Source organism: Buteo buteo, chromosome Z (assembly GCF_964188355.1).
Source record: "Buteo buteo chromosome Z, bButBut1.hap1.1, whole genome shotgun sequence".
Lineage (NCBI taxonomy): Eukaryota > Metazoa > Chordata > Aves > Accipitriformes > Accipitridae > Buteo > Buteo buteo.
The window spans coordinates 58,555,283-58,699,461 of NC_134204.1; the positions used below are offsets into that span (position 1 = coordinate 58,555,283).

Sequence of the window (144,179 nt, forward strand, 5' to 3'; positions counted from 1 at the left end):
CTGGGAAGACATTAGTCAGCTGTGAAAAGAACCACTTCCCCCCTAGCCCTCCCACTCAAAATCTCTGCAACTAGGACGAACAGAGAACCTAGTCTGTAGAGTATCCAGATTTGCATGCAGGAACCCTGTGTCGGTTGGAAAACTTTCACCACACCTCTACTGTTGACACAAGAACTGCTTTTTGCTTTATGAACAACAAAATGTCTATAACGAATCATGGAATGTGATCATCCTTCCTACCCCAGATGGCTTTTGACCACAGAGTTTATCCTTTCAGTATATCTCTTACAATAATTCATCGTTACCGTCTAAGAACACTCTGGGTGATGATCTGAGAAGTCACCTCTCATCAGGTCTCAGAGAAATGTGATTCACAGAACACTGCAAAGTCGTGATTACACTTGCCTCCTGAAGTGCCTCTGACAGCTGGTCATATTAACACTGGAGTTGATGTTCTCAGACATTCATATTCCAGGATCTGCTCCTTTGATACCAGACTCAGTATCCCAAGATAAAGAGATTATCTTAGAACTTTAACCCAATTTCCATCATACCTGTTATTCCAGCCCTACAGAAATAATGTTTCTCTGCCATTCAGATAATTTTATTCCATTTTGGAAGGGATTCTATTAGGTAAAGCTAAGTATTTACATACTGCAGACAGAAAACTATTTAAAAGTCACGACATTATTTCTACCTTGGTGTCTCACAGATATCTATAATTTTGGTCCACTGGTTCTTAAAAAAAACCTCTTGACTTTGGATTTTTTTCTGCCAAATGCCATCTGGTTACCCTTCTCTGCCTCTAATCATCTTACTGAAAATCACTTAGTCTTTTCCCGTCCACTGTCATCTAATTCCAAAAAAGCTTTTCTGATGTTTCTTCCCTCACTGCAAGAACAATGTACAGTTCAAGACCTAAATATTACTGGCTACATTACTGTGCCTCCATTCCAATTACATGCAATCTGCAAAATCTGTTTTGCTTTCATAAAAAAATAGCAGCCACTCAGTAAACAGAACAGATACCCACAACAGCAAATACCCACAACCTCCAATGGCAGCAGCTTTAAGTGCCACATTCCAGACAGTAAAAACAGCTATATCAAGAGCCATACCCCATACTCCTAGCTGAAGCAGCTGCAAGCTTACTTCTAAATTAAACACCTATCAAAAGCCTTTATCATGCCTAAATCCATATGGAAGAACATTGCAAGCCTTGGATGTTGCAGGACCTTAACATTAAATGGCAAGAAACCAAAACCCTTCCCAGGAGCGTCTCCTGAAAAAGTGAATCAACCAGATTCTATTCAAATGGGGACTGGTATTTTAGAGCTTGTTCTGAGCTCACTGGAGGTTGGCATTCCCCCTCTAAATTTCTAGCTTTGCCCTGCAGGTTCAATCTTCTGCTATCCATAGCAGATTTCTCTCTAACAGCCTCCAAGCACTTTGTATCAGGTGTTGGGAGACCCTTATTTGGCACTTCCTTTGGCAGAATTATGCTGCTGTTTCCATAAGTGGGCTCCAATCATACATCTTCTCACACCAAAAGATTGTCTGAAAGTGTCTAAAAATAAACCATGGAAGTAAATGCACTCAAAGAAAATTTTTTTTCTTATCTGACAGTAGCTGATGTTTGGACTTGCCTTGCCTTGCCTTCCTCCATTTTATAGCTTGTGCTCAGGTGTCAGTGTCAGCTCTTGGATTCTCTGGTGGCAAGGGAACCTTGATCAGCATTACATATATGTCTGTAATCTGCTAGCAGAAGGACACTCAGGATATGTCTCTGCAGAGATACCAGCTCTGGTATACCCTGTCACTTCAGTGGCAACAATTAACCACTCTTGTCAGAACTAATTATCTTGGGTTCATCTCCACAGGAGATGGCTCCTCTGCTTCTGATAGTCAAGCTGGCCCACCTCCCGCTAGCTTGCGACCTTCAGGTTCGTGCCTGGCCTCAGAAGACTCCAATCACCTAACTGCCTGGCTTGACATACATCAGCTGCCAGACTTGTAGCTAGATCAATTGTTTCAGAGGCCTCCATCTAATGTAAACAAACTCCTTAGTTTCAAGACTTCCTTTAACCTTTCTCCTTTTGTTTATTACCAGAGGACATTGGGACTAGCTCTAATGCAAGTGTATCAATGTAACTGATTAATGTAACTGAGGAAATCAAACTCTTCAAGGAAAAATGTATGTTGCCTAGGTCTATGTGCAATAATATTGTCCTAAATTGTAAAAGCACTGAGCCCTTAGCAGCTGCCATTATAGACACTGGCAGTGGGATTTCTGTAAAGAGTAACATGGGTAAAACAGCAACATTACTTAGAACAGTGGCTGTACTAGTAAAGTAGGAATGAAGGATGCTCACCTTCTATCTTTGACTATGAGAATGTCACCTTTTCTTTTTTATTTCCTGTCATTTCTTCTTTTTGTCTTTCAGTAGCATTTAGGAATGCATAAAATGGCATTCTACCAAAATCTTTTTTATAAACTTTTTATTGTTTTGAAGTGTGTTGTGCCTCCCTTTCCTATCCCCTTTACTGGGAGAATGTATGTCACAGGATGCTAAGGTTCCAGTCTTGCTATCCCAATTGATACTTACTGAGAGGAATGAGGCTGTTTGAAAGAGATGGCAGCTATGTTATTGGCAAACCCCCTTCCTCTTAAGTCCTCCTCTGCAAAATGAAGAGGAACTTACTGGATTACAATAATTTTCTAAGTGCCAAAAAAAGTAGAAAAACTAGTTAAGTTGGTTTTTTTCTGCACAGAATCCTTAGATGGACTTGGGTCTTCTGTATGTAGGGTTTGTGTCACAGCAAAGAAATGACTGTCAGAGCAGAAGCTAGTTGGGATGTTAAATCTGAATTTTTTAAGATGGCATATAGCCTTTTTACATTAAAATATAAAGTTTCAACATAAAAGTTTTAACTTTTTGACAGACTTGACAGAACCTTAACAGTTTTTTTGTTCTCTCTCTAGTACTTGACCTCTCTCTTATGCCTTCCTTCTCCATTTTTGCCTTTTTAAAAAAAGGAAAAATATAATCTTCTATATGTTGGGATGGTGTTGGCATGACAGTGCTTCTGTACAGATAAAATGTGTAGGGCTCATGTCTCAGGAGGATATTCCAAATATCAATTGCTGCTTGGAAAGCACTTTAAATATCTGTGATACAGATGTGAAACCACTTCTGCTAAAATCAGAGTGACAATCAGAGGTGCTTCTCAAGCTGCTAATAATGAGCATCACTACAAAACTACAGAGATACCAGATTGTTAGGTAAACGATACAAGACAGCTCATCTCTGAATGGTAATGAAAGAGAAGAGCTGTCTGGTTTTTGCTTTTTTTTTGTTCCATTCCCCAGCTCCTCCCGATTATTCAGCAGCTGAAAAAACTGCTTTAGAAATAATAATAATGCTTCTAGGTGTCAAACAGCTCAGGAATCTAACAAAAGCATGAGATGGGAAGACATTTCCCTTACCAGGCCCCTTGCCTTGATAACAGAGGAAAGGTCTGTAGCAGACCCTATTCATAGTGTTCATTTAATTACTGCATTTCTTTATGATTGGACAACTAACTTCTAAGACACATTGACTAATGTTTTTGCAAAGAAAAGGGTTTTGCCTTGCTAAATTATGTTTGTTGTGTTGGCACTTACTCAACAAAGAAGAATGGTAAAGAGCTGGAATCACATTAGAAAACAACCTCTAAGGCCAGCTTTCTAGGATTGCTTTGAACTCTCACTCATCATTATTTTATGCACCCAATCTCCTTTGTGCTTATATAAGGAGCATAAGAAACAACATGACTCTTGCCTTTAGGATTTTTATTCAAAGCTGCAACTTTCCTGATTGCAACAGTGGATTTTCAAGCTCCAAAGCAATTGTGTAAATTAAAATCCCATGTTTCTGTGGGCTATGAATGGAGCTGTTTGAAGCGCTCTTAAAAAGAAGAGCCTGCTTCCTCTGTCAGGAAGGGGAAGGAAGTTTAAGGAGCTCTGGCCTCCCATTGCCCCACACAGTGATCTGTGACTGATAGACTACCGCAGGCTATGGGTGCAGACTTGTGAACAGACTGAGGTCTCCCTCCCTTCTGGGTGTGATTCTCACCCAAAGCACCTTGAAGCCCTTAAGAAATTTCCAACAGGCTTTCTTCAGATCCATCTACTGCTGGACTGAGAAACAGAGAAACCAGTGACACATGCAGCAGGGGAGGCAAAGGGCTGGTCGTTTTAAGATGTACCTACCCAGTGCACAACACAGCCCCTAGCCCCCCAAAACACCAGAGGCACATCTGCTCCCCCAAAACACTGTGTGGCAAATTCAGGGGTGAAAATGTAATGAGCCAGAGAAAGAACATCATGTCGGATCCACAGCATTTCTAATAACCCAACCAAGACTTTTCCAGCACAAGGCCAAGTTTGGAAGTCTTTTCCCCCTCCTTGTTAACCCTTCTGTCCAGCTTTATATTCTGACTCTGCATCTGTGAGGTCAGATTTCCAGACAGATGTTGTATATTGATCTGTCATTCTTATTCCTACAGGGGTGGGTAGCCCCTGCAGTGGGTGCCCAAAACAAAAAGAAGCCCACTAACAGGTGCAAAGAGGCGGTGGGCAGCCTCACAAGGGCAAAACCCAAAGTGGTGGGCTGTGCTGTGTGTGCAGCTTGTCAAGTGCGGTCCCAGCACTCGGATACGTATGAAGCTATTGGCGGCTGAGGTGACTGGGGGCCGGGAGGTGTGGGGAGGATGCGCACTGAGCCACGGATGAGCCAGGAGGCTGCTTGGGGCTGCCTCGGCGGGGCGGGGTTCAGGCCGGCTGTTGGGGGCAAGGGACCAGAGGCCGGGGTCAGTCCGCCGGTGAGGGTACGGGCAGGTGGGTGCTGGCCGCGGGTGCGGTGGGGCAGAGCCTGGACGGGAGGGGAGTGGAAAGGCAGGCGGGGAAGCACCCCTGCGCTCCCGGGGGAGCTGCCCGTTCTCCTAGCTTTCTCCCCGCCACCCCTCCATTAGTTATTCTATCGGTGGCAGAAAGATCATGCTGTCATTAAAAGCACTTCTCCTCTCTTTGTCCCCGTGCCGGGGAGAGAGGGGCGGGCGGCAGGCACGCCGGGGCGGGCCGCTCGCTGCTGCCGCCACCGCCGCTGCCGCGACGCCGGACACTGCTTTCGGTGCCCCTATGGGTGCCACCGTGCCCGGCGGGGGCGGCTTCCCGCCCGCCCCGCCCGGGCGCTGACCCACCGACCGCCCCGGCAGGTCCTGGCAGCTGCTCGCCCGCCAGCCCAGCAGCTGCCCACCCACCCGCCCCGCGGCCTCGGGAGCTGCCCGCCGGCCCCACTGCGCCCGGACCCCGCCGCCGGCGATGCGAGCAGGCAATGGGAGTGCTCGGGGTGAGTCGTTTGCCGTGTGCCGTTGTTCGAGCTGGGGTTGCGGTGAGGGGTGTGTTTCAGATAGCGCCTTTGCTTGTTCGTTGTGTTGAGTTTCTTCCATCTGCCGTTAAGCAGTCTCAGCCAGTGCTCAGAAATGCCGAGATCTTGGGGGTCAGGGACTGGAGAGGGAAAGGAAGTATTGCCGAGCTGTCCAGGCACACATCTGGGTTCCCTTGCGAGTTTGCAAACTGCAAGTTGCATCCTATAAAGCAAACAGCTGGTGATATGGAGTGCTTTCCATGAATGTCACCTTCAGGGGTACCACCGGTTTTTCGCTGCTCTGCGCCTAAAATGTGTTCCCTTCTTGAAGTCGGGGTGGGTGAGAAGGTGGCCCCCACTGGGTGCTGCTGAAAAGGCAGCCCTGGTGGAGTCAGTGCCAGCAGCATGCATTTTCTGCAGGTATCTCCCAAAGGTGGGCAGCATGGTGTGGCCCTCTGGGCCCCTGCTGGGTAGAACTGGCAGGCCCCAGGCCCAGTACTAGGGCCTAAGAGACCCTAAGTATGACACATGGCAATGACTGCCTTTGTTCAGCTGGAAAGAAGCAAGAAACAAAAATACCAGTGCATCTGTGAGGCTGCTGTGCTTTCAAGTTATTGCAGTTTTTGCCTGCCATTAATGTTGTTGGGTAGGAAGGTGGTGCGAGTTTCCTTAGAGAAATTGGTAAGAAACATCCTAACTACCTCTTCAGCACTGGCAGGAAGGCCCCAAATGTGTCTTGCACTGGCTGGCATGCCTGCAGCAACACACTCCACAATGTGGACACAGAGCCAGCTCTGTGCAGGCCCCCACAGCAGGGCCACTCACCATGTCCATGTTGTCACCTATTTGATATGCAGGTTTTGATCTGCAAAGCATCCCATACCTTCTGGTGGGAGAGCATGGTGCAGCCTTGACCACAGCGAGCAACGCAGCGCACTAGTCAAACATCATGTAAGTACCTAGTGTGGCATGGGCAAGTTACCAGCGTTGTAGTGCTAGCACTTCTGCCTTCCCCATGGGCAGACACAGAGGAACACGGTGCGCCCTGTGGCACCCAGAATGGCCCGGGGAGAGCTGCTTGTGGTGCTGCCTCTTGGGACTGGAGATGCTGCCCACAGGGGAGCGGCTTAGGCATCACACCTGCCTTCCGGAAAATAAACCACAGCTAGGTCAAAATCCAGTAGTGCTTCTTGCACTGACACGTCCGTTTAATTTCGCTATTTTTCCCGCTTCTGCTGCCGGTATGCTTGGAGCCCTGTCCGACGACGAGCAGGCAGTGCGGACCCCCTGGCTGCTACGAAAACGCTGCGGATGTGGCTTATGCCCGGCCGGGCCCGTCTACAGGAGGTTTCACCCTTGCCTGGCGGAGACCCCTGCTCCGCTCCGGCTGCCGTACCACCCGCCCCGCGCCGGCGGCGCCTCTGCCCCCGCCTCCGCCCCCGGCAGGGCCAGACGCGCACGGGCGCCGCGCGACCCCTGGCGGCGGCGCGTGGAACTGCGGACCCTCCCGCCGCATGTGTGCCGGCGCAGCCAATCACCGCCGCGGGGAGCGCTGGGGTCCGCCCGCGGGCGCCGCCGCGATTGGCCGCGCGTGGCCGAGTGAGGTGACAATGGGGCCGTCGGCAGGCAGGCGGGGCCGACGGCAGGCAGGCGGGGCCGCCGTCCGCCGGGACGGAGGGGCTTTTTGCGCAGCGCCCAGCGGGCAGGCCGCAAGGAGCGAGGGGGCGGGGGGGGCTCCAATCAGCGCCGGCCCGGGCAGGCGGGGCCGCGCCGACGGCACGTCGCGAGGCTTGTCGGGCAGGCCGAACAGCCAATGGGAGGTGACGGGGCGGTCAGGGCCGCGCGCAGCGGGCGTGGCCGGGGGCGGGCGCAAGTGCGTTCGGCGGCGTGGGGCCTACGGGCGGCTCGGGGCTGTGGGTTTCTACCGCCCGTTCGCATTCTCTTCCTGCTTCGCCCGCTTACCGGCTCCTTCCCTTTGTGTTCGTCTCCTCCTGCCGTCATGCCGCGCCGCCCTCCGCCTGCCCCGCTCTGTCCCGGTGGCCTCCGCCCGTCGCCGCGCCGCTGAAGGAAAAGGAGGAGGAGGAGGAGAACGCAGCGAGGAGGAGGTTGCCCGCCCGCCGCCGCCTCATGCCGCGGCCCCGTCCCGCCGCCAGCCCGGGCACCTGCATGGACGGGCATGGGCAGAGCTGCGCCTTCCTGCGCCGCCGGGGCTGAGGCGCCGCGCTGCTGCGGGCCGCGTCGCCCGTCGTTCGCTGCCCTCGGCTTCCTCGCCGCCCTGGGGCTGCTGCTTGGCGCAGGTACCGGGGCGGGCCGGGGCCCGAGGGGGGGCAGGGCGCGGCGGGCACCGAGGCCGGGGGAGGGCGTTCGGGGCGCGGGCGCGGGCCGGTGCGGGCGCGGGCCGGTGCGGGGCTGCGAGCGCTGCCTGCTTGGGCGTGCCCTTCCCCCCGCGCGGGCAGCGTGCGCGTCGCGCCCGGGGCGGGGCGGGGCCTGCGGGTGGGGAGGCTGATGCCGCGCTGGAAGTGGTGGGAGTGAAGCCGGGCAGCGTCGGGCTGTGCGGCGGCCTGCCTGAAGACGCGGGGATCTGCTGTGTCTTTTTGCTTCAGGCAGAGCCAGCGCTCGCTTGGCGGGTTGGAAACTGGGGAGAAGGTGGAAGGTACCCCGCACACGGCAGATGCCTACTAAAGTGGACTGTGTTTTCAACTTGGAAGTTATCTGAGCAGTTGTAGTTCTGTGAAAATGTTTCTCTCTAGCTTGAGCACTTTTATATATTTATAGTTTTAGTGAAATAAATTGTAGGCGGGGCTCATCCGATTTTAGTCAAATGGCAGTTCATTCACCCCTCTCTGTACCAAGAATCCACTGAAACCAGCAAGCAAATTTCCTAAAGTTGCAAGGAGTGTGGAGGGACAGATTTTTTAGACTATTTGATAGCTTGACTGACTTGTTCAGCTAGACTAATTTATACATGATTAAAACATTACCACAAATCAAAATGAAGGGAAATATAAGAAAAGTTTTGATGCTTTGAAAGTCAGGCTCTCAACCAATGTTGCCTGTGTCATTTTACTTGGCATAGGTCTTTGTTTGTTTGTGTATCTGAAAACGCAGAATTTGGGGTTTTTTTCCTGTTCTTTTGCAAAGCTACATCTCACTTGCACAAAGGTCAAGTGAGAAACTTACTATTTACTCATACAATTTATGGTCACACTTGGCTGTAGGTTAGAGACTTCCTCCTACTCTGTGTTGTCTTGGGATTTTGACAGGAGATTTGCATTAGCTACCCATCACTGGCAAAACATGTTGCCCTTATAAATTCATGGTTTGGATATTCTGTCATCACTGTGTGAACTGCAGAAAACAACTGTGTTTAAAAACGAAAAGTTCTACATTACTATTCAGTTCATTTCCCACCCATTGTGTCTCAGGAGTTTAGGAACATTTTAATTAGGCTGTAAAATCAGACTGGACCCATGCCTTTTTTTACTTTGAGAACATACAAAATGAGTGGGAAATGTTGTAAAGAGGGGCTTGAGGGGAGGGAAAAGAGTATCTGGTAGGTATATTGTATTTTCCCTTTTTTTCACGCTTCATGTATCTTTGTAAGCTTTTTTATGGTGTTCAGAATCTGCTTTATGGCAGTTTGAAATTAGAGTATACACACAGCTGAATGTTATAGGTCATAAAAGGAACAAATAAGCACAGCATGTTTTTCGTAGATAGTTTTGAGTGCTTGGACAGCTGTTGCATGAAGTCTTGCACATATTCTTTATGAAAGTCCATTTTATGTTATGGCTGTTTTCAGCTCTTTGGATGGGAGGGAACCCGATCTCTCCTTTCACTGGGGTCCTGATAGTTTTAACCCCTATGGAACGTGTGGTTCTGTTTCCTTTAGTGCAGTGTGCAGTCTTGTTCGTTTCTTTTCTGCTTCTCATGAGTTCTTGTATAGAAGTTACCTGCAGAAGACTGTTGTTAACTGCCATGAGAATCTGGAAGGATTTCAGATCATGACAATGAAAGCTGTGGAGGAGAGGGGCTGTAAAACTCCAGTTTGCTTGCTGGGATGGTAATTATGCTTTCTTTGTGGAAATCAAGTGACCAGATAAGATCTAACTGGTTTGTTCATGTAAATGGAACTGTGTACCTGTTGCATACATTGGATAAGTACTTCAGGTTTTAATGGGGAGAGGGTTTCTTAGCCCCTTGTCTTATTGTTGAATTACACTGTAAGAGGTACAGCTATTGCAGTATATGGATTCCTTAGCTGGCAACTTGCATTTCAGACAGCTGTGGGTTTTCTCGCTCATTAGTCCTAGAAAGCGAGTGGTAGAACTGTAGTTATGGCAGTGCCAGGGAAATAAAGCAAACTGAATTTATGGTCTGCCCAGTTCCTTATCCTCCTTCCCCCCACCCTGCTTGCTAGAAGAGAAACTTTGATTTCTATTTCATTCAGTTTTTGTCTAAACATGTATCACTTGCCACCTTTACCACGTCCTTCTGAGGGGCAGGATTCTGTTTAAAAGTTCACTAACTTGTGTAAAGCTCTGAAAGACTAAATGGAGACTTGCTTATTGACTAAGTGATTAACTTAAGCACAGAATTGCATCATTACCTTGATATCTGGAAAGAAATGCTGGGCTCATACTTGGCAGGGGTTAGTGCTCTTAATTTCCATTTAGACAATATCAAGTAATGGATTAAGTCATGCATGGATCATCTCAGCCTTTGAAGTGGTCTGTATTGCTATTTTTCTGCCTCCCAACCCTTTTTTCTCTATTATATAGTGTTTCCCTAATGGGTGAGTGCTGTAAGTTGTCTTCAGGTTGTTTTTTGCAGCACCTGTGAGTGTGTAATAGGGTATTGCAATCCAAGAGGTTTACTTGATTTCTCTCTGCCATCTGTTTTGTGCTTAGGTGACTGCCAGCTGCAAACACCTTGTCGAATCCAGAAGTGCACCACCGATTTTGTATCCTTAACTTCACGTCTAAACTCGGGTCTTGAGGGCTTTGACTTGGAGTTCTGCAAGGCCCTGCGAGCATACTCTGCCTGTACCTATCGCAATTCCAAAGTATGCCGTGGAAATCTAGTCTACCATTCTGCAGTGCTTGGGATCAGCGACCTCATGAGCCAGAGAAATTGTTCCAAAGATGGACCCACATCCTCCACTAACCCTGAAGTGACCCATGATCCCTGCAATTACAGTAGCCACACAGAAGCCAGAGAACATCAGGGAGGGGAGAAGACTCCTCCTACTACTTACCTATTTTGTGGCTTGTTTGGTGATCCTCATCTGAGGACTTTTAAGGATCACTTCCAGACATGCAAAGTGGAAGGTGCTTGGCCCCTCATAGACAATAACTACTTATCAGTGCAAGTGACCAATGTGCCTGTGGTCCCAGGATCCAGTGCTACTGCTACAAATAAGGTATGGATTGTTCTTAAGCACTGGCTTGTGTACCAAAGTAAAAGGCCAAGACAGTAGAGTAAGTCACTTAGCCCTTAACAGTTAAGAAGTGTAGCAGCTTGAGAATCTTCTGTGCAGTAGTCTAAGGAAGTAAAACTGTTAGCCTCTTTTCTGAGAATCAAACAAAACTTAAACCAGGTCCTTTTCTTCCTTTTGTTCCTCCCTACCACAAGAAAACCCTGTACATATCACCACATAAGCCTTTAAGGATACTAAATGTAATGCTTTAAAATAGTTATCAGATTGCAGCATCTGTGACTGCCTCTGCACTAAGTAGGAATTCTAGGCAAGGAGTAAGGAAAGAGTGTAAGTCTCTGCTTTTCATCAGTTCTCTAAAATGTATAGCCATGACAGTAGATAACAAAAAATACTGACAGAGTGGCACAACAAATGAGTTACCAAGACACTGAGGGTTCAGAGCAGAAACAAGAAGAGGAACTGCAGAAAATTGAAAGAATGTAGCAAAAAAATTACATTGATGCTAATTGGTACCCTGGCTTTACTAAAGAAGCAGCAGCCTGAAAATTCTGTTGAGAGTGTAAGTCCCTGTTCAGACAGGCAAGACTTAAGATTGCTCTTCTCTCAGCCACTTGAGGTGGCTAGAGAAGGAATGCATGCACTAGTATTGATAGCTTATGCCATTTCTCTACCTTAAGAAAAGTACTTCCCTCTTTCTGCTGAAGGCAGATAGCAAGTCTGTCTGTAGGAAATAAAACAAGGAGACATAAAGCATAAGCGTGGCTAAAACATCCTTTGATTTACCTCCAGGGCCAGGGGTGAAAAATACTCTGAACTGTTGGGCGCATCACTCTTGTCAATAAAAGTAATTAGTTGAACATATGTTTGAAGCTGATGCTGTAACATATCTTGTTCCCTTTTTGGAGTGACATGGCCTTTTATAACTGTGGTAGTGTAGCTCTTGTATTGTCAAGGTATGTCAGGCTATGTGTACACAGTCTCAAGACCACCAATATTGGAGAATTTTCACTGTTTTGTTAAGTTTGGAAGTAGGTTTTTAATTACTGCAGTCAGGAGCAGGGTGTGCTGGTCACAGTAGGTTAGAGCCTGCACATCTTACATGGAGATGTTTGTGCAGTAATATTAGTATGTGAAAATCAGTTTTGCTATTGCGTTCATGCTGGATTCTGAGGTACTGACTAATGTCAATGCCTGTATGAGTGAGGCAAATTTTTGCATTTGCGAGAAGCCAGAGGCTGGACGGATACATCATTGAAATTCAGAATTGCCTTTTCTTAACTTGTGCCTGTTCCAAGAACAGTCTGCATCGTGAATGCGTTCTGAAGGAGTATAAAATGAGGGAATGAGGCTAACCTGAGTAAGCTTTGCAAAAGAGACTTGGGTCCCTTGAAATCTGCTCCAGTGGCTTTTTTTTAAAGACAGTTAAGTAAGCTTTTTTTCCTCAGTTTTGCTAAAGTCTTGCAGAACGTTCTTTAATTCCTTGTTCCTGGTAGTGCTGGAGGAGGAATTTGAGTCTTCTTGTGTACAAATTGTGTGGGTGGCTAGGGTGTGATGGTAGTAGATAGGTGATCTTATCTTACCCTTTAGCCACATTCTGAAAATAATTGATTAGGGTAGCATGTTATGCTGGTATATGTCTGCTCAAACAGATAACCAAGAGGAGAACTTCAGGAGATAAATATCTTTACGTACTGGGGGAAAGTACATGTTTTAAAGGGTGTACCTTCTGTCTTTATTTATTCTCAATGTTTTTGTGTTTTTCTTTGGCTCGTCATTCTGGAAAAAGTGGTAATACATTTTCCTCTTTTATAATAGTGGCTTAACATCCCTGCTGTTGCACAAGTACAGCTAAGTGTGCAGAAGCAATTAAATGAAATAAGATGTGTGGTTTAGGATATTAGAAATGTCTCTAATGCTAGTATCTGTCACATGTCGTACAGTGCTTGAGTTTTTTCTTTCTTTGGCAGGTAATCAAACTTATTAGCACACCTGTTTGCAGGAAATGAAGGTTGTTTGAATGTACAAGTAACTTAGCAAGATAAGTTTTCATATCTCAAATGCATCCTGTTGACTCCTTTATTTCTTTATGGAGCAGACTGCTGTATAAGATACAGAAAAGGCTTGTTAAACTGCACTGCCACTGCTAGTTTCATTCCTGTCACATTTTTCTCTGCTAGTATTCCATTTGGGTTGTGGTTCTGGACTATCTGCTGCAGGGTGTACTTTCCTAATTTTGTCCACAGGGTAGCTTAAGGCACCTTTATAAAGAGCTACCAAGAGAAGTTCAGTGACTTTTATCTATGTAGTGTTTTTTCCCTAGCTGAGAGCGTGCAAACAGGTCTTCTACCTTCTTCATGAGGAAAGTTTCCAGAACATTATCCGTTGTTAGTCTTGCTGCTTTTTCATTGCAGGTATTTGAGAAAGGTGTTTAATGGGAAATGATAACAAAGGTTTATCCTGAACTTAAATTGTGCAGAAGCCAAAGCAAATATTAATTTGCTAACTAGCCTACTTAATCCACTCTAAAGCAGACCTAATGAAAGCAAAGACAAAAAGAGTAGAAAATTCAGTTTCTCCGAATGCGTTTTTTTTAGGGAAGTGATTTTAAGAAGCTGTAGGAACAGAATACTTAATCTTCACCCCATATGCAGTGTGCTTTTGGAAGGGGCATACCATCACTTGCCGTTGTAGGTAGTTACTACCTTCAAATTTATCATAGTTTTCTGGTGGACCAACCTTTAAGGGAATCAGCAAAGAAGCGAGCATTATGTGTAAAGTAAGTTGTTTCCTCACTCCAAAACCCGTGAGATTTGAGTAACCTCAGCAGTCTGAGGGCTATCCAGTATGTTCATAAAGAACAAGAGAATGCCAGGAGGATACTTTAAGAAAGAATCTGAAGAATAAAAGTATGTTGTTCTGCCCCCACCTCCCACCCTGCATCTGGCAGGAAAGTATGAAAAGCAGGAAAACTCTTCCTTTAATTCCTTGATTGGAAGGGTACATTCTATGTGGGAGTTGTGTATTTATTCACAAAATGCTCTTGGCAATTTGTTTGTAGGTGTTAATACATATTTGTGATGCCATAGTAACAACATCTGTTTCTTCACAGTGAACAAAGGCTACTGTATGTTCTGTAGTCTAGCTGAAACATCAAAGTCTATTTTTTTTTTTTTTTTTTTTTTTAGCTTTTCTGCTGTGCTTATGCCCCTTGGCATGAGATCCTAGGGCTTGTCAGATGGAGACTGAAGGATCATCACTAACTAGCTGGGAAACTGAGTTCAATCTCTCCTTTCTTTTTCTTTCTGATGGACTTCCTGTATGAGTTTTGGGTGTGTCACTGGCATCTTTATGTCTGATTTCTTCAGCTATAGATAAAGAGCTCCCCTGTCTTGGGACCTGTTTTGGGATTTCCTGAGGATAAATGGCTATTACAAGAGGCTCTAGAGGGAGCAGGTAGGAAGGATATTGTAGAATGCATTAAAGAGAAAGGTTGTTTTTTGTTTGTTTTTTTTTTTTTTTTAATTTGTTGTGTGCTTTATTTGGAGGGGTACAAAGGCTTTATTGGCTTTAATCATTGTGACAGGTGTTCTGGATATCACTAGCATAGGTGTGCCTGAACAGCTAATGAGGCAGAGATGCTTGGGCTTGCCTATGGAAAACTTTCCTTCTTGTTTGCAGTAATTGGAAATGGAGATTTTCCTATCCAGGTGTTTTGTAGTGGATAGGTTGAAGGTGAGAGAGTGAATAGAAGGACTGAGAATGAAAAAAACACAGAGCTTTTACTGTAGTGGATTTACCGGGCATAAAGGTTTGAACCTAGGAATTGTTGGTATTACCAGAATGGGGAAACATTGGGTAAAAATGTTCTTTTTCCCAGAGTCAAAACATTTAAATATCTCTCTTGCAGCATAGTTTCTGTTTTTGCAGGAAATTGTTGGAGACTGAACACAGTGTACCTAGCCTCCTTTTAAGTAATATTAAAAGGTTTGTCTTCCAGTTACCGTTCAGTTGTTCTTCTAAGTCGGAGCATCAGATACCTGATCACATATGATTAGTTTTTTTCTTTGTGGACACCCTGCCAAAGGTAGAGATGAATTTGTCTTTATTTCTCAGAAGTAGTACATACTACAGTTTTGTTGGAGGTCATCAAAGAATGATTTAGGTTGGAAAAGACCCTTAAAATCATTGAGTCCAACCGTAAACCTAACACCACCAAGTCCCACTAAACCACATCCCTAAGTGCCACATGTACATGTCTTTTAAACACCTCCAGGGATGGTGACTCAAACACTTCATTGGGCAGCCTGTTCTAATGCTTGATAACCCTTTGGGTGAAGAAATTTATCCTAATATCCAGTCTAAACCTCCCCTGGCGCAACTTGAGGTCATTTCCTCTCCTCCTATCAGTTGTTACTTGGGAGAAAAGACTGACACCCACCTCACTACAACCTCTTTTCAGTTAGTTGTAGAGCATGATAAGGTCTCCCCTCAGCCTCCTTTTCTCCAGGCTAAACAACCCCGGTTCCCTCAGGTGCTCCTCATAAGACTTGTTCTCCAGGGCCTTCAGCAGCTTCCCTGCTCTTCTTTGGACACACTCCAGCACCTGAGTGTCTTTCTTGTAGTGAGGAGCCCAAAACTGGACACGGTATTGAAGGTGCAGTCTCACCAGTGCCGAGGACAAAGGGACAATCACTTCCCTGCTCCTGCTGGCCACACTATTTCTGATACAAGACAGGATGCTGTTGGCCCTCTGGGCCACCTGGGCACACTGCTGGCTCGTATTCAGGCAGCTGTCGACCAACACCCCCAGGTCCGCCAGGCAGCTTTCCAGCCACTCTTCCTCAAGCCTGTAGTGTTGTATGACGTTGTTACGACCCAAGTGAAGGATGCAGTACTTAGCCTTTTTGAATCTCATACAATTGGCTTTGGCCCATTGATTCAGCCTGTCCAGTTCCCTCTGTAGAGCCTTTGAACCCTCAAGCAGATCAACACTTGCACCCAGCTTGGCATTGTCTGCAAACTGTCTCAGCTTTACTGGTGTAAAGATAAACAGTGCTGTTTCCTGGTGTTCAGGACAGCCTGGTCTTAGTAGGACAAGCTATGGCAGTTTGACAGGCATTAAACTGTTCTCTTGCCTGTGATGTTTGTGGGACTCCTGGACAGTTGTTACAGATATTTCAATGCCTTCAATGCATGCCTTTGAGGGGTGGAGAGGGAAGGAGAGATGCATACATACTCACTCAGCAACATCTGTCTGAATGACTTTAAAGCCTCTGGGAGTCTCTTTGGGGTAGTAGGACAGAGAATAAGTTAACGATTATAAGTGGCAGGTTTTTTCTCAGACATGGTGATGGCAGTTAAATGTTAATGTTGTGAACTTAAACAGGCTTTACCTTCCTGTTTGTTGCCATATAAGCTTTATAGTCCCACTGCGGTGGCCGGGGAGAATGTTTCTTCTTGGGTTGTCCACCTGAGAAAAGGAGGTGAAGTATTTTACCTACAGTTCTCATTGATTAAGGATGCTTAACTATAGTCAAGTTCTAGGCAGTTTTGAAATTAATCAATAGTAGATTAATTTCTAGACTGATTTATGAACAGTGACCTTCTTGCTTAACCATGTTCAAGAAACGCTCTCCTGAGTGATCTTGGCTTTCCTTTTGGAAATCATCTAATGCTGAACTGTCTTGTTTTCAGGTTGACTTCCTCTTTATATCTCTGTGGTGCATGGAATCCACACGCCTTCCCTTCCCATTTTCTCCTCTGACATGAAATAGGAACGCGTCATGGTAAAATGTCTTGTGGTGCTTCTGTACCATAGAAGCAGGCTGAAGAGAGATTACTGTATATAGTTTTGTAACACTCCCAGCAGTTCTTGCTTCTGAGAAGTTAGCCCCAGCAGCATCACTGAGGCAGTCCCTAAATCTTTCCCAGACAGTTTGCCCTCACCATGCCCTCCCCACCCCCAATATGCATGGAAGAAGCAAAGTCTCTTTTGCACATACACCTCTTGCTGGTGTCCTTGAGCTATGTTGACTTCAGCAAATAGTGCACTGCAAAAGCATGGGTATATGGAGAAAATTGTGAAGAAATCTTGCTCTGGGTGATGCCTGGTGCTGTCTGATGGACTGAGCAGTCGTTAGTGTTTGTAACACACCCTTCAGTTTCGTTTCATCCCGAAAGACCTGCTATGTATATAAAAAGGAACTAGCCTGTGATGTAACTTGAAATGAGTCTACTGAATCAACATTTTACAATGAGTCCTTACTATTTTCCCTTATTAAATCTCTCTACTTCCACCTTTTGGCATAGGCCATTTTTCAATAGGTGATGAGTGATGCTTGGTTTCCCAGATAAACTCACATGCTTCACACTTGTTGCAGACCTCTGGAAAGGGAAGGTGTGACATTTTCAGTTGGTGATTGGAAGATTATTCAATGTATTCAGGTTTAAATTTTCTTATATGTATGTATGGTTAAAAGCTTTTGCAAGACCCCTTTAGAAATGTCATGTATGCTATGCAGTTATCTGCCTATGAACTTCTAGTAGCTGCCTTTCACAGATCACTTGTTAAGTCCTTTGCAGAATTCCCAAGGATATTTGGTAGACCCCTGGTCTAGTATCATAAAACTTCCTGCTGAAACATCTCCTACCTATTCTCCAGGGCTTGATGAAATCATCAGAGCTGTGTTCTCCAAACATTTTTCCCTGTCTTTTCCCATAGACTGAAATGGTGCATAAGGAGAGCATCTGAATGTTTTCTCATGATGCTAGGCATGAGGTGTAGGGTATGCAGACCTATGCTGAAGATAAAGCTGGGAAACATGAATAGCAAGGTGTTTCTTTAGCTGCATCAGAGTGCCGTCTCAGTAGTCTGCCTGACCTACTGTGCTTTATGCAGACTTACAGACATGTCACTGGATAGGCTCGCTGTGGGATCTCATCTGCTTCCTTGCTGCTCTCTGTTAGGAGAAGAAATACTCAGTAGCAAAGTCTAATGTCATAAGAAGCATTGTGGAGACACTCTTTCAATGTGCATATTCCACTGGTGGGGTATTCAGTTGTTAAATACTTGCATAACATGCTTATGTTCAGTCAATGTTCCCTGCCTCTCTGACTAGCTTTCCTTGTTATGTACCTGAATGCTGACTGTAACCTTTCCATGTATTGTGGCCATCTGTGCTTGGAGTAGTAACTGGGGAGAACAGGGTGGGTCTGTGAATTTTAGTAGCAGCTTCAGCAGTGTTGAGGTAGGTTCTGCATGATTGCATGGTGATAAGCTCTTGCCTGAAAGTACAACCCAGTCATGACAAACATCTGGGGAGAAGAATGGACTTGGGGACTATTACAGTAAAATTATGAGTAAAACTAGCCAAGATCAAAATACATCCATAATAGCAACAAGAACCTGCTGTCCTATGTTAAAAAAAATGCAAACAAAACCAACAAAACCCAACCACAATCAAAACAAAAGAACAACCAACAACCTTTAGATTTGTCCAGAGTCACTGCCTGTTCAGTTGGTAGTGTCACCTTCTTGCATGTGGTACCTCATATCTGTTTTTTAACATCTGGATGAAGTCTAATTCTTAGGCAGGTTCTGTCTGAATTCTTTCCTCAGGAATTTTGCCTGTAGTAGGCGTAGAAGACTTGAATGCCTTTCTAGGTACAGAAGTTGGATTTGTGTCTTGTTGTGGAAGGCCTAGATGGGGTTAAAGATGTTATGAGAAAACTTCCTGCTCTGGTACAGCCCTCGGATTGTTATCCATTATTGCTTTATCATGTAGGCAGCAACAAAGTTGCAGTAAGTCCAAGGGTGTTCAAAAGAGACTTCAGGGCCTTGGGATGACTGGTTAAGGGACCAAGAGCACAAGCAGTTTTCTCCTCTATCCATCCAGTTGCAAGGAATGATGCTGGAAGAAATGGGAAGACCCAGCTGATCAATATCTGGCTCCATGACTGGTGTCACCAGCAGAATTGTAGGGTTTTTTTGATCATGGGTTGATCTACATGACACCAGGCCTGCTGGCAACAGATGGGGTACACCTTTCTGAAAGTGGGGAAAGGATCTTTGCCAAAGAGTTAGCAGGGATCACTGGAAGAGCTTTGAACTGCACTTGACCAGGGGAAAGGGATAAAACCAGGCTCCCTAGAGGTAAGCCATGGGGCACCACGCCAGTGTTTGAAGGATGGTGTGCTAGTGAGGTCCTTCAGTCTGCTTGATGATGTGCTGAGTACACTGTAGCACATTTGAAATGTCTCTATACTAATGCACGCAGCAGCTTAGCCATTTCAGTGCGGGTAGGGGATGGAAATCCACGCGGCAGCAAAGACACAAGGGTTGTTGATGTGTTAGAAACAACAGAAGCACCTGAGAACAGTCACATAGGAATTAAGGCTTCTCCGCAAAAAAAGGTGGCAGGATCAATAGCCCAACTGAAATGCATCTATACTGATGCATGCAGCATAGGCAACAAACAAGAGGAGTGGGAAGCCACTGTGCAGCTGGAAAACTATGATATAATTGTAATCATGGAAACATGGTGGGATGACTTGCACAGCTGGAGTGCTGCAATGGATGGCTGTAAGTTCTTCAGAAGGGAGAGGCAAGGGAGGAGAGGTGGTGGGGTAGCCCTGTATGTATGTTAGGGAGTATTTTGACTGTGTAGAGCTTGATGATGGTGATGAAGGGGTCGAGTGTTTATGGGTAACAATCAGGGGAAAGGCCAATAAGACAGATATCATGGTGGGAGTCAGTTATAAACCACCCAGCCAGGATGAAGAGACAGGTGAAATAGTCTATAAGCATCTAGGAGAAGTCTCACAATTGCTAGCCCTTGTTCTCACGGGGGACTTCAGCTTAGCAGATGTCTGCTGGAAATACAATACAGTGGAGAGGAAACAGTCCTGGAGTGTATGGAAGGTATAACTTCCTGACACAGCTGGTGAGTGAGCCAACTAGGGAAGGTGCCCCACTTGGACCTGTTGTTTGCGAACAGAGAAGGACTTGCGGGTGATGTGATGGTTGGAGACTGTCTTGGGCATATTGATTCTTGGAGATCTAAGCAATGTGGTTAGCAGAACTGCTACTTTGGACATCCAGAGGGCAGACTTTGGCCTGTTTAGGAGCCTGGTTGACAGAGTCCCTTGGTAGGCAGTCCTGAAGGAGTCCAGGAAGGCTGGACATTCTTCAAGAAGGAAATCTTAAAGGTGCAGGAGCAGGCTGTCCCCATGTGCCAAAAGACGAGCTGTCAGGGAAGAAGACCAGCTTTGCTGAACAGAGAGCTTTGGCTGGAACTCGGGGTAAAAAAGAGTTTATGACCTTTGGAAGAAGGAGCAGGCAAGTCAGGAGGACTACAAGGTTGTCATGGTGTTACACAGGGAGAAAATTAGAAGGGCCAAAGCCCAACTAGAACTTAATTATTGTCTACTGCAGTAAAAGACAGTACAAAATGTTTCTATAAATGCATTCACAACAAAAGGAGGGCTAAGGACAATCTCCATCTCTTATTGAACATGTGGGAGTACATAGTGACAAAGGATGAGGAAAAGCCTGAGGTACGTAATGCTTCCTTTCTTGGTCTTTAACAGTAAGACCAGTTGTTCTCAGGATACCCAGCCTACTGAGCTGGAAGACAGGGACAGGGAGCAGACTGAAGCCCCCATAATCTAAGGGGAAATGGTTATTGACCTGCTACACCACTCAGACACACAAAAGTCTCTGGGGCCAGGTGGGATCCAGCCCAGTTGTTGTGGTTTAACCCCAGCCAGCAACTAAGCACCACGCAACTGCTCACTCACTCCCCTCCCACCCAGTGGGATGGGGGAGAAAATTGGGAAAAGAAGTAAAACTTGTGGGTTGAGGTAAGAATGGTTTAACAGATGAGGAAAGAAGAAACTAATAGTGATAACACTAGTAAAATGATAACAGTAATAATAAAAGGATTGGAATGTACAAATGATGCACAGTGCAATTGCTCACCACCCACCGATTGACACCCAGTTAGTCCCCGAGCAGTGATCCCCCCACTCCCACTTCCCCCAGTTTATATACTAGATGTGACGTCACACGGTATGGAATACACCGTTGGCCAGTTTGGGTCAGCTGCCCTGGCTGTGTCCTGTGCCAGCTTCTTGTGCCCCTCCAGCTTTCTTGCTGGCTGGGCATGAGAAGCTGAAAAATTCTTGACTTTAGACTAAACACTACTTAGCAGCAACTGAAAACATCAGTGTTACCAACATTCTTCTCATACTGAACTCAAAACATAGCACTGTACCAGCTACTAGGAAGACAGTTAACTCTATCCCAGCTGAAACCAGGACGGTATCCACCCCTTATTCTATACCATTGATGTCATGCTCAGTTCCCATACCTTCAGTTATGTCCCAGTCAATCATCATCACCTTTGCCGTCCCTTTGAGACACATAAACAATGATATATATATATATATATTTATACACACACACAGATATCATTCCTTTAGTTCATGGGTCTTGTTCATAACTGTTCGTTGAAGTTCATTTAGTTCCTGACTCTGGGCTCCATCTGTCATACCAGTCTTTCTGGGCAGGAGGGATGATGCAAAATCCTCTCAGTCAGTACAGCAGGATTGGGCTTCAGTGCGGTGTGATGAGCAGGTGACATTTGACGCAGCAGGAGGATGGTGTGCACCATTGGATTGTTGCATGCTGGAGTCAGTTCTGGTTCCATCACTACTGCGCTTCGCTCAGTTTTATCACAGTTCGTTCTTGCTCGATCTAAGTGATTCTTACTGTAGTACTATGGATATAGCATATAACAATTATGCTAGTGATAACATACAGTAGCAGGGTTATATAGCAACTAATGTCATACAGTTTAATTCTGGCTATTGTCACCTAAAATCAGATCCCCTTGAGGCACACATCTTACTTCCCCATCTTTTCGCATCACCCACCAAGTGCACCCAGGCCCTTGAGCAAAAGCAATCACGTGAATGGGTTTGCCTTTGCCTAAGGCAGGAGTAACCCAGACTGTCTTCCCTAACATATTTTTTATGTGCGCTACAGGGACTTTATCCCCTTCTACAGTATGTAAAAATTCTGACTGGACAGGGCCACCCTGAATGGCAGATCCTCTGGTGTTGACTAACCAGGTGGCTTTTGCTAAATGTGTATCCCAATGTTTGAAGGTTCCACCCCCCATTGCTCTCAATGTAGTCTTTAACAGTCCATTGTATCGCTCAGTTTTCGCAGAGGCTGGTGCATGATAGGGGATATGATACACCGACTCAATGCCATGCTCTTTGGCCCAGGTGTCTGTGAGGTTGTTTCGGAAGTGAGTCCCGTTGTCTGACTCAATTCTTTCTGTGTTGTGGTGTCACCACAAGACCTGCTTTTCAAGGCCCAGGATAGTGTTCCAGGCGGTGGCATGGGACACAGAATATGTTTCCAGCTATCTGGTGGTTGCTTCCACCACTGTAAACACATGGCACTTGCCTTGGCAAGTTTGTGGGAGTGTAATATAGTCAATCTGCCAGGCTTCCCCATATTTATATTTCATCCATTGCCCTCCATACCACAGGGGCTTTAACCGCTTGGCTTGCCTAACTGTAGCACATGTTTCACATTCATCGATAACGTGCACAATAGTGTCCATGGTCAAGTCTACCCCTTGATCACGAGCACATCTACATGTTGCATCTCTTCCCTGATGGGCTGAGGTGTCATGGGCCCACCAAGCCATAAATAGCTCACCCTTATGTTGCCAGTCCAGGTCCACCTGTGCCACTTCAGTCTTGGCAGCCTGATCCACCTGTTGGTTGTTTTGATGTTCTTCATTGGCCTGACCCTTGGGTACGTGAGCATCTACATGACGTACAACCAGATTCTCTAGCTGGGACGCAATATCTTGCCACAGTGTGGCAGCCCAAATGGTTTGCTGTTTCCATTGCTGTAACCACCCCCACAGGGCATTTGCCACCATCCATGAGTCAGTATAGAGATAGAGCACTGGCCACTTTTCTCTTTCAGCAATGTCTAACACTAGCTGGGTGGCTTTCACCTCTGCAAACTGACTCGATTCACCTTCTCCTTCAGCAGTTTCTGTGACTTGTTGTATAGGACTCCATACAGCAGCCTTCCACCTCCAGTGCTTTCCTACAATGTGACAGGACCTGTCAGTGAACAGGGCATATTGCCTCTCATTTTCTGATGGTTTATTGTACAGTGGGGCCCCTTCAGCACGCGTCGCCTCCTTCTCTGGCAACATTCCAAAATCTGTGCCTTCTGGCCAGTCCATGATTACTTCCAAAATTCCTGGGTGACTGGGGTTTCCTGTGCAAGCTCGTTGTGTGATCAGAGCAATCCACTTAGTCCATGTGGCATCAGTTGTGTGATGTGTAGAGGAGACCCTCCCTTTGGACATCCAGCCCAAAACCAGCAGTCGGGGTGCTAAAAGGAGCTATGTTTCAGTATCAGACACTTCTGAGGCAGCTCGAAATCCTTCATATGCTGCCAATACCTGTTTTTTGGTTGGAGTATAGCGGGCCTTGGATCCTCGTTATCCCCAACTCCAAAACCCCAGGGGTCGGCCTCAGGTCTCCCCAGGTGCTTTTTGCCAGAGGCTCCAGGTAGGGCCATTCTCTCCAGCTGCAGTATAGAGCACGTTTTTAACATCTTGTCCTGCCTGGACTGGTCCAAGGGCTACTGCACGAACAATCTCCCGTTTAATTTGTTCAAAGGCTTGTTGTTGTTCAGGGCCTCATTTAAAATCATTCTTAGTCTGGGTCACTTGATAAAGAGGGCTTACAATCAGACTGTAATTTGGACTATGCATTCTCCAAAAACCCACAACACCTAAGAAGGCCTGTGTTTCCTATTTATTAGTTGGTGGAGATACAGATGCTATTCTCTTAATCACATCCATGGGGATCTGACGATGTCCATCTTGCGATTTTATTCCTAAGAACTGGATCTCCTATGTAGGTCCCTTCCCCTTACTTTCTTTTATGGCAAAACTGGCTTTCACGAGGATTTCGATTATTTTCTTCCCCTTCTCAAAGACTTCTGCCGTGTTGCCCCATACGATGATGTCATCGATGTATTGTAGGTGTTCCAGGGCTTCACCTTTTTCCAGTGCAGTCTGGATTAGTCCATGGCAAATGGTGGTGCTGTGTTTCCACCCCTGGGGCAATCAATTCCAAGTGTACTGGACACCCCTCCAAGTAAAGGCAAATTGTGGATGACACTCTGCTGCTAGAGGGATTGAGAAAAATGCATTAGCAATGTCAGTTGTGGCATACCACTTGGCTGCCTTTGACTCTAGTTCGTATTGAAGTTCTAGCATATCTGGCACAGCAGCACTCAGCGGTGGCATAACTTCATTCAGGCCACGATAGTCAACTGTTAGTCTCCCCTCCCCATTAGACTTTCACACTGCCCATATGGGACTATTAAACGGTGAGCGAGTTTTGCTGATCACTCCTTGGCTTTCCAGTTGACGAATCAGCTTATGGATGGGAATCAGAGAGTCTCAGTTGGTTCAATATTGGCACTGGTACACCGTTGTGGTAGCAATTGGCACCTGTTGTTCTTCAACCCTCAGCAACCCCACAGTCAAAGGGTCTTGAGAGAGACCTGGCAGGGTAGACAGCTGTTCAATTCCCTCTGTGTCCAAGGCAGCTATATTGAAAGCCCATCGATAGCTCTTTGGGTCCTTAAAATACCCTCTCCTGAGATAGTCTATGCTAAGGATACACGGAGCCTCTGGACCAGTCACAACAGCGTGTTTCTGCCATTCTTTTCCAGTTAGGCTTATTTCAGCTTCCAATACAGTTAACTCTTGGGATCCCCCTGTCACACCAGAAATACAGATGGGTTTTGCCCCTTTATAACTTGATGGCATTAGAGTGCACTGTGTGCCAGTGTCTAGTAGAGTCTTGTGCTCCTGTGGGTTTAACGTGCCAGGACACCGAATCCACACTGTCCAGTAGACCTGGTTCTCCCTTTCCTCCACCTGGCTGGAGGCAGGACCCCCCTAATTCTGGTCAGAGTATCCAGTACTCCTCGTAAAATTGTCTCGGAAGTCCCTTCAGGAGGATCAGAAATAAGATCAGCACTCCTACTCTGTTTGGAAACTGGAGCGGTATTTTTCCTGGTAGAATCCCCTTTCGTAGTGGTTTTTCCTCACAACTCATGTACCCTTGCATTTAGGACCGAGGTAGGTTTTCCATCCCATTTCCTCATGTCCTCTCCCTGATCACATAGGTAAAACCACCGGGCACCTCGTGGTGTGTACCTTCTATACGCTGTTCCTCAGGCAGAAGAACACTCACTCCTAATGGCTAAGACATTGGTCCTTACAAGTGGGGAGTAGGACATCCTCTTTGATTTGTTGGACATCCTGGGACAGCCTCTCCACAGCTGAAAGGCAGGCTTGTAGGGAGGAGGAGAGATTTTCTTTGTATTGACGGAGTTGGCGAGCCACTGCATCCACTGTTGGTGCCTCTTCGTCTTTCCAGGTCATTATCGCCAGTGAGTTGGCATAGGGTGATGGTGCACTCCATATAAACTTCTGCCATATGGGACTTTGTCTGGATCTTTGGGTAATTGTGGGTTGTCCGGGTCATAATGAATCATCTCTAGCACGGCTAATTCTCTCAGATATTGGGTACCTCTCTCCATGGTGGTCCACTTGCTTGACTGACATATAACATATTCCTTGAAGGGGTATCTTTCCTTCATGCTTGACAGGAGCCACATCCAGAGGCACAGGCTGATGGCTTGTGTCCCTTTTCCAGCTGCCTTGTCAATGGTACCTTCCCTGGCAAGCAATCCCAACTGCTTGGCTTCCCTACCTTCTAATTCCAAGCTATTAGCCCCATTGTCCCAGCATCGGAGGAGTCAGGTGATAATATGCTCACTTACACGGCGGTTGAAATCTTTTCGCATATCCCGCAGCTCACTCAAGGATACGGATTGGGTGATTACCTCTTCTTCTGCCTCTTCCTCCTGTTCCCATGATGACCCTGGCTCATCTTCATCCTTTGCTAAGTGAACTGATTTTTTTGTATATTTCTTCTTCTGTATGGGGGCAACTGATACTGGTGCGGGTTGGTCCACTGGTTCAGTTGCAGTATCGCTTGCTGAGGTTTGGGTAGCTGCAGTGCTCATCGCTGGGGCTGGAGGAACTGCAGTGCCCGTTGCCAAGGTTTGGGTAGCCACAGTGCCTGTCGTCTTGTTGTCAGATCCAGAGACCTTCTCTTCCCTTCGAGGGTACTGAGTGGTGTTGAACAGGGCTCTATAGGCGTGAGCCAGGCCCCAGCACGTTGCAGTAATTTGTATATCTCTGGAGCTGCCAGGGTGACAGCACACCTTTTCCAAATATTTTACTAGTTCTTCCAGATTCTGCACTTGTTCAGAGGTGAATTTCCAAAACATTGGAGGTGTCCACTGTTCTAGATACTTGCCCATATACTCCACATGCCCTGCCACTCATAATTATCCAGCCTCGGGGCAGATCTCTGGGTGATCTTAAATAGTTGTTTAACCTTAAACAAGAGCTGAACCACATTCAGGAGCATGCTAATTCCTAGCAGTAGGGGTAGGACCCTGCTGGTCTCAACATCCCAAGGGTATTCAAATTTTTCAAAGTTCCCAAATGCTATTGTAACTGGACTGAAGGAGAAGGGAAAGGGGAAGAAAGGTACCCCACCCATAGATTGGCTTTTCGAGGAGGACAGGTAAATGGTGTAATTATTAATAGTTTCCCACAGATGGCTCCCGAAGTATAGAGGTGAAAATGCTGAGTGCAAATACTGGATTAATCCCACAACCGATAACTTTATCATACCATAAACCAGCGTTACACAATACATCAAAGAGAAAACCTTAATCCACCTCCCACGGATGATAAGCAGCAGCACAGGGACTACATAGAGCAAGTGAGGTGATACATAACAGAACTTTAAAAATGAGAGCAACAACTCTAAGAACACATAAAACAACATAGTGACCAGCAACTATTAGACCAACATAATGAATGCTTGTAACAAATTTGTTTTAACAAGCTCTGGTCAGGTTTGTCATTACCTCAACCCTTCAAGCCCCACGTTGGGCACCAAAAAAGACTGTTGTGGTTTGACCCCAGCCAGCAACCAAGCACCACGCAACTGCTCACTCACTCCCCTCCCACCCAGTGGGATGGGGGAGAAAATCGGGAAAAGAAGTAAAACTTGTGGGTTGAGGTAAGAATGGTTTAATAGAAGAGGAAAGAAGAAACTAATAGTGATAATGATAACACTAGTAAAATGATAACAGTAATAATAAAAGGACTGGAATGTACAAATGATGCACAGTGCAATTGCTCACCACCTGCCAATCGACACCCAGTTAGTCCCCAAGCAGTGATTCCCTGCCCCCACTTCCCAGTTCCTATACTAGATGTGATGTCACACGGTATGGAATACACCGTTGGCCAGTTTGGGTCAGCTGCCCTGGCTGTGTCCTGTGCCAACTTCTTGTGCCCCTCCAGCTTTCTTGCTGGCTGGGCATGAGAAGCTGAAAAATTCTTGACTTTAGACTAAACACTACTTAGCAGCAACTGAAAACATCAGTGTTACCAACATTCTTCTCATACTGAACTCAAAACATAGCACTGTACCAGCTACTAGGAAGACAACTCTATCCCAGCTGGAAGCAGGACACCAGCGTACAGAGGGAGCTGATGGAAGTGCTCACCAAGCCACTTTCAATCATTTATCAGCAGTCTTGGCTAACCGGGGAGGTCCCAGTTGACTGGAGGTTAGCAAATGTGACACCCGTCTACAGGAAGGGCCAGGAAGAGGATCTGGGGAACTACAGGCCTGTCAGCCTGACCTTGGTGCTGGTGAGGGGGAGGGTTGTGGAGCAGATCATCTTGAGTGCCATCACATGGCACGTACAGGACAACCAAGAGATCAAGTGCAGTCAGCATAGTGAGGGAAAGGCTGTGGATGTTGCTTACCTGGACTTAAGTAAAGCCTTTGACACCGTTTCCCACAGCATTCTCCTGGAGAAACTGGCTGCTCATGGCTTTGATGAACGTACTGTTTAGTGGGTAAAAAACTTTCTGGATTGTCAGGCACAAAGAGTTGTGGTGAATGAAGTTAAATCCAGTTGGTGGCTGATCACAAGTGGTGTTCTGGAGGGCTCGGTGTTGTGGCCAGTTCTGATTAATACCTTTATCAATGATCTGGATGAGGGGATTGAGTGCGCCCTTAGTCAGTTTGCAGACAATGCCAAGCTGGGTGCAAGTGTTGATCTGCTTGAGGGTTCAAAGGCTCTACAGAGGGAACTGGACAGGCTGAATCAATGGGCCAAAGCCAATTGTATGAGATTCAAAAAGGCTAAGTACTGCATCCTTCACTTGGGTCGTAACAACGTCATACAACACTACAGGCTTGAGGAAGAGTGGCTGGAAAGCTGCCTGGTGGACCTGGGGGTGTTGGTCGACAGCTGCCTGAATACGAGCCAGCAGTGTGCCCAGGTGGCCCAGAGGGCCAACAGCATCCTGTCTTGTATCAGAAATAGTGTGGCCAGCAGGAGCAGGGAAGTGATTGTCCCTTTGTCCTCGGCACTGGTGAGACTGCACCTTCAATACCGTGTCCAGTTTTGGGCTCCTCACTACAAGAAAGACACTCAGGTGCTGGAGTGTGTCCAAAGAAGAGCAGGGAAGCTGCTGAAGGCCCTGGAGAACAAGTCTTATGAGGAGCACCTGAGGGAACCGGGGTTGTTTAGCCTGGAGAAAAGGAGGCTGAGGGGAGACCTTATCATGCTCTACAACTAACTGAAAAGAGGTTGTAGTGAGGTGGGTGTCAGTCTTTTCTCCCAAGTAACAACTGATAGGAGGAGAGGAAATGACCTCAAGTTGCGCCAGGGGAGGTTTAGACTGGATATTAGGATAAATTTCTTCACCCAAAGGGTTATCAAGCATTAGAACAGGCTGCCCAATGAAGTGTTTGAGTCACCATCCCTGGAGGTGTTTAAAAGACATGTACATGTGGCACTTAGGGATGTGGTTTAGTGGGACTTGGTGGTGTTAGGTTTACGGTTGGACTCAATGATTTTAAGGGTCTTTTCCAACCTAAATGATTCTACGATTCTATGAAATGCATGGAAAAATAGCAACATATAGTCAGACCTACAGCACTGTAATTGTGTTATGGCACTAGTGAAGACTAGTAGAAGAATTCAGAGTTGAAAGTGTTGCTTTTGTTTAAGGCATATAAACCAGGCACCTTTACAAATATGTGAAGGTCTTCCAGAAACTTCGCTGTGGCCGCTCAGTAACACCATCCTTGAAAGGCTTTGAATGTGCCTTGGGATTTAAGTAATCTTTGTGATCCGTACACTCAGAGAGGATGATGTTACTGGCATCAGTAGGAGTGGGATGATGAAGTCCAAATGAAATATTTCAAGTGCAGATTGAATGCATGGGGGGGGTTATTGCTTTTAGTACTCTTAGTATAGCTGATCGTTGTATATTGTATCTTCAGGTAAGTCTGGAATAATCTTATTTTCATCTTCTAGGTTCCTCCCTGCAGTAGCTTAAGAGCTCTGTATGTGCCCAGAGAACAAGGCTGAGATACCAATACTTTCAAAAAAACTTTCTTTATGTGAATATTCTGGCATTTGGATTTTTCTGTGCTAGGTTTAGAAAGGGCAGCTAGTTTCTAGTCTGTAAACAATGACGCATGAGCAGCTTTGTGGGGGCGTTCTTATAAGCCAGCCAGAGTGTAGAAAGTACTATATGAACCTTTACACATATAACACATTAAATTTGTTTGAAATAACCTTTTTCACTAGTTAATGCATTCTGTTACCTTGAAAACTTAAACGGAGGAAGCTTTGCAGTGGAATTTCCTTCATCTCCCTTCACAGCAAGGTCTTGAGTATCCCTCAGTACCAGGGCATGAGATTGAGGTAGGAGTGGATGATAAGGAAAGGACTTTACAGAACTCTGGTTTTACTGATCTGGCCTATGGATTAGATGGATGTCACACTACAGAAAACACAATATCCATATGAGTGTGTCCTTGGAAAGTCTTAATGGTCTCTGTTGATTCTCTGTTCGGAGCATCTTTGCAAGGTGTATGTGGAGGCCTTCATTCACTTAATAGTCATTCAGCCCTCATTCAATGTGCAGTGTTATTGCTAATCTTGCCTTAGGGTGGAAGCTTCTGTTCTCCCTCTCTGTCTCTGAAATTGCATGCAATTCATTCTTGCAGAGGGGGGAGCAGTTTGGTGGCTGCTTCCTGATAAATTTTGCCAGGTGCCTTGCTTAACTGTTTTAAGTAGCCAGTTCTGTGTCTCATCAAAACCATTAACTCTTTTTGACTCCAGACAGTTAGGTGCTGAGCAAACTTAGAGCTTTACTTCTGTTGAAATGTAAATCATTCTTTCCTTGCAGAGCAATGCAAATGTGCTTGGGGAAGTAGGAATGCTTTTTTGTCTGTGCAGGCTGAGATAGAAGCCTATTTCATCAAAACTGTGTTATATAAGACCTGAATTAATGCATGAGGCTCTGGATTATATGCAGAAATACTAATCACTTGGCAGATCTCAGGTTTCTCTTCTTTGAGTTGCTGAGCTTACTTCACTAATCATAGAGTTGTGAGGTGGTCTTTACAGCAGCAAGGGCACTTCTGGATTTGCTGGATTTGGGGCATAGGCATTCAAGCTTAGCTGTGGTCCACAGACATCAGTTCACCAAATTCCTTGACTACAGATGGTCTCAAGTTAGCTGTACAACTGCTTATTGCAAAGAAAAAACTGGAAAATTCCAGTCAGAAAGCGCCAGTGGGAACATAGGAAATCAAAATAGCAAGTATTGTTTGTGTGTATGAGACACAAAGACTGACAACGTCAACTAACTGGGACAAACCAAGCATTGAAAACCAATGAAATACTGTTTAGGGTATGTCTGCATACTCCAAAGGAGAAATTGTTGCAGTGGGAGGAGGGAGAAGGGAAGACTTCTGTCTTATACAACTGTTATGGTATGGAGAGGTGAGGCTAATGAGGGTAGAGGCTTCATTCGGATTGTCTGTAATCATCTGTTTATTTAACCTCTAGCTGTTACCTCAACGTAGAGGGGCAGGAAACCGTTGTGCAGAAGTGTGCTGGTTAACAGAAATTAAAATGTAAGGTTGATATAGAGTAGATTGTGCAGAAGTGTGCTGGTTAACAGAAATTAAAATGTAAGGTTGATATAAAGTAGATTTTAAGGAAGAAGTGTAATGTTGTGTTGAAAATGCTTTCTAATATGTTTTGGGGTACGCTGAATCTTGTAGCAGACTGCTTAAATAAGACTGTAAGTAATTTTGATGTAATCAGTCAATGGTGAAAATAATGATTAAAATACCTATTCATGGTGTAGAATTGCCTTTGACCTTTTAAGAAGTCACTCCCCTCTGAAACTGTAAAGGAACTAGCATATCTGTTTCTAATATTTATATGTGATTCCTCATTATACTTTCTATTATAGGAAAAACCACTAAACACTCCAAACTTGTCTGCCGAATAGCCTAATTATTCCCTTCAAATAAGACTGGAGGACCTACTCTTTCTGTTGTTGCTTATTCAGATAAATGTAAAGGTTTAAAAGGCCAGTTGTAATCTTAAAAGAATGAGTAATTGCTTTATGCTCCTGGTTTCTGTGTTGGAAGTCACTCTTCAAAGGCATGTCTTTCAGTATTGTTCAGTCTTGCTTTGTTTCTCCATGGGCACATTTTCTAGCAACAGTGGAATGGAAGTGTCAAATCTCCCAGTTCCAAGGACTAATGGGTCCAGGAGCCCTAAGCAGTTATTTGACTAGTTGTTCTTCCTGGTCATGCATCTGTCATCTCACTGCCTGTTGTGTTGGTGGCTGGTAAAGCACTAAATACATCAGTGCTTTTAAAGTAGTCTCACACAACTAATCCTGGCAACACATCCAACAAGTGTACAGTACCCCAACAATGGTCGTAGAGTCACTGTAAAAGGAGTGATTGAGAATATTGTTAGTGGAGGAAGCTGAGTTCTCTTGTACCTTTCTGTGATTTTGCACAGTCTTATTCTGTTTTTCCCATAGTGACTAGCATTGTGGGAATTACTTGGCACTTAGACTTCTCTGTGACTGCAGGATGCACTCCAGAGTGTTAAGAAACCATCAGGCAGGAGGGACTTGTGATGCTTAATTAAATATAAAGCCTTTTCCTTTCTTGACCTTGTGGCTGTTGCCACATACTCATAGTCTTGCTTCTAGGCCAATATAAGAACAAATTTAGTAATTGCCATCTGGTAAAATATTGCTTTAAGCATGTGTACAGACTGTTTTCCTTTAGGCATGAGTTGGGGACAACTACCAAGCTCTGAGGTAGTGGGCAGTCCCAGATATGTTCAGCTGCAAAATGGAAAGGACTGAAATGATTTTTTTCCACTAACTTTGCTTTTTTTTTTTTCCCCTTCCCACCCCCCCCAGATAACTGTTATCTTTAAATCATACCAAGACTGTACAGATCAGAAAGTATATCAAGCAGTGACTGATGACTTGCCTGCAGCTTTTGTTGATGGTACAACAAGTGGAGGTGATGGGAACACCAAGAGCTTGCGAATTGTGGAGAAAGTCAGTGGCAAATACATCGAAATGCATGCCAGGTACATTGGGACCACCATGTATATACGCCAGCTTGGGCACTACTTAACATTGGCCATTCGCATGCCTCAAGAGTTGGTCATGGCCTATGAGGAGAGCCAGGATCTGCAGCTCTGTGTGAACGGTTGCCCTTCAAGTGAACGTATTGATGATAGTGGCCACTTACCATTGCCTGTGATGGGGCAGTTGCTCCCTCAGGGTGGTGCTGCTCATCCCTGGTCAGTGTACACACTGGAAAGTGCCACCACGAAATGCTATGAGAAGATGCTGGTGAAGGACATCTATTTTTACTCATGTGTATTTGACTTACTCACCACTGGTGACGCTAACTTCACGACTGCTGCTCACAGTGCCTTGCAGGATGTGGAGGCACTGCACCCCAGAAAAGAGCACTGGCATATCTTTCCCAGCAGTGGAGGTGTGGGCAAGGGTAGCAAATTATTTGTCAGTCTTGGACTTGTGTGCTTGATCCTTATTGCATTTTTGTAGGGTTTTTTTGCTTCTAACAAAATTTTGAAATATATATTGTCATAATATATTGAGTAAAAATGAGCGTATATGTGTATACCACGTATATGAAGGGATGTTTTGTCTTGGGACACCCAACAGATTGTACATACTGTGTTAACTGTTTTCATGTATGTTTGATGTAGTATTCTTTGTATCTATTTGTTTTGCAGTTGGTGAAATGTTTTATAATGTCCCTGCATGGGGACCTGATAGAAAGCACTTTATTTTTTATATATTAAATATTTATGTGTGTATCTGAGTAACTATGTATTATTCATATAAAATTGTACATACAATACTCAGCGCTCCCTGTAAGTACTACTTGGTTTAACACATTTTTTTTAACTGGATCAATTTGTGGTTTTTTCCTGTCATTTCTCTTACTCTAGAGTCTTACTCTAGAGTCTCTTGTCCTGTAATGATGTTGGCGATTTGCTGGGTTTACTAGTTAAAATCATTAAGAATGGGATTGTCTTCTGTCCCTCAAACTAATGGCCATCCTTTCTTTGGAAGGAGAGAGTGAAGTGCTTCCCATTAGCTTACATGACCGTCTTGGATAACATGAATTACAGAACCTTCTTTGTAATTTTGACATTTCCTAGTTTCATGGCATGAGTTTCAAAAGAAGAAGAGGGAATGTGTTGGAGTGAGACTTACAAAGCTTATTAGAACCAGTGGAGAAGATGATGATTTTAAAAGATATTCGTGGTCTAGTTGTGTAAGCATGTAATGTAACTATTGCAGCTGCCTCAAACCTCTAGGGTTAAGTCATTCTCCAAGATGGACTGGAGAAATCACAAGCCTGAATTCTGTCCTTTGCTTAGGTGCTAATTCAGTCTATACATTCAGAAGGAGGAGGGGAGTGAGGCCACAGGCTCTGACGAATGTTATTGAGGAGCTAGAAGAATGATTTGGTGGCCTGAAGGTTGGTTTTACTTAGTGCCTTAATCTGCTGCAAGAAATGGAAGCTTTAATACATGCTGTAATAAACCCAGCTCCAAGATGGGCTTATTTCACTCTCAAAACTGTTCATCTGAGACTGGACTGACATGTTAGAAGTGCTACCTGAGTAAGACTCAAGTAGCACTTACCTTTGTTAAGCAAACGAGCTAGTCCTTGGTGGAGGGATATGGAGTTCATTTGTGAAATGAAAGTTCCTAGGTTTTATGAAGACTCTTGGCTGGGTTAGGGACTGTTGACTGGTAAGGACAGCAGCAGTCTTCTCAAATAAACTAATTAATTCCCTGTGTTGATGGGTAACTGCATACAGGTGTTATTCCGGGAATACTTGAGATTAAAGTAGTCAGAACTGAGTTAAGGCTGAAGGTGAAACTTTATTTTAGACTAGACTATTGGCAGCTTCTTGTGTCTGTGCTGTCTGATGGTGTTGTTTCAGATGAGTTAGACTCATGGACTTATGTTATGTCTGATAAAGTGGCTCATGTGGTTTCACCTGATGGTGACCCGCTTCTCCCTGTTTTGTGTGGCTCAGCTTCCTCATCAATGTTCTGAATTTAAAGTTCTCATGGCTGAAAGCTGATGGATGAACCTAGTTTTGCTTGCAGTGGTGCACATACTTATTGGGCAGGCACCATATACTAGTTAATTTTCTCTGTCCCTGGATCATATGTATGTATATGCATATATATGCTGTATATATGTATACTAACATTGAGTTGTGAGCCTCTCAGATAAATAGTATTTCAGAAATGTAGTAATTCCCCTAAAGAGTTTCCCATTTTCTTGCTCCTGCTGTGGAATTTCTTGAGAAAATGTTATTTGCAAGTGTACATTCTTGAATTCTGCCATGGCCAAGAGAGCGTTAGTTAATACCAAATGCGGATATTTTGAAGCTAGTTAATGGTCTCTGGAGAAAACTTCAGCTTCGAGGGAATGCTTTTTTTCACAGGCCCTCAAAATGGCTTTTTGAAGGCTATAGATTTTTTTTTTTTCATGCTTGGAAACCCAACAATGTGTCAGTCTTTGCAAAACCTTTTAGATGTGGTTCATGAATATACCAGTAAGTATATGTTTGTGGAAGAGTGGCTGTGCCATCTGTAAATAGTTTAAATTATTATGATAGAAGAATAAAGTTGCCTACCCTGCTGAGGAACGTCTGTAATGTGTTAGTGACCCCTGATGGGGTGCACAGAAATTGGGGATGTGGGCCACGTACTGGGCAGGCAATCTATAAATAAAGCCCCAATTTGTCTCCTAGCCATCACTACTTATATAGGATTGTGCTGAGTACGGTCATTATACTTTGCAGATGCTTGTTTCCCCTCTGCTAAATAAGCTGTGTAGTGAAATTTATGACCAGCAGCTGCAAACCAGGCCAGTTTATTGAAGAGGCAGTGTGTGGGAAACTAACAGCAGGAACCATCCCTTCAGGATCCCACTTGCACAGTTCCTTTGCAGTATTTGTGGAAGTACTTAGAAGAGCTTTAACACAGTTATCTCATATTGCTGCATCCATCTTGAGAGCCAATATGAAAATCCTCTTTTAAAGTTACTGGAGAAGTCTCAGACAAGAAGAACCCTGGAAGAGAAAATTACTTGCTGTAAAACTGAAAAAGAAATTGAGGCATTGAAAGAATAAATGATATAGAAGTCCGTAAGATTACAGATCTTCATATAACAAGATGATCTGCTAAGTATACATGGGAGCCTGTAACATTTCAGCTGCAGGGCTAATCACACAGTATGAAGGCAAACTGAAAGTGCCGAAAGTTGAAACAAGTTATGTCAGACACATGCCAAGAAACACAACTTTGAATGTTGTTTTGCTAAGCTTGTGTTACAGCTAGAATTTGAGGTGTATGTGTAACAATCTTACATGGTAGACACATCATTGAAATGCTTTGTGGAAACCACTGTAGAAAGTAAAGGGAGCTTTAAATGTATGTATGCTTAGTGTATACAGAAGGAGGCCATTGAATCTCTAAGAGCTTACTTTCAAAGGTGTTGATCTACCACCACAAGCTCTGCAGAAGGCAATATAGCATGATCATTAGTATTTTAATGCAACAAGTAGTAAGCTATTACTGACACTATCTGTTGTTGGCCTTTGTTTTAAGCTTAGCTTGACTCCTTGGATATTAGTGGCTTATTCAAAAGGTTATTTTAAGTAATCCTATGCTAACAGAGCTCTTAACACCAGCTGAGGATAGTTTTGTGTAGTTGTGGAGTCTTGACAAATTCCCTAGGAAGCATGTCACAGAACCAAGCAGAGAACTGGGTGCTTAATCCTACATTTTGTATGTACATACAGCTCCTAAACAAGGGTATTATAAAAGGGAGTATGTTCAACTGACTGTCAAACCAAAAATTCTCTTTTTCTCTCTTCCTGGAAAACCTGTCTGGAAGTGTAAACTGCATAGACCACCTGTTTGTTGTTATGGTCAAGTTAGGGCCCTTCAGTAGTGCATTTCCTTTCAAACTTCTGCTGTACTGCCTGAAAATAGATCACCAACTATTTATGTTCTCTTACCTTAGCATTATGGATACCATGCAATTTATGGGTTTTGAGGATGTGCAGGTGGCTATTTGCTTACATACACGCTGAAGTGAAGCAAGCAATGTTAGAAGCTTTGCACTGCCTAATGAAGGTTTTATTAGTGGACGTGTTCTGAAAAAAAGCCCAAGTGGTTTGTGGCTTTCTTCTGACAGACTCATAGCACAGTTTCAAATCTTGCGTTCATTTTCTTCATGTAAGTACAGCTGCAGTGTTTTACACTGACATTTTCATGCTTTGGGTTATTTTAATTCTCATCTGTATCTTGACTGATATAAACTGTATTTCTTTCTGTCTTTTCCTATTCTAGCTATTAAAGACTACCATCTATACAATGCATAGACATGACTAGTAATAATTCCCTTTTTTTAGAAGGTATTCTTTGTTGTTTTTTACAAGATAAATATTCTCTGTGTTGTGCTGCTAGTTCTCTCCATCTATATTCAAAACAAATAGGGATTGTGTGGGTCAATGTTGTTCATTAGATTTTATCATTCTTACTAATTAGCTGTTTTAGAGAGCAGTGTAGCCACAGATCAAGTACAAGTATGCAGGTAAATTTTTGTGATGCTGATGTAAAACAATTGCATCTGATCTGATTTAGAATTCTTTTAATCTGACTATGTTTGTAAATTACACTTCATTGAAATTAAAAGCTGCTGGTAGTAAATCAACTGTGAACAGTAAGATTTATTACAGACTTTGGATACATGCAGGGATATGTATCAGAATAGATAACTAGATATAAAAAGGACTTAATGTGAGGCATATGGAGTGCCAATAACTTTTATTTATAGGAATTATTTTCATTATTATTAGAGTTTTGAAGCTAAATTTCCTCTTTTTTCTACACCATAACAGTAGAAGAATAATCCATTATATAAACAAAATGCATACATGTCATTGATTCCAGTATGTGCTGAGGGCTGCGCCTACAAAAGATTTTATATGTCTAGTTGGTGTATGAAGTGTTTAAATCCAAAATTGAAATACACAGTGAAGCCTTCTCAACTTGAAACAAGACATTTCTTTAGGATCTCTATTTCTCTCATCTTAATCCAGCAAAGTCCCTCAAAAAACCTGTATTTTTGCTGCTGAGCAGAGAAAACAAATGCAGTCTTGAGTGTTTTACCTGCACCCTAGCCAGGTTTACGTGTTGTTCATCTGCCTGGTTTACTTGCAGGACTTTTTTTGACAGGTACCTGACTTGCTCGGTCCATGTTTGGCAGATGATGGGTAAGAGTTGTTACAGTGTAGTGGTAGTGAGCAGTCTGCCAGAGTTTGGGAGAGGCAAGTTAAAATTCCTCTTCTGCCTCTATCTTTCACATCTTGCGAGAGTGCCAGAGCCCTAACAGTCAGGAGCTATTATCAAATAAATGCCATTCCATGTTGTTATAAAGTGATAGCTTTATCCAAACAAGGTCATGAGTGCCTTGAAGGAGATTGGTGGCATACTTTATGCTTGAGAGTTATTTCACATAAATTCAGTAAACTAAACATGCAGGCCTTCTCTGTAGTGAGTGGAGTAAATGGCAATATTGTAGCTTGGGTTGAATTGTCTTCTGGAGGTGCCTACTGATATCCTTCAGTAGAGGAGAGACCCAGGCAGCTAATTTTTAAATAGCTGAAGTCAGATAAATTAGTCCAGCCCTGATGGGTACATCTTAAATTCCAGCCTAGGTTCCTATTCAGGGACGACTTAGTAGAGACAAGCCAGCTGACCCAGCATTTCCTGCACAGCACCACATCCATCTCCCAGGCCTGACTGATAGATACACTTTGGCCTCTGAAAACCTCACACCTGACCTTCTTGGCCTGGCCTGCACACTGAAGCTTTCAATATTTGATTTTTCTTGAAACCATACCTGAAGAAGGCAACAAGGCCGCCGAATCCTTTCTGTACTGGGCCATTCTCCCCTCCCAAAGCAGGTCTGTGTGCGGTCGGGGGGAGAAGAGAAAAAAGAGGCGGGAGTCAGGGGACAAGAGGAAAGAAGAGATTCAGTGGGATCATAGTGGGTAAGGCTTCTAATCTTAATTTTGGCATTTAATTCTCAGACTGTTTACGTTTTCCAGTGAATGACAGAAAGCATATAACATACGTCTGCATAGGAGCAAGGGCTGTGTTTTCTAATTAGTGTGTTTTACCTTTTAGGCTGTCCTTGGTGTGTCCCTTGCTGCCATTACCATACAAGTGTTTTACAGAAAGCAGAAGTTTCAACAGGTGAGATTGCCAAAACCCTTAAATACTCTGCAGCCAAATTATTAATGTGTTTGACTAGAAAATAAGAGATCTGTGTTTGTTGGAATCCCCTCTCTAAATTATGTAAAGGAGATGTTTAAACAACTGTTTTCCTGCTTTCTTGGTTGACTGTATGTTGTGGTTTAACCCTAGCCAGCAACCAAGCACCATGCAGCTGCTCACTCGCCTCCCTCACAGTGGGATGGGGGAGAGAATCAGAAGAGCAAAAGTGAGAAAACTCGTGGGCTGAGATAAAGACAGTTTAATAGGTAAAGCAAAAGCCGTGCATGCAAGCAAAGCAAAACAAGGAATTCATTCACCACTTCCCGTTGGCAAGCAGGTGTTCAGTCACCTCTAGGAAAGCAGGGCTCCATCCCAAGTAACGGTTACTTGGGAAGACAAACACCATAACTCCTAACGTGCTCCCTCCGCCCCTTCCATCTTCTTCCCTCAGCTGTATATGCTGAGCATGATGTCATATGGTCTGGAACATCCCTTTGGTCATTCGGGGTCAGCCATCCTGTCTGTGTCACCTCCCAACTTCTTGTGCTTCTCCAACCTTCTTGCTGGTGTGGTGGGGTGAGAAGCAGAAAAGGCCTTGGTTCTGTGTAAGCACTGCTCAGCAGTAACTAAAACATCCCTGTACTATCAACACTGTTTTCAGAACAAATACAAAACATAGCCCCATACTAGCTACTATGAAGAAAATTAACTCTATCCCAGCCAAAACCAGCACACTGTCATAATCATTATCCTGCTGGGTTTATCAGCTTTTATCTGGCAGTGATATATGAAAGTGCAAGCTGCCTCCTTAGCTGGGAACTCTGGTAGATGAGAAGAGCACTACTTCTGAGCTGGAGTTGTGAAGTCCTATGAGAATTTTACCCCAGTACTTCCTACTGGATAGCTAAAAGCTACAAACCCTTGCTTTGGATCCTTACTTGCTTCAAGGTGTCTCACTCTCAAAATGTCTAACTAGATAGCAGTGCAACCTAAATGTCTGCATGCTATGCTTCCTAGCACTGCAGTGGCTGAAGTGTAGGTCCAGTATATGACTTAAGTGATTTTAAAAGCTAGCTGACCCCTGAAATCATTGCAGACGCCTGTAACATCCTCAATACAAATAGCTCAGTACCTACCTGTATCTGATTAAATCCTTTAACTTGGCCCCCCTTTTATAAGAACCCCAAAGGCCTGATCCAGCAGCTGTCCTTCCTCAGAACAAATGCTCAGCTTTTTCATACCAGTCTGCTTAGAAGCACGAGACCTGCCTTTAAAGACTGTGTTAGGATTGAAACACATCACTCCCACTTTGTATAATTGGGGTAGCATCTCATGTCAAAGGAATAACTCTCTCTCTAACCCAGTCTCTCTGTAGAGACAGTCCAACAGTGGGAAACCCTCCTGGTGGCTAGGGCAAGTGGAAAAGTAATGTACCTCATTGTCTGTGGTGCCGTCTCTAATGTCTTTGTCCTGACCTTGATGCAGTGCCAGTGGTTTGGCATGACCTGCCTTCATCTACTCTTTGCTTCTTCAGGTGCTGCCAGTCATCTCTCCCCAGCTTCCTTAAAACATGATTAACTAATTCCCTGTAAAATAAGTAAGTTGATACTAAACTATGAGAGGTAGGTGATATCAGAATAGACTTTTTGAAAAAATTAACATTTGGGGCTTTTTTCATTTAGTTATTTTACAATACTTTAGCAATTATAAATCCTGTAAAAAGGCCCTAATAATTAAACTGTGGCTTGCACAAGTAGAGTTTGTGATTCTTTGGAATGCCACCATTTCAGAATAGGTATATATATATTTAATGTGCATATAAAAAAGTCAGAAGTCTCACCTCTTCTTGCAAATGAGAGGGCCTTTATGTATGCTAAAGAGATCAATACACAGTCCCATTGGGAAATCAGATATAGATATTCCTCTATAATAAGGATATTTAGTGAAAAATCATTTCAGATGCACCTACGTCTATGGCAATCACAGTCTTCCACTCTCCCCACAATGAGTTAAGGCTCCTCAGTCAAAAAATACCAAGTCCTTCAGTGATGACCCTCTGCGTTTGAGTCCTTGAAAGTTTTCTACAAGTAAACATGCATGTCCATTGACAGAAATGCTAAGAGATCTAAGAGATTTTTCTTTGTCAGCAGATCTTCAGCTAACCCTTGTAAGATTGTGGACTACTTTTTAGCTTTCTCTACATGCATTATTTTTTAATGTTGACCTGTTCAGAAAACCTGGGAATCCTGATGTGGCTGTTTCACTGACTGAAACAGAGGACCCTTACAAATGGAAAAACTTTCTACTTCTGGGTTTAGACTCTGGTAAAATATCTGAATTCACAATTACAAAAAATAAGCCAAGTAGAACTTTGTTGAAAAAAAGTGTTAGGATATTGCTCCTACATTGTCTGATGGGAGCAGAAGTGCATAGTGAAATCTCGTTCTGCACATTTCAGAGGATTTTGCTTTGGCTTATTTCTACACTGGCTTGAACAGAGCAAACAGCTGTCAGCATCTGGAGTGCATTACATGATTTTCTGGAACACTTTTTCCCATTTAGTTTCACCAGGAAAGATCCATTTCATCTAGTCAGAGATGTGAACCAAAGCATGGTAAGAAGGAGGGGGAAATAAGGAGGTTCATGTCCAAAGTGAAATCTTACCAGCTCTTTTCAATATTAAGAAAAGATCACTTGTCTGTTAGTGCTGACAATTGCAATGCAAATCCTTAAAATCAACATGCTATGTAGTGTCTCTCTGGGTAAAAAACAACAGCCAAAACCTGCAACCCTGCAATCTAAAAGCAGTTCATTTATAAGTGAACAAGTTGTTAGTCTAATGACAAGAAGTAAAAATCTTCCCAAATTCAGCTTTGCTCAGAGGATATTCTTGCTGGATATTTAAATGGCCAGTAGTTAAATGACAATATAGTCAATAGTGGTCTCTGGTGGAGTACTTGCCTTAAATATACAGCTGCTAACTGCAGTTTAATTGTGGACAATAAAGGTTATCTGACAGTCATTAATGAAAATTCCCCAGATAGATAACAATTTAGATGGGGTTTTTTTTCTTTTCCCCTCAGCAGAGATCTTGGAGACTAAGTGTGCACATGAATCAGTATGTACATAGAGACCCTGCTTGATTTTTAGTCTCAGGATATCATTTTCTGATGTGCCAAAGTGACTTTATGTGGTGGTTTAGAACTTCTAAGACAATTAGGCATTTCTCCATCTTGAATAAAGAGCATATCCACTGACAAGCCTTTTCACCTCTGTTTCTTATCCATAAAGTAAGCATTCAGTCTATCCTACTCATAAAGGGGCAATAGAATTCTTTCATTCATTTATTTCACCCTTACATATAACTTTGAATATAGGGATTAGAGTATCGTGTATCAGCTTTGGCTGGAGGACTGCAACCCTGAATCTCGGGAAAGCTCTTTCCCCTGCCTGTGCCCTCCAAAGCTTTGTTTCAAGCTCATAGCAGTGACCAATAACTGCATTTTTCTATAATGGGTCAAAACACTTCTCATAACTTCCTTACACTGAGTGCCTTGTGCTGTCAAGGAAGCAGTGGAGCTGAAGTTACCATTTCATCTCCAGGTTTTCAGCAATGCCTTCCCACTCTGACACCCACAAATCTAATTCAGGCAAGCAGATATGCAGCCCACAAGAAAAATACAGTATTCCATTGTGGAGTTAACAGAGCTTTGTGTTCTCACTTTCCTACTCTTGGAGATTTTCTACGTAGACTGAAGAAATTCACAACATAGCCCTCTCCATGTGGATAATACCTAACCCATTTCTGGTGTTATGTCAACAGAAGTCTTGCCAAAGCCACAAGGGGAAATAAAAACATCAACGTTGGCATCTGGCAATGAAGGTGCAAATGATAATGCCTACAAGATTGAACCCTGAAGGAAGACCAGCATAGAAATGTATTCTCCTGGATGTAGGCAGGAGATAGCACTGAGCTGCTCAGACTTCTGAAGCCAGGGGGTAGTGTAGGTGTGTGATCAGAAGCAGAAATACAGAAAGGCAGTAAATTTTAATATATGAGGCCCTTCAGGTACTACTGGATTAGGCAACAGCTGTGTGCAGGCTCTGAGGACTGCAATATTGAATCCAGGTTTCTCAATTCTTCAGTGATTAAAGGCTGTAATCCGTGTAAGGTAACAAACTTCTATTTTTGCAGATGAGCCTGGATTTTGAACATCCACAAGTCCATGGGACCTGACGAGATGCATCCCAAGATCCTGAGGGATCTGGCAGATGTAGTCACTAAGGTGCTTTCTGTTGTGTTTGAAAAGTCATGGCAGTCAGGTGAAGTCCCTAGTGACTACATGCTACATGCATGTAGAGAGGCACCCAGTCACAATGATTTTCCAGAAGGGGTGTGAGAGCTTTTGCCATCATGCAGTCCTCTCTGCACATCCTTATTTGTGTGCCTACTCTTGAGGCGGGTCCCCTTCCACCCTATTCTGCTAGCTGCAGGGTCCCTCCTATCTACGTCACCCTGTGCCCTTTGCTTGTCAATCCAGGCTACATCTTCCTTTCTTGATTGTGGATCATTGTCTCCCTCCCTTGTTGTTCCTAGTTTAAAGCTCTTCTCAGCAGGTTGGTGAGACTTGACAAAGGGATCAAGATGTTTTGTCATACTCAGTCAGGTGGGACCAATTAGCAGTCCTTGGTCCTCAAAATGGCCTGGCAGTCATAAAAGCCAAAACCCTGTAATTGATACCAGCTGCAAAAGTGGTTGTTGACCTGCAGGATCTATCTAGTCCTCCTCAAGCTCCTCCTTTTATGGGCAAGTGACACCAGTGTGCCCTGGTGCCCTTGGCCCTCGTCTCCAGAGCCATGTAGTCATTCTTGCTATGCTCAGTCTGCCCTGGCTGCACTGCTGGTGCTCATGTGGAGGAGCAGCAGCGGGGAATAGGCCAAGAGAAACCTTGGCAGCCTCCCCACAGTGTCCTGGACCTGAATCCCTGGCAAGCGGCAGACCTCCTAGGTCAGGTCAGCAGATGGAGACCTCTGCCCCACAGCAGGCAGTTCCACACTGCTATCACTTGCTGCTTTCCCCAGCTGCCATGGGGCTCAGGTGCAGCCAGGTGGGGTGGTTCATCAGATGCAGCTCCTAACCCCTCATCTGCTACCAGGACACTGAATCTTTTCTGTAGGTGAAGACCTGCAGGTGGGGCAGAATACCCTCCTGGGACTGAAAGCCACCAGTTTCCAGCCTTTGCCCTCCTGAAAGTCTTCATTTCCCACGCCTGTATGCACAGACTCTGCCTGCTTCCTCAGGTACAGCAGGGGTTCAGGCTTTTGAAGCCACAGCATCTCTGAGAAGCTGACACATACATCCCTTATTGCTATCAGGAGACATGATTAAGCCAGGTCAAGCACAAGTTAACAAGGCTGAGAAGCACTGCCCTAGACTTTAATTGTCAGTGGATTGCTGGGAAAACTCTCCTTTGCTCTTTGTCTGCTTTGCTCTTTTTCATGAACCCTAAGGGTTGCACAGTGTTATCATGGTATTATCCAAATCCATGATGAAAGTTTCACTTTATCCATCAGCTGAGACATTGATATAAATGTCTTCTCTTGGATTCTATGATGCTTTGCTCCTCTATTCTCATCCCTCTTTCTGATGCTGCAAGTTTCCTGGAAATACTCATTACAAGCAATAAAATACATCAGAAATAGCCACAATGACCTCCTCATATTTGTGCCATAGTGGTCATTTTTAGAATCTGATTTTTCTTTCAGTGGGAAAATAAAACAAGGCTCACTTCACAGTCCAGAAAGATGTGAAATTAATTGTACAAACTGTCTAGTTCTCAAATTTTCTGTTTTGGAATTCATGACAAGAAGATTGCTCCATTCTGGTACTCAAAAGTACAGCTAACATATTTTACATACAAATTAAGTTTGAGAGAAATACACAGACCACAGGAAGCATGAAAATTTCACCTGTCAAATTGAACTACTCAAAAAGCTGAAAATAAATACAAATAATCTTATGGTTATTCCTCAAATATATAACATCTAATTAACAATCTAACATTCCCAATGCTTCAGGAAAAGAAATCATTCATGTTAGAAGCATTCAGGGTACTGTATTCTTTGAAATTACTGACCATTGCTAGTAAATTTAGAGAAATCAGTATTTGCTATTTACATATGACTGCTAGTGCAAACATTTGTAAATAGATGTCTTTTAATCATTTAGGTATTAAGCTTTCACAGGCATGCAGTCTTAAAGTGGAAACCGTGCTCTGAATTTTCCATGGGAAGCATTTCAGCAGCTCCCGTGCTGCGCAAGGTAGCTGGAAGTGCAGCTCCCTCCAGTGGCTTCAACTGCTGCTCTGCATATCTGGCAAGGTAAGAAACATTCCCACCCCATCTTCTACTCAAGATGAAACATGGAACCCGAATTATAAAAATGTATCATCTCTATCATATGAGAAGATTGAATAGCAGTGTAAAGGAGAAAAGAAAGTATATCCTGTTACAAAGACTACATCATTTAAAGTGAATTTACAAAACAAAATGAAGCTGAGCTCAGTAAATAAACATCTTCCACTTCAAGCAGTACTTTCTGATTAGCAAATAGAGCAATACTTTCTGCTCACTCCTAAAAATCGCTCCATATTTTCACTTTCTAAAATCATGTTAAAAGGAAAAAACCAAGAGCACTTCGTATCTAAAAAAACAGTCATAGAAATAATAAAGCACTTGAGAGATTTGAAATGTACAAGCAAGCATTTACAGTAGCTGCCATAGGGCTGTTTCTTGGTGACATACATGAAGGGAAGAAGTAATCATGAGGAAGAAATGAGGATACTTCATCAGAACTTGTCTTTTCAGGCATGTTCTACTTAACTGCATTCAATAAGTACAGCAAATTGTTCTGTCTGATCATTTTTACTGAAGTGACAGAACAAAGCACTTATTTTTAGTATAATACAGAATATTTGGTGCAAATGGAGAGTACCTCACTATCTCATTAAAATTCTTAATTGATAAGTTAAAAGCTAACAATGCCTAAAACAGCTGGTACTGTGTCAGATCTTTGCTAATTTGTATGCCTGTGTGAGTGTCCTGGAGTAAACATGAAAGCGCTGGAATTGTCAGGAAAAGGACAGGTGTGACATCTCTGCATTTGCTGGGAACCACCAATCTGAAAGGATCTCCCCAGGGTGGGGTGTGTGCAAAAGTTTTTCAGTTTTTCTGCGCTCTTTCACTGCTTTTGTTAGGGGGAAGGAAAGCTATGTCTACATTAGTAAGTCATGCAGTGCAGTAGGAGTGGGTTTGCAGAGTCAAAAAAAAAAAAAAAAAGAGTTGAGGACCCAACATCCATACCACACACCTTTGGGGAGAATGGAGTTGCATCAGTTGAGCTTTATCTGCTTCTGTGGCCTGGGTGCTTGGGAGGGTGTCTTCCCCTTTGGCTTCATCTGATGATAACCAGGCAGAGAGAGGGTGCTCAACAGTGCAAATCAAAGTGCAGGGAGTAGAAGGGATCAGGAAATGCACTTCAGAAATCTACTCCTTACTCAGTCTAAAATCCTACCATAGATGCATAGGGTGTTTGCCAAGTATTTCACATTTTCTGGAAACTTCTGTACATCCACAATGATAACATCAGGCACCTGGCTCAAAAGAATCTGAGAACAATGAGGAACTCAAACCTTTTAAGTCAGTGATATAAAAGTTCTGAGTTATTGAAAGTAATAAGCCAGAATTCACAACATATATTTTGGGACAAGAGGATCTGAAAAAAATTTCTTCCTTACTAGGCTCCCCAAAATAATATTTCCACTAATAAGACAGAATTTCCTTTTACATATGACTAAATGGATATGCTGTTATCCAAAAATCTCAGATTCTGTAGAATCTGAAGCCTCCAAATTTAGGTGGTCAGATGGTTATAAAATAAACAATTATAATTACTGAGTTGTGGGTGCCATAGCTATTTATCCCGCCCCGCAGTAATTATTCTTCAAGATGTTGCAGTTGAAGAATCAGTTATGACAGAGTGAATAACTTCCTGTAGCATCCATCAGTCTCTGTTTGGGTGGCAAGGAGAGGTCGTTGGCAGAGGATGTTTTGTGTTTTCTTTAAATAGCTGTAACCACACAACTCTGTCTAAATTGCCTGTTTCTCCCATACTCCCAAGAAACATGAATGGAGGGGCAGGCCATGAGAGCCAGGTGCTGTTGACTGCCACAGAGCACATGTGTTCTTTCATCTGCAGCTGTGTTCTAGCATTTCTGTGAATGACCATGGAGCAACTTCTTTCACAGCTGGCTGAAATTCAGATTTTTTCACTGTCTCTGTGGAACAGTTATTTCAGGGTCAGTCTTCCAAACCTGATATCTGTGTTGCAGCTAGGTTCAGTGTTTGGCAAACATCAAAAGATTTGATTCCTTACATACTTACTTTGCTGTCACACTCCTAAAGCAGATGGAAGATACACTGAAGTAGTCATCCACAGTGTTTGGTGAGACAACTAACTACTTTGACAAAACGCTTTCCACAGATGATGCCAATTACATAGCCCAAAGGTTGCTTATTCTGTCACTCTGTGTAATTTTGGCATTTGGGAATACCAGGGTATTTATATGTGGGACACCAACAAGACCAATAAAGTTTGGCCAGATGTCTAATGTTTTCAGTTTTAAGATTACATTCAACCACTTGCCATCTTTACAACAGATGGGAAGAGAGAACCAAGTTAAAGTTGCAGCTGTTCTGCATTTTCTCCCTCACAGAGATACAGGCAGGAGTCTGAGTCTCACTCATGAACCTGATGGGCACTTCTGTTGAAAAAAATTCCAGAAGAAGCTATTTGGTCAGAACAACATTGATGCACTGGACCTCTGAAGCTGAACTTTAAAATTTTCATTCAACTTAGCACTCAAGTTTCCAAGTGTGAAAAAGAGAGAAAGATCATTGCACATGCCTTCCTACTCTAGAGAAGCTGGACCACATCTGTACCCAGTTCATTTCCAACATTTGTGAAGTGATGTGTAACTTGGAACAGATCTCCCTCAATATGCCTGCTTTCAGCTTCTGCTTCTCACATCTGCTAAGTATTTTACTTTTAAGCCAAGAGCCAATGAAAAGACTTGGTTTAGTAACCAGAATTCCCACATGCTATTTTTCAGACAAGTGAATGAGCTTGTCTAATCTCCCAGCTTGCCCCAACAGGAACATCTGGCACTGGCCATGCTTGCCTTCCTGCTGCAATCAGAGATCCTTCATGGAGGACTCAGGAACAAGCTAGGAGAAGAAATCCTAGGCGAAGAGATCTGAGTCAATGCTGATGGCTGAAAGAATATATTAAGGGATAAAGAAACACTGAATAAATTGTAGTATTTGGAACCACCAAGTAAGGATGACATAAAATACTCACATTAAAGTATTTTGGTGTTCAAAAGACATTACTACTAACAGATGTATGTCTCATATCCCCCTTGTTATGCTGGGATAACACCAATTCATCTTATAAAACATACATTTTAAAGTGTTTGCAGTACTAAATTGACTATATCACTGCACCTGAGAAGAAATTATTATTTTTTTATTCTGTGATCATACACTGAATAATGATAAAAGAAATACTGAATTTACTTCATGCACTGTCTGCAGTGAATGAAGTGGGCTTTCCTAGAAGTAGTAGTTTGGGGCTCTGTCATTAAAGTTGCATCATGAGAATTGCATAGAGAGGTCTGAATTAAGATTCTGCAAGCAAACTTAGTTCTGGAATCTCCTAACTTCTAAGTGATTTGTTTTGCAATTATGGAAATGTCAAGTCATTCTTACGTTTATGGAAAAAAAAAATTAAAATACTGTCATCTAAAAATATCGTGCCTCAGGTTTGAATGTTTACAGTGTATTTATTGAAAACATCTATTTTGTAAAAAAATGGTAGGCTGTTAGTCCATCTGTTTATTCTATATGTTATTATATTACAAACCCATTTATTAAGCCTTTGGGTTATGAATGGAAGAATAACTTGACTCACAGTTAATGTAAGCAAATTTCAAGTTAATAATGACAATGTCTTCTTTGTATTTATGGAAACATAGGTTGTAGTTGTAATAATAAGGTCTGTTTTGAGTTTTATGCTTAAATAACATTGTCCTCCTTATCAAGAATAATTTTCCACCAAATTACAAGAGTCATCATTAAGTACAGATGGAATATTAAAAAATTTAAAAGCAAATTGGATAATTTACAAGTAAATTGATGCTATAACTTACATCATACTTCCTTGTTTTCAGTACTGCAACTTGAAATAATAGAACCTCTTTAAACTTCACACATTTTCCCATTGTATTTCTATGACAGTACAACTAGGGTTGGGTTTTCTCCTGCTTGCAGTCATGATTATGGAGTTTCTCCAGAATTTTAAAACTGCAGAAGGGCATTCATCTGTGATTGTCTGAGGCTACATCCTTGAACTTTGCAAAGGTAACTATTTCAAGAGATACACATACTTGCAGACTGTAATAATTGGGCCTACTTTGCCTTTCAGATAATTTCATATTCATTCGTTCTAGTATTCTGGCTGTATTCTTGTCTGAAAATAAATATTATTCATCTTATAATGAATTCACTTAATTAAAACAGAATGGGGAAGGCTGCACTATCAAAGATAACATACCAGATAGAATGGGAGTTCATACTTTAAAAGCTTGACCAGAATGTGCTGGAATATGGAGGACCTACAGGGTGATCTGTTCTGTTAGCTCATGACATACACTCCAAACATCTCTCTTCAGTCACTAGCTAGAGACTGTCCCAGTAAACACATTTGAAGGGAAGAATACAGTTTTAAAGCACCAAACTAGAGAATGCAGTGCTTCATGTGCATTTTCTTTTTCATTAAAGCTCATGGAGTATCTCTTTCCTGCACGTGCTTCCCTCTAGCATTAAGGTTAACGAGTATCTGAATCCTAACTCTTCAGATGTATTTATTTGGAATTTGATGTGACTTAGTGAACCTTTAAGATCTTGTGAAGGTAAAGGAAATTTTCCAGCCCTTTTTACTTTCATGCTAGGAAAAAGACTGGATTAGACCTTACCCTTCTAGATTTGATAGTTTTGGTAGACTTCAGTGAGGTAGAATTACAATTTTCTGTTTGAGATCTTTTAAAACTGATCTGCCTATTCTGTTCTAGATAGACAATCTATCTGCAGATTTCATTACAGGAAGAATATAATCACCCCCCACCAATCTAATTTAGTTAAAAATTTAAAACAGAAATCTATCTCTCAGATTAATAAATTCTTTGCAAACAGTACCAAAAAGAGATGGAACAGGTGGTTCCAGACAAAAGAACTGAAAGGCATTTAAGGCTGTGGCCTTCTGAGAGTTTTATTACAGATGCTCAGTGCCATGGTAGTTGTGCATGTTGCTCAGTCATTGACCGCATTTCACAATTCCAAGATTCACAAGACATAGCACGTAATTATGATACTGATAGACATAGTTTCACAGAATATATTCTTAAGTATATCAGAAACTTCTAATATAAGATTAAATTGAGCTTCACTTAAAAGAATGATGACTTGATATGCTCACAAAAATCAGAGCTTTGAAGTTCTCTCTGCTCCTCTGTGATTAAAAGGAATGTTAAAGAAACATTTGTTAATTTTAATTGGTCTATATGCTACAGGTAGTCACTTTTCAATGCTAGGATTAGTGCAAACCAAAACCAGTAGCTAATTTAAGTGATCAGTGAGAAGATTACTTTCCAAATGCTCCAATGACTTCAGCAAATACTAACTCTGTTGCAGTTAAAACTCAGTTGAGGTCTTAGACTACTGCAGAAATAAAAGCTAATTAATTTTTTACATGTGATCAGTGGTATATGATTTTCTGACATGAGTTCCGGATGTTTATTTTGAGAGAAGACAGACTTAAAACTGAGCTTGCTGTAAAACCTATGACAAACATAATAATTATTTTTAGCAAATAAATAATGTCCAAGTATTTTCTTTGGGTTTCAGCCTTAGTGCATGAACTCAATCTAGATCAAAATTTAAGCTGCCTAACAGGACCAAAAGTTTATATTTTAAAACCTCCTAAAGTCTTGCATCAGCGATTTCCATAAGTCTTCAATAATTACGGATTTTTCAGCTCACTTTCAGTAAAGCTCATGAAACAATTTGACAGTAGCTGCTCTTAGGATGACAGTTTTTTTATTGTAGTATTTCATCCACTGTTAAACTACTCTGATGGTCTGCAGAACTGTCAAAAACAGAGCTGTTGCAACATTAAGCAGCATCTGTATTAAACCTTCATGCTCTGGATTACTCTGGTTTTACCAGTTCTAGCAGTTTTGCGAGTTCCTTGTTAACAGCCTAAGAACAGGCTTGCAGCATATCTCACTTTCTCATTCTCACCTTCATTTTTCTACATGATTTTTAGCCTAGCAGTTTAATTACAGTAAGACCCATCTTAGCTGTATGAACTCAGCTGTATGAATGTATATAAGATATAAACTCTTCATTAAGGATTTCCCAAGAACATAGTATGCTTCACAGAATCCTAGATACGTTACATGAGTAACTTTTCCCCTGGGATGTCTTCCTTTTCTATTCTCTGAAGATTGCCTTGGTTGATTTGGAGGAAGAGCAATCTGCCCGGGTTTCCAAAATCCGCACCAAAATGAGAATTCAAGCTTTGATTTTACAGGGATGCACAAGCTTCGCTAGCTGTGACAGCCAGCCAAGAGTAGAGGTGGGCATTGGCTAGCAAAAGAAACAGAACATTTCAAAAAAATTCGGCTGTAGAGAGGCTGCAGGCTACGTGCACGAGTGCAGTGAGTTAGAGGCCCTGGAGAAAACAAATTGATTGGAGGATGTAGTTAAGGGCATTGATGGAAAGCTGGAATAGGGTTGGGAAGATGGATTCAGAAGCAGAGCAATGGCGAGAGGGAGAGGAAGGCTGAGAGAAAGGCTTTCCTTCCTTGCCTCTGGGGTAGGCTGCCAAAAACCACACACTGAGGGTGAAGCTGTGGGCTGGGAATTTGGGCTGGGAGCATCAGGGGCATTCAGTACCAGGCTGGGCTTGGATACTTCAGGTTTGAATAGTAGGGGTCAGAGGGACTAGCAGTACCCTGGAACACCATCTACCCAGTGATCACTTGGCTGGCACCCAAGAAATACAAACTCATCTGACTCCTTTTCCCCACAAAGTGTAGCCAGGCACTCCATACACAGCTGTTAAGACTTTCATCCTTCCAGCAATGCCCTCCTTTTTGTTGGTGCAAACCTGGTACCTCTAACTATATGGGATCAATGGTGGTAATGCCCAGCTGTCCGTTACACCAATTTGCTCAGGTTTAAGATTAATATTTTTGGCAGGAAATCCTAAACAGAAAATATTTCATATGGCTTTAATCAGTAGTGGGTATTTTCACTGGCTTTCCTTTACAATCTTCACAGAAAAAGGCACTATGTTGTAGTAAAAGTTTGCAAATCAATTCCAGAATACAGCTGGTACAGCTGGATTAACTTTCTCAGTAAGAATGTGCCCATGCTGTGGTTTGCCAACCAGATCTGGCCCATGGTCCATCCCTTGCAGACTTCTTTACCAGCGGCCCTTCAAATGTGGCCCAAGATTGACCTGTGCAGTATATGAACTGTTCCGGCAGTCTGTGTCCTGCTGCCCTTTTCTCTAAGTGCTGCAGGGTCCTTTGTGGCCATGCAGTGGGAGGCAAAGTGATTGGTATCTTATTTATATTCAGTCATGTAACAGACAACACACGCTGCCAAGGAAACACTTCATGAAGGTTAGGTGAAATAGACCATTACTGCCTGACTATTGATATGTCCATGATATGCACAAGAGATATCTTCTATGCAAGTCCTGTAATGGAAGGGAGGTCCAGGGGCACAGGAACTTCCATATGAGGCCATCTTACTTGCTGTGGCCAAAGGTTGTGGGTTGCTTGTTACAGAAAGATTAAGCAGTTAACCCAGGTTCAGAGCAGCTACTTCACATGCAATTCTTATATGTTATTGTAGAGCATTACATGGCTACATTTTTTTCTTATAGCTAGAATAATAGAAGTACTGCCATGAATCAAGCTTGGACTAAGTAGTTTGGGGTTACAGTTAGATCTCAGGTGTTGACTAAACATAGAATTATAATTAATTGCTTTGAAGTTTCTTCATAAAATCCACATAACACTTACGTATCTCAAAGGACTGCTGCTCAGTTCGACTTCCTGTGAGCAATTAAGATTCATGATGGTATGTCATATTTTTTTCAATGGAAGAAAACAAATTTGAAATAGTCTTGATAATCCACAATAAATGCATGCAAATTTTCTGTATTTATGTTTATGTAAATAGTGAAGTTTTGGAGTAAACTGAAAATTAGGCACCTGACCAGGACTTGCCCGTTTTCTGTAAAACAACACCCCCACCCCCAATTTTTTCTACCATATATCTCATACAGAATATGAACAAATATCTGATTTTAAAAAATATTCTGCTGCCATATTTTAAGTGGAAATTGTATTGATTATAATATAAATTGAAAGCCTAGTGCTGAGCTTTAGAGTGTAAAACAAAGTAAGCAACTTACACAATAGGTTTGTGAAGATGCTACAAATAATTAAAAAGCAGAAGTATTTTCTTTGTATGTTAGGTCTAGAAATAGTTATTTTTCTCTTCAACAGGACAATGGCAATTCTTACTTTTTTATGCTAATTAACAACCAGCATTAAATATCATTATTTATCCAAAAGCAGTTTTTCACTTATTTTTATTTTCAAAATTTTTAATAAGATAATTACCAATAAATTGATAGGGCTAGGGGGTTGGAAAATACATGCTAGAAACATTCTTTTAGCATTGGCCATATCCAAAGGAAGATCTTTCACTGACCCCATACAGTGTGAGAATGTAAGGATGGGTGGACCAGAGTGTGCTCCCCATTACTCAGTTGTTCTCAACTTTTATCTTAAGAATAATAATTAGACTTCAGAGAAAAATTAAAAGGATAAGAAACAAATAACAAATTCCACTAACCTCCTCTTTTTTCTCCTCCTAGCAGTGTGTCACACATTTCTTAGCTACTGCTTCTGGAGCATTTCACAAATAAAAGCTTCAGCGTAAAGTTTTAAGAACAAAGCTTGAATTTCAGGTGGAACCATACTAGCTTGTTGGAAGAATGAAGAGATACAAGTGACAGCGCTAGGTATCTGTCCCAACATAGTTCAGAAAAATAAACCTTGATCAGTACAAGTGAATGACTCATACCAGGTGTTACCTATTCTAACAGTCTTTACTACTCTCTGTTAGAAGCAAGAGATTGTCTGCATTTACTTCTGTAAAGGTAAAAATGAAGACCTCATTTCAGCCATAGTACACAAAAACAAGCTAGGATTTAATTAATTTGCAGTTCAAATAAAACTTGATCATGGAGCAACTTTCAATAAAATGTCTCATCAGGAAGAAAAGCTGTATCAGGATGATCTCCTTTAGTGTCTTCAGCCTTACCCATCTTCCTAAGTAATAGTCATGTAACATCCTGCCAAGAAAAGCTGATGTCACTCAACACAACACTAAGCATAACACTGGAGATTGAAACAGCTCCTTAAAAATACATTGCTACAAGAGTACCCCACTGGGATTTTACACTTTAAGTGGGAACCCTACAGCTAAACGGTAAGGGCTATGGAGGTGAAAAGATCCATTTGCAGATGACAGAACATCATACAGGGACAAAACAAGCCAATCGAGCTCTGAAAAGAACGAAGACAGGCATCAAAGGTATTCAGCCTAGGGAGTCAGTGCTCTAGGTTGCTGTGCTGTCCATGTCAGGGCACACCCCTGTTGTAGGAGTGTCATGTTTCTGCAGGAAGTGCCATCCTTTTTTGGCTGGTGCCTGAATCCTTTGCAAGTCCTGTTCTTGATAGTAGTGAAAGGTTCTCAGAAACCACAAGCTGCTTGAGTGCCACTCAGACACCAGGAAATCTGCACTGAAGGTCAAAATGGGGAAAACAGAGTGAGTGTGAGCAGGTAAATGACAATGCCAACACAGCAGCTGATGAACTAATGGCAACCAATCAGAGCATGCATTTCTCTGTCCTTAAAACTACTAGCAGCAATACAGTTTTTAATGTGCTTTTTCAGACTGACCAACAATCTACTCTTTTTAGGTAGTACTGGGAATGGTAGACTAGAAAAAAGTAACAGGATTAAAATGGAAATCTTAGACTTCCATGTGTGGTAGATGAAACACCTGAATCTTTATCAACAGCTACACAAGGACTTCTCTTGCAGTCACCAGAATTCTTACTTCCCAAAACCTCTTACAGACAGGCAACATTAGCATCCAATGGATGCTTCAGAACTGGACACGCTCCTTGAAGACTTTTCATTACAAATGAACAAAAGAAGGATCAAATCTGTGTTTATGGAAAATTAATTATAAATGGCTTATTTGCAGAGGATACGGAATTCTCCTATATAGTAAGATACACCATAACAGTCAGCTTCATAAGCAGTGGAAGCTATCTCCACCATCAAACTTTATACTTAGGACTTAATTGAAACCAGATGTGAAAAACTAACTGTTGCAAATGTGATTTGTAGATCTGTAAACACCGTTGAATAAAAGTTAACACAGCCTAAAAAGACTAATTACCAAAGACGCTAATCAAAGCCACCAAGTAAGTATTTTGTCTTGCTTATTTCAGAGAGACCTGAGGTAACTTTAACAAAACCGGATGCAGACTTATCATGTCACATTAGACATTCTCAGCCACAATGCCATAATATAGTGACACTGATGGTGAACCAGGCTTAGTAGGACTGCTCTATCTATTCTCTGTTGATGGATCTGTGCACTACTCAAGCAGTAACAGTCGATCAGTGGTTGGAGATGCTCCAGCTTCTAGTTTCACCACTGGAAGTGTAAGATGCAAAGCACACATGCACAGCCTTGTCAGAGGCCACTCCACTGCCTAAACACTGCTTCAGCAATTAAGCTCAAAAGCAGAACAACTCAAAACCCTCCAGATCCTGGGAAGATGAAGAGTTAAGACATGAAGCAGCATTAACTGAGTCCCAGCCTACATTAAATAAGCTCAAAACTTAAATGTGCAGCAACTGTACATACAGTGAGATCCTAACAAATACTCTCTGGACAGATTTTGGTTCTGTATTAATGCTTTCATATAAACCTGTTTAATTGGAAAAAATGCTCAACATTGCAAGAGCAGAGAAAAACTAAAGCATCAGATACAGCTCCAACCACATAATACCAGGCTAAATAGCTTCCCTAAGCTCCAACCACGTAATACCAGGCTAAATAGCTTCCCTAGCAGTCACATAGCATACTAAAATTTAGTATGTAAGAGTTTAAAGTTTTTACGGGTAAACCTGAGAAAAAGTGACACTCTAGAGAAAAAACACAGCAGAAAACTACATGAGCCCACATAACCTTTTAGTTTAAATTTAATTTGTCAGATAGAAGTTATCTATGTACAATCAGTGTGCATTGTAACAATTCTGTCAATAAAGTCATTCAAATCTTCTAAAATATTAACCTGCTGCATAGCACATTTGACATTATTGCCCATGTTGAAGAGGAAACACAAATGGATTTACAATAAATTTTGGCTGATTTGGATTCTGAAGTGTTTAGTTATTTAAACTCTTTCTTTTAAACCAATGCACCTGAAAAGCTTTCCAGAGCACAGTTTAACTGGATATTTCTTGCCATTTCATTACAATCACAACACTGACAGTTTAGTAGCAAAAAAAAAAACCAAAACAAAACAAAAAAACCAAAAAACCCCACCAAAAAAAAACAAAAACAACAAAAAAAACCAAACCACAAATCAACAACAAACAACAAACAAAAAACCCCCAAACATGTATCTAAAGTATCCAATAAAAAAGGAGCACTAAATGGAATAAAATGTTCCCTTTCCCCATTTTTACATTCTGAACGGTGATTTCATCAAGGTATTTTATTAAAACATTTAAGTACACTGATTTTGTTTCCATACTTGTGACAAGAAGGCCTGAGTTGGTGGGAAAAGGAACAGCCAAAAAAAGCCTGAGAGGGAAAAAAGCTCATTTAATTAATTTACAATAATTTACAACCATTTGTCTGTGTTCTTTTTTATTACTATTGTTTGTTTGTTTTGTAAAAAGGCATTATAACTGATCACAAACAGGAGAAATCCTGGCTATTTTACAGTTATAGGTACAGAATTTAAATATTCAAGCTTGTGATGAAAAGCGGCAAGGTGGTCGCAGTGTACAATGTAAACAAGTAGCTTTGGAAAGTGAACAAAGTCCTTGAGAGTTCTTTATTTACTAAGAAACAAAAGAAAATAAATTCCTTATTCCTTCCTGAAATATGAGCACAGGTCAGTGTTTAAAAGTTCATTTACAAACATAATTTAAAACGTGTTCAGCCTAAAACCACTTTGACATGAAGAGTTTTATAGTTAAGATCCAGTCTGAAAGGGGCAGTGTTGAGGTCCCTGTAAAAGTAAACATCTTCCATTTCTTAAAAAAGAGTGCCACAGCATTTGCAGCACAGTGCAGCATAAACTTTAAATACAAAAATATTTTTCTTCTGTTGGGATAATAGACCTTGCATCCTGGAAAGAAGTAACAATACTGCTACTGATAGAATATCCAGTCCATATCTTTCAAGTCATGTAAGGCAATTACTGTGTTAGTTTACTGTATATGGCTAAAAGAAGGTCCAGAAAATGTCAGTCTTTGTTATGTTTTCCGGCTACTCCATGTATGTTCAGGTGTACTTTTGTGATCTGATGAGTGCTCAAATGGAGATCTGTGTCCTAGGGGAGATCTTGAACCATAAGGAGACCTCTGATCTAATGGTGACCTTGGGCCACTACCCGAAGCTCTGTGGTCCATTTGCCAGTCTGAGTGGTACCTATAATCTCTAGAAGATTTATGATGGCTGTACTCTGAAGTGGAGCGGTGATCTGAATGTACCCTGTGGTCTGAATGGGAACGGTGATCTGAATGAGCCCGGCTGTCTTTTAAACTTGCTTCCAGGTTTGACCTGTGGTCTCTGCTCCTGTAGTCATCTAACTTTCTATGTTTACTATCACTGTAGTATCTAAAAAATAGAAATTTTTTGTATTAGTGTTACTAAGCACACATTAAGAACTACAATTATGTCAAATCAACATAACTGCATTAGAGAGATATCATCTTTGCAATTTTGCATTACTCAAAAAGATGTGTTGGTGCTTGCTACAAGCACACCACAAAACCAGGAAGGGAATTCTGAACAGATTTTAAAATTGCTGCAGAAACTCACCTGCTGTCTTGTTTGTAGTGATCCCAGTCTCTGTGATCTTTTCCATTGCTGAAGGCTGAATAGGGCCTTTTCCTAGAGTCACTTTTCTTGTAAGTATCTCCCTGGTGCCTGTCTTTATGATGATCGTGGTATTGTGACAAATGCCTATCAGAAGAGTAACTGTCCCTGCTACTGTCATCATGGTTTGTATTCTCCTTCAGTCTTTCCACATCTGTTTAATAAAGCAGAAGTTAAAAGGAAGTCTCAAAGTCTTTTGTTCACCTAATTCAAACAGCCCTTTTACTGGTCAAATGTAAAGCAGTTTGAAAGTGACATTATAATTTGACAGAAACAAGATCTAAATAGTTGAAAGACAAATGCACTAATGTGAGCAAACTGGAAGAAACCTCAGAAGGGGGAAGCAAGCTAGAATGTACATGTGTAGGACTTGGAAACTGAACCTTTCAACCTCTTCATTCAGTCTATGAAGCTATATGTGGCCCAAATGAGCAGTGAGTAGAGGTGCCTTTAGTAGAGCAATTTTAGACAGAAAGGTAGCTTCTTCCTCTCTAAGAAGGGATGGCTTTGGCATGAGTAAAAATCTTCAAGGCACACCTTGTTACTGAAAGACTTTCAGTGGTATTCCTAAAATACATTATATTGATTTTAAGTCCATGAAAATATACTACAAGTGTTACATAACACAAGATAAAAGCAAATATTACAAGACGACAGGTGTGAGAGCATAGAAAAATCAGTGTTATTGTCAACAATAAAAGACAGCCCACAACTAATAAACTGTAACTTCAAAAAATAGCTTGCTTTCTTACACGGTAGTGACATTAGAACAGCTACAAATAGGCACAGAATTTCCAAGAAATTTATGGGGTTTGAGTAGACCTCTCTCCCTCCCCAAAATTAAACACAAAAAATGTTTCCAAAGTTGTTTTTTTTTTTTAAAGGATGGTCAAATAACTTGCTAAAAACAGTATTACCAGCTTCAGTCTGCACTTAGCTGGATTTCATCAGCAAACTAGTGAAGTTTCACTAATCAGCCTATCTCTAGGCTGACAGATCTAGGGAGACAGATCTAGGAAACATGTGAAATGAAATAAACATGAAAACTGAAATATCTAACGGAAGAATATACTTAAGGTTTCTTACCTGGATTTCTAATTACATGTGTATTCACATTGCTGCTAATATTCTGGTCATTGTGTTGCTAAAACAGACAAGTACAAAAACTCATTACTAAATCCCAAATCCCAAAGTTCCCCTGAATTCATTAAAAAAATATCCTAACAAAAGAGACTATACAAACAGAAATACTACTTGAAGGGTATTTCTGTGTTCTTTATAATCCTTTAAATCTAACAGAAGACTTATAATACTTAATATATATTTGTGTATTTAGAAAGGGTCTGAAAATACTACCTGAGACTCTTGGCGTTTTTTAATTGCATGTTTATACAGTTTGTGCAGTTTTCTGGCATCAAATTCTGTAAACTTAGAGACAAAAATCCACAAATTTCTGAGGAAGAAAAAAAGAGAAGTTACAATTCTTCTATACATTTGTTTTTCTTGTATTATACAACAGTAATTATTTGAACAGTACTTCAGTAAACCAGAAACACTAAAATTTACACACTATTGCCTAGCTGCACAGCAAATATTACCCAGCTGTATTTCAAACATTTGAAACATTAATTAATTCCTTTAACAATTTGTCACTTTGTAATATTTTTACATACTCCAGAGTGCAAAGTGCATACTATAAGTACTAATAACAATTGTGTTAACAGAATGATTGGTGAAACTGCTGAAAAACGTAGCCATCAGTTTATGTATGTCTTCTGAAAGTTTGTTTGAATTTTGAGTATTTACCACTCAGTAAATAAAAATTTAAGTAAAAATTCTTCCACACTTGAAATCTCTTACAGTGTAAGACAGTTTATAGGCTCTGTAATAAATGTCTGTTTTGTGAATCCTTGTAGATTCATATCCACAAATTACACTTACATAGTTCTGAACTCCCAGAAATTATAGTTTGTAATGAAATAAAAAATGCAAACAAAATGTCTGATGACAATACTAATGCTGAGAAATGTAATATGCATGTTTTTTCTAAAGACTACTTTATTTGATACTTTGAATCAGATTATTCAAACTAAATAATAATTTACAAACTATCAATGTGGCAAACAGTCACATTGCTTCCAGCTGAAACATGCATTTTAAATATTATTTTCTACTGATAACTTTTAATGACAATTAGCTGTACTATTAACTAAAGTAATAGGAAATATATAGAAATTTCCTTTTTTTTTTTTTTTAATTTTATTTAAATGGAGTGCTGTAGGAATAGAAGCAAAAATAATCTATCCTGCTGCCAGTTCTCTAGAAATATTAGTTTGAATCAAAGAGTCTAAGTTCAGGACATGGTTTAGTGGGCATGGTGGTGGGCTGATGGTTGGACTCGATGATCTTAAAGGTCTTTTCCAACCTAAACGATTCTATGATTCTATTTGACCTACAAGCCTTGTTTCATGAAAATATCAGTAAGAGTTTTTCCACTGAATTCCAAAGCCTGATCAAAGCCTTTGAAGCCAAATGAGAACTGTGAAAGAGGATGGAAGTGGCATGGCAATAAATTTGTGCCTAATCTGTGCTTGAAGGAATGAAAGAAGAACAAATCAAGTCTTTTGCTGTCAAGATGCCAAAACCGTGAAGAAAACATTTGCTTCTATGATCACAGGTAACCAAGCTGAAGTATAGAATCCTTTTAGTCAAATTTACAGGTGGAATGCTTAAAAGAGTACAGAATACTAGTGTTCAGAAGTATCTGAAGTGTGCAGGCTCAGGAAGCAACAGTCTGCTCCTTCAATGTGATTATTTAAACATTGTTATTTAGGTCTAGAGGTTTGCAGAAGTAGACAACTAGTCAATAGTGTGTGTAATGACACCTGTATAACTTTATAGAAGTAGCTTAACTACACTTCTTATCAAAGATAGCTGAAATACATATAATATTGTAGCATTATTATGAATAGTGGTTCTATTATGAGTTTCTGCTTAAGAAATATAACATTTACCAAAATATTAAATATGGATCTTGTTTTTGTTTCTCAGATCACCTTAATATTTTGAAGTACAGCAAGTAAAAACAGCAGAAGCATTCTACATGAACATAAGTCTTCAAGAAAATGAAACACAAGCTTTTGTATATGGAAGTGCAGGATGTATTTTGAACCATAAAAGATTAAAGTACGCACTCTGATAAAAGTAACTCAAATTGCATTAAGAACTTAAAATATAAGTTTACAAACCAACATTTTTTCTTAATTTTTTAAAATTGTCACCTCAAAAATGCACTCTTCTTTCATTTTTTAAATACATCTGAGTAAGTTATGATAAATACTTTTATCAAGTCATAATTACTATGTAATATGTAGTATAATTTTAGAGTATATTTTAAAAAGAATAAAGAATTCTGCAACTCAAAATCATACAAAGTTCAACAGAAATTTAGAATTACCTATTTTTAGCAGGAATTAAAAAAAACAAAAACAAAACAACCCTCAAAGTTGAAAAAAACAGATCCTTAAAGGTAAGAATTCCTTTCCACTAAACACAGTCTAAGTAACAAGTTATCTAGTGTTCACTTTCAGTTGTAAGACGTGAGATGACGCCACCTACTGGAGAAAATGCATTGCTATACAGTACGAAAAAGTCAATCCACCAGAAGTCAGAACCATCTATAATCATCTTTTTATAGATTCCTATTTAAAACAGCAGAAAGATATAAGAAAGGGAGAATAAGAAACGAGAGAAATAATTTAAAACTATCCTGCTTAATAGAAGTGATTACAGATTGTCCTTTTTCAAGAAAAAATGTGGAGAATAACTTACTTTCTCCACTGTTTAATTTGTTCAGGATTTGTGTACTCCTTTAGACATTCAGTAATGTGATCCCCAATTTTGATTAGACATTGTCTAGTATGTTCCAGCTGCTCTCTTTCAGAAAGGCCCTTCTCTGGTCGATCCAGCTGTTTTAATGCTGCTTTGACAGGCCTCATTCTTTCTTTGCACTGTAAAATGGAAAAAAGGAATGTATTAATTAAAAGAAAAAAAGAATTCTAGAATGGAGGGGGGAGATGGGGCAAGGGGGGGCAAGAGGGAGGGAGGGGGCACGATGAAGGGAGAGTGTGTGATGGGGGGAGAGACAAAGACAGTATTGTTACAAACCAAATGAAACAAGTTTTGCTCACATCTCTTAAAAATGTTTCACAGGCTTCCTTTGGAAAAAGTTGTATTTTAAACCCAGTTGGAAATTTACTGCTCTATGAAAGCATTAAATTGTATAAAATAACAGGTATCAAGGATATAAGGAAGCACTAATTTAATATAAGGGATTTTCTGAGGAAAAGGATTCATTACAACTGGGTTTTACAATCATAACTTTCAGCACAAGCATATAGGACAAGACTTACACTTTTCAGCACCTTGAAAGCTATATAAACTCAATGTCAAAATTAATATGAAAGGGTTCAGTACATTTGAGATACTTTCTGCAACAGCTAAGCCCGGCATTCAGCAGAGGATCAACGTTGCTTCTCTTAGCAGTTTTTAAACCTCATTCCTATGGAGATACTAGCAGAATGTGCGCTATCTACAGTAAAGCTAGTTTTGGCATGCCTGTATTAGTAACGACAGTCATGGCAACACAGATATGTGTCATATGTGCATTCTTGAATTTTCACACTCTGAATCACATGTTTTAATAATAAGTCCAGATAAAACTAGTTAGCATGATTTAAATTAGACACTTGCTTAGGAACACCATCCAACTACAATGGCAGGGTAAACAGATGAAATGCATATTCTCCTTGTCACAAAGAGCCAAATTTGTTAAGCCTGAACAACCCACAGTAGTTATTTCCATTTGAAAGTGTAGTTAAATATTCAATTAGACCGCATCTGATTATGTCATAATGATAGAAAGTACATTCCAGAACAAAAAGCCTGGACAAAAAAAAGTTTTTCTATACACAGACCCAACCTAGATTTACTCCCAGTAAGAACAAAAGGAAGTCTGCAGATTAAAAAAAAAACCAAACCAAAAACCAAACCAAAAAATTGTTTGTTTTTTTTTTTAAACTAAACAAATGTTTGGAATTGTATGAAATGGATTATCACCATTACCATGTAAGCATCTAGGGACAGCTCAGAAAAATCAAGGAAACTGTTCCATTGCCAGATCATACCACTAAGTAATTAAGGAGCTGCATTACATATTGCACTAGCCACAACTTAAAGTAGCCTTTAAAAGACAGCTTACATAGTGTACTGCTTAAATACAGAAGTGACCAGAAAAACATAACTGTACATGGATATCAAGTGATTTTCTGTCACTTAGCCACGCAAACATATCCACCTGAATCACTCAAGGCTCATCCTGGAAATCACAGGTGAGTTACTTGATGTTTAGAATGAAACCATACATAGACCAGTCACTGTCACAGCCAGCACCCACAACAGCTCCAATAAACCTGGCTGGCAGAAACAAGTAACTGTCGAAATCTGAATGATGAAACACCCGCAGAGAGGAGCTGCTCAAAGTAACTCACTGTTACCTTTCCAGAGGCCCCAGCCAACCTATAAAACCTTACAGAAACTGTGTGTATGTACCTTTTTTCCTCTAATATTGATTTTGTTCTTAGTCAGAAGTAGTGATTAAACAAAATTCTTTTGGTATCAGAGACACTTACTCCAGCAAGGTATTTCTAAGGGCTTTAGCATTTGTTCCTTCCTGTGTCTACTAATTTATAGAGTCAGCAATACTTCAAGAGGGAAGTGCTGAAACTTAATTTCTCATGCTATCTTACAAAGAAGAAAGACATATAAGGTAAGAAGCAGCCAGAGACTCCAACAACCACATTGAAGTTCATTCATATCTGCTCTTTAAAAAGCAGAATACACAAGTTATTCTTGAGGATATACCTTTACAGTCCGTATTCTAAATCTATTCAGCACACAGACCACTGGGTAAGTTTTCCTACTATCTTGCATAAATACAGTAAATACAAAATAAAACTGCTAGAATGAAGACAAAAGTTACTTTAGTACAGTGTCAATAACACTCACTGATTTGAGACTTCACTAGCAAAAGACCACTTGCGTTACTGTGCTCAGTAACAGAATCAAGAACATCAGATATTGCCCTCATTTAGACTGTCAAGCATAAACACTAACTTACAAAAAGGGACTTACCACACTAAAAGTTTTCTGATCCAGTTCTTCAGATTCTTCTGATATAGGAACTGGTTCACTAGTTGCAGTAATATGAACTGGGGTATCCAGCAATGGAATTTTTTTAGTTTTTTCTTTATTCTCAGATTTGATTTCATTTATCTAAGAACAAGATATAAATACTTTCAAATAAACATTATTTTGGCTCTGGAATTATTCTATATGACAATCCCCCTAACTACTGCATTCTCTTCAATAATAAGAATAAAAACTATGCTAATATTCAGCGACAGTACCATTTACTTTCTCTGTAGGATGGAAAAGGAAAACGGAAAAGGAATAAAAAAATTTCTTGCACATACTTGTACTTTCAGTCCAACTAAGATATGTATCATTGAAGACGTAATTTCCCATTTCAAATGCCTGTCCTCACGGTTTCAGGTAGTAAAAATAAAACTTAAATGTTGTAAAAGACTTCAAGGAAATGACAACTGATCAGATCCAAAATACCTTTTCATCTCAAAATCACTGATGTATACCTAGTGGCCTTTTCTAGTGCTATATAAGATAAATAACCCTAGTTACCTTCTCTTCCTTTACTTCTTTTTCTTTCTGTGTGGATTCTTTCACTTTGTTTTCTCTCTTTTCTTTAGTATCTTTTTCTTTTAATTCTTTCTTATCCTCTTTTTCTTTTTTCTCTCTTTTCAAATCCCTCTTATTTTCCTTTTCTTTTATCTCTCTTTTTTCTTCAGGTTCCTTCTTTATACCAGTATCTGGCTCAGACTTTTCTTCATTTTCTGCTTTAATTTTTTTATGTGGCTGTTTCATTGAAACAATCTCATCCTGCAATATGCAAGCATATATGTCACATCAAACTGTGTTCCTATCTATACAAGTTTCATAACTATCTGATTAAAACATACTTTATCTGTGCATTTTCTTCCTTTTGGACATAGATTTAATATGTATCAAACGGAACTGAATGCAGTTGTAAAGAAAGATGAGAACTACTCACTCACCTCCTCGATGTGAGCAAGCACTGATTTAGCAGTGATAGTGGGGGTAAGAAATTATGTCCATTTAACTTAGAATTAACTTAGAATTCTGTCCCTCTAAAAGGTAGTTAGGCTCTGAAGAGCTAAGAACTGTAAGGAAGTAGGTCTCACAAAACTGCGCTGATTGGTCAGGACACTCAAGTGATGGGAATGTTAGAAGACCTCTGTCTGTAACTTTTTACCAATCCCATATTAAACACTCACAGGAGAAGGTAACAGATTCCCAACTTACTCTTTTCCAGAGGTGTTCTTTTACTAGGCTTAAAAAAAAAGTCTTAGCTATGGATTGTCTGATGGGAGCCCATGTAATTATTTGAGGGTGAACAAAATACCACTCCATTTGTCTTTATAATACTCACAAGGTCTGAGATGGAAACTCAAATCCTTCCAGACACAGAAAAATACTACAGTAAGTAACAAAAGTATTACGTACAGGTGCAAGAATTATTATAATCTTTGGATGATAGGAGACGAAAGGGGACAGCATTCTAGGCACTTTCCCAAAACATAACAAGTCAATCAACTGACTGGCAGTGTTTTCTGTTTTGAGTAAGATGAAGTCTAACACTCATTTTTTAAGTAGTCTGAACAGTTAATTTCCTTAATTTTAGGATTCAGTGGCCCATGTTAATTTACTGGGAGCTGTGACACCACTTACAGTTCTTAGTCTTACATTCCAGACAAATTATTGGATTTATAAACATAAGCCAGTCTACATTCAATTTTTTTTTTCTGCCTTTACATTTTATTCCTCATAGTACCATTTGAATACATTCAGGAATGCTTTAGTTAAAAATAACTATTTTTTATAGATCTATCACAGTTCTTCTAAGGCTGACTCAGTTTTAACTATGTATTCGCATAAGTATTTTTTCCATCTAGAGTGAGTTGACAATTACAATGGTTTGTAATAGTTTAAAATGGCTATGCAAGACACTTCAATTTAGTTTATTTTAAACCAAGTAAGAAGTATTTTAATGATACATACAGATTTGCACTGATTTATTTCAACTACTTCCAAAGTCATAAAATCAGCTGTGACATGACCCTGAACTTCACCTAACTTTTTATCTCTAATGGTTTCTGCTGTGTGATAAATGTTCAACATAAAAAGACCCAACAAAAGTAGAGGCCTAAAGCAACACATCAGAAGTAAGAAAACACAACAAGGTTAAATAGTCAGCTAAATAGTCTTTTTGGATAATGAAAGCTATGACATATACAGGAACTTCCACATTCAAATCTTGAAATACCATTTATTCATGCTGATCATTCTAACTGAGCTTGATTTTTTTCCTGAGCCTGGATAAAAAACTTCACACGAGAAACCACTATCAGTAGTTAGAACACATTAGACAGAAACTTTAGGCTTATAATTGTGTGTTACGTTAGGCTTGCATTTCTAGCCGATACAATGCTAATGTCTTTAAAGAATGCTGAAACTGAGCAATGCCACTTGTAATTAGACCACAACATTTTTTTATAATTTCATTTGGAAAACTACTCATAATTCATCAGTTACTGGCTTATCATTAAATACATACAGTCTTCCATCTGCTTGTCCTGATGTACACATCAACTGTAGTGGCCACGAGAAAAGGGTGACATTCAGGTGCTTTGATTTTATTAAGTCAAACAGAAGACAAAATAAAAACTGATACTAATAGGAAGAACTGAATAGCCATCTTTACCATATGAAAGATATTTACCTTGCTATCCTCATCATCATCTTCATCAGATTTTTCTGAGGGTTGTGGTGAAGAATCACTTTTTATTTCTTCTTTTATTTTTGCAGCCTTTATCACCTTATTCTTCTTAGTTCTTGTTTTCCTCCTCTTTGAATTGCCCTGAAGGTAAATTGGCCTCTTTAATATGTCAACTGACAAGCATCTTTGCACCACAGTTGCAAAAAAAATAATTTGTTTTTACATCAAATAGAGGGTTCATTTTATTTTATTTATTGCCACTAATGACCACTACTTTTCTCAGAACTGGAGACAGAGCACAGTGCAACAGTAGTTAGGCTCATGTAATATGAATAGCAATACAGAGTAATACTACACTAAGAAAAAGAGCAGAACTAAATAAGAAAAAGAAAAGGATCAGCTGACATGCCCATAAGCTTATTGTTTTATCTCACTAATGAATGCCAAATTTTACTTACTGCACCAGCAAGCCTTTGTGCTTCCTTCCTTGCAAGGTCTTTATTCAGTAATTTAATGAGGTAGTCTGCACGGGTCTGTAACTGCTTTGCCTGGGGTTTCTTATCTGGATCATCAGGCAAAATCTGAGGAGAATAATGGTAGTATCACAGCTATGAGTATGTATTATCGAGTTTGAAAGATGCTAGCCTGGAGCACACAGAACAGAAAAAGCTGTGTAAAAGGTAGAAAACAATCCACTTCAACTATATATAGCAAATATGCCAGCATGCTTGAAGCAATGGAGAATTTCTTAAATGTCTTCATTTCTCTCCAATCACGCAGCCAATGCAGAGTCTTGGAAATTGCCTCAAAATTTAAAACAAACTCAAGAAATCAGCCACAGATTTCCATTTCCACTCTGATAGTTTATCTAAGAATTCTGAGCTCCTGTACCAGTAATCCTCAGAACTGCTGTGTCTGCCTCATTCATCTTCTAAATGCAGAATAGGGTATTGCAGATGCCAAAAATATAAGTGGGTGGTTTCAAAAAACAGGCAAAATAATGGACAGCAGGAATAGGAATCATTACTAAACTAATCTGGACACAACCCTGGCCCCTCAAATCCCAAAGCTGTAGGTTGTTGGTACTATCACAAAGTTTACTTCACCACAGTATTTCCCTCAATACCTGTTGCTCACTAGTACAGCTATTCTCATGTTGTGAATACAAGACAGCTTCAGGTGAAGAACCTGGTAATTAAGTGGGTATGGGGAAACCAAATCAAATCTCTAGAAAAACCTCCCTTCCAAAAGTTTAAGGACACAAAATGGACAAAACCAGAACATGTAGAGTAGGAAAAATTCAAATGACAGAAGTCCAATTACATGGAAATATGGCAACATAATTGACTGCAAGAAGGCATACTTCAGCCGAATAGAGACCTTAAAATTTCAGTCATCATAAAATAAGCTCTCTCAGTAACTGTTCTTAGTTGCATTATTACCTAAACAAGAAGAGTCCTTGATGAAATGTTGTAGATGACATACCTTCTGTGTCAAACTGAGATCAGGATCCATTTTTATCATTTCCCAGCTGCCATAACCATATTCATAGATGCCTATTAACAAATTGGAGTCATCTTCCTTACCCCAATCTATATCAAAATGAGCAGCCTTGGTGTGGCATGGGATGACATATCTAGCAGAATTAAATTAGAAAGACAAATAAGGGATTTTTACTTCTGAAGCAAGGGGGAAGGGAACATATTAAAAGTGATCTATCTAGATTTATTTTCTCTGCTGAGATGCTGGTATATTTAGAAAATTAATCCAAATATTTATTGTTATCTTTTCATAACATTTCCATAAAATATTTACTGATATCAGCACTGAAATGTGTTTTAAAGCTGATCAAGACTAAAATATGAGGAACAGATATCTGTCTGTGGCCATGAGCTGCATCACAGAGTTGGCTAACCATGAATAAAAGCATAAGTCATCATCCAAGTGTAACTGCTAACTAAGTGGATGGTTTAGGGATAGTGATACACAGGGTGGCAAGGGAGAAAGTTCAGAGGGTAGAAACAACTGCTGTTGTGCTTTCACAGACACTGCATTGCCCTCACACAGCGATGACATACAGCAGCTCCTCAGCAAGCCTCAATTCCAGTCCTGATTATTATTAGTAACTTAACACAGTCCCCAGTGAATACAATTGAGAAGCCAGAGGTGGTACTGGCTTCTATGGCAAGGGAGGAGAGAATGAAGAACAGATGTGGAGCAGGTTACTGCTTACAGGAATAGAAGGACAATGCTGTCAGTGTGCTTTGAGTCAAAATTGTCTGAAAAAAAGTAATGAAACTTGAAAAATTATCTCCATTACTACTACCACCTTAAAAAAAAACCCCAAACCAAAAAACCACACAAAACCAAAACCCAATACCTTTTTCTTTCTTCTGGATCTGAAGGAATGGATTTGTGCAATGGTGCCAACTCTTCTTCATGAGAGATGACTAGCTTTGCATTCACCTGCACTCCTGAGATTCGGAATGTTGGGCCTTTAACTTTCCCAAGTCTACCTCCTTAAAATAAGTGACAAAGCTGTTAAAATATTTGCCTTTATGATTATCATACAGAAAAACATAAAGACAAGAAGACTGATGCTATAGCAGCAAATTTTCAATTATATCAAATGACCTTTTCTTAACCAGATGCTTGAATTAAGCTCCAGAACAAAAGGTATTCCAGATAATAACACATTACTTTTAAAATTCCACAGTCAAGCAAAAACATACTGCATTCTCCAATGACAATTCGTACACAAAGGGGAAAAAAAAAAAAAAAAAGTAGTCATCTTACTATATCCCTTTTTTAAAATCAACCAGCATGCCAACATAAAAGTGTTTATATTTTCCCCCAACAAAACTGACAAAACTGTTTTCTGTTATGATCACAGCGCAAGAGTAATTCAGACTTCTTGACATTTTTTTATTGCTCCCCAAGCCCCCTGAACACACTGTACCTGCTCTTTCTTGTCCAGATGAATTGTCCTTTAAAGCTTTAATGCATCCATTATGTACAAGCTCTCCCAAACGTCTAAGATCTGTCTCTGATTTATCAACTAGCTCAGCATCTCTAGCTACAGCATCTAACCTGTAATAAAACAAATACATATTTGTATAGCTCTGAAACTTTAGTGATTGTGAATGACTCCTTCAAACTTTGAAGCTGGAGAAGTGATCATGTAAGTTATCAGTTACCTTCATTTGCTATGCTGTGTGCAATTTTGATCCAAGGGGCAGGGGGTGTTGGGGGGGGGGGGGCAAGTGGTTCAGATATCAGAGGACAATACAACAAGAACTGTAAAGGACACTAACCCTACAGTGTTGAGTTAATTACTGTACATTTCTTCAAAAAAAGAAAAAGGAATAATTTTATATATATATGTTCATACATATATCTGTATATATAAATATATAGATATTTAAGGAAAATAAGGATGGGAAGTTTTTCTTAAAATACAGAATAATAAAGAAAGCTTAAAAATAAGAACTGACAACACGGAAAAGGCAAAACTAACTTTGACAGTCACAGTGGATAAACTGATAGGCTTTCAACAGGCTATCAAACAAGACAACCGAATGATTATTGCCAATGAAGATTAAACAAGACAGCAGGTGAAGTATAAAGAGAGTAAGCAGTGCTGCAAATTGACGTCTGTTGTGTGGCTGTTCATGCACATACCACACATGAAGAAAGGTAAGATATTATGCTAAAGTCATGTTATATTCAAGGCAAAAGACTAAACACTGTATTTTCTCTTCAGCCTAAGGTTTCTTGTATATTGTTCTAATTTTTATGAAAACAAGATTAAATTGCTAGACAAATAATAATCAAACAAGTTTACCTTTCAAGAGGGCCACCAAATTTCTTGTAACTCTTGATAAACCTAGTAACAGAAAATAATTTTGCCATTTAAATGTATGCTTAACTAACTAAATTGGTTTTAAAATTGTATTAATACAATAATTGATCTTAGTATAATGCTATATGGACAATGGGGGGAAAAAAAAAAAAAAGTTGAGAGAGTAGGGCAGCTTAGTATATCCAGATAACACAAAGTCAGAGTTTTACTGGTTTAAGAACTGATGTAAAGAAAACAATAGAAGGTACAATTTATTTTAGAAATTGCTTTATTAATTTCACAAGACAGAAGATTTAGCAGCTGGATGTGTCTAATCATAAGAGTTTAATGTGGATTTACAGTAAATAGAGATTTCAGGCATTAAGTTATGCCTTATATAGTAAAAGGAGCAATCTGCAGCAGCTGATTTGACATTTTGGGAAATATGGCATGAAAGATACTCTCTGTAGCCATGTGTAGGTAATGGAAAGAAACTGGAGTTACCCAAGATAGGAAGGAAATGAAATAAAAATAAATAAAAATAATTCTAAGAAAAAAGAAAGAAAAATTTCTCAACAACCAAGGCCTCAAATTGCTAGTGCAAGCACAAGAATAGCCTTGAAAAAAGAACCAATTCACTGTGTTGTTAGATGAAATGGAAAGGCAAAAAGGATCTTTAAAGTTATTTCTCTAACCAAAAATATTTTGAAAGCTTTACAACTTCTTAGAGAAACATGCATACTTCAATTTCAGAAGCAAAAGTAGTATTTCACAAACCCAAAAAGGTAAACCGCAACAATTCCTCCTCCTTCTAACAAAAAAAATATTTTAGCACCAAATAGTGAAGGGACCTGCTGTACAAGATTCAAATAGGATTTCATTTTTTTTTAGTTTAAAAAACCATGATACAACATTAATTGAATTACAGTGTCAAAAAGTTTAAAAAGAAAACAAAATCCACTCAAATTTTTGTAGCTGTCACCAAAAGGATTTACATATTCTTTCAGCACTCTAGTTTTTAGATAAAATGATGGGAAACAGATTATTTCACTTGTAAGTTAAAAGAAAAGCTCACCCATTGTAACAACTGGTTTTTAAAATCATTGTCTTCATGGGTTGCAGGAATTAACCAATTTAAAACAATCAAGAGTATTTTTCAAACCTAACTTTATCCCTCATTAAAATGAGTTCAAATTCTTGCCATGACAGTTCGTTATGTCAGCACAACAAAGTACGCAAGGTAAAATATTAAATGCCTAGAACAAAAGAATTTTCAAAGAAATTCAGGAAAAAGACTGCCTTCTGTACTTGCAAGCTCTGTAATAATAATAATAATAATCATAATAATCATAATAATCATAATAATCATAATATTTTCTTGTCCCTTTAAATATGCATGTCCCCCCATATCTTACCGCCTGATCTCTGCATCACTAAATCCTTTAATATTTTCTCGAGGAATAGTTCGTGGTCTTCCACGTTTTTTAGGCCGTTTTCTTTCTGAGATGGAGTCACTATCTGATCCAGAGTATCTTCTGCTCCTACTGCGTCTCCCTTCACTTCCATTAAAGCTGATCTGGAATTTCAGAACAGGTAGTTCAAAGCTACGTGATTAACAACCATAAATAAAGTTTTACCTAGCCTGTCAAAAATACGTGTTCAGAAAAGGAAAAAAAAAAAACCAACTTAAAAACCAAAACCCAACAACAACAACCCCCAACAAAGAAACTAAACCAATAGCAATACAGAAGTACAAGTCAGTCAGAACCAAGAGACACCTGTTTTGCACAGTTTCTCATCCTTGGAAGCATGTATATTTCTTCAAGTTCTTTTTGTCTTTCCTCCTCTTCTATTCTTCGCCGCTGGACTTCTGGAATGATTTCTTCCCAATTTCTTGAATTTCTTTCTGGTTCCAATTCAATATCATCTTCATCCATATTGGAAAAGTTGGCCACCTTGTATATGAGAATATACATATTTTCATCAAATCAATACACGACTTTTTGAAAAAGACTGAGCAACTAATATTTTAGGAAAACAAAGTTCTAAAGTACATTTTTTATGTATTTTCATATATGCTATTCTTTTAGAATATATATAAAATTTATACATACAAAATGCTTCATGGAAGACTGTCCCTAATGAAAGTATTTTTATTAACTTATGAAACAGACAGACTCCATGCAGCATGGGATAAGATGAGAAAAGATGAGAACCTTTTAAAAGAAAAAGCTGACTAATACAGTTACATAATGAAACACCTCCCTGATAGCTGTATAAGTGTTGTTCCACTTCCTTCAAAATAGGGCTAACAACATTTGAATACCTGAGTTAATGTGAACCTATGGCAATATAAAACTCACCAAACATTAATACACTGTAGAAATCAAAGTATGTTGCAAATGAACGATCAGCAAGAGACCTATTTAATAATAAGCTGATCTAAACAAATAAATCATGCTCTGCATTTTTTTTTGCACCCAGATTATAATATGTTTAACTGAAACCACTTAAAATACCTGGAATTCAAGTTTACTTCAGGGTTAAAGCTGTTTCTAGAAGTCATTAACTAAAAAATGCAAACTTTGTATTTTGCATTCAACAATACACAGCTGCTTAACAAAGGCAATAAATAAAACACCAAACTACCTAGAATTCTAATCATTAATACATTCATAAATATCTCTTATTTTATTAGCAAAATACATCATGTATTTTTAAATGTTTTTACTGACGGTAGGTATCCTGTACATGTGAAAAGACATTTTATTAGAAAGAGATACAGAATTCACTTACTGAGGCATCTATTTCATAAGAAGGAAGAGGCAGATAGCTACACAAAAGAAACAGTACCATTTATAATGGAAAGTGTAATTATGGCAGGAGAGAGGGAACAGAGCAATACCTTGAACTGTGAAAGCAACTCATCTCCCACAGTTAGTGGACCTGGCTCATTTTCCCGAGTTTCAGCCCTCTTCAAGATTTCATCTATATCCATTTCCTAAAAAAGAATTTTCTCTTTACAACAAAATAATTCATACATATTTTCAGTTGTTTTACCTATCTAGCTCAGTAACACTACTTACCTGGGGCTCCTGTTCTTCCCCTTCAGGTTCTTTAAAAAGTTCCTCAGCACCAAACTTCAAAATTGCTGATAACTCCTCCTTATTAAAAGGTGTTGAGCTGAAATAAAGGATGTTTCAGGAAAAACATTTTATGTTAGTAACTTGAAAAAGTTCTCTATAATCATGAGTCAATTAAGGTTTTTACTGCTAAATAAAAACCTGTATTTTAAAAACAAAGTACACGTCATATGCAAATAAAAATCTACAAAGACAATATACTTTGCATCTTTACTTACTTAATCTTATTTTGCCTTTCATTAACTAAGTGAGATAACTTACATTTTTACCTGTCAAATATACTCAAGGGTAAACTGGTATGGAAATAAACACAAATATACCTTGAAGGAGTAGAGCCTGTATGTAGTACGGTTTTCCCTGTAGTGTCCATTCTCTGAATTACCAAATGATCTAACACCATCTTTTTCTTGGCTCTTTCAAGAATATCTTCTTCTACTGATCCTTTTGTGACTAGCCGATAGATATTAACCTATTAATATTTTTTAAAAAGTAAGCAACAACAAGGAGAAATCTCAGTCTTCACTACGTATGTTCTGAATTTATTGACTGTTTTCAAATACGAAATACTAGTTCAATCATGTTACCACAGTCTTCACATAAGTGTTTTAAGAAACCAGAGAAATAAACTCTTAGACCTGTCTTTTTTGAATTTCAGTGATTTGGCACAAGCATTGCCACAGGCAAAACTATCCTATGTCCAATTATTACTGTATGTCTTCTGCAAGAAAGAAACCTGAAGAGAACTAAAAAATACACAAGCAGGGGGAATTTGCCTGATGTAGCAGTTATTTTCTAGAATGACATGATGCTAATCAATGTGGGGACAGGCAAGCCCACAACTCTTCTCCCTCTCCCATCCATATACCACAGCTGCCATATTATCTTTCCATATAGGGAGATTTTAAAAAAAGAAAGTTAAATGAGCATTACTAACATTTTTAGACATACACAGCAAGTATTAGTTATTCTTAAAAATACATGAAGACTGAATGGTGCAGACAGAGTGGACAAGCTACTGCATGGAATCCTCCTTCACGTTTCGAGCTTAAAGCTGAATGTGCATACCTGTTTCTTCTGTCCAATCCTATGCGCTCTAGCCTGTGCTTGCAGATCATTCTGTGGATTCCAGTCAGAATCAAATATAACTACAGTGTCAGCAGATGCCAAGTTGATACCTAATCCTCCAGCTCTGGTAGACAGTAAAAAGCAGAAGTCCTGAAATCATAAAATAAGAAATAGTTTTATATACAATAGTTGTAATATTCTTAAAGGAATCAATATGACACTTGTTTATGCAGTCTGTGGTGCAGACTACAAAAGCATATACTACCAATTCCATAACTGTTCTACAGTTAAAGCTTCTTTAAGTATAAAGCAAACATTGATACCAATATTTTTATAAATAGTTACTGACTTCTCAACAGTTTAAAGGAAGCAGCATCCTAAAAGATTATCACCAATCAAAAAATCCCAACCAAAGACTGGCCAAAAAGTACAAAACCCCTACCGTTAAAGCCTTGTATGTTACAAAGTCCCTCTCCCACACTCCCTACCCCAAGCCCTGGAAAAGGAAGCAGCCATGCCAGAGCAGGGAAGACGCTTGAGCCTACAGGTAACTGCTTAAGAGACAGAAAGCTAAAGTCTTCTGCCAGGTTCAATGCTGTTAAACATATTCATGAACAATATGAAAATGTGATAAGCAACAAGGTGAAAAAGCCAGTAGAAGATAAAGAATTATTCATTCAGAGACAACCATGAAGGACTGCAGAAGGAGCTTGCGATATGCAATAAAACATATGAAATACAAGATAAAGTAAAACAGGTTAAAGAAAAATAATCCCAATTTTCAGTACAGTTACAGGAAACAGCAAACCATTACACTCAGGAATGAATCCTGAGAATTTCCACGTAGCCCTTAGCTTAGTAATGGCCAAAAACCCATACAGAACGTTCTGAATTTTTGGGAAAGAAATAAAAAATAAAACTCACTTTTCAGCCTTCATTTTTTGTGCAATGGTTTTTTATATTTCTTGGGAACAAATAAAACAGATTCCTTCGGAAAAAGATACCATACCTCTGATCCTTCTGCATTAAAATGATCCAGTGCTTGTTTCCTCAATTCCCCTTTTATTGATCCATCAAGTCTCTAAAGAGATTGAATACTATAGTTAAAAAATAATTCTTATACTATCTTCAAAATCAGAGCAACTTGAATTCTCAACTGCCAAAACTGTTATGTGAAGGAAAAAAAAGTAATGCAACACTTCACATAATTTTTTAATTCATCTGTTTCAGTTCAAAATACTGGTTAGCATATAGCAATTGCCAGTCTTTCTAGAAAAAGAACACATTTTCTTGTATCTTTTCTTAAGCGAAGTGGTGCAGATCACATAATCACAAACCAGCTGATATTGGAAGGGACCTCTGGCTATCGTCTTGTCTAACCCCGCTACTCAGGCAGCAACAGCTAAAGCAGGTTGCCCAAGGTCATGCCCAGGTGGCTTTTGAATGTCACAGAGGATGGAGATTCCATAACCTCTGGACAACTTGTTCCAGTGCTCTGTCAGCCTCAGAGTAAAGAAAAGATTTGTTTTGTTTTTTGTTTTATATTCAAGATTAAAGCTTCTTGGCTACTACCAAGCTTTTCGGCTACTACCAAGCTTCTTACCTGAAAGGGAAACTGACGATACTTCAGATATTCTGCTAGGATGTCCAGCATTCTCACCATCTGTGAGAAAATCAGAACTCTGTTGCCACGTTCTCGCAGACGAATCAGTAGCTTGTCAAGAAGGATTAGTTTCCCACTGCTACGTATTAAATGCTACAAAAACCAAGAAACACACATTACAAAATAAATTTATTTCAACACTAATACACACTGCAGTTGGTTAGACATTCATTTGAGGTTTGGTTTTGTTTCTATTGCTGTGGAAGGAAAAAGAAAAAAGGTAAATTCTGACATTCCTTAAGAATTTTATAGTTTAAAACGTGCATACTATATATAGTCTCCTAGACCTAAAAAAACCCCAAACCCCCACCAAATTCATGTGACCATAAGACAACACTGCTATATAAATTTACTAGCATGCAGCATTAACTGAACATGAAAGTTTACTCTGTGTTTAGCTGATTCTAACTGAAATCAACAGCATTACTAACTCGCATACTTTTAAAGGAAATGCATTGTTCAGTTTCCTCTCTTCAAATCACATCTTAACATCTCATCAAAACATGAAGTAAATATATGGGCTTAAAAATTTAAGCAGTTATGAGGTAGGCACAAATTCTTTTCTGCCAAATAAAAAATAAAATTTGGTAACCAATAAAATATAAGACTGAGAAAAAACTATCTTAGTACTACTATCTCTTCACTTCCAATCTTTTGAAAAGAAATAGGTACTGCTGCTTAATCCTTCTAAGTATTTTTAAACAAAGCCCATCAATCAAGTTTCTCAGGCAATATAAAGTGAAAGGAATCTCATTTGTGGTGCCTAACATTGTAACTCACCTAAAGCCTGTTAAGCCTTCTCAGCTGCATTGGGAGTAACTAGAAGAGAAACTCCAGCAAATGTGAAACTTAATGTTGAAAATGTTAGGCCTCTTTAGATGAAGACACTTGGGATAGAATTTTGGGGAGCGCTAAGTTTTCAGTTAGGTGCTTTTATTCTTTAAGCCAGAAAGGAGGAGAATTTTTGTCAGTGCACAAACTAGTAGCTTTGGAAAGGTATTTAAATGATCAACTTGAAAGCTTACAGGAAAAAATCATCTTTAGAAACATTTATGTTTGTATAAACTGCACCACCACCAACAGTCATCTTATCTGTTGCTGTGCTTCTCAGCAGTTTTGGTACAAATATTAGTTGACCTTAAAAAAAAAAAAAAAAAAAAAAGAAACAACAGACCACCTTTAGTAGTGATAATTGTTTTCAGCTTTGGATGCTTGTTACTTTCATTTCCTTTCACTTTGGTTGTTCACAGGCATACAAAGAACAGTATCTGATTATTAAAAAAAGGCTTAAAAGCATTCTGCAGATCACTTTCTCCTACCACATAGATTGCTGGTGTATCACTACCAGTCACATGCTTTTCCACTCTGTATTGAGTTTGCATGGCAAGGTTTGGGGAGGGGGGCACGCGCTACAGGGGTGGCTTCTGTGAGAAGCTGCTGGAAGCTTCTTCTATCTGACAGACCCAATGCCATACAGCTACAAGACAGACCCACCACTGGCCAAGGCCGAGCCCACCAGCAATGCAAAGTTGCTGCAGAACAGAAATGGCAGCTGGAGAGGAATGAGAACATGCAAGAGAAACAACTCTGCAGACACCCAGGTCAGTGAAGAAGGAGGGGGAGGAGATGCTCCAGGCGCTGGAGCAGAGATTCCCCTGCAGCCCGTGGTGAAGACCCTGGTGAGGCAGGCTGTCCCCCTGCAGCCCAGGGAGGTCCACGGTGGAGCAGATATCCACCTGCAGCCCGGGGAGGACCCCACACTGGAGCAGCTGGATGCCCAAAAGAGGCTGTGACCCCATGGGAAGGCCCACGCTGGAGCAGGATCCTGGCAGGACCTGTGGCCCATGGAAAGAGACAAGCCCATGCTGGGGCAGGTTTGCTGGCAGGACCTGTGACCCTGCAATGGACCCACACTGGAGCAGTTCGTGAAGAACTGCAGCCCATGGGAAGGACTCACATAAGCGAAGTTCCTGGAGAAGTGTCTCCCATGGGAGGGACCCCACACTGGAGGAGGGGAAGAGTAAGGAGTCCTCCCCCTGAGGAGGAAGGAGCAGCAGAGACAATGTGTGATGAACTGACCCCAACCCCCATTCCCCACACCCTTGTGCTGCTGTGGGGCAGGAGGTAGAGAAATTGGGAGTAAGCTGTGCCCGGGAAGAAGGGAGTGGTGGGGGAAGGTGTTTTATGATTTGAGATTATTTCTCATTACCCTACTCTGATTTGTTTGTCAATCAATCAAGTTAAATTTTCCCTAAGTTGAGTCTGTTTTGCCCGTGATGGTAATTGGTGAGTGATCTCTCCCTGTCCTTATCTGGACCCATGAGCCTTTTGTTATATTCTCTCTCCCCTGCCCAGCTGAGGAGGAGTGATAGAGTGGCTTTGGTGGGCACCTGGCATCCAGTCAGGGTCAACCCACCACACATTCACATTACATTTACCGGCTTAGCTGCTTTATTTGACTTGAGTTTAAAACAGATCTCAAGTTTATTTTGTGTGAAAATACACAGCCTGTTTCAAGCCATTTCCTTTTTACTTTGATTGTAATTAAAATTGGGGATATTTTATTTAGTCAATTATCTGTCAATTATTCAGTTCCACTTAAGAAACAAAAACCAATTCACTGACTTGTAAAACCCAGGATGCACATTTTCCAGAGAACTTGTTTCTTCTTAATACATTTCAATAAGAATTAATAAACTGCCAGAGGACTATAAAATTGTGTGAATATTACAGACGTAAAATAGAACTTTTTTTTTTTTCCTTAATTAAAAAGTGACATTACCTGTAAGGCCTCCTGCTTATTATAGAATTCATTGTCGTCTGGTGGTTTAATGAGGTAGCAATGGTTACAACACTTCTTGAGTTCCATCATGATGTTCAAAAAGCCTGAGGTACTGCCTTTTGAACCTTTACTGAGGGCTTTGTAATTCCTGGTTAAAATCCACCTATAACATAAGATGTACAATGTAAGTAATTTCTAACCGTATGTGGAAGCAAGAGGGATGTTTATATTTTGAGTGCTTACAAGCTAAAGAAAAAAAGCAGCTCCCAAAAGAATGTACAAACATGCCAAATAAAAGAAGCTACATGAATAGACATTAGACCAGTGTAATTCTTGAGCCCTTGCTTGCTAGAATTTTACTGTTGTGAAACCCTAGAAGTCTCGAGTTCAAATTGCATTATAAAAATCTATTATACTGCAGTAGCTTTCATGTGGACATATCACTAAACCAGCAAAATTTAAAAAGTGTTGCTATTTACTTGTAATACTGCTTCTGCAATGCACTCATTTCCATCCTCAGAATTTGTTCAACTTTAGCAGGTAAAGACTTTTCTACATCTTTTTTAACTCTTCTCAGCAGAAATGGTTCAAGTTCTTTGTGAAGACTTGCATAACCATACTCTCTCCCTTTGCCATGTTCCTCTTCAAAATCCTCCCAGGAAGAAAACCTTCAACATAATAAAGAATAAGCGCAAAATAATGACATACTGTGAATGACTGAAGATGCAAAATTCAAGAAGAGAACACAAACATAGAACGTGTATAAATATACCACAAGAGCACACACACATTTAAATTTCTTCCCCACTCCCTTCTGTTTAACTTATCCAATTTCTGAATTTTCATCTCACATGAAATTCCAAATACTTTGCCTGTAAATAGAAGAATGGAATTTTTCCAAACACGTTTACAGAATGAAAACTACTGAATTTTAATTTCTCCAGTGGAGACCCAACCTTTTTCTTTTTCTGCAAGGATACTCACCGAGATGGTTGATAGGACAAGAGGAAATGGCCTCAAGTTGAGGCAAGGGAGATTTAGGTTAGATATTAGGAAAAATTTTTTTATTGAGAGGGTTGTCAAACATCAGAATGGGCTGCCCAGGGAAGTGGTTGAGTCACCATCCCTGGAGGTATTCAAAAAGCAAGTGGACGGAGTACTTCAGGACATGGTTTAGTGGGCATGGTTGATGGTTGGACTCGATGATCTTGGAGGTCTTTTCCAACCTAAATGATTCTATGATTCTATGGTTCCAGAAATTCTGTTATTACATTTATCAAGAGCAGCATGAAAAAACAGCTGCATGGCTGCAGGGTGTGCAAAAGCACAAGAGGCTACCTAATGTACGTTTTGCAGCTTGTATAGCTTGTATAGCTGAAGCATAACTATCCTCTGTGCTAACAGACTAGGAGAATACACTTTATGATCAAATGAAGCATGGGTACTACACCATAGTGGCTTTCTTGTTAAGGTTCTGAAGAAGTCAGGACAATCCATAGCTCAAACTAAATGGAACTATGGTGCCTGGCATTTACAAGATGTCTGACAGGAACATATGCTCTCACACATGAGCTCTAACTTGTCTTAGGTATAAGCAGAAGTCAGTACAAAATAAGGTCAATACACTAAGCTTACTGTATGCAAACCGTATGGGAAAACCATACTGAATCTGACTGAACTACAGGATATTGGGCATCTTGGTACAAATTTATTTTCATTAATACAAATAACACAGAAAAGATTCTGTTCTATTTCCCTAGAGTAAATCTATACAGTTTTCTTCTTAGCCTAAGAAGCCTTTTTTCCAGGTTCTGACCCATACATCAATCCATCATTTTTGTAGACTGCTAAAATGGAAAAAGGTGACAACTGCTACCAGTATTACTTACCAGGAGCAGCATGAAAAAAAATATATGCATCTACTTTACACAGAATATTTAAATGATCTTTCAGTACCATTCTCTACTTCTATTGATTCTCGAATAACTACACTACTTCACAGTAACAAATTTGACCAAAAAAACGTTAAGAAGAATCACATAAAACTCTTCCTTACTTTTCTGGCATGATGAAGTGCAACAAAGACCAAAGCTCTTTGAGGGAGTTTTGCAGAGGGGTTCCAGTAATAAGAAGACGATGGTTAGACTTAAAGTCTATTAAAGTCTTGTACAGAAGAGAGTCGTCATTTTTTAAACGATGAGCTTCATCAACTCCTATGAATGCCCAATTCAGACCACCAAGGAACGACTTAAAGAAATGGAGGGGGGGGGAGGGGATAGTATACAAATAAACACATTGCGTAATTTTGCACATTGTATAATCAAGCAATAAACACCATCACTTCTTGGTTTATTTCAATAAAACATGGACAGCTATATGTTTTTAGTACTCATTATGGCTTTTACATTTGCAAGATTTAATGAAAGGCTGTGCAAGCATCCCAAGAAAGTAAAAATTAAGTTTAAAAAGAAAAAAAAAGGCCAAAAGTCTGACCTATATTAATTTTTACATGACAAAAAAAAAATCCCTATTGACCTCTTCTTCCCAGCATGTATAAACACATAAAGTAAAAATGTTCTGCTTCTTGACTATCTATAAGCTTCCATATACTGTTAGAAGAATTAACAATAACTCAGCGTGCTACCAGTATGAATACAGTATTAATACGTGTACACATACTACTATATACACAATAACAAAGAAAAACTACATGGGATTTCAGAGTTCTATATCACATTTGGGGCTAGGGATTGGGTTCTTTTTCAGCTCCTTGACAGTAGTTTGCAAACAAGTAGAGCTCTTTTAAGATGCAAAGAGACTATTACAGTAATGAGAATCCCAAGCAAACTGGACAAAAAGAAGTGTTACCCACTTAACAAAATGCAAAAAGGTTGAAAGCCTCACCACACTTACAGAAAATCTAGAAGTGCTTAAAAAAAAACAAACTAAAAACCAAACCAACACACACACACATGAACCCCCAAAACCCAAACCACACACTGTCATACTTCCAAAACAAAAGCTATCACACTCTCCATAAATTTAATGGGCCAACACCAAAATACATGCAAGTCTAAAGAGAGTTCTACACCAGAAAAATTATTTTTATCCCGCTGAAGAAGTGTAATTACCTTATCCTTCAGCAAAATTTCGTATGTTGTTAGAAGTATGTTAAATTTTAATCGTTTGGTCTGTGGATGCATCCATTCATGAGTTCTTATCTACAAAAAGAATCAAGAGAAAAAAAGGTCTTGTTGACTGGGGTAAATTTAACTACTGCAACAATGTAAATGTTTAAATGACATACAATAATATGCTCACAAAACAAAAGCAAAACATATTAACATACATAAGACTCAACTTCAAACCTGTCTAGGCACTCCAAAAATATTTTGTTTAAAGTCTGAAGAGACAGCAAAGAATTTCTACAACACATTTTTTACTTTAATGGATACGATTACTAACATTCAGAAAACACATTAATAAAACAAGCCAACAACTTTTCAGGAAATAAATTAAAGTCATGACTGGCTTGCCTACATATTTATTTTCACTGTATCCACCTAAATAATCATATTGCAGAAGATAATTTGTTCTCAAATGCAAGAATAAATTTTTAATCCTATTCACTATTAAGCAGGAAGGAAATCTTTCCCACACATTTATATCAGATCAAAATCTAAGCTTTCAATTTGCATCTTAAACACATAGTGTTCTAGTATTTGCTCATTCCTAACCAAAATATAGGACATTAGCAGAGGATAGGAATATGAATTGAGTCTTATTTATCTACAAGCCCTTCCAATGATAAAGAGAAATACTCACCATATTTCTGCTAGTTATATCTCCCAAGTAAACTACAGCATTCATCTGAGGAGCCCAAGTTTGAATCTCTCTTTGCCAAGATGTCAAGGTAGAAAGTGGCACAACCAGCAAGAAAGGCCCATACAATTGATGTTCATGAAACAGGTAGTTCAGAAAAGAAATTGTTTGTATTGTTTTACCCAGACCCATTTCATCTGCCAGAATACAGCTATTCCCTCTAAAAAAAAACAAAAAAAACAAACCAACAACAACAAAAATTTAGGGGTGGTATAGAGAAGGGGAGGCATTGGACAAGAAGAAATTATTATCTTTTGAGCATAAAAAACATTCATACAAGTTTTCAAGGTTTTGCAACTATACATCTTGAAGTTTATTTCCTTTTTCCATAAAAGGAATTTCCAACTCCTCCCCACCACTTAATACTTTAATTAAATTAATAAAGTTCACAAAAATCTTGCAAATATTCCTCATAGGTCTAATTTTCAAAGTATAACACTAATGTTGACATTTCAGAAGAGTTTGCTTTGGGTTTTCCAATTTTACTGTTTTAGGTTTGTTTGCTTTTTAAAAATATGACTTACCCCCACAGGAAATTAAAAGTAAAGCAACAACAGAGCTTAGCTGTTTCTGAGAACAGCCGTGGAATAAGTTTTGGTACTACTTAGAATAAAACGACTCCCCTCAGACCTCTACTTTGAGCTTACTGTATGAGACCCTCCACCTTCAAAAAAAATACAGAAAAATCAATTTCAAAGTTTTACAAATGCTTACAGTTAACAAACAGAAACTCTCATTTTAGAGCATACTTACTTGCACCATGAGTGAGCAAGCCAATTCAACCCATTTAACTGATAATCTCTTAATTCTAAACTTTCATGTCCTCCAATGTAAGATGGTTGCTTCTTTAGTGCAACAAACCTTGGCCTCTGTTTCAGAACCTGTCAAAAGCAAATTGATCATCAGTTCTACTACCAACTGAAGTTACCAAAATGTCTTCCTATAAAAAAAAATAGTAATAGGGATCTACTGCATCACCAAGTCTAATTTTCATCCATTGACAAAAACTAGGCTATATAAAAACACCAAGCAATTTGCAAGTTGAAATTGTTTTGATTGCTAATCTAAATTTCAAAATGGGAGTGACATTAATTCACCCAATGTTTACTTTTAAAATAACCTTCAAAACTAAACAAGCCCAAAAAGCTACTATTAGTAGTGTTACTTTCCACATGTATTACTATATAAAATGTTCTGAACAACCTTCAAATATATTTCATAATATGTATATCTTATCTCTGGATTCATAGAAGATTTTCACATTTTTACAGTCACAACTGATGTGGTGGCTTGAACCAGGCTGGCAGCTAAGTTGCCACCCAGTTGCCTACTCACTCCCCACCCTAGCAGGACAAGGGAGTTAATTGAAAGGGCAAAAGTGAGAAAAACTTGTAGGTCAAAATAAAGAGTTTACTGGGTGAAGGAATAAAACCCAACCAACCAAACAAAAAACCCACAGCCAAAAAAAACCCCCACAAGTGACAAAGGGAGTCACACATTAACTCACCAGCAGACTGATGACCAGCAAGTCTCCAAGCAATGGTCACCTTCAAATGCCCTGCTCATCCCACCCAGTTTCATTGCTCAGCATAACATTAAATGGCATGGAATACCTCTTTTGTCAGTTGGCGTCAGCTGTACTGGCTGTGCTCCCTCCCAGCCCCTTGCCTATCCACAGCCTGCTCATGGTGGGGAGTGCACAGCAAGAAACAGAGAAGGCCTTGACACTGTGCAAGCACCATTCAACAACAGCCAAAACACTAATGTCTTATAAACACTATTTAGGTCACAAATCTAACACACCAGCCATACAGGTTGCTATGAAGAAAATTAACTCCATCCCAGTCAGACCCAGTACAACGGACTATAAATCCATTGCAAATTACATACTCACCTTGCAGTCCTTAAATGGAGTGGTCTTGGATTGATTTCTGCTAAAGTACTCATCAATGCGTGCCTGAAACTTCTTGGCAATGAGAGCACCATCTTCCCAGCTACATTCTGAATAAGGCAGACCCTGCCATTTACAATAATAGTCTGGATAACCAGCTGCTGATTTCTGATTTGAATGAGCTGAAGAAATGCACCAGAGATATCTAATCAGCATTTTACTTATCTTATGACCACATTAATTTTAGGTATTACCTAAAATTATGAAGCTAGCTTCATAGCACAGACAGTATGACAACTTTTTTCTTTACCTGAAGTTTTGGACTAAAAAGTTAGTGATACTGATATTCTAAATTTCTTAGCTACAAATGCAACATATAAGCAGTGAACATACAGAACTCTCACTGTTCTCTGTCCGCAAGTTTGTAACATACCAATTATTCTTTCCACTATCTGATATTGTTTATGTAGATCATCTGTAAGCTCCTGCTGGCAGTTGTAATATTCCACATCTTCTGGAGAAGCATTTTTCAGCCTGTAATGGGAATTAATTTACAATACTTGTTATACTATATAGTTCTAAAACTATGAAAATTTGGCAACTCTAAAGCTCTGAATGCAAGCGTCACAGGAATGTTGCTTAGAGAGCTTCTTTGAAAGGAGAACTTAGAAATTCCTACTATAAAATTGTTGCATCTGGCCTAGGTGGCTCATAATTAATGACTGAGAATGCTTACCAAGAGACACAACTACTACAGCTACAGGTGGTACTAGTCATGCAGTTAATTCAGAATACCTATTCTCAACAATAAATAGTGTACTTCACAGGGTATTTTCATGGAACAGTATTCAGGGTGGCTCACTCTGTAAGAATCCATCTTATGATTAATATGCTAATAATCCCATTAGTATTCATTGATTATATTAAACATACTAATAAAACTGAACACCAAAAAGATGACTTCAGAATGTATGGATTTCTTCAGGTTTTTGTTCTCAGGCTTGAACCTGAGGTTTGAGCCAAAAAACCTGAATTCTTCAAAGTAATCTGAAATGGCTAATATATGAAGAAAACATTAATCTCTGCAGCGATTCTGGAAGAACTCTGATCAAAGTGTAACAACAAAATTAGTAAAAGGTACAATTGTAACACACACGCACACTAAAACCAGGTTCAGAAGATCATCTCACAGCAACATGTTAAGAAGGCTTCAACTTTTAAGGTTTTTGTCTTCCTGTTGCATAGACACTTGAAATTATGCCCTCAAGAAGAGGTAACAGGTCTCAGAAACACAATAGAACATCTACCTTGTTACAAAATAAGTATTGTGGAAGGCTACACAAAAATATTCACCATCGTTTTGTTTCCTGATCCTTCTTCTTATAGTTGTCCAGTTTCTTCATTCCTTTAACATTTTGTTGCTTCAGTGTTTCCTCAGTTTCCCACGTGTTATGGATGTGTGACCAACCTTTCCATTTAATAAGATACTGTATTTCTCCTGCCTCCTTTGACTTTTCAAACCCAGCATTTGGGTCACCATCTGCCTCAACTGCATAGATGGTGGTTGCAGCACCTGTGGCTGTGAAAGAAACCGCATCATAAGCCTTAATTAAGTATGCATTATTGTAAGTTAACCAGTAATGCTTTTAGATGTGCATATATTTGACTAGTATCTACAGCTCTCATGTCTTTACTCTTATTTGAACAACTACAGCATAGATATGTTCACACATGCACAAGTAGTCAAAAGAATCAAAAAAGCAACAAAAACTTCTGTACCTAACCTACAATAGCTTATCTTTCCCATGAGAATTTTCTTTGCATTCCTAGTTTTTAAAGTAATCACCAGGGAACGCTCCACTAATGCTGCTTCTTGTCTTCTATTACTTTCATCCCTGAGTGTACAAAAGACATCTGACATTATGCTTGGTCAGCCTTGAGACATCCATGACCTACTAAGGATACTATAAATCTATTTCTTCCTAAACTTGTTTTACTACTTTTTCTGCCTTTGTTATCTTACCTGAGAAAATTTTTAATTAAATACAGTCTGTATCACAGCTGAAGCATAATACAGCACGAAACAGGCTCTTTCAGTGAGGACAGACATGTAAGGAAATGAGCCTAGCAAGCTGCAGGGACCACATAAAGCCACACACAGTGGCAACAGCAAAAGACAGCACAAGCAGCAACATCATCTGGGCAGGAAGAATGTAAGAAGCTTTGACCACAGCAGTTAACACTATGCCTTGGAGCAGGATATGCAAGAATTTGGGACAGCATGGGAGAAGAAAGTCGAGAGGAAGAATGAATCGAAGTTCTGACATGGGTCAGAAACTTTAGAGATTGGGTATGACTAATGGAGAAAGGTAGGTAACTCTGAAATGCAAGAGGCCCAGGGTTTGGGGTTTTTTTTGGTGTGTGTTTGTTTTTATAATTAGAATCCTAATTTGCAAACTCAAAACACATAAGCAGAACTGCTAGACAATGCATCCCATTATTGCTGGAAATATGGCATGCCTACCACTATTCACAAAATACTTTTAAGAGTTCACATGCAAGTGCACCACTGAATTTTTAGATGCAATTTGTGGTCATTCCACACATTGCACTGTATTGAGACAATTTGTACAGCAATAACTGAAATCATAACCTCAGTGGTTCAGTCTTGCAAACACCATCTTTCAGGGTTCAGATTACTAGTCAGTTCTCCTATCTAGTCCACTTTCTCCACTCCACTGTATATAATTTATACTGATCAAGTATCACTAAACTGTACAAACAGTGACGTAACAATATGGTATGCATTCATGCAACATGGAGCTATCTTCCACTTAATTTTTATGTTCTACTTAGGTATGCAATTCTTCTACATTTTACTTTGCAACGCTTAGAAGGGATTTTAAAAAGGAACATCCTTATGAAAGACAGAACAAGATGACTTTTTGGTAACTTTAAAATTATTGCTGTTTATAAACCTCGCAGGTGACCTACAGCTGAGAACATTTGCTGAAGTTGCACCACAACACACTCCAGGATCTTAAGAACATGGACAGAAAAAAAAACCCAAAACAAACATACCTCCTTTTCGGCCAACTCGACTATCCATGAACTTCTCTATGGTTTCAAATTCATCTTCTTCAGTTTGTGGGACATCTTCTCCACAAACTTCCAGCAAATCATCAGAATCTGTCTTGGTTTCTTCAGCTTCTTTGTAACTAATGTTGACTGTTGCCTGGCGACGAGATCCTCTCTTATCATAATCATCATCATCCTCCTCTTCCTCTTCATCATCATCTGATGAATCAAGTTGCCTCTTTTTCAGTCCTGCACTCTTTTTCCCACTTTTTGGCTTAATTCTTGAAGACATGACACAACAATGATGTTTCAACAGGAACAACTATAAATCTTCTGTATTGCTTTCTGAATACATGTATTTCATCAATGCTCAGTTACTCCACTTTCAGTTACAGCAGATAGGAAAAGGTATTCACTAAAAAGCATTAGTATATTAACATCTCATGTAGCTTTAAATAAACTTCATTTTTCTTTAATAAGCATTAACGTTCTCATTTGCATGTACAATGGTAGTAAATACTCAGCTGCTTATTGGAAATAGTACCAGAGTATCCAAATGTGTGACTTACCTGCTTGGAGGTTTCCGGCTTTTGACCTTGTTTTTTGGCTCATAGTCAGATTCACTCTCTTCACAAGTGCTTTTCTCCCTATCTTCCTCCGATTCAGAATCGGAACCAGTTCCTGATACTGACCCTGATCCCGACATTTGCCAGTCTTCACTGTACATATTGAATGACAAAAGAGTAATTTACATTGTTGTTGGTTTTTTTTGTTTGTTTGTTTGTTTTTTTAAATCAGGTATTCATCCACAGGGTATCTGCTGTAATGTCAACATTCTTCAGAGAAATAAAAATCTCGTAACAGTTATTTCAGCTGATGAGACAGAAAATTGTCATCAATGAATAATAGAAAAGTAAAAATGCCCAACAGCTTCAAAGGGAGTTGGATTAAGTTTTCTGTTATCAAGAGGTAGATTTAAAATCCAAAATAAAACAAAAATCTGGATTTCTATATAAATTTCAGCATGAAGAAGTAAGTCAATGCGACATCAAGAAAACAGAGCACTTAACAAGTCTAACTGGAAAGATACATATTTATCAGAATTTACATATGCTCAAATCATAAAGCCCTGTTATGTTATACTCTGAAGAGTCCCATATTGTCTAATGCCTATGGTCCCCATGGCCCACGTGAAGAACCAGCAACTTTGGCACAGGAATCAAAAAAACAGAGGCAGATCTGAGAAACACCCAGAAAAACTTGAATTGCAGTAACCTGTGAGTGGCACTGACTCCCAAAAGCTCCCACTGAGCTCCTAAATCAGTGCTTCACAACCAGGCAAGATACTACGAGTAAGACACTTGTGACTGAGCAGCAGGACCTCCTTGCTCCTGCTTAACTGAGATCTTCTACTTTGCAACAGGAAAGATCTACCCCCTGATGAACAGTATCTTGCTTCAAACTCTGACTTTATACAGGCAAATTTAAGATTAACAGCTTCATGAAAGAGAGGTGGTATACTTTATTGAAATGTTGCTAAATCTTATACTAACATCAGGTTTAGGTCTACTTGACCAAGGTGCCAGAGCAGTAGTAATGTTCATCAAAGCTGGAATATTACCAAGAAATCTCTTCCTTAAATTTCCAGTCAGGAAGCTTAGGAATCGGTGCTTTGATCCCTCTCTTCTTTCCTGTCTTCCAGGACATTGGGTCCTGGAGGAAATTACATTCCCATTGTTCCAGTCATCCAAGACAAATACATGTATGTGTCTATTGTACAGATGGCACATGGCCAATGGTACAGAATGTCTTATTAAAATACTTTTTCTGAAAATAGTTAAATAATAAAATAACAACATAAATCCATGACCTGTATTTATCTGGAAATATAAAAAACAGATACAAAGCACCATCTTCTAAGGCTTGATCATGTACTGAGTTGTATTGAGATATCTCCCACACATCAGATAACAACTGCAGACATACTTATTCAGAAGAGCCGTAGCACAAAAACACTGGATATATGAAGTGATTTGGTTAAGGGTTCCTAAACTTAAATTTTTCCTGTAACAGAGTACACTATTAGATGCAATCAAATTCTTAACTAACAAAAGACTGATAACTGCTCACTGCTAGGAAAGTACCATTTTGCATAGTTAGCGCTTTTTTTTGCGAGCAACACCCCCCCCCCCCTTTTTTTTTGTAATTACCATTTTTTAAGATGTTATACTGGCAACCCTGAACGTTGAGGTGAATCATGAATTGGAAGAAGAGGAATGATAGAACAGTTCAATTTCTACACACCATTCATAAAAAAAAAAAAGAGGTCACTGCCTCTCACTGCTACAATAACAACATATAATCCTTTTCACAAACTCTTTGATCTATCATTTAGAACGAGCTTATTTTCATTTAACATTCTTTGCTAGTCAGTAATTACTATTAGAACTATAATAACTTTTAAACATGTCCGGAAGAAAAAAAACAAAACAGAAAAAAATAAAAATAATTTGGCATTAACTAAGGGGTTCTAAATTAAATTTGTTGTGAGACAACCTACTTAAGTAGTTTCCCATTTCTACAAGAATTTCCAGGGAGGGCCTTCAGCTCAAAAATAAACTTCAACAAAGTATTTTAAAAATAAAAGCACTGATGAATGTTTTTGAACAATACTGCAGACTCTTTTGCTCAGAAATTAATGATATAGATGTTCCTTTAAGAGCTTATTTTAAAATCCCAAAATTTTTATCAAAATTGGAAATGCAATATCAAGATGAATTAAAAAGGGAACTTAAGCATTTCAAGTGTGGAGAAATGAAGCATAAATTATAAGCATATGTCGCTATGACAAAAAAAAATTGTGGTATTACTTATGAAAATATCTTACTCTTTATGTTTTTTCTTCTTGGTTTCACTAGATGAGTCATCTGCAGAATCTTCACTACTTGATGAGTCCTGCAGGTGAAGAAAAAAACCCAATTCATTATCACAAAAAGAGTTAAGTACTTCTAACATTTAAAAGATAAATCCGCTCCTACTTTCAAGTTGGAGGCATATTATTCATGTTTTACCCTTTTCATCCCCCACAGTGTAGCTGTTAATGCAGAATGAGATAAAGACTGCTATTGTATTTATCCATCTATGAATACATTGTGCCAGCATAGCTCTAGAGAACATCACAAAAAACCCGTCTTAAAAAATAACCATTGGGCCTACATAAAAAAGTTGTGGTTTAAGCTGTCCCAAGTTAATCAAGATGATGGTTCTATCAAAACCCTAAGAAAATCTCCTACACTCAGGAGCTTTCTCACCTTCCACATTCTTTCACATTTAAACACCAGTTTAACAAAATTTTGAGAATGGCATGTTTCTTCTTTCTCTATGCTCAAAGAAAAAACAAGAACCCTCTTAGATTTTCCCAAAACCAATCTCATCAGGATTAAGTTTAGATTTAGATTAAGTTTTATCCTGAAAAACATCTCTCTGAAAGATAATACTTAACAACAGCTGTAAATTAACATGTTTAGGTTTTAATGATGAGCTGCTAAACCAGACAAAAACAGAAATCCAACCAAATGAGTGTGACTGCACTGCATAGTTTTTGTAATGAAGGAGAAAAAGTCTGCTTTATAAATAAATTCCATTTCATAGTCACTAGTGTCCTTAAAAGATGTTCTTCCTGCACAAAGTCAACATTTCTCTAGCCTGTGGTTTAGGTTTTATAGTACCCAGAATTCTTAAAATACAAGAATTCTCTTGTAGTAACTGTTACAAAATTTGCAAAAAATGTAGTTTTCTACTCCATATGGAATTTTTGAAAACCACAGCAGCTACCTTTATATAGAAAAAAGTTGAAAAAATCTTTTAGCATTTTAAATTGTCTTTACAAAACTCAAGAAACCAAAAATACAATGCAAATATTGTATTTGGACAGTATTAACTGCCTATACATCACAGTATTTACCTAAAAATATCACATAATCAAGACTGCTATAATTTTGGCACAACTCACTTGAAAACAAGTAACTAGGGATAAGTTTACTTTTCCTTATAAAAAAGTCAGTTATTTGAATGTTACTTTTATTGACTAAAACCAGATTTTTACGCACACTTAGAAAATATAACTTAGCTCTACATAATTTTACTCTAACATATGAGACAACGAGATGGGCATGTTTACATTTTAAAAATCTAAATTATGTTATTCACCTCTTCTGAGCCACTGTCTGATGAGGCTGCCTTTTGTTGTTGCTGTTGCTTCTTGAGCACTGCTGATCTTTGCACAGCAAGTATACTTGGACTAGACTTCCAAAACTGAACAGGAATGGAGATGCAACAGTCAGTTAAACATACTGATAGTCTCCAGTTTACCACATATTACTTTTCCTGAGTAGCATCCCTATTAAAACTGATCTTGATTTTATCAATTAAAAAAATTCACTACAAAATACTGCATGCACTAATAATATCAGACAGCTTTTTAAAGTAGTAAGATTTCTGCAGAACAGAATGTTATACAATAATTGCTAGGACAATTTCTACAGCACCTTTAACAATAGTTGTGTAGGTGTTGTTAAGGTACAACATTTATAAAGTAAGTTTTTTAACTTTTATAAAGAAAATTTTTAAACATTTATAAAGTAAATTTCTAATCCTTTCAGACCACTTAGCTGATACGTTTTTGCTTCATACAGTAATACTGAAGTACATGACCAAAAATATAACAGAATCCTTAACAGCCTTCAATTCTTGTGGTAACTAATATACCACTACCTTTCATAAATATGATCTATCACCCCAGTTAAGTCCATGTAACACAGGAGAGTGCAGGTAATTTTGGCCCACTGGATTTAAGAGATTTCTAAACACCACTTTTTCCTGAATTTAGCCAACTTACTAATGAAGAAAGCCAACTGTACATATGCTTGAAATTTTCATTACAATCATTCATTGATACAAGTAAGGTAAGTATTAGAGAAACAATGTAAAAAATAGAATTTCAGAAATAACATTATGTGTGCCTTTGTCTTCCATAAATTCCAGTAAATTAGTGAATGCTTCTGCATGATGAAATTTAAGTAAGCATTTAACTCAAAATACTTACTAATGTGAGAATTTTGAAAGCATCAATTCAAGTACTTATCCATGAGAAGCTTAGCCTGATCTTTAAGACAGCTAAGCACATGCATTTGCTAACCAACCACGTTAAAATTAAAACCACATTACCTCTGTTTGGTTTTTTGTTTTGTTTTTTTTTTTAAATTAAAACTGCTCTTGAAACTAACTGCACAGAAAGATTTTTTTTTAATAATTCCCCCCCCCCCAAAGGATTCATATATGTCTTTTGTTTACCTCAGACCCATCAACTTTTGGTGGCTTAGCTTGAATTTGTTTCTTCTCTCTAGATGTGTCAGACTCTGATTCTGACTGAGTGCCTGACTCTGAACCAGAGTCAGAGTCACTGCTGCCTGACTGGCTGCTGCTTCCATCACTACTGCTTCCAGAGCTTGAACCAGATCCAGAACCTGATGCTGACCCAGAATCGTCATCTGATCGGCTGCAATGAGAAGTTAGTAGGATATTATACAATTGCCAAGGTAACAGGATTAGAAGAAAAAAGTCACCTTAGCTTCACCTATAAATCAATTGTTAAGTTAGACCACACAAATGGGTAGCACATAGATGGATGCAGTCAATTAAGTTGAGATGAATAAAGTTAAAAATAAACAAGAAATGAGAATTAAGAGTGTCATCAGATACTCTTTGTGAAGCCTAAAAAAAGCAAGACAAAGCAAGAACAGTCAAATTAATATGGAGGAGTCAAGCAAGGGAAATGAAAGTGGTAGAAATGTTTCTTACCCACACAAACTTTCCACCCCTACCCCCTCCAAAATCCTTGTTTAGCTCCATCAAACCCCACATATACATACACACCTCTTAACAGTTAAGTCTACTCCACAAAGACCTGTCCAACTAAAATATAAAAGTTTTCAATCTTTATAGATCAGCAGTACTCCTTAAAAAAAAAAAAAAAGAATTTAGAAGCACATATCTCTCTAACAAAAAAAGCTATGCAGACCCTGTTTTTCTGTTAAAAAAACAGCAGCAAAATTCCCCATGCAGACAACTCTGCATTTGTCACCGATGCTAGGACTTGTGCTAAGGCGCTTTCCTTGGCATACACTTGAGCTGCCAGATTATTTCACCTGTATGTTCATTTTACACCACATTTAATATACTTAGAAAGCACAATAATTGAAGATAAGTATTTATTTTATAACCATTCAAAAAATTTGGAAACATTTGATTTTCTACAACTTCACGAAGTAGCCAAGTTTAAATTTTCATAAGAGTCCTCATTAGGTTAATACTACCATATTTCAAAGATATGAGAAAAAACATCAGAATCACACCACCACAGAGCAAAATAATTTCAAATTATGTACATATTCACTGCAAACACTTAAAAAATCAGAGAAAACATGCAGCCAGAAACAAAAATGATAAAAACAAAAGCTGATATCAAAACCTAGCCTATCTCCACCAGCACAATTCATCTGGCTGACAGTGAGCTGGAGGTGGGGTGGGGGTGGAGAGGGCAGATTGATCATCCTCTGCCCTAGAACATACTTAATTGACAACATTTTAAAACCACAAACCAAAGCAAAATTGCTCCTGTTTCTGATTTTCCTAAGACCAACAAAACTGTATCAGTAAAGAAGAAATGAGGCTATTTACAAACAGACTCCTGTAGACTGCATCTCACTCAGCCATCTGCAACTGTCAGCTTTGAAAAAAAACAAAGAAAAAAACAACACCATGGTGAAGCTTCCTTGTTCTGAAGGGGGAGACATGGAGAAACACACTGCTGCTGGGTTTCCTTGCACTTGCTGAGAGGAAAAATGGGAAGCAACAAGGCTGCTCCCAAACTTCCTATTTCTGTCATGAAAGGCTTACTTCAGGCATGGTGCTATAACACTAACCTCGTTTGCCAAAGAAAGCAGGGCACCCGCTACAGAATATGACCAGAGTTTAAACTGTTTACAAGAAATTAATGCCACTCCATGATGATCTTCCGAAGAGATTAGAATCGCAATTGTGTTCTTGTACACAAATGTTACCTTACCTTTAATGCTGGGTAAATCAGACCATTAGAAAACAACAGCATTTCTCAGCACAGAGAAGTGCCGTAAGTCAATGTCAGGGGACTGTGGAAGTCAGCACTAACTATAAATGAAGAGAAATAGAAGAAAATTCAGCATGGAGAAACCTTGAGGCACAAGTAAATACCAGCCAGCCACGTCCCAGTGACAAAAAGCAACCAAAACCATGTAAATCCTACATAACCTTGGAGGAGGGGAAGAGAATTGAATACTTCTATGCAGGACAAGGTATGCTTATAGAGGGCAATAATAACACGGATTATCAAACCTAAAAAAAAGATGAAAAACACTAAGCCAAAAGGATGGTAATTAAGCTGGCTTAAATATTTCTGCAGTAAAATATTTCATACACACTAATACAGTGCCAACCATAGGTTCAGTTGCACATAGACCCAGAGCCAACCAAAACAAAGTACCTCTTTTCTAAGGTAGCATAGGGGAAACTGACACTGGAATAAGCCATCTTGGTCAAACAACTTGCAAATATTACGAGAAACACGTAAACCAGCTACAGGAGAGAATGGTGGAGAGATCAAAGGGGGGCGGGGGGCGGGGATAATTCCAGTTTACTTATCTAAGTAAGCAAAAATCACATCAGTTAGATTCACAGTTGATGGGAAATTTTAAGTTGTTTAATGTGCTTCAACACAGGAATTAAGTGGTAAGTTCAAAACCAAATGGACTGAGATAGGAAAAAAAAGTATAGTAGACAATGCTAGTTGCTCTGGAGTTGCATGTAAAAAACCCAACTAATTCCAAATGTTTTTTTTAATGAAGCGATGAGTTATCTATCATATAAGGTCTCTGTTAAGTACTTGTCAACAGATGTGGATCATACAATATTCAATATTCAGACAACACAGACTCCTTAGCTTGCCAGCTAACTCTCCACAAAGCTGGGAGTAAGCCTGGGAATTAATTCCCATTAGGCTTATGAGCAAGACCAGCAAAGTAAGAGCTATTTTATAAACCCTGCTTCTCACAATAAATTGGCCTGATTTGGACAAGAGCAGACTAATGCAACCCAATTGTGTATCAACTAACAGTAACAACAGACAGGAGTAAAAATCTTAAAGTCAGTATTCAACCACATTACTAATAAACACAAGACTACAAAACAAGCCTGCAGGTAGAAGTAAAAGGGATGGGGAGAGAAAGAATAGAAATTAACTGTAGACTAGCAGCTAATTGGTACATAGAACAGAGAAAAACAGAAAAATAAAATTTAAAGGCCATAGCATCAATAATGTCTTACTAAGCTTTCTTATCCCAGTGTTACATCAGCACAAGGAAATGGGAAAAGACAAACTGAGTAGCAGCAAGTAGTTTTAAAACTAGGGAAAGAGCAAGGACTTGCTAAAACATTTATGAAATCTTAAGATGCTATGGCAGTACTTGTACATGCTTAAAAGGAGTTCGAAATTAACTAGCAAAAGGCACTACAGGAGTTTGAGCACACAAGACTAGTCCATGTTAGGCAGAGCTTACTTCAACCCTAATCATCCAAATTAACAGATGTGTTAAACCACACTTGAGTTTCTGCTTGTATACTTCCTCATGTGTACCACATACTCCCAGAGGTCTTGATGCAACTACAGCACATACAAAAAAACAGGCAAGATTAACAGATAAAACTGCATTTCTGCTGAACTGTGAAGAACTCCTGTTCACAGGACAAGTAACTGCTAGTCCTCAGAGCCAATGAATGCATGTTTATTTCATTGTGTCCTTTCATATGATGTTTCAGTCTGCGCTTCAGCAGAAGGGTGACTTGAAAGCACAACCTCTACAAACGCAGTACTATAACCCAGAAACCTAAAGCTCTTATTTGCAAAGGAGGTAGGGGTAATACATGACTAAGTTCTGCATAAACATATGCAATAAAGACACACTGCCGATTATTAAGACAGTACTGAGCAGCACTGAGTGACATGTAGTACCTATAAATCCCCAACAGCTGCAACAGTCCTTACAAAGGACTTGCTTTCCTCTGAGAAGTTTAAAGGATTTGAACCAACAGTAACAGTGATGGGGAACCTGAGGCAAGACACACACCATACACTAAGAGCTACAGGTTAAATGCTCTGTTTTCAGCATAAAAAAAAAGTTTTTTCAAAATTAGAGAGAAAATTGGTATTTTTCTTTTTATCACTTAAGTCACTGAACTCAAAGATCAAAAGAGAATATACTTATGCCAAGATCAATATATCACACACTTCTGGGTGCAGACTGCATCCTTGCTTTTCCTGTATTTAAAAAGTTTGGTCTAGCATTTCTAATGGTATCTTGTTTCCCAACGCTTAACACTAATATATCAACATTTCAAACTATGATACTGATTTTTTATTATTATTTTTTAAAAGAGAATCTTACTACTACCTAATTCCAAGGTGATTTTACACTAACATAGAGGTCATCATGAAAAGGCTGAAGAAAAAGGAACTTAGTTCAGCCATTCCCTCTATCAAAGTCACTGCCTCTGCTCTTTTTAAATTTTCTCTTAAAGTAGGAAAAAAAAACCAACAAACCAAAACAAAAACCCAAACAAACAAAAAAACCCCAACCTCATTCCCTAACCAAGCTATCTGGAAATGCCAGCAGTTAAAACCTTTTTGTATCAACACCACAAAAAAACCCCTCTATTGCCTGACAGGACTAGCCACCTATTCAAACAGAAATTGAATGGAAATTTTCAGCCTAAGACTTACTTCTTAATTGTCTCTAAATGTAAGTATCTACAAGGCAGACAGAAAGAAAGAACAGACTTGATTACTAACTGGGTTTTTTTCTTGGTTTTATTCATGTCTTGCAGGAAATAGTTTTAGACCAGCATCAGACCAGACTACCAACTTGCCAGACTACTGATCAACTTCTAGTATAAAGGAGCACCTTATTTGTTTTTTAAATAATATTTGTAAGAAAGCAGCAGCAATAAAGTAAAAACATAGACCTATCTAGATTCTTCTAAAAATCAAGAAAGCCACCAAAATATGCAAAGTCTTGCTTGGAACAAAGGAAGAAGTGTTACATAAAGAGGATAATAAAGAACTACCTTTGTGCTCACAAGAAAGGGAAAAGTAAAATGTCTCTGTGGCATTTTCTAGCCATGTCTCTTAAGCAGTGTCCATAATGAAAAAATGGGGTACTGAAAATGAAGTCTTACTGAAAAACTGCTGTAGCAGTATTCAGTTTCAACTTGTATTCCGCATATACTAGCAGTCTGCTACACAGTATCAATTAAACATCCAGAGACCAACCTTTTCTAGCACTTCACCTCTGCAGGTATAAAATCACGGGGACATTACCTGTACTTGGCTTTTTGCTTTTGTTTCACATGTAGTGCTGACCTAGACAAAATTTAACGAGTCATTGCGTCCCATTACCACATGAGCAGGACCCAGAGTCGTCCTGCCTCAGGAGTTAGCTGAGAAATGTACCTCTGAAAGGCAGCCTCCCTGATGAGAAAGACAACCCATACTTCTGCTAACTGATGTGACGAGTGCCAGGATTAACTAAAGGCTTTACCATCCTCTAAGGAGCCAGATCTTTTAGCTGCAGTATTTGCCCTAAGGTGTTCATGAAAGAGAAACAGCTACCCCCCTCCCCCGGCCAGCCTCACCACACTTCATTGCCAAGACAAAACTACTGGCACAGGAAGACAGTGGTCTCCAAAGAGGGGTGCACGCACCAAGGAGTTGCGCAAGTCAACCCATGGGGGTATATGAAGAAAATATTGGAACTTCTATTTAGATTTATTTTTAATCAACCCCCCCCCCAAAACAAAAACACCCCAAACCAACCAACCAACAACAACAAAAAAAACCAAAACCAAAACCACAACAAACCAACAACACAGAAAACCACAACTAAACCAAACCACAAATTCGGCTTTACAAACATTTAATATATGGATTGACAGTGGCAATCTCACTTAGTCTCTATGTCTGAGGGTCATGCACCACATATGGTAGGTGAGGTGTCCTTGAGGAAATATGTGCTCCACAATGCAGAGGGGTAACAGTGGCGCAGTCACTCCTTCATTCCCTTTCTGTGCACTGTGACATACCCCAGTTTGCTTCTGCCTGGTTAAGTGAATTTATGGATTATATTACTTAGTTTTAACCAAACTAACCCTCACAAAATGGCATAGTGGTTTAAAAAGATTCTTGCAAAGAAAGGGTGGACTGAAGATAACACTAATGCTGTGAGCACAAAGCAACCAGAAAATGGCAGAGCTGACACTTCCACTCCTGCGCAAGCTCTTCATCAGCCACACTGCAAGGTAAAAAACCAATGACAATCTGATTGCATCTGACGAGGTTGGACCAAAAATAAATAATCAGAATTATCAAGACAATTTGAAATACCTATTTACATCCACTATTGTTAACAATTAACCTTGCACTGAGTGTATATTGTGCCTTGAGATATTAACAATAGTATGAAGCCATCACAATCAGCAAGACATTTGAAAACTAACCATCCAGAACACAAAGACAAACCTCTGTTTTTTCCAGCAGTGTTTCAAGTCATGCGTCATGCAATACTTATCCTGTACTTCACAAAATTTTACTAGATTTAATGATAAATGTCTAGAAGGCTCTTTCGAGGTTCTTTTTCCTAAGAGTAAAGGACAAAAATGCCACATGCCATTTGAGCACTTACTTCTTGCTGCTGTAAAAATGGCTAAAATAATTCATAGAAAACAACAGTGACAAACTGAAGTGCCTTTCTTTGTCAGCAAACACTGTTGAAAGACATATAGAAAACATTGGTGAAGATTTGAAGAAACAAGTATTAGAACAAATCATGCAACGTAGGAGGTTTGCTCTATGGTTTGATCAAAGTACAGATGCTTCTAACATGTCCCAATTTGCAGTATTTGCTAGATTCTGTTTCAATGATGAAATGCACGAAGAACTACTCCTTTGTGAGCCACTAAAGGAAAGATGTACTAGAGAAGATATATTCTTAATGGTAAATGACTACTTTAATTAAAAAAAAAAGTTTTATGGAAAAACTGTGCAAGTGTAAGCACTGATGGAGTGGCTGCTTTGACTGGAATAAAAACCAGACTCTAGTAAGAGTGATAGAGATAACACCACATATGAAATTAATCCACTACATCAACAATAAGCAAGCTATTGCAGCAAAGAATCTGGAGCCAGAATTATACAAAGTGTGAAAGGATGTCACCAGTGTGGTTGATTTTGTGAAAACAAGACCATTAAATACAAAAATTTTTATATTACTTTGTAATGAGATGGGGAATGACCATAAAAATCTTTTGTACCAAGAGAGGTTCACTGCTTAAAAGCATTGTTGACTTTGAAGATTAGTCTTTGGTGGGGTCTGGGGGGCTTTTTTTTTTTTTAAACAAACAAGTTCCAATTTTGCTGACCTTTTCTGTGAAAACTACTGGTCACCAGCAGTATGTTACCTTGCAGGTATTTTTGAAAACAAACAACCAAACACACCAAAACACACACACCCCCCCCCCCCAAACAAAATAAACCAAAAAAAAACCCAAAAAACCAAAATAAACCAAAAAAAACCCAAAACCAAAATAAACCAAAAAAAAACCAAAACCAAAATAAACCAAAAAACCCCAAACCAACCCCCCCAAACAACCCCCCCAACCAACCACCCCAAAAAAAACCCCAAACCCCCAAAAACAAAAAAAAACCAAAAACCCCAAACCAAACAAAAAAAAAAAACCAAAAACCCCCACCTCCCCCAACCCCCCCAAAAACCAAAAAAAAACCCCAAACCCCCTCAAAACCCCCCAACACCCCCCAAAACACCCCCCCAAAAACCAAACAACAACAAAAAATCAAAAACCAAAACACCCCCCCAAAACACCAAACAAAACACCAAACAAAAAAACAAAAACCAAACAACACCCCTCCCCCTCAACCAACAACAAAAAAAAAGCCAACAAAAAACCCAAGCACACTTAGTGTATCCCTTCCAGGTGAAGGTGACATTTTAACAATGAGAAAGCAACTGCTTTCCAAAAGAAACTTACACTACGGAGAGAGCATTTTGAAAACAGATGTTTGGAAAGGTTTCAATCATTATGTGATTTTATTGCCCAAAACAATGCGTGTCACCTGTAAAAGCTTTTATATCTGTACACTTAAAACGTTGGAGATAGAAATTTCTAACCTGTTTAAAAAAAACTTCCAAAAAGCTTTAGTGGGTTTTGAACCCATTTGTTGAAAACATGAAACTGCAACCCCTTCTGATTAATTTGCAAGAAATTACTGACACTAGGGCAGATGGAAATTTACCAACTTTTAAGCCAAATTTTAAGAAAAACTTTTGCATAATTAGTTGATAGGATTGAAAAAATTAGTATTATGATTTAGTAAGCACAACTAACAATGCACTTCTTCCATTTGGTTCTGTGTATCTTTGCAAGTTATGTTTTTCAGCTATGCCAGCCATTAAAACCAAGAACCAAAATTAACTGAATTTAGAACCATACCTTCAAACTACTATATCACAAAGCATTGAACCAAGATTTTAATAAATATATTTATAATTTTAGTGAGTGAAAAGGGGTGTTTTGCCATTAACAAAGTAAAATATTTTCCAATATTATTTAATCTTCATGTCATCCTTTGAAAATTTCTTTTTTTTGTGCATGTATCATAATGTAGCTATTAGTACAGCAGTACATGTATATAATTTATAAGTGACATACACAGACATAGGAGCTGCATGCTCAAATATTTTTTATTGGTAGGAGTGTGCAAACAAAAAATTTGGAGACCACTGCACTAAGGGATAAAAAAAATAATAATGGAGAGAATACTTCTCTCTAACCCAGACACATCTCAAGAGTAAGAGAGATGGTTTAGGTACAACTTAACCAGCCTTTTGCCTGTGCATCTGTATCCTCTTTTATCCTTCTTCCAAAAAAGCCTGATTAATACTGAAAAGTAAGAGAAAATCTCCAATATTTTCAGGTAGATAGCATAAATTAGGATCCTCCTGTTTCTCCCTTACCCTTTCTGAATATAGTCAAGACAGTCTTTCTGCAGGACAATCTAGAACTGGAGCCTACTTTCTTTGTTCAACTCTTCCAGTAGAAAAGTCATACATAGCTTAAACATAATCAGAGAAACAGTCAGCATCCAACACTTCTTTCTCAGTCACCTGTGTTTGTCAAATTTACCCTATTCCACCACGCCACATTATGTCTTCCCTTTTCTCTAGACTTGTATCGCTGTCCTCTGCTTACCAACTCTGTTTTGAGGCCTAACTTGTTTTTTCCCCCTACCTTTTTCACTGATGAATGGGCTTCCAAGGAACAAAATGCCAACAGAAATTATAAACACCACCACAACTAGATAAGGAAGTGTAGATGGAAACAACAGGGCAAAGCAAGTTAAGCGACAGAATAGAGGTGTTGTTAATATAATGTATACAGAAATACAATATTTGCTAACATTAACTGTTGAAGACCACTTGTGCTCTTGTAGGCACTTAACTCCATTACTCATAATGGAACTCCTGCTTTTTAAGTCCCTCTCCTAAGAATGTGTCACATAAGCCTTCTTCCCTCCCCTGGCCCCAAGCAAATTATATATACTACTTACTCAAAAACAGAAAAAAAAAAAAGCAACCAAAAAACCCCCAGTAAAATCAAAATAGAATTATCTGTTTAGAGGTGTTCCTGAATAGGAAACCTTACATAACATTCACTGTACTTTGTTCAACTGAAAAAACAAACAAACAAAAAAACAAACCAACAAAAAAAAAACCCAGCCCAACCAAAACCCAAAACTAAACAAGGACAGCAATACCCAAGACTGTACAAAACAGTGGGGCATCATAAGGCTATGGAAATAGAAACAAACATGATGGATAAAGCAATAATGATCATCTCTTCAGTACTGTTGGAGCGAGACTATTTCTCTGTCATGCAAACAATCCACAGCAATGATGATAAAGTTAGCTGTCAATAATAACCTGCAGTAGCAGGCAAGCCACAGTATATACTAAAAATGAGTAGCATGTTCTCAGGATGGGATTTCTACATAAAAAAGTATAGTTTCATGCAAGTTGACAAACTGAGGTGTGAAGTCTATAAAGAGCACCTTCCAGGATATGTAGTCAAGAAAACTCTCTCAGCCCTAGCCCTTGAGACAAGTAGTTGCATTTGTACAGCAGCACACGTCAAATCTGATTTGGTAAGGAAGTTTGATGCAATGAAGTAATTTGTCTGTTCTTTTTTTATAAACACTGTATCTGGATACTTCCTACATATTCAAGACGAATTTATGCCCGAATGCAATATTTATTTACAAACTAATTTGCCAGCAAAGCAATATAGCCTAATGAAAGTACTCAAGGAGATAATTTTTCATGTTTGTTTTCACCTTTTTTTTCCAACTCCCCAATAACTACCTATTAATAAAAATAATTAATAAATACCTATGCAATCAAACTGGAGAATGCTTTCGGGAGATGACAGGCTTAAAAAGACAGATCACTGAAACAGATTAAAAAAGCAAGTACCCTGTTATAGAGTCATTAGTTCTTTTCAATAGTCTTGAGTTTTGCTTCACTAGCTTACCCCTTAAAACAAGGTGCCCCTGACAGGATCACACAATGAGGAACAAAGTCTGCTCATTTACACAAGGCACTAGGAAGACAAATCGTAAGATGGAAAGCTACACAAGTCACATTGTAAAAGAACTGACTGAACATTTAGACTCCTGTGTAAGGTCTAGGTTAACAATGGATTCAAGAACAGATAATTTATCACCACTGATTTCAAGCGCATTCATTAGGTTAAGCTACCTTAAGAATCTTTGGTTTTAAGAACAGCAGGAACGAGAGTACCAATTAGAGCAAAATAAAGTTCAACACACTACCAAAAAAAAAAAAAAAAATTAACTTTCTGCAGGGTCTTTGAAAAGCATCTGAGATAACAGTGGATTGTTTGGTTTGGGTTTTTTGTTTGTTTGTTTTCAAAATAAACCAGAATTTGAAGGAAGACAAGCATTTGAATACGAAGAGCTCATTCAAAATGTGCAGAAGTAAGAGACACTAACTGCCCAACTCTTAAAATTGCAAGTTCACAAATAAGCTTCTTTAGGCAAATACTATATAAGTGTTTTTCAGTTTTATTTTTAAAGAAATCTTAACTATTTAATTTGATTTAGATGCATAAGGAAGATTTATCTTCATTATCACTGCCAGTAGAAAGCAGAAGGAAAAAAAGAGTATGAAGTTCAGGCTATCAAGTGTTATTTCCTGTCCTCAGCTATTGCACATGAACTCAATTGAATTTTCCTGACAGGAGCTAACAACTCAAAGAGATGCATTATATTTCCACTCCTGCAGACTATGATTTCCTGCCACCTCTATAAACTTTCCCCAAAGCAAAGGTATCAAAAGTACACTGATCATCAACAAACTTTTATGACCCTATGAACCACACTGCAAGTCTTTATCTGAGAGCCACAAGTCACACATCTTAAGAGCACAAAAAAGTTCCAGGAATCGTTCACAGGCAAGAAGTATCAGTGGTTCCCCCAAAGTTAACTCTTCTGTTGTGCAATGTGACCATCCTTCCACATGCAGTTCCAGGGGCAACACGATGATGTCTCTACCAGAAGCTCCTTGTAGATCATCAGCAAAAAAGTATTAAATGGAATTTAATCAAAAAACCCACAAGGAGCCACACCTGGATAGGTCTGGTGTATACACTGCCTGTATCACAAAACTTCACTCTGTCTCGAGGAATGAGAAAAGCTCACATCAACTAAAATTTTGAAACTCTTAGAATGGTGGAATTGAATCTAAAATATGTTGAACAGGTATTTGCCAGCCAGTTAGGTTACACAAAGACTGGGACCTGGATGAATTCAGCAGGAGTCCCAAAGCTAAACTAGAGACCATACGCACAATTACAGTGGTATCATGAATTTATTTCTTCTTTTAGTTGGAAAGGTTTCTATACAAAAAACACTTGGGTTTTGATACATATTCAATCTGAACTCTTCCAAAAAGAAGTGAAAGGATGCTTTTAACTTGGATCAGGATACCTTCTCATGCTTTAGTATGCTTAATTCTGTAAGACATCATTACAGATAAAATAGCAACTTACTAACCAAAGAGAAGATTACTGCTAACAGAAGTGAAGAGCTTGCTTTATCCACAGTAAGTTCTACCAACAGTTTCCTTTACCATTCAAGTACTTTTGTTGATCTGAGAATTCCTGTGCACTAACATAGAAGTATGTATCTACATATGTGTAGTTTTATGTATATGCTCTTCCTTGCTATATACACACATTTTTATTAATATTATCTACCAAAATTAAATTAAATTAAAATTCTACCACAAAGAAGCCAGGGCATGGGAGTAATTCTGCTAATATGCTTGAGGAATCTGTTTTAATTCCCACTTAGATTTCTTGAAAGCAAGAACCTAAAGTCATGGCTTTCAATTCACCTTTTTTACCTCCTACAGAAGGTATGAATTTATATAGTAAATTGAAGCCTGCTGACAAAGTCTTTAGTCTTTACTTAACTATCTTTTGCGGTCCACAGACTATTCACTCCATAAACCAAATAAAACCCACTAAAATTACTATCTTCTGTTAACATCAGCTTTCAAGTGTGTGAAGAACAGTGAAAGTCTCTGGTGTAATGTCCTGGTTTCAGCTGGGATAGAGTTAACTGTCTTCCTAGTAGCTGGTATAGCGCTATGTTTTGAGTTCAGTATGCGAAGAATGTTGATAACACTGATGTTTTCAGTTGTTGCTCAGTAGTGTTTAGACTAAAGTCAAAGATTTTTCAGCTTCTCATGCCCAGCTAGCGAGAAAGCTGGAGGGGCACAAGAAGTTGGCACAGGACACAGCCAGGGCACCTGACCCAAACTGGCCAACAGGGTATTCCATGTCATGTGACGTCCCATTTAGTATAGGAACTGGGAAGTGGGGGCAGGGAATCTCCGCTCAGGGACTGGCTGGGTGTTGGTCGGCAGGTGGTGAGCAATTGCACTGTGCATCATTTGTACATTCCAATCCTTTTATTACCACTGTTGTCATTTTATTAGTGTTATTATCATCATTATTAGTTTCTTCTTTTCTGTTCTATTAAACCATTCTCATGTCAACCCACGAGTTTTACTTCTTTTTCCCAATTTTCTCCCCCATCCCACTGGATGGCGGGGGCAGGGGGAAGTGAGTGAGTGGCTGCGTGGTGCTTAGTTGCTGGCTGGGGTTAAACCACGACATGCAAGCAGCTGTTTTCCACTTCCTGCAAAAATAGGAGCACAATACATTCCAGCCAGCTACTTTCCAGTTAAGCTGCACTCAGCACATCCCTTTTTACCTACAGAGAAGGAAGGTTAGCTCAAGCCCTCCATACCTTGCTCTGCAGGAAACATCAGAAGAGCAAAGAGATGGGAAAATCAGATTGTTATTCAATTAGCACCAATGTTTCACTTCTGCAGTCCCTGTTTTACCTGGAGCTCACCTTGCAGTACAAGTAAAACTGCTCTTGCTGATTAAGCTTTCTTATAACTATCTAACTAGAATGTATTTATTCATATTCAAGTTTGCAACAGAATGCTTTCAAGAACACTACACAAAGATGCTTTGCTTGACTTAAGAGTCAGCTTCTCAGAGTAGTTACAAAGTTGTGTCTACACTCACTTGCTGTCCAGGTGAACAGTATCTGTAGTATTTTACCTTCAGCTACTTAAAAATATTCCAGAGAAGTGATTTCAAGTAAACACGAAGCTGGAGATTAGACTCTACTACTGTAATTATTACACAGAAATCACAATATCAAGCAAAAAGATTAGATAATAATGTTTATGCTAGTCTACAATTTCCATCATGCTTGGTTCTAGTACTGATTTATAGCTTCAGAGGCTGTTGAAACAGGCAAGGAAAGTCCAAACAATGCAGTCAGTTATTCAACCGTGAAAATATAAGAGACTCACTTTTCCATCTGTAGCAAAACAGAACTTCAGGCTCAACACCTGCAGCACAGGAAAGTTTTCTGCTCATCTACTGGACAGATGAATAGATGCAACACTGGAAAGGAGTGTGGGAGCATGGCAAATTGGCCATTCCTTTCACACACTCCAGAAATAATTCACCTTCGCAGATAGTCACAGGAGTAAGGACAGCTACAATTCCTTACCACAATGCTGACCAGTGCGTAAAATCAAAGGTTTACGATTAATCCCTTCTCCAGTCCTCCTACTGTTGAGGATAGTACAGGCTTTCCACAACTTTTGCAAGTCATGGTGTTGCCGTAAAACAATACAATGCAGTATCCATGAGGCCTGCGTATTTTTGTAAATCCAGTCCTGATCCACTGCTTCTCTTAACTTTTTAAAGTAATGATGGCAGCACCCCTACATCAGCCTATATTTAATTGTTATCAAGACTGTCACTCCAGTATGACAGCCATGGAAGATTACACCAGACATCAAAAGGGAAGTGAATGGCTTTACTGCACTTGTAAAGTGACACAAATTTTCAAAGATCTCTTGTAGTTATCATCAATGTCGCTGTTTAGATTATGACTACATTAATCTTAATCTCTTCTTCTTTTCTACCAGTTCTGTAGAGTCTGATCTTCTTTCCAATTCACTCCCAGCAGCAATTCTCAATTGCTTTCCTCACTTGTTCCACTTCCCTCCCTAGCATTCTGAATAGAATGGGACCACTCATATTTTGCTACTGATCTTCACTTCCAGTCTGTGGAATTCTGTACAGCAACACTTCCCAAGTTGCAGTTAGCTACCTGTCTGCAGTTGCAGCTTGCTAAGGCAACTCCCCTCCAAGTAAAAACCATCTAGAGTTATATAAAGATATTCCATAATTTTCACACTACTTTTGAAATAATTATTTTAATAATTGAACTAGGCTGGACAGGAAGAGAGTTCCATCATTTAAAATAGAAAGCTTTCACCTTTAATTTACAAAACCAGTTTCCTGATAATAGATGGCAAACATGAAAATAAGCTTTCCAAGACATGCCTGTGAATTAGGCTATGGGGTTAATGACTGATGCAAGCCTAGGAAAAAAGGTTTTAGCATTTTAAAATTTGTTAAAGCTTTAAGATGTGCTCAGCAGGACATTTAAGATGAAGAACAAAGTTTCCAGGCAAGTATCAAGTTTTGAGTACTAAGCATCCTCCCGATATGTACTTTTAATGAAGTTTCTGGGAGTTTTATGGTGTTTAGCTGGTTTAGTCTTATGAATTGATACAGCTTTTAAATAACTTTGATATACTGGTATTTTGGGGCAGTCACAGTTTGACACAAAGTAGTTTTCCCACATATCTTAAGCAAGGTGGCTTGTTTCAAGTAGTAAGAAAATTCACACACCAAATCAGACTAGTCACTGGTTTGTTGTTTTGTTGTTGTTTTTTTTTTTTAAGTAACCAGGAATATTTTGCATCTCACTAGAAGAAACTCCAAATTTGTTTGCTAACCAGAACAGTATCAAACTTATTGGAAGCAGAAATCTTGAAAAAATATTATGTATTAGAGCTTACAAATTATTCACAGGATTGAAAGTTTACTGTCTTTCCAGGACACTCCCTTGTATAACAGGAAGCTTGACATAAAAACACAGTTATTAAAGTTGCTTTAGTTTTACTGTTCATAGATTTCCTTGAGATTTGCACCTAAAGTCATCTAAACACTTCTCTCTTCCCCCTCCTCCCACTCCATCACACACTGTGCTACATGCAAGCTTAATGGCCAGCTCATACTGAATGATCTGCTGGCAGTTATGTTCTTCCTGCATTTCTTCACTTGAGGCAATAATTTAAATCTCTCTTGACCCAACTGGAAGTTTCCATGAAATCTGCAGAACATGGTTTTCTTTATGACCCTCTGACTGACAGAATCAGCTAACTGATTCAACAGGCTGTGATCAGAAAGAGTGGTAGAAAGACAGATGGGTGGACTAACAGCACGGTCACAACCACCTCTTAGACAAGAAGTCTAAAACCACTTTTTATTTGCAAGTGTACTTTGACTTCTTAAACCTTCAGCATTCTTCATACTTCCAGTTTTAGAAATCCAAACTTTCTAGTGCAGGAGGGACTTTTTGAACTTAGCACTGTTCTAGAAAGAGAACTTAATTCCACTCCTACAAACTGGTTGTCATCCTGCATGGATGCAGGGAAGTTCTAATCAGGTTCTTCCAAACACATGAACACTCTACATATGCTAGAAGACTAGCATTTAGCATTAGAGGACTGATTTTTTTTTTTAATTAAAAAATAGCCAGAAAATTGTACTTTAGCCTCAGCAAACAAAGTTAACACTTTCAGTTATACTGCTCTAACAGCTCTAAAGAAGGAAGAATCATGAAGTACTCTGTATTAAAAACTAAAATGAACAGCCCACTGCTCCATTTTTAGAGATAGTCTAGTTAGGGTTTTATACAACACATACTATGCATGTGTGCCTTGCACTTTATAGACAGTAGCTTTATCTTAACATTCTAATCCAATGTTTCAGCTTTTGACACTTCAGGAATTTTTCTTCCTCAAAAGAGTAATGCTATCCAGTTGGATGCTCATGCAGTTTTAATACAATTTAAGCTTTATTACGTAAGGTATATACAAGACCATTAAAATTCTCAGCTGAAGCAATGTGAACATAACAAAGAGATAAAGCACCTGTAAGAAAGCACATCCAGTCCTCCTTACTACGGTCTGCTTGCTAACTAGGAAGCTTTGGCACCAAGTTCAAATATAAATCAGTTTTAGTAAACAAAATGTAGGAGAATACATAGCCAAGGATAACTGAAATGAGCAAGTGCTTACCTTGACTCTCCACTACTGTTTCTTATGCTGTCTTCATCACTGTGCCCATTCATTGTAAATATTAAGAAGTTGAAAAGATAAATAGAAGTCCACTCAGATTACAAGGTGGATATCAAGAATCCACTTCTTGATACTCTGTATGTTTTCCAGCTGATGTCGTTGCTCTAGTGTTCTCTGCAGGTATTCAAGATTTCTCCCCAAATACCTAAAATAGTAAAGGAAAACGTTGACACAATTTGATAACATGGTTGCAACTAAAAAGATAGCAAAAATAACTTGGTCCTTCACTAACACTGAAAGGGGGCATCATGTTTGATGTCATGTTTTTAACTGAAAAATAACTTTTTGTGTGTTACCTGTTCGTGGTTGATCATTTTATCACTGTTTTCTTGTCTGAAAAAAATATTAAAATCTTTCCTTATGTTTGTGAAAGCCAGAAAAAATTCTTCTCAAGAGAATAAGTGGTCTTTTTATTAGTTACACTTAAAAAAATTGAAAGAACTAAATGAAATACACAAAGCGCATGAAAGGAAACACCTGTCTAGCTTTTTGTTCAGCTGCAGTTGGGTGCCAGCATACAGGACACTATGCTTCTTAATACAACTTTTCACTGATGGTGCTATAAAGGTGGCAATTTCTGCTGAACAACTAGCTGCAGAATAGGAAATGCTACAGAAATTACATTCTCTTTAGCATCACAGGGTGAGAAGAACAGCTTACTGCATGTCTGCACTATACCTTGTGGCTTAATCTGTGCCACAGTACTGACTTTAGGACAAAGTAGATCTAAATTTTAAAGAAAAACTGCCTACCTGAACACACAGGTGAAAACCATTGATATTAATGTTCTGCTAAGATCTGCTTGGCGTATTTCATGCAGAAAACATAGTGGAAACAATTCCAGATACACACGTATTGCTAACATCCAGCTGCAGTTGCCCTGTTTAAAACAAGTGTCTCCACTAAATCAAACCAGCAAGATCCCACAGATCAATATTTCACATACAAGAGCACCTTAAATCAGTTCACTGCAGCATCCAATGCAGCTAGAGAAAGTTTAGGCTCATGGTAAATGGACTATAAGTATAAACTCACTTAAAATCAGATAAAGAGCAGTGCCTCTTACAGATTTAGTGGTGTGAAAGCGATTAGGGGCTCGCCTGCTGGCTGCCTGCCCCGAGGTGCTCTCCTATAATATCCAACAGCCAGAGCTCATCGGGTGGTGGTGGTGAAGCCTCCCCCCGAGGCGGGAAATGTCCTGCGCTCAGGCACCGTAACAGACACCCGGGCCACTGCGTCCAGCAAACAAAGGCGATGAAGGAGGAGAAAGTGACAGAAAGGAGCCCTGCAACGTCGGAGAGGCCTCGAAGAAAGGTCGGGGACCCGGTGGCGGCGGAGGCGAGCCGGGCGGCTCCCGGCGGCCCGGCCGCGCTCTGCGCCGCCCGGCAGCAGGCTCCCCGCAGCCTGCCCTCCCGCGCGGACAAAACCCCCTCGCCTCCGGGCCCGGCACCCGCTGGACGCCGGGAAACACCGGGAGCAGCGGCGAAACTTTCTCCCTCCCGCCTGCTTCCTGCTCCGCGGCTGTCGTCCCCCGAGCCCCAGCCTCCCGCACCGCGCTCCCGCGGCCTCCCACGGCCACTGTCCCTCTGCTCGCCCCCAGGGCGCTCCCGCGGGAGCCCGGGCCAGGGCTGCCTCCCGCCCTCGGAGACGGCTCTCCGCTAGCGGTGCGGCCTGCACAGGCGCCGCTCCCGGCCAAGGCTCCCTGGCAGCGACTCCAAGACCGCTGCCGTTCTCCATGCTCGCTTCTCCCGGCGCCCCCCATGGCCAGAGGAGAGCCACGGCCGCTCTCCTGCCTCCCGGGCGGCTCGACACTGGCTCCCCCCGCAGGAACCAGCGAGAGCGGCTCGATCCCGGCTGCCCGCCTCGGCCCTCGCAGTTCCCCCCCTCCGCGGAAAACAGCGAGCGGGCCCAAGAACCCAGCCCCTCACCGGGCATCCAGCCTCTCCCGGCCGACAGCGGGCCCCAGGCCCCCTCTCCTCAGCACCGCCCGTCCCTCCCGCTTCCATCGTCGGAAGCCGCACAACTCCCGGCCGGCGAAAGGGAGAGCAGCCATGGCGGGCCTCTGCCTACCTGCGTGCGCCCGGCCCGGCCAGGCCTTCCCAGGGCCGCCCCGGCCCGAGACTGCGCTACGCCCCACGGGGAGGTTCGTGCCGCAGCCCAGGGTCGGGGGCTGCTCCCGCGGCGGGGCCTGGGCCGCCGCTCCTCCCGCTGGCCACCGGCTCCTCGCAGCCCCGTGCGGTGGCCTCCCTCTGCGGCTCGAACAATGGGGCCCACGAACTGGGCAGGCAGGAGCGCAGTGAGAACCAGGGTAGGCGCTGCGCCGCTCTGCTCCGCCACCGCTTTTTAAGTCCGCCCGACCGCCGCCATCACGCTGCCGCTCCGCTCAAGCTCCCCCTCCCTCGGTCGGATGGAAACCCCGGGCGTGATGTCAGCCCTGCGCCCTGGGACCGACCGGCAGGAGGAGGAGGAGCCACGGCCGGAGGCGAGGGGCAGCGCTGCCGGGCCGCTCAGGGGCGGGCGACGGAGGCGGTATGGGTCGCTCGCCACGCCGGGCGCCGGCGGCAGCGCCCGCCCTCTCTGCCTGCCGCACGGCAGGGGCGCGAGGGCCGGCGTGGCTGCAGCTCCCGTCCCCGTGTGAAGGCGCAGGGCGCGGCCCGGCCCGGAGGGGCGCCATGACCCGAGCGGCGCGGCCGCAAGTCCGGCGCGGGCCGCCCGTTAGCGTTCTGCCTAGCGTGGTTTTTGTGTTTGCTTTGGGGTTTTCGGTGTAAAATCACAGCCCGGCGACAAACACGACCGCATGTCTTAGTCTATGGAGTTACAGGTGGTACCGGGGCGTATTCAGGAAGGCTTGGCGTGCTGCTGCTGGGAGGACGCCTGCCTCCGTGAGGTCTAGCCCCTGGCTGAGGGGGGCTGGTCTTCCTCTTCCATTCCAGAACCTAACGCCCGTTCTTTTCAAAGCGGTTGACATGAGCGTGCCTCACATTCGTTATCGGAAAAAAAAACCCCACCAAAACCCCAAAATCAAACACACAAGAAAAAAGTCATGTAAGTTTTGTGTCCACGTGCTCCCAGAGTGACAAAGGAAAGGTAGTGATAGTTGAGTGAAAAAGTGCTGTAAACAACACAACGCTGCAGCCAAACCGTGTTGGAAAGAGGAATCAACTTACCTGCCTTCTCCCCTTCGGAGGCACAGGTACGCAGTTACACTCTGTCACTCTAAAGGAGGATTGTGGGGTCATTGCTGACTGACAGCTGGCACCAGACCTTTGGGCGTTTATTTGTTTAGCACCCCGCAAGAGTGAAAGAGGTCAAGAAAACACGGTTTGCTCATCAACAAAGGGAAGCTTGAAGGAAGGGAGTCACTGTGTGGGTATACTAGAGGAAGGTGGTTACAGTAGCTGTCAAATCAATTCAAGCTTGAGGAGTTTTGTTGGCCAGGAGCCAAGGTCTGAGCCACAGTCAGTCACCTGGAGACTTCTCAGGCCTATAGCTTACCTCATGGTTGCTCTTCCAGTGCGAGCAAAGCTGGTTGCCTCAGCGCTCAGTGGGGGGTGGACAGCCAATGTACCTACCATGCTTCAGCTAGGTTGCTGGTGTTTACTGGAGCTGTGCCTTCTGCCCACCAAGCGGGTTGTAGGATTGGCTGCCAGGCACCGCTGTCTGAGGAGCAGCAAGAGGCTAGATGAGGCATATATACTAGCCCAGCTCTCAAGCACCATATAGGAAAGTACCCCACAATCTCAGTGGTTGATGGCAGAGAATAATTCCGCGCCCCCCCCCCCAAGTTAAAAACCACCAGGAATTGCTCAGACAAGAAAACAGCTTCAAAGTTTGCAAGAAGGCTATATTGCACTATGCTCCTTATTGAAAAACTTAAGTTTGCCTAAGTCAGCTTATGGGAGAATGTTTTCTTGTGATAGACAAGAGTGCTGCAAGATCAATGGACTGAAGTTTAAATTCAAGAGTGTCAAAATGAAAGTAACAGTTTTAAATTAAGGTAATTAATAACACAACACTTTACCAAGGATAGGTTAGAGCCTAATGGAAGGATTTTTGTTGCTGTTAGGGATTTGTTAATTTTAAGGAAAGAAACAGTAGAAAGCCACTGCCTTGTTCAACCGGAAGGGACAGGCCTTATGCAGAAATTGTGGACTAAAGCAGTTGCCTGCAGCAACCAGGAGATAAGACCAAGTTGATAAGAATTCTGATATATGCTAGGTGTTAGGTGTACAAATGATGTGACTTACATACATGAATACTTAGAGTTACGTAGATAAATAACAAAGCAGTTTTCACTGGGATTTAGAGCTGATTGCACAACACCCATAGGTCAATATAGATATGTAAATACATTTAATATAAAAATGATCCACAGAACCAGTAAAACCTTTAATAATGCAACCACACCTAAGTACAAATAAAAGGAAATACATGAATTGAACATCCTTTTCTGTTTACAGAATCCCTCTTGAAAACTGCTGCACTTTGTCTATTTGGAGATACATGAAAAATGCTCAGAGAAGAAAGGAGACAGGGAACAAAACAAAAAAAAAAAGAGAGAAAACTAAATAAATTCCACCAATTCCAGTTGCTTAGCTGCAGAGTGCACTCAATTTTTGTTAACCATCCAAAAAGCTAAACGACTATAAAGAGGGCAGGTGTTAGTCAAATTCCTCTATTTTTGCTATCCAACTTCCTCTCTTCAAGCTCCTAATTACTCACAGAGATAAAATTACTTTCATCCTTCTCTTTTCTTTGTTTCTACTCCTTCCTACCCCTCTGTAAGAAATCATGTAGAGAAAATAGTTTTATTCTGCTAGAAAATCTTTCCAGTCTGCTGCTTCAAGTCATGTGCATAATTTCATTTTGCTACATGTTGATTTTTAATCCATAGTAACTTCAGCAATAGTAATCAACTTCTATTAACAAATGAAAGTAAAGTAGTATTCCCATAATAAGTTGGTTTAGCCACTAGTACAGGAATTAACAAAAAACTACCTGTTCTTACAGGAAAAGAATTCAGGGAGAAAGTCCAGGTTTTCCATTTCACAGGGCAGCTGCTACTTTGTCTTTTGCATGGTTAAAGTTACTGTTGTGAGCGTTTCTACATTTAATCACATTGATCACACAGCACACACAGAGGGTTTTTCAGGTTAAGGCACCCAAATCTTCAAACATTTTAAATATGAGCACAATTTCCTGGCATTTCTCTGAGTGTTTAGGGCCTCTGCTTCATTAAGAAGATTGTTATATTCTGCGAAATTGTCTGCACGGTAGGAAGGTATGATCGTACTTATAGTAAGTATATTTGTAATAGCTTATTTTAGCTATCAAAAGTCACTAACTGTGAACACATGACAGAATGAATATTAGCATAAATTAATAATCAGAGTCAGTGCTAGAGAATTTTACCAACAGGACTATCAAGATTAAAAATTTTTTGTCACATATAGTTCCATTTGCAGATGCACAGCACTTCTATCCTCTTCACAGTTACATGCAGCCAAGCATGTCAGATGTCCTTGGAGAGCTGCATTGTGATTGCTAGAAGGTTCTGGTGTGGGCAATGCTGTTTTAGATTAATTGATACACACATACTTGCACCTGCTATGAGTGCCCTCCTGCTGGCAAGGCATTTATGTGTAAACTTTACCATAATCTGCTACTATTGGGTAGCCTGCTATAAACAGGTTTGGGTTTTGTTGGTTTTTTTTTGCCCCAGGACTTCAACACTAGTAGTTTTCATATCCAAATTAATAAGGTTAAACCTACCTCCTTTCCAATGAGGATCAATCCTTAGCTTTTTTTACAGCTGCATGATTTAGTTAGAGGTGTGAGGTATCTTTCTGCGTCTTGTCTGTAGCAGACATGCTAGCCTGTGTGCTCACTAATATGAATTGTTTCCTGAACACAGCAGTCAAAAATACTAGCCTGCACTTTGCAACCCAGGAGATAACCTCCATTCCCTAAGTCTTCTAAATATGTCCCAAAGTGCTGTTCCCCAGGATGTACCTGCACACACCCTTTCTTTTTTGTTTGAGAAATGAAGATGCCTCACATTTGGTCACCTTACTTGGAGTCACTGCAATATGAGGCAGGCTTAAGATTCAAGCAGAATAAATTTCTGTTTCAGCAGGATACGAATTCAACTCCTAATTACAAAACTCAGAAGAAGTCTACATTTTCAGCTATATTTTACTTACTAGCCTTCTTGCCTTCTTCAGTTTCCTTCACCTAGATTTTTATTTTTTTTTTTGGTAGAGTTTCCAAGCTGTCTTGGAAATCCTCTTTGAAGGTGTGGTTTCACAATGGTTTAAATTAACTGGAGTTACAGCTGCTGTGATCCCATCCTGTTGTTAGCCATACTAGCCAAAAAGTAGCCCCACTCAAAAATGGTTGCTTTTTGGCCACTTCAACTTTCTGAACTAGGTCACCACACAGCTGCACATGCAGTGATCCTTGTGCAGTAATATAGTAGCAGCAATTGTTACTTGGAGTGGTAGAAATTGCCTCAACAGTATCTGGAGATCTTTCTCCACATCCCTGTGAGAGAAGGATTGTTCTTCCACATCGGAATTTGTTTGTATTGCATCTTTAATCAATTCCTTCCTTCCCAGATGGCATAGCAAAGTATGCATGACATTCCAATCTTAGCAGCATTTCACTCCGTAAGTAATACTGACTTCTGTTACACATCGAATTTAATCTGTATCAAGAGACAAATACATGTAAGGCTTTAAGGATAGCTGGACAAAGATTTTTCTTAGTACAGAAAAGCTATCACCCACGGGAATAGGCTGTCTTTCTGAAACGATGTTACAGGTTCCTGGCATCTCAGCATGCCTCCAGGATGTGGGTGAGAATATCTATTGTGCCTAAGGTGTCACTGATTTACCCCACTCCTATCCCCCTGGCCGTTCTTGGGTTGGATTTGTGCTTGTAGACAAATCATAATCAACACACAATCAGAGTTAGGTGCAGTTATGCAATTAGCACAATCCATTTCAATGTCTATGTTTTCAGGTTATTTACCTTAACGTATCTTTAATAGTGGTAGTGGTTCATGTTTATCACAGTATCTTATGTTAAAAAAAAAAAAAAAAAGATTTATCACTGCTCTATTCTTAACATTTAGAAGCTTTTCTGGACAAAGAGGTTTTTCTTTTTTAAAGTAGTGAAGCTTTAAATACTGGATCTAGCAGTCTTTAGTGAGCCAAGATAGACAGAAGAAATAATGTTTAATGACACACTAAGTTATATACTGGTTTCTTCCCTTTTTCTTTCCTCTTCCTACTCCCCCACCACACTTACTACTTTGATTTTTCTTCTACTCTTCTATTCTAGTTAATTCTTTCTTCTTTTCTTCTATTCTAGTTAATTCTAAATATGTCCTGAAGAGTTCACAGACCACAATACTAGGTATAATACAATATAAAAAAATTTCTTTCTCCTCAGCTGATGTTACATGCAGCAGGCATAGCCTAGTTTGCCTGTTTTTCATTCATTTTATACCCCTACTCTTATTCAATTTCATTTTGCATTCTCCCTTCTACTAAGAAAACATCAATAGCAATTCCTGTAGGTAAACCAATCATTACCCTATCACTTAAATACAACATCTTTCTTGCCACCTTCTTCACTCCGTCTGGCTCTTTTATTTACCACACCCCAAAACCCCTTCTCATTTACCTCCCCCCCCTCACTTGGGCCTCATCAACCAGCCAGCTGCACAATGCTAAAGATTGGGGACATTAAGATTTAGAAGAAAACAAAGGTGACAAAAAAAAATCACTTCTTTTATAGAAATTGCTAGAAGAAAAATAAAATAAAAAGATTTAGTTCTAGGAGGAAAAAGCTAGTCTAAACTCTTTATCTGGTTAGCCTGTGAGCCACTTTCAGAGTACTACTGTTGGAAATCAGTTTAGTTTAAATCTACTACTTGCTTAGTTCTTGTCTTCACATACGCCTGGTCAAAAGTAGTTCTTTCAAAACAATTTTGAGTGTAGATACTTACATCATAGTAAGTTAAAAAGTTTTATTAACTTTAAATATCATTAATCTGTAGATACTTAAAAAGCAGGTAGATTTGTTAACTGCAGTGCATGGAAACTAGAATTCTGGAAGAAAAAACACCTAGTGGCTAGTCAAATAAATTGGCTAAATTTGACCAACTAAGCATAGGTTTTTTAATAACTTATTTATAAAGTTCTTAAATTATTTATGCAATCCCTTAAAAATATGTAAGTATATCAGCTTCAAGTAAACAATTTTCAAGTTAAAACAAAATATAATAACTTCAACTGGTACAAGTATATACATAAATTTTCATAACTATATAAGTTTAATTGAATTGAACAACAAACTGATAATTGGGCAAGTATGACTCAAGGCTTTACTTACACCTCCTATATAGTACAATTAAATAAACTTTTTACAAATTTCTGCCTTGTCTGGACAGAGTGTCTGTATGTGATTGGAACATCTGAACAGAAACATTGGATCAGTGCATTGGCTGAATGTTTTGCTGAAAAGATCAAAAAAGTAATTAAAACACTGGCATTTAAATGGTTATAATGAGGCTTTAAAATTAGAGTCCAATAGGAGGGCTGAGAAATGTTGACACGTTTCTTTAGACTACTGTTTTGTTTTGTCTGCCTAAATTACCATTGATTTGATGGAGGCATTAATTCTTTCCAAAAGCAGCTGCAGGGTGTAGACCTTGCCTGCCTTACAAGCATGGTGTCTGTTAGTGTTATCTTGTCAATGTTTAGCTAGAGAAAGTGTAAACTGAGGTTAAAGTGAACTTTTTCTTATTTCTCCCTCTTAGGCAATAACCCTTGGTATTTTCAAGATAAAGACAAACCTTCAACTATTTCTTGCATAGATAACAGTAGACTGCTTTAGACTATGTTCTGGAGTAGGAGAAAGAAGTTAATTCCTGGAGACTTAATCACAGTAAGCACTTACGTGTTTGCTGATAAAAATAATAAATGTAGCATCCAGAGTTAAAGAAGAAACTTACAGTAATGATCCTCCAAGCCACAAGTAGTCTTTGTATAAAGAGTTGTCAGATGATAGTTTTAAACATGGCTATTTTCTTGTTAGCATTCTATAGCCTTTTTTCTTTCAAGTCAGAAAGATCATATACATAGTAAGTCTTTCAGAGGATTTTTAAAATAAATAAGGAACTTTTCTGTTGAGAAGAAGAGGAGCTTGTCATTCAGTCAGCTACAGATTTTTCATTTGTTTAGTTGTGATTTGGAATCTGATAAGGAAAGAAGACTGTTTTCTCTTAAATGCCTTTGATATCTTCATTCTATGACGATATTGCAAGTCTTTAGTTTCCTACAGTTTTGGTGTGTCCAGCCTCCGATTCTTCTGCTCATGAAGGTGCAATTACAGCTGTTACTGTAATTATTAAAAGTTGTAGCCTTAGCCTATGTCCATATTAGGAACCTGATAGTTTTATGCCTGTGGGTTGTTTGTTTTTGTGGGGTTTTGTTCTTTTTTTAGGGGGGCCGGGTGTGGAACACACTTAGTATGTACAAAAGCCAGGAGGCTAGACATACCAAAGACAGAGTTCTTGCTATTTTAATTTGGGAATCTAGTAAAGCCTTCTTTGTTGCTGATGGTAAGACATGGTAACTGTTCTAACAATGACCTCTACTAAGCACTGGTTTCTAGCTGTCTATCATACATGTGTATTCAATTAGTCTACACGGTACCTTAAAGAAAACTTTTTAAAGCCACAATAAATACCGTAAATGCCCAAGTGAAATTAACAAGTCCCTGTAAAGTTGTATGTTTGAAATAGCCTATATTTCAACTAGCAGGCTTTTTGGTGTACTGTTTGGGGCTGGTGCTAAATACAGTAAAGCCTGATTCTAGATAGGCAGGTAGAATTAGAGAAGCTTTTATAAATAGACCAATATCTTTCTAGTATATTAACTCTCACTTTGAGGCTCTGATATTATTTGTTTTCAAATGGTCTCACTTTTTGAAGTGATTATATTCATAATCACCTGATTTTGTTAAGTGTTCTAAATTTGCTTTCTATTTCCAATTTTAGTTGAAAATTAGCTCATAAATTAAAAAAAATAAGACATTGGCATATCTAAGTTTTGGCCAAGACCAAAAGGATCAAGAGAAGCTGAAGAAAGGTGGGGAGCAATTAAATAAATAAAACTCATTTCAGAATATTGTAATCTCCAAGCCTTACTGAGGCTACTCTGTTTCAATGTGATAATGTGATAATCATTACTGTAAGCAGTCTACTAATACCTCATCTGTAGCTGTACAAATGGTTAATGCTGTGATTGTGTTTTCTGGTTCTGTACACCAGACCAGTTCCAATGTGCGTGCCAAGTCATTGTTGAGCAACAGCAGCATCTTCAAACTATGTTTCCACTTGCCACCATTTTTCCTTTAGGACACGTTCTGCTTTCCTGCAATGTTTCTTGAATGCTTCAATTACCTGGAAAAGTATATGGGTTCAGTAGCAGCATCCAAGACAGGATACAGCTTATTTTGATTCTCGCCTATAGCTTTGAAAATCAGTATCTTAATTCAAAAGAGCACTTTGGTTTTAAAGTAATTCAGGCTTTGAATGTAAAAAAGGAGCTGGCTATTTTTAGAAAAGAAAAGATGATGACATGAGCAGACCCAGCCATAAGTACACCAGCAAGTAGATACCTTTTTGTTTACAGAGTGAGACTAGTTACCTTTGTTGCAGGTTCATGCTGTACCTGGCAGTCTCCAAGTACTTGAAAGAAGAAAAACAAATAAGTATTCTGGGAACAGCTAACTAAGATCTTTATTTCTGCAAACTTGTATCCTGCATACCACCACCTGAATCTCTGTTATGTTCCCTGACTTTCCCACTCTTCAACACCTCAAGTTCTCTTTCATGTCCACTAACTGTGCTGTGCTGCAGGGGGAGGGAGAGGGAAGGCAGGAGGAGGCTGATTTGGCTTTGTCAGATACCAGCTGATATCAGAGATCAGAGGCATTCATTTAGAACTCTGCTTATAACCACAGACTGTATTTTCAGAGCCCCAGCACTTTTGATAGACTTGGTTGAACTTGCTATCTGATTTCAAAAGTTATTGCAGAAGACGATAGGGAATGAAAAAGTAAATAGAGTCAATGCAACCATGTTTTTTTAATTAGGAAGTTCTACTAGTAGAAAAGTGATGATAATGTGTGGGAAAGTGTAGAGAAATTCCATGCGGGGACGAACAACAGGTCTCTTTTTCACATTTCTTCCAGCAATTCTAACATTTTCTCTTTTTGCTCTAGTATTATAGTAGCCAAATCCTTGTTTGCATTATTGGAATCAGGGTATAGCTGATTTTGAGCTTCCTCAGTATTTTCTAAGTCCTGTTGGGCCCCCCAGTCATCAGAGTCCATGGGCAGGGGAATGTCTTCCGTTCATAATAGCGGCTGACTTGTCTTTTTTGCAGAAGGATTTACCATTGCCTGTTCCTCAGGTGTCAATGGGGCCATGGGAACATCGGTGTTACTTCCCCCCCGCCAAAAAAAAATTCAGCTCTTCTACAGGGAAAGCCGCAATCGGTGTTTTTTCTTCTAATGGCGGCGCCATTGGTGGCGGGGGGGGCTCATGTGCTCCACATACTGTCTCTGCTGCCAAACAATACGACGGGGGGCAGGAGCATTAATAGTTCAAGTTTCTGCTGCTAAAGCATGTTTTAACGCATCCTGAACAGCAGTTTCTGATGTTATTTGTTGCATCATTTGGAGACACATTTTCCAATGTGCTGCCAGACGCGCAGCTATTCTATTTCCTCCTTGGACAGACTCCCATATTTCCCTTCCTAAGTTCTCCCAAATAGGCAACGAAAAAAGAGCCTCAGAGTCCTTGAAAAATCCCCTTCTTTGTCTCCACTGTAACAAATACTCTAACTGGTCCTTTTTAATATCCGCCTCTGTTTTTTCAACCAGCCTCATAAGTGTCTTTACGGCTGCCTTTTCATTCGCAGATGCTGCAATACCCATGCCGCCTTTTATCACATAAGCTTACGATTCCTGCCTCTCTCGAGCAGCCCGGCGCTTTCTTTTAAGTCCACCGGCATCCATGGCAATCTCCCCCACCTTTTTAGTCGTTAGCGTTCCCCTCTTGTTCCTTACCAGATCATGTTGGGGTTCACCAGATGTAGAGAAATGCCATGCGGGGACAGACGACAGGACACCAATATGATGATCAAAGTTGCCAGTTTATTGAGCCTAGCTGATCATTCTTATACAATTCTCTAAGTTCCTAAGAAGCTTTGATTGGCTGCTGCATGCAAGCATTTAGTGTCCATGCACACAAGCATAAAATGTGATTGGTTATATCGACACTGTACACGCGTATAAACATAAGATATAATTGGTTATACTAACTCTGTACACGCGCATAGATAGGACATAATTGGCTATATCAACTAAAACATGCGAAACTTGTCTCAGTCTAATTGGTCAAGATAAAGTGCCGAATTGAGGTTCTTTGTGCCAAGTTCCCTTTATCGTGGAATGCGCACCTGTGTTTTCCTAATTGGGATCTTTCTTTTTTTGTCTTCTTGTTTATTCTGTTCAAGGCCTTCCAAAGGCATCGGGAATGCTCTTGTGACCATGAGCTACTTTCAGGCCCAGTCACTAAGTTCCATATAATTGACTTCTACAGGGAAGAAACTAGCCAGTCTTTCAAAGACTCTCTCTACTGTCCACTTGCAAAACATCTCTAAAAATCTAAGTTTAAAGTTACCTAAAACACCTCTTGAATAATCAAAAAATATCAGCTCCTACATGTAGGCTTAAGCCATCGTAAGTCTGTTTTAGAGAGCTGTTATACTGTTTCTAGGGTAGATTGCCTTTTTCAGGGTTTGCAACAGTAATATCATACAGGTCTTGTTCAGCTGGCCCCTTTCTTGCTTTTCCTGTTTGCATGCTGATGTTCCATGAACTTCTAGTGGTCTCCTTCCTGACCAGTCCTCCCAAATTCAGCTGGCTGGCCAGCTGGCCTGGTTGGTAGAGTGTTGGCCAGGTACACATGGCAGGTGGAGTGCCACAGCAAAAGGCATGGTACTGGGCAGCCATCAGGGAATATGCACCTTTGCTTAATCACTCCCATCATAAGGCATTTTCCATGCTGTAGGCCCTCCTCTGTGACCATGTATTACTGAGAACCAGCCTTTCATTTGATAAGCGTTATTGTTATGTGACCTTATGCATAAAATGCCCATTCTTTGTAACATGTCACTGTAGCCTTAGATTTTATAATTCATTGGAAGTTAAGAGTGATAAAGTGGCATAACTATATGCCACTACATATAACACTATATCTACACCTGGGGCTTTTGTCTGCACACCTATTTCTGTCACAAGCTTGCCTTAGTCATATCCCAACCTGACATAGTTTACACTACAAACATTTACAAATGCAGATGTTTGGAGCTTCCTCTCAGCTACAAGAAGTCTAGTCTTACCCATTAATTTTAACAACCCAATTTGTTACACTAGTATAACTATTATACTTGGCCAAAAGCTTGAACACTGTGCCTCTTGCATACTGGAATAATGCAATTTTCTCACCAGAGCAACTGAAACCGTGCATTGCCTCAGACTTGGTAAAAGTTTTATAAGACAGTGTTTTTTGTCCTTTCAGTTGTACCAGTATAATGGGTAGGTAGGTCATGCTAGCAGTTATACTAAGAGGTAGTCTTTTAGTAATTCAGTACTTTAAGTGTAAATAAGTTCATAAAAAGTAACTGTTTTCAGTGTTTGAGACTTCAGTTTAGACTAGCTCTGAGAAGAGTGGACACTGACTATAATTCAAGTGTGCAGAAGTTCAGCTCAAAGCTAAGGTTTGTTACTAAACCTACTGCTGATGGGAAAAGAGACCAAAGGAATCATATGTGAACTGTTTCTTCAAGTTATTAAAGGGAGGGTAAATAGGATCTCTGTCTGAAAGAGGAATCATTCTTCTGAACTGTTTCTTCAAGTTATTAAAGGGAGGGTAAATAGGATCTCTGTCTGAAAGAGGAATCATTCTTCTGTACTTAGCCATGTAACATACAAAACATTCAGAGGTCTATTGAAAAGGCCTTCACTATGTTGCTGTATACAATAGTAACAATTGGGTTTAGAGCCATAACTTGCCCTTTGATGTAGAGAGTAGTGAAAAGCAATGATTTTGAAGCTGACAAGAGCCACAACAAATGTGAAATATATTCATTCCTTCAAAACATTTTTACTGTCATTAAGAGTTTGATCCTCAAAATATTCCTGTGAGGCAGTACTACCCCAGGTTATAGTAAGAAAATGAAGACTAAAAGAACTTGCACAATAAATGAGAATTAAAATGATACAATAGCAACAGAAGAAAAAAGTCTACAAAAGGTTAATCTTCATGGACTTTAGAGCAAGACACTAAAGACAACAGTGTCTCTGACTGCATATATTTTCTCAAGATTTTAATCATATAATTCATTTACTGCTAATGTAAATAAAAAAAGGGCAATGGGACCTTCTCAAATTTTTAAGGCCTTTTCTGAGACAGTTCATTAACATACTGAAATGTAGATCTCTGTCTTATGGTTTTACCTACAGGCTGGGATAAAAGTTCTTTCCCAAGTTACCGATACCAACTTTTAATTCTTTTACCAAAAGATTATAGAAGTTAATGACTGTAGAGGTGAGAACTCACTTTAGCAGGAAGAAACACCTTAGAGCCAGGAATCTGTTAACCGAGGTAGAAGAGGGCTAAGTCAACCCTGTAACCCAAAGAAAGGTAAGAGAAATAACTTTCCTGTCAGGCTATCATTTAAGACTCCACTGTCCAGTTAGAAGAGGCAAAGAAATAGGGAGAGAAGGTTTACATCATGTGCTAGAAAATATCAAGCCATATGTGAGAGCAGAAGAAGAAAAGATAAAGTTGTGTGAGTTCATGGCATGTGTGAACTGCAGAGGCAAATTAGAAAGCCTCATGTACTTGCTTAGAAGGTGATGTGGCTAAGGAGAAATTGTAATGTGAATTTTAACATTTTCTTTTTTGTTTGTTTGTTTCTGCTATAATCTGCAATTTTAAGTAAACCAGTTATTTTGTCCTTACGACTTGCCTGTCAATGAAACTGAATCCTTTTAACTGACTTTTCTGTTTCTTCATGGAATTTGTCCACTACATGTGGTAGGTTGACCTTAGCTGGCTGCCAGATGCCCATGGAGCCACTCTCTCTCTCCCCCTTGTCAGCAGGATGGGAAGAAAATAAGATGAAAAGTTCACGGGTCAAGATAAAGACAGGGAGATCACTTACTAATTACCATAACAGGGGAAACAGACTAGACTTGGGAAAAATTAATTTAATTTATTGCCAATTAAAATAGAGTTGGATGGTGAGAAACAAAGACAAAATACCTAAACCACCTTCCCTTCACTCTCCTGCTTTTTCACAGGCTCAACTTGACTCCTTGATTCCTGGCTCTTCTACATCTTCTGCCTGAGTGGCGGAGGGGTATGGGGAATAGGAGCTGGGATCAGTACATAACAGTTCCTCTCTGCCACTCCTTCCTACTCACACTCTTCCCCTGAGCCAGGGTGGGTCCTCCCCTGGGTCCCTCCCATGGGATACAGTCCATCACAAACTGCTCTAAAATGGGTTGTTCATGGGCCACGGTTCCTTCATGATAAACTTGCTCCAGCATGGCCTGTCCATCGGCTGCAGGGGAATAACACTTCCACTGAGGTCTCTCCCACAGGGTAGAGGGGAATCTCTGCTCCAGTGCTTGGAGCACCTCCTCCCCTCCTTCACTGACCCTGGTGTTTGCAGGGCTATTTCACGTATTTCTCACTTCTCTCTCTCAACTGCTCTGCAGGTTTTTTTACCATTTCTTAAATAAATTCTCCTAGAGGCAGCACCACCTTGACTGAGGAGCTCATCTGTGCCCTGTGGTGGGTCCAGTGGAGCCCTCTGGGACTGTCTGTGTCTGGCACAGGGCAACCCCAGCCTCTCCTCACAGAGGCCTCCCTTGTAGTCCAGCCCAGCTACCAAAATGTTGCCTTGTAGACCCAATACACTAAGATATTGGGTCACTTTCACAGTAACCAGAACTCCAGTACCTCCAAATGGTGTCATATTGTTCCCCTACTTGAGCTGCTCAGGCTGCTTGAGAGCTGGTACTTCAAAATTCTGAGAGTAAGAAGTTTTTTCTGGTGGCTGACCACAGTAGCTGGATACACATCCAGGTAATAGCGGCACTCCTGAGCCTCGAAGGGAGTGTGTAGTATTTGTTCCAGGACTGGATAGTCCTTCCAAGCACAGCTTGGGAGACACAACTCAGGACTGATTTTTGTCCTGTGGAGGGCCATGAATTATGTGTGCAGCAATATGTGGATTATGCAACAGATATTTAGCAATTATCTCTTCCTTTTGATGGCCCTAACAAAGTAATTTGCTGAGATGCGCCTCCATTTCCTGAGGAAGTCCTAGTAAATTGCTAGCTGTGTGGCAAGACTTTGAGAGATCTGATGACTGGAAATAAGAACACTGTATTGTATTGCAGGAAGTTGTGCACTTATGTCCTTGCATTTACATGTGTAAAATGTAAAAAGCTGTGTATAGCAGCAGAAAATAGGAGGTATGGAGCTGGCTGTGAATGCAAGATGTACCCTGCCTGTCTTTCCATCAGAGGAGGCTGGTAGCAACTGCTCCCTCCACAATTAATAGAACTTCCCATCCTTCTTTAAGGCATACAAGATCTGGAGGGAACTGGCACAATGTTTCAACCTGTTTCAAACATGAATAAGATTCAGTGTTTGAAATTAAAAACTGTGTCCCAAAAGGGGTGGCAAGGAAGGAACCAGGAACCATGTATTGTTTTACATATATGTTTGTAAGGTTGGGCATGTGCTTGTCTTTAGCATGATGTTCAAGACAACAACATGAGTTAAGTTTTGGGATGGTGGCAGATTAGATCCTGGATTTTTCAAACTACACGTGCAAAATTACTGGACATCTTGTCTAAGTTTCTGCGGTATGGCTCTCCAGGTGCAGAACAGAAGTAAAAGCATTGCTGTACCTCAGAGAGATTTCATCAAGCTTAGTAAATTGCTGTGAAACAAGAAGATGCAATAATACAGTTTGTTAAAGAAAGGGCTTAGGGGAAATTAATACCTTTATATTCATGGCAGGAGTGCATTTGGCCATTCTGTGTTTTTCAATGGAGAGCATTCAGTGATATGGATACCAAACATTCCTCTGCATACTGGGTAAAGCAGCAGTGTTGTGTAATTTCAATGTGTGACTGTCTTTAAGAGGCCCTTAATCATTTAAAGAAACTGACAACCTACAATTTAGAAAGGGTCAGATCAAGTATGCATGGACAACTTTAATCCAATCTTTTAGGTGGGAAATACATATACAAATACATGAATTAGAAATCCTACTGCAAAAATACGTCTACAATTTTTGGAATATCCATTTTAAAAAGAAAAAAAACCCCCAACCTCAAAACTTTGCTATTGAAGTAACTGATTTTCTTTTCTTTTTTTTTTTTTTTTTTCATTGAAGACATGGGGAATACAATAATATGACCAAATTAGTTAATCATACCAGGCATCTTCATTTAAAATAAACCATTAGTGCTCAATTAGTTAATTTGCCTGATCTTTAGCTGCAGTATATGGTATCATGATGATTCTCACGATTATTACAGTATAAAAAATTATGTTCACATTAAATGACACACCTCAGTTTAGCTGTTCATGCAAAATGCTGCTTTGAAGTTTTTTTTTGGTGATTGAAAATACTTTCATACATAAGAAATTCTACCACATCTTTCTATAAACACAGACTTCACATATAGAGACTCTGCTCTCCCCTCTGTCCATCTTATAGACATCAAAAGTTTGTTTAAAAAAATAAATGGTATTATTGAATTTGGAATAGACAAAGTACTGAATTTTAACTGAGGAAAAGAAAAAGAAACTCTTAGATCAGGATAAAATGGCAATTTCTCTTCTAAAAGTCCAGGAAATGTAAGTCCACTAGTGCTCTTAACTTTCAACTTTGACGTTGGCTATAAATACCAGACAGCAAAATATTTTCCCAATATTAAATATCATAGTTGTGTAGAATAGGAATGAGTGCTACCTTCAGTTTATTTTAATTTCGTATCATATACTAAGCAGTTTGATAAATAACTTAAAATACATGCTGACATTAAGAAAGCACATGCATACATATTCAAAGGGATAAAACTATTTACTTATTCTGTATATTACTAAATTTTATTCCTGAGCTCCATAAATGAGAAATGTTAAGACTAGTGAGGAAGACAAAGTACCTCAAGATATAAAGAGAATTATGTGCATGTGGCTTGCTTTGGTACACTCTGTTGCTATGAAAAAATTCCAGACTTGTATTTATGAAAGTGGGAAGATAAACTGATTGTGAATTGCTTGAGATCACACAGCTGTGTGTGAGACAGATCTGGCAATTAAGCAAAATTTTCTTGGATACAGGAATAGAGATGTATTATGCTTGATGAGATATCCTATGGTGGACACCAGTGATTTACCTTCAAAATGATGTAACTGAGGATTTCTCATACCGATTTTTAAAATAATGTCTATTTTAAAACTTTTTTTTACTTGCTACATCACACTCAGCTGAGATAAGTCAAACCTGAAAAAAGCTTCTTATGACTGATGATTCCAAAACTTGAATTCTCCTGTTGGAAAATGAAGATACTCTTTTATAACAAGCAAACCAAGGAATTGAACCAGCTTGTCATAAATGGTTATGTATAAATAATTAAATATGTCTTAAAGTAATTATTCCACTAGGTAAGAATTATTTGCTGTTGTAGTGCTGTGATTTGGGGTTTTTTGCTTGTTTGTTTGGATTTTTAAAATTGTTTTGACAATCAGCACTTCACAAAAAGCTTAGGGGCCCATGTACAGCTTGTAAATGAGAGTAACTGTATGTATGTCTCTACCTTTGTTAGAGAAGCCTGGATTATAGTATGGATACATGTTGCTTCCTTCAATATACATTAATTCTTTCACATCTTTAAAGGATCTAGGATTCTGAAGTAACTGTGTAATGCAAAAGGGAGTATTGTGGAAAGTTGCTTGCAAAGGATGATATTAACACTGGTTCTCCTTTATATTTACAAAGCATATCTCCACCAAAAATGAACCAGAATATGCTATAGTTTCTTTTTTTTGGAAGAATGCATGCTAGGAAGTCAGCTGGAGGGGCGCAAACAAAGTTTGGGTAAGGAAAAGAGAAATAAGAGTAATCAGAAAAGGTAGTAAACCCATTGTTTGGGTCCTTGATTGTCACTTAAAATATCAGTTGATCAGTTGATATCTTTGGTCTCTGATTTAGAAGTAGGATTTGCACGTGCATTTTTCTTGTGTGGGAACCTAGATATTAAACTGTTAGATCTAAGTTCTGATAAACTTTTCTTGTAAGATTTAACCTTTTCATTATGAACTCAGGTTTTAACTTCATTTTGGGGTAAAGAAGGAAATCCTAAAAGGTTATGTTTTTTCGAAGAAAATTCTTTTCCAATGAGTCAGAATCAGCACATGAGAGAAAATAAGACATGAACAATAGCAGGGCTGTATTTTCTAACTAGTGAACACTGCAGCCTTCCAAGAATGGTTAAAGATTTGAGGAAGGATGGTATAAAAAAATGGGCAAACTGAAACTTGTGAGACTTCAGCTCTCAGCTGGAGTGAATTTTTGTATAAGAAACAAAGATGATCATTTCCATGGCTTTAAGGATCATGTTAAATAGTTGAATAGTTGTTCTCTGACATGTTAAGAAAAGCAGTGCTATCATTTAAAATCATAGGGAATTGTCTATTTCATGCTTATATGGGAGCTCTAAGTAAGCATGCTGTCATGACTTCCCAAAATTTCATTTCCAATTTAAATTGCCTCCAACAAGGTGGATTAGTGGCTGTATTGTGTCTCTCTTTGTACTACAAATCATACTGAGTTCTTTGGTTTGTACTATCCTGCTGGTTACTCTTAAGAAGAAAATAGGACTATTATAGTGGCTAACATTACCCAACATTAAAAAAAAAAAAATCCATTGTGCAGCAGTTCCACTCTGGAAAGCGGTCAGTAAATTAAAAATAATACTTCTTTACTTAGGGATTCTTGATGTGTAAAAGTCTGTATTCAGTGCATTCTAGTACTTCTATGTGTGTGCAATCTGAGATGCAGTTGTTAATCTATAAAATGTGAAAGTGTGAATTCATTGCATTAGTAAATATTAGTAATAAGTAATATTTGAAATGAAAACTCAAAACTGCTTTAATACACGAAATTTTATTTAATTAGTAGCTTTACTTCTGACTTCTTGGAAATTCTACTTGGAAACTAATTCCATGTAGGCAGCCTCTCCATGTTTTAAAACTTTTTCAAGTATGTAACTACTGAGTTTTGATTTGCAAAGTAGTATAAAGGTTTAATTTTGTCTGAAATAGTATGTGTTATGAAAAACTAGTAAAATTTTGGGGGAAAAAAAATGTAATTTACAACCGTTATGAAACAAACTCTAGAAAACCATAGGTGGAACAATCAGTATTTGTCAAAACTACAACCATGGATGATCTCCAGTGACAGTTTAACTTTTATTAACTATTAAATTGATATAGTTCTGTAAACTTGGAACAGTTTACACTAGCAAAGTGCACTATTTTATTTGATAATAGCTAATAGTTTATAACTATAATACTGTGATGGTGGTCTTCTTTAGTGTATATAATATACTTTTTTCTTCGAGCCTCACTTTTCATCTGCATTCTTTCCTCTGAGCTACGCACTGTTCTTACTGTGTTGGAATAACTTAAAAATTTCATGCTAAGAATATGGTTTTGATCTATTAAACATGTGTGAGCTGTTTAACAATATCTGACACATCAAATTATCACCCATAATAAAATAAAACTAAATTTGTAACATTGTTGGAACAGTTAATGTTCAGTGACCAAATAACATCTTTCTGAACAGAAGAATTGCAAAGTAGCATGTTGTCATCAAACCATTACTTTCACAGAACGGGAATATTTTTTTGTAATAGTTTTTACACCTGGTGTTTACAACATTGATAAGTTACAAGGTATGATACTATTGGTACTTGAACCTTTATTCAAACTAAATGTAGTAACTGGAGAAAATAATGTTCTAACATGTTCTTATGTTGGTATTCTGAAACTTGATTTTGTCCAATTCATCAGTGTGCAGTAGATGATAGAGCACCTGTGACAATCCCAGCTAGACTCAGTACAATTATTTAATTGAATCCTCAGTGTTCTTTTAAAGTGTAAGTTAGTTTTATGTATCTTTATAGTTCTTTAATCTTTGTAGTCCTGAAGTAGTCATAATTGGCTTGTAAGAACCCACAGTTGCTATTCTATAGAGGGTACTTATTATATTGAACCGATATGTGTGTCTACTAATTCTAAACCACTGCTAATGACTTGCCTTTTAGTTTTTTGGTTTCAGTGGTTTGGGCTTTTTTTCCTAGATTGTTTTGGTTAACTATTACATTAACTCAAAAACTGGAAGATCTTATTCTCTTCTAGAAGGATGAACTCTTCAGATAATTGAGAAATATTGTCATTAAAGCATAATAACTAAACTAAAAATCAAGAACATCACCTTACATCTTTCATTGTTGTTCTTTCTGATACTCATTACAATAAATCAGATGCTAGAAAGGGACAGAAAAATGGGTAGATTGATCACTAATTGGAAAAAAGAATTTTATTTAAAAAAATGCAAATGCTCACCTAATCATTGAGGACATCATGGTACATTTATTTTGGCATAAGTGTTTTAGTAACACTGTCTCCTTCAGAGTGTCATCATGCTCTTTCTTGAATGAATGTATAGCTCTGGACAATTACTGCTTCAGCAGGTGAACTGATGATAGAAAAGAACAACATATGTTAAAATGCAGGTGGCATTAAGACTATAAATTAAATAATCATTACTTATCTATGGAGAATATCAGTATGTTTTATGTTCTTTACAAGTTCTGCAGTAGAGGGAGGAGTTTCATTGTAATGTTTTGAAACATCATTTGTTACATAAACCCATGCCGAAACAAAGGTTTAAGGATTTTGTTAGAAGTAGTCATCAATCATTCTACCAGCATGTAAGATATCTCACTGGTTTTTTTCATTATAAATTTAAAACCAGTGATAGTGAAAGGCCTTACTTATGGTGAAACATAGGATCCAACACTGGTAGGTCAGGTGAGAATATCTTAGAGCAAGGATGTTGCCTAAAATCTGTAAAATAAACCAAATTTCAGTAAAAAGTTGAGCTTAAAATTCTTCTTTTGCTGCTGTAACTGAAGTATAAAGGCTTTTATAATGCACACTTCTGTAATAATAAACTATGAGTACAGGTGAAGTAGTAAATGTGGTTCTGGAGGATAAGCAACTTGGTATGTATAAATTCAGCAGAGCTATCAAAAATTGTTGAAACACCTTGCAAATCTGAAGTTTTCTGTATCTACCTGAGGAAAAAAAAATTGTGTAACATTTAAAATCCTAGATTAAAACAGGTGCAATTCTAAGAAATATTGGAAAACAAGGTCAGACTCAACAAGAATTTTCATATTTATTGGCTACTAACACCTATAAAATTGCTGCTGGCCTACCCATACTGAATTTGTTAGTTAACAATCTTTTTTAATAGAATAAAAGATGGGGAAAATGCTTTTCTGAATAGTTAATTTATTTCTTCCAAGAAAATGTGAAGAGGTTTCATATTAATTTAATCTAAAAAATAAATACACCATCCTACACCCCTGGTGCAATAATAAATTTTTACTTCCTGAGCATGTAATTCTGTAGTTCCTGCCACTTGAGTTGATATGATTCCATTCCCTTAGTAAACTCTCTCTCTCTCCTGCCTCTGCCCCAAGGTAGGAGGAATGAAAGCAAATTGGAGTAAAAAAGCTTTTCTACTAAGACAGTTTAATGAGAGCAGCTGGTTTTCACTGTATTAGAAATCTTGTATTAAATATCAGCTGTGCAGAAACTGGTGTCATTTTAATTGCAAATCAAAATTATGCTATAAAAATAGAAAAGCTTGCAAATACCTCTTTACAGTTTAGTACGGGAATAATGTGACCTTCAGAATAGATTTAGTTTTGAGATAATGCAGCCTTCTATTATGCAAAACCAGCTCAATTTTCTTAAAACTTCTTTCTTGTATGTCATCAGCAACTTCCCTATGTACCTTTTTAAAGGCAATTTTTAATCAGGTAGCCCACTATTTACTGTGTGTAGCCGGTGCAAGGTACAGGGCAGGCATAAGCCTTGGTGAATGTCTTAGCATCATTGCATGTACTGTTTATGCCAAGGTAGAACTTTAGCTGTCTTCAGTGGGCTTGTGTGAACTACATCAAACAGTCTCTCCCATGATCTTTGAGTAATTTCCTACACATAAATTTACTTGGCAGAGTGCATGGTTCTGACTTGTGAATACTTACTACAGGTTCAGGGAAGAGAGATCTTCCCAGATGCAAGGTAATAGACATGAACAAGTGCTTTACCTTTATTAAAATTATTTACGGGCAAAGTTTACTGCTGAATGAAAGTACATATTTGCTAATGTGGCAGAGGACCTTTGTTTCCTTACTCCTCATTACTTTACGTCATACTTGCAAAGTCTTAGACTTTCCAAGATGCAATTCTAGATACAATTCTAAGAACTGTATAAGAAATTCAACACTTCTTTTTTTTTTTTTACTTGAAGTATTACGCCAAAGTTTGTAGTTCTGTGTACATGGGAATACATGCTGAGCTATGAATGAGGTTCAAAATATGGATTTATCAAAATGGCCTGTTATTTTATACAGCTGTTAGAAATAACACAGATGTAATATTTCTCAGTAAGTTTATAATGTTGCACTTCAATTTTGTTTAATTTAAGTGAAAGCTAAGTTGTTAAAGACAACTTTCTTTAAATTTATGATCAAAGGAATTTTTTTTTTAAGGAGACACTTATGAATTGATTGAAAACCTAGAAGTGATCAGCAGTCTCTAACTGTTAATTCAATAATTGAAACAATTGTCTCATTTCAGGCTTCAAGCAAAAGGAGCTACTTAAGGCCAAATTATAAATATTGAGGTACATTCTTCCTGAAGTTTTAATAAAGGCAATCAATGAGTTAGGGTGTTATGACAGGTCACAGAATTTCACATGGAGTGTAGTTCCATATCTGAAAGGGAATAGGGGATTGTTTCTGATGCATTCATATGATGTGTCCAGGATAATGAAAAATTTTGCTGTGCCTAAGTTATTTGCTAATATCCTTCTAAATGTCATGTATTGGTATTTTCACTAACATATACAATATTGCTATATAATGTTGATCTGTTAGAAAGGGAGAAAGTGATTCAAAGTTTCAGGGAGATCATCTTTAATAAATAGTTCTTAATATATATCCTTTTCAGTGGAGGACTACTAAATATGACATTAATCATGGTTTGGATGGGTTTTTAGCTATGATAGCTTGTCTTGCTAAAAGATACTTTGAAGGCAGACATTTTATTAGGTGGCCAACAGATAGAGGGTCAAAGGTTGAAGTGTGCCAGTGTTGACTCATTTCTTGCCAGTGTCAGATTGGGACTGACTTTCCTGAGTCAGTGCATTTACTTCAGTCCTCTCATAATGTAAGTGTGCCCAGTGTCCTCTGCAACAGCCAGAAAGGTTTTTGGCAGGCAGGAAAGCAGCACTCTCTTCAGCTGTCATCCAGGAGAGTGTTTTTTGAGGTGAATCTTCCCTGCTTGTGTCCTAGCAAGAGAATGATACAAGGTGAGGATTCGAAATGAAGTTACAAGCACTGGAAGTTTGATAGCTGGGTTTAGAAGGAATATTTAGGAATAGCCACCTGTATATTTTCTTTAAAGAAAAGGTTAAGAAGCAACTTAATTATGGTCTACATATACTTAAGGAAAGGATTTCTGATAATAGCCAGCTTTAGATTCACTTGGAGGTAAAGAGGCATTTTGAAATCTATTTTTGGGGGGCTGAAATTAGACGTTCAAACTAGAAAAAGGGTAGCTTTTTGTCAGCAATTGGAACATAGTATAAAGGGATCACAGTATAAAGTATCCTGATGCAGAAGTACCTATATATGTGCAAGCTGCCTTACTTGCAAATGTCCTAGGTTCAGACACATGACAAACTTGATGCAGAAACTGTTGATTACAGAGTTTTGGTCTGTATGGCATAAAATTTCAGACTAGATTCTCAAAATGGTTCCTTATTGATCTTAAATATTTGTGTTTCAGTATTTTATCATATTCAAGGTAGGTGGGTTTCTGTATGGCTTCTTATTTATGGGTGCCAAAGTTTGACTCTAAAGGAGAATTTAACTCATTTCACTAACTGGAAATTCCACAGTTTTCCCCTTTGCTCTTTCTGCTTCATTATTGCTCAAAAAGGGATTTCGTCCAGTGGCTACACATAGTTTGCCTTCCCTTGCTTGTCATGATGAGCTGATTGCTGTCATCCATTTTGAAGATTTTCTTCTGTATAGTGATGCTTGGATGGAGCAGGGAGTGTGTACAGAAGCACCTGAGTCTGTTCCCACAGTTAGAGACGCTATTTATGGTAATACTAATATAATATAAATTGGTTTTTATTATTTATTACCAAGTGCTCTGGAATTAGTTTGGAGGCAAAACCACCATACCTGTGTAAGTATTTCTCTATTACTTGCTATTCATATGTTTTATTTTATTATTATTTCATCAGTGTAAGAACATATTTGGTCTGATTTATGACAGTAACTATCTACAAACAGGAGAACAAATGTTTGTTTCACATGCTGTGGTAATCTCATGTCACTCCCAAGTTTTCCAATCCATTTGACCCTATCACTGTAGTTGTAGTCATAAGGGAATTCCTGTTTTGGTTTTCTTAGGTTGTGGTTATGTAGAGAAAAATCATCTTAAGCATTGCAAAAATTAGAGAATGGATTTGTTAATAGAGAATACTCTGTGATAACTGCCACTCTTTCTTTATATAGCTGAAAAATTTAGAAGTACAGAAGGCTGACTGCTGACCTCCATACAACTTTACTCAAAGCAGTTGTTAATCAGGGCTTAAACGAAGCTTTATACAAAACATACTAGGCTATTTACATATGTTTGCTACAATAGTGGATGCTATTATTTTTATGCGAAGGGTTGCTTTAATGTCTACCAGTTGATTTCATAATGATGGTACAGCAAAAGTTAAAAAGTGATGTGCTGATTTCTGTTTTAGCAGTGTTGTGGTTTAACCCCAGCCAGCAACTAAGCACCACGCAGCCGCTCACTCACTCCCCCCCATCCAGTGGGATGGGGGAGAAAATCGGGAAAAAGAAGAAGTAAAACTTGCGAGTTGAGATAAGAACGGTTTAATAGAACAGAAAAGAAGAAACTAATAATAATAATAATGATAACACTAATAAAATGACAACAATAGTAATAAAAGAATTGGAATGTACAAATGATGCGCGGTGCAATTGCTCACCACCCGCCGACCAACACCCAGCTAGTCCCTGAGCGGCGATTCCCTGCCCCCACTTCCCAGTTCCTATACTAGATGTGATGTCCCATGGTATGGAATACACCGTTGGCCAGTCTGGGTCAGCTGCCCTGGCTGTGTCCTGTGCCAACTTCTGGTGCCCCTCCAGCTTTCTCGCTGGCTGGGCATGAGAAGCTGAAAAATCCTTGACTGTAGTCTAAACATTACTTAGCAACAACTGAAAACATCAGTGTTATCAACATTCTTCTCCTACTGAACTCAAAACATAGCACTGTACCAGCTACTAGGAAGACAGTTAACTCTATCCCAGCTGAAACCAGGACAAGCAGGTGATCTGTGAATGCATGATGTTTTAAAGAACAGCTTTTCCATTGCTAGTGTTCACTGCTGAACATCTGTTCTCACCTTGAGATGTACACAAATCTAGTAATTATTCGTGGTGTTACTGGTTTTAAAGTATCTAGTGCCTCAAAACCACTAAGAAATTGAAACTCTGCAAGATGATGCATGAACTGAATAAGCAAGCTGGTTAAAGAGGTGCTTCTTGCTGTTTGGATTAATTTGTCATCAATCACAGAACACATAAGAAGTCCCACACAAGTAGATAACAACCACACACTTGATAGAGACATGTATTGACACTGGCCAGCAGCTAAGCACCCAGCCAGCCACTCACTCTCCTGCCTAATTCTCCCCTCCCTCCAATGGAATGGGGTACAGAATTGGGAAAGCAAAAGCAAGAAAAAGTTATGGGTTGAGATAAGGACAGTTTAGTAAGTGAAGAAAAGAAGAAAAAATGAACAAGTGACGCAAAGGCAGTTCCTCACCATCTCCAACCAGCACAACAATGCCCAGCCTGTCTCTGAGTGTTGGCTACTTTAGAAAGACAGCACAGCCAGGTTTTAGTGCTGAGCATGTCGTTATATGGCATGGAGTTTCCATTTGGTTAGTTTGGGTCAGCTGTCCTGGCTGTGTCTCCTCCCAGGCTCTTTCTCATCCCTGGCCTACTCCCTGGGGGGACAGAGTGAGAAACGGAGAGAGCCTTGACTCTGTGCAAGCAGTGTTCATCAATAGCCAAAACACTGGTGTGTTATCAACACTGTTTTTGTCACAAATGCAGAGTTTAGCATCATATGGGCTGCTATGAAGAAATTTAACTATATCCCAGCCAGAGCTAGTACAAGTATACATTTATCACCAAGCAATGTTTTCAGACTATAATGCATAACTATTACTTTCTGGAGAAAAGGAGGCTGAGGGGAGACCTTATGGCTCTCTACAACTACCTGAAGTGTGTTGTAGTGAGGTGGGTCCTGGTCTCTTCTGTCAGGTGGCTGGAGGTAGGATGAGAGGGAGTGGCCTCAAGTTGAGGCAAGGCAGATTTAGGTTAGATATTAGGAAAAATTTCTTTACTGAGAGGGTTGTCAGACATTGGAACAGGCTGCCCAGGGAAGTGGTTGAGTCACCATCCCTGGAGGTATTCAAAAAGCGCATAGACAAGGTACTCCAGAACATGGTTTAGTGGGCATGGATGATGGTTGGACTCAATGATCCTGAAGGTCTTTTCCAACCTAAATGATTCTATGATTCTACTACGGTGCCACTTATTAGACAGTCTTAGCATCTTTACTGCTTAGTCCTACTTCCTATTTTCTGTACGCACAGAGCTTTATTAGGTCTCTAAAGTGCTTTCAAGCACAGTTCTGTTATGCAAAGCAAGTTACAGTTTCTGTACAGTTCACTGAGACAGCTTCCCTTGAAATTATCCCCAGCTGCATTGTGTTTATACTGAAAATTGTGCAGTGCAAAGGTGAGTGATAGCATAGACAATACTTTTGCTGTTGTGCCTTGGAGAGATATTCTAGACAAGGAAATTTTATAAGCAACAAAGACAGTTAGAAAGGGCTCTTAACTTCACGAATACAGTGGAAGGGCTAAAGTGACTGTCACAAATCATAAGGGTAGAGGAGCTGAAGCTGGCACTAGTAGTTACGTAATATGTAGGCACTCATTATGGATTCATAATCCAACATTGCCCAGGTCTGAAAATTGAAGGGATTTTAGATGCTAAAGCCAGTATTACGTATTTAGCTTTTAGTTTTGTTTGTGCTATGACTAGAATTAGGTGACTTTTTATAATACTTTAAACAAATGTTACCTGCCCTTAACTCCTATTATCTGTAGGAAATTTGAATTTTTACATCCAAATTATTTACAGCATTTCTTGAAACTAGCTTGAAGTCTTATCAAAACTTTGCAAATATGTGACTGTAAGTTCAAAGCACAAATGCAGTGCAATTTAGACATCAAAGTCTGCTTTCAGTTTTTGAGTAAGTCTATCTAACTTAATTTAAATTACCTTAGTTATGGCTCCTTTGTCCATTGGCTACAGTAGCAGATCTATGAGAGTTATTTTTGCTTGGTAAAGAATAATTACTTTCCCCACTCTCTTGAATTTTTTTCCCCTCATAGACAATGAGATTGGATGAAAGCAAAAACTCATTTAGGTAAAAAAAATGGAAATTTACTAAAAAAAAAAAAAAAAAAAAAAAAGAACACCCTGGTAAGGAGCATCTAAAAGATATTTTAATGTGGGCAATTAACATTTCCCCTGGAACACAACATGGTAACTTCCTTCTTTATTAGAAGCCAAGGACATGTTGCTTTCAAGTTTAACCAGTGCTCAGATTCTATTTTCTTTTTCTTTTTTCTAATACCTCTATGTCCCTTTCATATGGTAAATCACCTAAAGAAACAACAATGCATGGTGCTGTATACATTATGGTTGATCTGAGCTGTTCCTAGTCCTAGACAAATTATAGCTAACAGACAAAACCAAATAGGAAACAGAAGAGCATAGCAATATAGGTAACAAATGAAAACTCTCTTGTATCAAATATTTTTTAGAGGAATAAAGAGAATTATATAGCTAAGAAAAAGTAAATTTTATTTTCAGTAACTTAAAGGCCTTAGTATTCTGAAGTTATTAAGGAAAAAAAAGAGAAAAACTTGAAAAAACCCCAAACTCTCAAGTCCCCAGATCCAGTTCCTGCAGCCTCTGTATGAAATCTTTTGCCAAACAGAAATGCAATGTGGTATTGCAACATCGCTGGAATCGTCACAGATCCGTACAAAAAAAATGTTGGCCTTTTTCACACTATCAAAGTGATGGAGAAGATCAGTTATTCAGTCTAAGGGCACATTTGAGCACTCTCCTTGTTAGACTCAAAATTAGTACTATGTTCTCTAGCTGTAATCTTATGTAAATAGTTAAGCCAGGTTTGGTTCTGTAGTTTGCTGTATGCTTGCTTGGTGAGTACTGCCTTTGTGTTACTACGAAATGTACATCTCAGCCCAGCTGGACTAACGCTGCAGCATGGCTGACCCCGTTCTAAAATTCCTCATCCGCTCTAAGGTCCTGTACAAAATCTTTCTGTGAGAAAGAATGCAAATGTTGAATGATGGAAGACTTACCCTAACTATTAGTTTGTTATACTGTTCCTCACACCTTTTTTCTTCCATATAATCACTACCCCTGCTTTGCCTTGGCTCCTGAGAGAAACTGAGTCTCAAATAAGCATATCCAATAACAATTATTAGCAATACACCATAAAATTAACATGTGTTCTGGATTATCCTCTGTCACTGAATACAGTGACACAGAGACAGGCCTGTTCTTAGCATGAATTAGTACATGAGATGATTAGATGTAAAGTAACTTCCTTACTAGTATTAAAATGCAAATACATAACTTGTTGCTGTATACCAAGACTTTAAGTTCAGCTGCCTAAACTACTGTGAACTTGTGCCAGTAGGACTAAAACAGTATCTTTTTAATTTCCTCCTTTGTATCCTGCAATATACTACTACTACTACTGACAATGATAATGATAATGATAATGACAATTATAATAAAATAATACCTGAAGTAACATGTTTAGCTTTAAAACAGTAGCTGCTGACATGGGACTGTACTGAAAACATTGGAACGTTAGTACTTAAAACTACATACTTAGAGATTTTGGCTCCCTCTAGTGAAAAAATGCATAAACATTCAAGCGACGCGTTGGCTTGCCCATTCAAACACGAAATGGAAAATCATTCCAGGATGTTTGACTAATGCATTGTAGCAGCTCGATCTGCTACACAAGGCGATCAATGAGGGACTTTGCTGACATAAGTTTCGGTATTGGATGATTTTTGTTAAACTATGAAAACATCTTTTTTTTAAATTTTCCTTAAGAGTATTTATTTTTTTAAATTTCTGTATGAGTATATAGAATGAAAGGCTGCTTTTAAGCACTTGATTGACAGGTTTGGTCTTTTTTTAAAAAAAAATTTAATACCTATTCCTTTTGTAATAAATTACTTGTGAATTTTCAAAATAATAAAAAGAATGGAGAGAAGAGAATTAGGTGGAGTGCGGAAAAGAAGGCAGAATTAAAAAAAAAGATAAATCCACTTCTGGATAGAAGTGGATTCTGGGTATACCTCTCCTATTCTGTTTCTAGTTGTCCTTAAATCAACTTTATTTTTGTTCTGATTTTCTTTTCTTCTTCCTTATTCTTTTTTTTTTTTTTTTTTTTGAGGAGGAGGAGGATAGGAAAACCAAGTGAGAGAAAAAATGATGGATATAGCAAAAGGACACGTCTAAAGAGAGAACAATAACACTGACAGTGGAACAAGATAATGACTACTGTTATCAAATGTTCAGCTGAAGTACAGCTTGTCAGATCTCAAGCTCTGTTGGTGTGGTTTAAACTATTTATTTCTCCTAGATGGCACAGATTTGCTTGAAGTGATTATGACAACCTTTCAAAATTTTCTAATAATTAGTCAAAATGGCCAAGGAATAAAAACATAGAGTTCATGTTGTCTGAGCGAAAGAAGTCATTATTTTTCATAATTTGTCAAAATTTTTTAAAATTTCTGTTCTCTTCCATTCTTTTTTGTCAGGTTAAGGCTTGAAAGATAAAACTTCACTTCCAATTTTCTGCAAAGATCAAGAGACAATAGACTGTCAGGGTTTTTGTTCTCTTCACTCTAACCCATTCAGAACTTAATAACAGAACACTTTAAGCAAACTTAATTTTTCCCAAATAAGTTTTGTTTTTAAACACAATGATTACCCATCTCCAATATATCTTTCTTTGTATTTCAAGAACATAAAGAGTTTAAAGTAAACAGAAGAAGAACAGGAAGGACTAAATTCATTGCTTGTCTGAATATTTCTTTTTATTTTCCTTTAGATGCACTTCTAGTAAATCCAGTCTCCTGAATTTATTGTAATTTGTCCCAAAGACATATATCAATTTCAGCAGATGATTATTTGAAGGGTAGAAGGGTATGGTTATTTTCTGTGTAGGTGCTCCATTTTTTCTTTAATTGTGAAGTTACAGGAATTCGTGTGTATTATTCAGATAAATTGCTCTTTAATTTGGATTCACTTGTAACATACATACATTAGAGTGCAGGAAACTAGACTGAGTTTGAACACTTAAGTGTTCAGAGGAGACAAGGGAGAAAGTAGAAGGAAGTCAATGCTGGAATAAGATGTGCGCTATTGCTTGGCACCAGCTTTTCCAAACCAAAGAAAAGCAGAAGAGCAAAGAATGATGACAATCTCTTGTCTCTCTCAAGACAAGAAATAGCAGGGAAGAAGGTTTCTTAATGCTCTGTTGCTTGTCAGCTTCTTTCTAGTAGACAGCTACAAGTAATAGAGAGGCTTCTAGAGACCACTACTTATTCCTTCATTAGCATAATGGGTTTATAGCCTTTTGCTTCATACTGTCTTTTCAGTGTTGAAGAGTACCTGCACACCAGTGAACATGAGCTGAAGGAATAGGAAGGCAGTTAATTCATTTACTTTTAAACTATTATACCCTATTTTACTCTTCTCAAAGGTCAAGGGAAAGAACCCTGACAATCATTTTTATAAGACATGTTAGTGATGTGGCTGCTGTGTCATAAAGCGAAGGAAGAATGAGAGTTTGCTAATTAAAAATTGAAAAAAATCCAGACTGACAGTTGGGTAATTAAACTGTGTGTCCCAGCAGTCCCCAGAAGTGCATCTCAAGGTGAAAAACTGAGAACTTCTTAGCACAACAACTTACCGACATGTGTTTGCAGAACACATAGAACTACTTCCAGAAAAGCTATCTTTTCTCCTGCACCAAACAGGAGTAAGAATGCACAAAAAGAAATGTGTAGGTAGGATTTTTCTTGGGTGAGAAGGAAAAGTTTAAGCCTGGGCTTATCAGAAAACTGGTTACTTTGTCTTAGGAAACTGCCTGCCCACAAGTGAAGGTGTCAGTAAGAAAGAGTTCATATTGCAGTTTAGCTGTGGTTGGAGTTGCATTTTTTTGAAAAAGATGAAAATTGATTGTTAGTTCTACTAGGAACTTGGGAAGGGCATATAAGATGGTTGCAATTTGAGGTAAAGTCTCAGATGGCGAGGTGTTCATGACAAGCTGGCCCTTTTAGGTAAAGGTGCAAGAGCAGACTTGGGAACTTGGCCATGTTTTCTTAAGAGACAGAATGACAGTGCTAGGTTTTCCTGTTGTATGAATAGGAATGAATTCAAAACAAGGAAATAATTTTTTTAGGAAATAAAAGGTAGCCCAATTGAAAACTTTGCCTGAAAAGAGTATCAATTTATACTTGCTGCTCAGCAGTCTGTAATAGGTGTTGACAGGAGTATACAACAGAAGAAGCTGAAAACTAAAATCAAGTTTGAGTTTGATTTCATTGTAGTCAGTGGTTATAAACACGCAACAAAAAAGGCTTGTTCTGACAGGTGAGATTTTCACAATTAATAGAGGTCAGGGAAGATGATGAAATCTTTGTGTATTATCCCAAAGCTAGGTTGTAAATAATTCAGTAAATACTACAGTATTTTAAAATAATGAAGCCTATTCTGACATTTTTTATGTGGAGCAGTATTGTAATAATTTGTAATAATATTAGAAGTTTGAGAAAGTAACTTGCCCAAGATCCTTAAGTGCCTGCTAAACATTCCAGAAAGGAAAATGAATTTTTCTCTGTTGTTTCTAAGCTTCAGTGGTGCACCTGGATTACATTTTCTCCATAATAAAAGGACTAAAACCATCTCAAA

At 39.4% G+C, this 144,179-nt stretch overlaps 2 protein-coding genes across 3 annotated transcripts; one reads left to right on the forward strand and one right to left on the reverse strand.

Annotated features, from left to right (window-relative positions):
* The first annotated feature begins 7,092 nt into the window (after nucleotides 1–7,092).
* Nucleotides 7,093–61,938, forward strand: RGMB (repulsive guidance molecule BMP co-receptor b). Of its 2 annotated transcripts, XM_075020785.1 has the most exons (6): nucleotides 7,093–7,705; nucleotides 10,319–10,830; nucleotides 38,678–38,746; nucleotides 44,997–45,148; nucleotides 60,764–60,843; nucleotides 61,218–61,938. In XM_075020785.1, the coding sequence occupies exons 1-6, from the start codon at nucleotides 7,585–7,587 to the stop codon at nucleotides 61,247–61,249; spliced, it is 966 nt and encodes a 321-aa protein (XP_074876886.1). In that variant the 5' UTR covers nucleotides 7,093–7,584; the 3' UTR covers nucleotides 61,250–61,938. The 2 variants fall into 2 exon arrangements, with proteins under 2 accessions (XP_074876886.1, XP_074876885.1); XM_075020784.1 differs by lacking the exons at nucleotides 38,678–38,746; nucleotides 44,997–45,148; nucleotides 60,764–60,843; nucleotides 61,218–61,938 and adding an exon at nucleotides 32,328–36,860.
* CHD1 (chromodomain helicase DNA binding protein 1) lies at nucleotides 56,237–112,903 on the reverse strand. The gene is made up of 37 exons (XM_075020777.1): nucleotides 112,563–112,903; nucleotides 110,433–110,637; nucleotides 93,796–94,000; nucleotides 92,653–92,757; nucleotides 91,331–91,398; nucleotides 89,013–89,162; nucleotides 88,447–88,724; nucleotides 86,719–86,944; nucleotides 85,799–85,899; nucleotides 85,369–85,547; nucleotides 84,228–84,355; nucleotides 83,418–83,634; nucleotides 82,724–82,813; nucleotides 81,649–81,839; nucleotides 80,072–80,260; nucleotides 79,593–79,755; nucleotides 76,751–76,903; nucleotides 76,157–76,228; nucleotides 75,148–75,297; nucleotides 74,403–74,551; nucleotides 74,026–74,122; nucleotides 73,845–73,940; nucleotides 72,718–72,894; nucleotides 72,355–72,515; nucleotides 70,943–70,984; nucleotides 70,058–70,188; nucleotides 69,479–69,617; nucleotides 68,584–68,734; nucleotides 67,557–67,679; nucleotides 67,102–67,239; nucleotides 64,923–65,180; nucleotides 64,359–64,499; nucleotides 61,998–62,176; nucleotides 59,523–59,619; nucleotides 59,253–59,310; nucleotides 58,110–58,320; nucleotides 56,237–57,905 (listed from the first exon to the last, which is right to left on the reverse strand). Exons 2-37 carry the CDS (start codon nucleotides 110,483–110,485, stop codon nucleotides 57,542–57,544), a joined length of 5,430 nt encoding a protein of 1,809 aa, XP_074876878.1. The 5' UTR covers nucleotides 110,486–110,637; nucleotides 112,563–112,903; the 3' UTR covers nucleotides 56,237–57,541.
* Nucleotides 112,904–144,179: the final 31,276 nt, after the last annotated feature.

Bases quoted from the DNA above. Each gene is read 5' to 3' on its own strand.
- RGMB (XM_075020784.1), top strand. From the start codon at position 7,585: ATGGGCAGAGCTGCGCCTTCCTGCGCCGCCGGGGCTGAGGCGCCGCGC. The intron at 7,706-10,318 runs GTACCGGGGCGG...TTTTGTGCTTAG, and splicing joins GGGGCTGCTGCTTGGCGCAG to GTGACTGCCAGCTGCAAACA. The intron at 10,831-32,327 runs GTATGGATTGTT...CACCCCCCCCAG, and splicing joins GTGCTACTGCTACAAATAAG to ATAACTGTTATCTTTAAATC.
- CHD1 (XM_075020777.1), bottom strand. From the start codon at position 110,485: ATGAATGGGCACAGTGATGAAGACAGCATAAGAAACAGTAGTGGAGAG. The intron at 83,635-84,227 runs GTAAGTATGCTC...GTTTTTTTTTAG, and splicing joins CTTGCTCACTCATGGTGCAA to AGGGAATAGCTGTATTCTGG. The intron at 74,123-74,402 runs GTATATTTGTGT...CCTTTATTTCAG, and splicing joins ACAGGCTCTACTCCTTCAAG to CTCAACACCTTTTAATAAGG.